The sequence below is a fragment of the Euleptes europaea genome, chromosome 12 (genome assembly GCF_029931775.1).
Source record: "Euleptes europaea isolate rEulEur1 chromosome 12, rEulEur1.hap1, whole genome shotgun sequence".
NCBI classification, from domain to species: domain Eukaryota; kingdom Metazoa; phylum Chordata; class Lepidosauria; order Squamata; family Sphaerodactylidae; genus Euleptes; species Euleptes europaea.
The window spans coordinates 10,833,500-10,977,678 of record NC_079323.1 but is presented as its reverse complement, the minus strand read 5'-3'; the positions used below and the strand labels follow the sequence as shown (position 1 = coordinate 10,977,678).

The window sequence follows — 144,179 nt, the reverse complement described above, 5'->3', positions numbered from 1 at the left end:
CCAGGTTTGATTCCTCACTCCTCCACATGAGCCGCAGATAGGGTTGCCAGGTCGCTCTTCTCAACCAACGGGAGATTTTGGGGCTGGAGCCTGAAGAGGGCACGGTTTGGGGAGGGAGGGACTTCAATGCCATAGAGTTCAATTGCCAAAGAAGCCATTTTTCTCCAGGTGATCTGATCTCTATCGGCTGGAGATCAGTTGTATTAGCAGGAAATCTCCTGCTACTACCTGGCAGTTGGCATTGGCAACCCTAGCCACAGAGGCTAATCTGGTGAACTGGATTTGTTTCCCCACTCCTGCGCATGAAGCCTGCTGGGTGACCTTGGGCTAGTCAAAGCTCTCTTAGAGCTCTCTCAACCCCACCTACCTCGCAGGGTGTCTGTTGTGGGGAGGGGAAGGGAAGGTAATTATAAGCCAGTTTGATTCTGCCTTAATTGGTAAAGAAGGTCGGCATATAAAAACCAACTCTTCTTCTTCATAGCCAACTTATGGCCACCCCGTAAGGTTTTCCAGGCAAGAGACAGAGGTGGTTTGCCATTGTGTAATGTTTCATGAAGTTTCATCTGACTTATGGCAACCCAGTAGGGTTTTCAACCAAGAGACTAACAGAGGTGGCTTGCCATTGCCTTCCTCTGCATAGTGACCCTGGTTTTCCTTGGTGGTCTCCCACCAAAATACTAGCCAGGGTCAACCCTGCTTAGTTTCTGAGATCTGATGAGATCAGGCTAGCCTGGTCCATCTGGATCAGGGTGGTTTGCCATTGCCTGCCCCTATAGAGCAACCCGGCATATAGAATGGTTGCCTCCCATCCAAGTACCAACCCAGTTTAGCTTCCGAGATCTGATGAGATCAGGCTATAACATACCAAAAGGAGTCTCAGAGAGGCTTACAATCGCCCCCTTCCACAAGAGACACCTTGTGAGATAGGTACGGCTGAGACGATTCTGAGAGGACTGTGACTAACCCAAGGTTGCCCAGCAGGCTTCATGTGGAAGAGTGGTGAATCCAATCTGGTTCTCCAGATAAGAGTCTGCCGCTCATGTGGAGGAGCGGGGAACCAAACCCAGTTCTCCAGATTAGAGCCCACCTCTCTTAACCACTACACCACGCTGGTTCATAGAGCAATGCTAGAGTTTCTTGGTGGTCTCCCATCCAAGTACTAAAAAGGGCTGACTCTGCTTAGCTTCCTAGATCTCGTGAGATCAGGCTGACTGCTTGATCCCAATTGGTGAAAGAGACATGAGCCGAACCAATGGGTGTTCAAGCATGTCTAGTCTGAACTGGGTCCTCCTCATGGATGAAATAAGTTGGATGCTGCTGTTTAACTGCCCTTTCCCCCATAGCCTCTGTACATGAAGACTAGCTTCCAGATCCAGTTGAGACAATGCCAGAAGCTCTTGACTAGAGTTGCCAGCTCCAGGTTTGGGAATACCTGGCGATTTAGGGGGTGGAGCCTGAGGATGGCGGTGTTTGGGGAAGGGAGGGACTTCAATGCCATAGACTCCCATTGCCAAACCAGCCATTTTCTCCCGGTGAACTGATCTCTATCAGCTGGAGATCAGTTGTAGTAGCAGGAGATCTCCAGCTAGTACCTGGAGGTTGGCAACCCTGCTCATGGCCCTGGCACCTGGTGCTGCCAAGGTCTGCAGCCACTACTTGGGTTCCACTGTCAACCAATAACAGAGCAATTATTTTCCCCAAAGAGCAATTATCTCCTACAGAATGATTTTTAAGGCAGATAAATGGATGTGCTGCAGTAAGAAATGAACAGCGTGATGATCAATTCCTCACTCCACCAAACTAAATAGCTTGGATTTTTCAATAGTAAATTTTCATTACGGCTCTTTCTCTTCCTCCGCCAACTCCTTCTTCAGTTTGGTATTGTAAAATAAATTGATGGACAGAGGGAATTAACAGGTTGATGCAAAGCGATTTTTCCTCCTCCGAAGAAGAAAAGAGTGATGCGAGCTGTCAGGCCTTTGCCGTTAGCAGGAGTAAAGGCTCTTGACATGAGTTAGGCCAGGTTCTGGCTACACGTCAAGTCCTTGGTTCTCATGCCTGTAAACATCTGTGTACAGTTTCGCTCGTCCTGTTTTCCACAGCTGCGCTAATGTTTAGTCTTCCTTCCTGGGAATCACTTATCTCAGGGATGCTTAGCCATGTTTACCTTCGCATCCTGTAGTGCTTTTAAACATGTAACCTGCCTATATTTGCCATTACTAGCCTCACCTGCCTGTGGGCAGTCAGCTCTTAAATCTGCCTTTTGCTCCCAATAAAGTCTTACTGCTTCAGATCTACCTGTCTGGATGAGTTTGCTTATGGAATGCTAGGGACAGACACCTGAACCTGACATCCCATAAGCAAACTCATCCAGATATATATGTCTATATTCGCCATTACCAGCCTAATGTCAGGTTCAGGCATAATCCCATGCACATGATGCCGGATCAGCTGGCCACTTGTGGCAAGAAAAGTACTCTTTGGCCATTTATGCAGGGTCAATTTTGATGCTCACTCAAAGCTCTTTTTTTAAATGTGACCTTTAAAATGCCTATTCACTGTCCCAACACAAAAGGAGAAATTCCACCCCACTCACCTGCTCTTTCGTTCCTGTTTGCATAGCCACTAGCAACCGCTGTGTGCATAGCTAACATGTGGCTGTGATTTTGCATGGTTCCTTGAGAGGATTCTTCATGGTGGGGGCAGAGCAAACACAAAAGGCTCTTACTAAATGCGAAGCAGGTATGCGCCAGCTTCGCAGTCACTTCCTGGGTAGGGTTGCCAGGTCCAGGTTGGGAAATACCTGGAGAGGGTGGGGTTTGGAGCGGTGGACTCTGATCTGGAGAACCAGGTTTGATTCCCCACTCCTCCACATGAGCGGCGGAGGCTAATCTGGTGAACTGGATTTGTTTCCCCACTCCTGCACACGAAGCCAACTGGGTGACCTCAGGCTAGTCACCGCTCTCTTAGAGCTCTCTTAGCTCCACCTACCTCACGGGGTGTCTGTTGTGGGGAGGGGAAGGGAAGGTGATTATAAACTGGTTTGATTCTTCCTTAAATGGTAGAGAAAGTCAGCATATAAAAAACCCCAGTTCTTCTGTTGTATTTTTATTTTGTACAGCCACTGGCTGGACTGGAGCAGCAGCACTTAACAGGGCGGGATATATTGCATTTGCTAGTTGTGATGGTGCCACGCAGATCATGCCTATGAATCATTTAGCAGCACTTTATAAATCATTTCTAAATGGAACCCTAATAGGAAAATTGACCCTCTTTACCAGCAGGCTTTCTCAGCCCTGGATGTGAGCAGCATTCCTAATGGTTCTCACTGATTCCACTACATTGGGCAGGACTCTTGCAGCATTGGTAGGGTGGCCAGGTCCCTCTTCACCACTGGCGGGAGGTTTTTTGGGGAGGAGCCTGGGGAGGGCATGGTTTGGGAAGGGGAGGGACTTCAATGCCATAGAGTCCAATTGCCAAAGCGTTTCCAGCCGTTTCCAGCAAGTTTATGATTCTTTAATGTACTCTGGAGATGCACGTTAGCAACCTTCCATGATCGGGCAAGAAAGCTCTCAACCTCCAGGTGAAGCCTGGCGATCTCCCAGAATTACAACTGATCTCCAGACTACAGAGCTCAGTTCCTCTGGAGAAAATGGCTTCTTCAGAGCCACCCTTTATACCCTGCTGAGGTCCCTCCCCAAACTCCACCCTCCTCAGGCTCCACCCCCACATTTCCAGGAATTTCCCTACCTGGAGTTGGCAACCCTAGTATGGCTTCTCTAATCAAAAGAACCTCCCGCTGTGCTGTTACTAACCATTTAAAAATGAGCAAAAGGCAAGACCCTTCAGTTAGCGAAACCATTTTGAGGGGGGTACGATCATCCCCTATTCCCCTTCCAGCCAGCATGGTGTAGTGGTTAAGAGCAGTGGTTTGGACTCTGATCTGGAGAACTGGGTTTGATTCCCCACTCCTCCACATGAAGCCAGTTGGGTGACCTTGGGCTAGTCACAGCTCAGCCCACCTACCTCACAGGGTGCCTGTTGTGGGGAGGGGAAGGAAAGGTGATTATAAGCCAGTTTGATTCTTCCTTAAATGGTAGAGAAAGTTGGCATATAAAAACCAACTCCTACTCCTACTCCTCTTCTTCTTCTTCTTCTTACACATGAAGATGCCTTATACTGAATCGGACCCTTGGTCCATCGAAGTCAGTATTGTCTACTCAGACTGGCAGTGGCTCTCCAGGGTCTTAGGCGGAGGTCTTTCACATCACCTACTTGCCTAGTTCCTTTAACTGGAGATGCCGGGGATTGAACCTGGGACCTTCTGCATGCCAAGCAGAGGCTCTACCTCTTCTTCTTCTTCTTCTTCTTCTTCTTCTTCTTCTTCTTCTTCTTCTTCTTCTTCTTCTTCTTCTTCCCCTATGTCCTTGATCCAGTGGGGCTGCCACACACCTGGAATTTACTTGTAAAGATCTGGGCAGATCCATGATCTCTACCTCATTCAATTTGACCTTGAGACACTAAAAAAAAGGAACTCCTTCATGGAAAATAAGCTTTACAAATCGATTTCCTTCTCTACCTGGTTAAGTATGCCATATGATAATTCAGCAAATGCCTGACAACCCCTCGGGAATGTAGACTATGGCAGAGATTGTAAGCGGGGTGTATTTGTCTTTTCATAGCAGCTGGGAAAAACAAAGCCTGTCAATTCCACTAAAAGTGAATGTTTTCAAGTTTTTTACCATATGCATGGATTAACGGGGGAATGGGTGGTGGTTCTGCAAACGTTTTAATGCCTCAGCTTCACTTTCTGGATGCCACCTGGTGCTATATACGTCTCACTTCTTCTTCAAAGACATGGCTACTGTTAGCGGGTGACACTGGGTGGTTTCTTCATCAGCTGCTCCAACCCTGCATTTAAGACGTTTTATCCCACACCTACCGCAAAAAGGTCTCTAAAAATAGCGTTGGCTTCACTGCAGCAGCGTACAGGTGTCGGCGTTCTGTTTTGCTTTTAATTGTAATTTGCTTTTAATTTGCTTTTCACTCCCCATCAAATAGGGTAGGAGCTGTGGCTCAGTGGTAGTTCATCTGCTTGGCATGCAGAAGGTCCCAGGATCAATCCCTGGAATCTCCAGTTAAAGGGGCTAGGCAAGTAGGTGATGTGAAAGACTGAGACCCTGGACAGCCGCTGCCAGTCCGAGTAGACAATACTGACTTTGATGGACCAAGGGTCTGATTCAGTGTAAGGCAGCTTCATGTGTTCATGTGTAATGGAGCATGCATGATTTGATATTTGCAAACTTACCTTATTCACATGTCCATATGGTTCCAGTTGTGCCTTCCAGAAGAGCAGCGATTGCCTTCCAGAAGAGCAGCAATTCCACATAGTTTAATATCTGCAGTGGGGGGGGGGGCATCAAGTTGCAGCTGAGTTAAGGTGACCCCATAGCATTCTCAAGGCAAGAGACATTCAAAGGTGGTTTGCCAGTGCCTGCCTCTGTTCCTCCTGATTTCCTTGGGGATCTCCCATCCAAGTACTAACCAGAGCTAACCCTGATTAGCTACCAAGCTCTGACAAGATCAGTCTTGCTTAGGCCATCCAGCTCAGGGCAATATGTGCATAGCAGCAGTATTAAGCATGGCAGCTGTCCAGAGAGCGGCTGTTGATGCATGTTCGCAATTTCCGGGATGATAGGGGCCTCAAGATCATCATGCACCCTTTAAACTCAGATGTGTTATAGTCAATATGCTGCTTGGGCCCCTGAGCAGTTGCTGGCATTCATTCTGTGTGTAAGGTGCCGTCAAGCTGCGGCTGACTTACGGTGACCCCATAGGGTTTTTAAGGCAAGTGATTAAAGCAGAGGTGCTTTGCCATTGCCTTCCTCTGAACTGTCTCCCTTGGTGGTCTCTAGGGTTGCCAGCTCTGGGTTGGGAAATACCTGGAGATTTAGGGGGTGGAGTCTGAGGAGTGCGGGGTTTGGGGAGGGGAGGGATTTCAGTGGAGAAGAGGGAGGGGTGGATTTGGGCTTCTTGCCTCTTCCAGTGGCAAAGCTGTGTTTTTGGTCAGTGGATTGAGAAATTTGCTTGCTGGTGCCTTGAATGCATTCTTGTGCCAAACTAAAGAAGCTGATGAGAACTTTGGGGTGTTCAGGCATGATAAGAACTTTGTGGGTGTGCAGTATGATTTCCCCTCCTTCTTCTCCAGAGTATAAATATATCGCTCCACAAATAAATACAAGGGGGAGGGAATTGGAGAGATAGCAAGCCTTATTTCCCCAGCCCTGCTCGGGCCACCAATATGAAATTATACTCCAGCCTGAAGGTGATTTTAAATCTTTGAGTTTTATCCCATTCCAAATCGCTCCTGTGATCCATTGATCAATAACTATTTGTATGCTTTGCGGTTGGTGTAATCATGCATTTTCCTCAGTAGCATCTCCTTAGCAGGAATAAGGCTGGTGGCCCTACCAAACAACCCCCCCCCAAAAAAGAAGAATGTCATAATTGGTAAAACATACAGTGCAATATCTACTGGACATCTCTAGTTAATCTTATGACAGTAAGCGGGGAGAAGCATAAACTGCTTTTAGATGAGGACGCTATCATTGATCTACACGGCTTAAAAATGCAGGCTCGCACCGTATTTTTTTTTAATGGTATGAGATAAATTCAGCTGGACCGCAAAACCCCTTCTTGGCTCTGCCTCAGCTTGACTGCTGGAGCAAAACCTGCCTGCCAAAAATCTATATGCGGCGGCATGTAGCTTGTTTGATGAGAGGCTGGCTTGCAAACTACTGTTCACGATGGACAGCTTCCAAGCGCTCCATGGGCATCATCTTTAAGCTAGTTAACGTTTTGTCAAGCCATGCAGGGCAACGATAGGAAGGGCGGAGGCGAGGTCATGGCTGGGATCCACGGCATCGGTCCTAGCGCTGTGCCAGTTTTACTCGGGAGGGGGGAATTGTAGCCTCTGCCTTGATTCCCATGGCACTCCTAGGGCCATTTTTGCAGACCATCAGTGCAATCCTATGCAGAGTTGGCGGCGGTGGTGGAAATTGCCGTCAAGTCACAGCGGACTTATGGCGAACCGTGTAGGGTTTTCAGTAGGGTTGCCAGGTCCCTCTTCATCACCGGCTGGAGGTTTTTTGGGGCAGAGCCTGAGGAGAGGTTTGGGGAGGGACTTCAATGCCATAGAGTCCAATTGCCAAAGCGGTCATTTTCTCCAAGGGAACTGATCTCTATCAGCCGGAGATCAGTTGTAACAGAGGGAGATCTCCAGCTACTTCCTGGAGGCTGGCAACCAGTGGGGGTGACTTTGGGGAAACAGCCCTGCATAAATGGCCCCAGTCGCAGCTGACTTAATGGCAAGAGATGAACAGAGGTGGTTTGCTGTTGCAAGCCTCTGCGTAGCAATCATGGACTTCTGTGGTGGTCTCCCATCCAGGTATTAACCAGGGCCAGCCCTGCATAGCTTCCCAGATATGATGAGATCAGGCCAGCCTCATCTATCCTGGTCAGGGTACGGCCTCCACTACCTTTTCTCTAAATTCCAAAAGTGTCCACGGACTCATAACAGTTGAGGACCTTTAGGTTGGAGTGTACTGATTATCCATCCAAAGGATAATAAAGGGTTGAAACTTTTAAAAGTCCCAGGACATTTGCAAAATTGATTAATATTCCTATTCAATATCTTAAACATTGCCTCCTTCCAGGTGTGATCTCTATAACCGGTAGGGTTGTCAACCTCCAGGTACTAGCTGGAGATCTCCCGCTATTACAACTGATCTCCAGCTAGGGTTGTCAGCCTCCAGGTATTAGCTGGAGATCTCCCGCTATTACAACTGATCTCCAGCCGACAGAGATCAGTTCCCCTGGAGAAAATGGCGGCTTTGGCAATTGGACTCTATGGCATCGAAGTTCCTCCCCTCCCCAAACCCCACCCTCCTCAGGCTCCACCCCAAAAACCTCCTGCTGGTGGCAAAGAGAGACCTGGCAACCCTAATGACCGGCAGGGAAGTAACATCTTAGTGGTAGCATCTTCACACAGGTCTGCATCCCTCAAGGGCACAGAGATAGAACCTTGTTTCCTGGCAGCAAACCTGTTCAGTTCTTTTGTGATAACTCTGAACTGCCATCTTTCATTAGGGCAGATTTGCTTATTTCATAGAAAAGTTAAACGCTTCCAAGCGGAATTTCTTTGACAATTTAATTCTGCCTTGAGACCTAGCAGAACTGCTGACAATGGGAGCAATCTTTCTCATTGCACCAGCGTTAGGAAAAGGCTATCAGAGGGTGGGGATGAGTCAGCTTTGGGAACAAATGAGCAAAGTGGAAGAGGATAATTGCAAAAGCTGTTGGGATTTCTTTGGGAACAGTTTCATCTGACAGGTGTCAATCAGGCGGTGCCAGTCACCTGTCTTTTGAGGCCTTTTTAAAAACAGACTTCTGCCATTCGGTAATTCCCAGACCGGCATTCTAGGGCACACTGGAGTGATGTGAGAGATACATCAATTAGATAAGGAAAAGCTTGTGTAACCCCCTCCCCCAAGTGCCATCTGCAGAGGAGGCTACCTGTTGCATCTCTGTATGCTTTACTTTTTAAAATTTCCTTCCTAGGGTTGCCAGGTCCCTCTTCTCAACCGGCGGGAGATTTTGGGGGTGGAGCCTGAAGAGGGCAGGGTTTGGGGACTTCAATGCCATAGAGTTCAGTTGCCAAAGCGGGCCATTTTTCTCCAGGGGATCTGAGCTCTATCAGCTGGAGATCAGTTGAATTAGCAGGAGATCTCCTGCTACTACCTGGCAGTTGGCAACCCTACCTTCCAATCAATATCCATTGGAATCAGATTATCAGAGTTTATCTTGTCCTGGTCACTAATAGGGTTGCCAACCTCCAGGTGCTAGCTGGAGATCTCCTGCTATTACAACTGATCTCCAGTCGATAGAGATCAGTTCACCTGGAGAAAATGGCCGCTTTGGTATTTGGACTCTATGGCATGGAAGTCCCTCCCTACCCCCAAACCCTGCCCTCCTCAGGCTCCGCCCCAAAAACTTCCCACCGGTGCTGAAGGGGACCTGGCAACCCTACCTCCCCCGCCAGCAACGAATGGCCTAAAACAGAATGGAAAAGCAGAGGCCTTTCATCTTTCCCCTTTTATGTACCCACATTTCTCGAATGGCCCTGTGGCTATCTCTGGGAAGGGCAACAAAGTGGAAGAGACCATTTGTGTTACTTGTGGCATAACCTTCCCAATCTTCCCATTGACCGAACATGGCAGGTTTTCAGAGCGTTTGCTCGGTCAGCTGGATTTTCATCCATCTTCAGTTTAATGGCAGAAGAAACATAAACATGCCACCCAATGAATGAGAGATGGGATTTATGGGACTGAAATGTACATTAGCAGGGGGGACGCCGGGAAGATCAGGAAGTGCTTTTAGGAACAGGCTCCCATTTTTATCTTGAAGAGCCTAATTGGTCATACATTTGCCCCATTTAATAAACATCGGGCGCACCCTTGACAGAGTATACATGGAGAAGTAATTACATTGAAGAGATTAATTGTGAGACAGAGGTGGGAAGTAATGAATACAAAGTACTTAATTAGGCCGTAAGCAAACACGTTACAGCCTGCCGAGATTGTGGTGGTGGACTCGAGGTGCTTCCGAAGGACAGAGACGTTGCGGAGGGAAAACCAAGTAGGCGCACTCCTCCAGCCATACCGGAGAAAGGGTTCTAAAAACATGCAGTGATGCTGTGGGGGAGAGCACGGGAGCATGGAGGCTTGGATGTGGTCATGCATGCGCTGTCGTCAACTGTCACCTTTGAAAAATCATGAGTTGCGCAGTCAGGGTCATGCCATGATGGGGCTCAGTAAAACCCAATAATTATGAATGTCACAAAAGAATAAATCTAATAAGAAATATGAAGGGGTTGCAATGAATGATGGGGACAGCTGCACTTCCAAGGAGTTCCATAACTCAAAAGATGGGAACTGGGGGGGAAATACTACCATGAATGACTATCAGCCTGGGATTAATTTGTTTTTGTTTGTTTTTTAAAAAAAAATCCTGCTGCCTTATGGATATAGAATGTTAGGATCCTTCAGAGCATAGTCACCCATTGGGTGCATGATGGTGGAAAGTGCCGTCAAGTCACAGCTGACTTATGGTGACCCCATAGGTAGAGTTTCCAGGTCCCTCTTCTCCACCAGCAGAAGGTTTTGGGGGCAGAGCCTGAGGAGGGTGGGGTTTGGGGAGGGGAGGGACCTCAATGCCATAGAGTCCAATTGCCAAGGCTGCCATTTCCTTCAGGTGAACTGATCTTGATCGGTTGGAGATCAGTTGTAATAGCGGGAGATCTCCTGCTAGTACCTGGAGGTTACCAACCCTAGATACACCTCTTGCAAAAAATGGAAGAAAAAAAACCAGACTTCTTTCAACTAAACAAATCGCTGTTTCTGGTTTCTGAGCTAAGCTGGAGACTACAGGCAGGCGTGAGTTTAAACTTTGCCTTTCTTAAAACGCTTGGAAGACTAACTAAACTGAGAATTTAATTGAGGTTTGCTGGGAGAGGGTTGTGATTGTTGTGCCAGTGGGTGATTAAGGTTGATTGCTGCCTGAAAGCTTGATTATTACCTTGTAAAGTGGGGTTGTTGTGATTGGAGCTTGTGTATGAGAAGTGGGGGCTGTGAGCATTTAAATTCCAAGGCTCCTGCTTTGACGCAAGCCGAAGGGCGAGAGCACAAGGGCTCTTGCCCTGTGGCTCTTGGCCTGTGAATCGTGACTGTGGATCTGTAGGGTGAGTATAAAATCTTGTTATCTTGGCAGAGTAATTCTCTCCATCCAGTTGGAGTACCAAGCAACTTGAATATCTATGTGAAATAGCAGCAGATAGCTGCAGGCCAAGGAACTTCGGCATTCAGTTCTTATTTGGTACAGGAAGAGTGCAAGAGATTAAAGGACAGGGTTACTACACCAAAGAATAATATAATAATAAATTAATTAATAAAATACCAGTTATGAAGGTAGAAAGCCAGCAGGGGTCGGGGGGCTATCCAGTGTGCTGCGTGGAGTGTCACATGTATGATTATCTGCCTGCTGGACAGAAGTCGTGGTTGTGTGCTTGATGCAGGGAGCTCCTGGCTCTCAGGAAGCGAGTTCACTTCCTTGAGGCCAAGGTAGCTCAACTGGATGAGCTGAGGCAGGCAGAGAGAGGGGTGACTAAGGACTCCAGGGATGAAATAGTCACATCCCAATCTCAAGGTGACGGCAACCTGCCAGTCATGGATGATGGAGCCCTTGGGGAAGGAGGCCATCTCACTGAGGAAGGGGGATGTGGTACCTTAGAAGGGACCTCTTCCTTGTTGGATGAACCGATATCCTCTCATACCGAGGATATGCCTCAGAGGGGAGGGGGGCTTCTTGTAGTGGGGGATTCAATCCTTAGGAATGTAGATAGCTGGTCTGGCGGGTGCATGGACGCATGGTGACTTTCCTGCCTGGTACGAAGATTGCGGACATTACCCGTCATATAGGTAGTCTGGTAGAAAGTGCTGGGGAGGAGCCAGTGGTTGTGGTGCATGTTGGCACCAACGACGTGGGGAAATGTAGTCCGGAGGTCTTGGAATCCAAATTTAGGTTGCTAGGCAGGAGACTAAAAGCCAGGACCTCCAAGGTAGCTTTCTCAGAAATGCTACCTGTTCCACATGCGGGACCAGCTAGTCAGGCACAGTTGGTGAGTCTCAATGCGTGGATAAGATGGTGGTGCAGGGAAGAGGGCTTTAGATTTGTAAGGAACTGGGCAACATTTTGGGACAAGCCGGGCCTATATAAAAGGGATAGGCTCCACTTAAACCAGGATGGAACCAGACTGCTGGCATGTAATATAAAAAAGGTGGCAGAGCAGCTTTTAAACTGAACCTGGGGGGAAAGCCGACAGGAGCTGAGAAGCATCCGGTTCAAGCAAACTCAGTGGACATGGACAAAGGGAAAATTGCTTCAGATTGCCCACATAGGAATTACTTAGACATGAAAGGGAATGGGAAAAAAAGATGGATAGCCACTTAAAGATGCCCAAAGGCACATGCCAGGCAAGTCGAAAGAGAGAAACGGTGTGGTGGTGTTTCTATGCTAATGCTAGAAGCCTCCAAGCAAAAATGGGGGAATTAGAGTGCATGGTTTTAAGAGAAAACATAGATATAGTGAGCATTACAGAAACCTGGTGGAGGGGAGAGAACCAGTGGGATACAGTCATCCCTGGTTACAAACTGTATAGAAATGACAGGGAAGGGCGTATTGGAGGGGGTGTTGCTATGTATATCAAGGAAGGCATAGTGTCTAATAAGCTAGAGACGATAAAAAGGGCAGACTCGTCCACAGAATTCTTACGGGTGACGATTCCGAGCCCCAAAGGAGATTTAGTACTGGGGACGTTCTATCGGCCCCCTTACCAAATGGCTCAGGGTGATCTTGAGATGAAGAATGAAATTAGGGAAGCATGTAAAGGTAATAAAGTAGTAATAATGGGAGACTTCAACTTCCCTCATATTGATTGGATAAATGTATGCTCCAGTCAAGCCAAAGAGATAAAAATTTTAGACATCCTAAATGACTGTGCCCTCGAACAGTTGGTCATAGACCCAACCAGAGGGGAGGCGATCCTGGATTTAATACTCTGTGGTGCTGCCAGTGACTTAGTGCAGGATGTGGATGTAGTTGAGCCAGTTGGCAATAGTGATCACAATGGCATCAAGTTTAATTTATATGCAAGTGGGAAAGTGACTGGGAAATCTCACACAATTACCTTTGACTTTAAAAGAGGGAACTTCTCTAAAATGAGAAAACTGGTAAAGAGGAAGTCGCATAGTTAAATTGTGGAACTCCCTGCCCCAGGATGTGGTGATGGCTGCCAGCTTGGAGGGCTTTAAGAGGGGAGTGGACATATTCATGGAGGAAAGGGGTATTCGTGGCTGTTAGAATGGGTACTAGTCATGCTGCATACCTATTCTCTCTCAAAGGAGCATGCCTATTATTTTGGGTGTGGTGGAACACAGGCAGGATGGTGCTGCTGCACTCGTCTTGTTTGTGGCTTCCTAGAGGCACCTGGTTGGCCACTGTGTGAACAGACTGCTGGACTTGATGGGCCTTGGTCTGATCCAGCAGGGCCTTTCTTATGTTCTTATGTTAACAAATGTTACTCAGAGTAAGCCAGATCATCTCTTTCCAGTCCAATGCCCCAAATACAATGCCGCATCCAGAGGCTGTGTTCAACAGGCCTGAAAACATAGGTCTTGATTTCCTCCTCCCCCTTTTTCTATTGCTATTCCCAGCTGCATCCTTTTCCGGCAGCAGCACCATCCATCTGGCCTCTGTGAATTACCAGGCAGTTGGCAGGCAGGTAATGCGAAAAGTGTCTGCAGCTGGATAGTGTCCTTTTTGCCTAGCCATCTGTCCAATAAAAGAATGTCAGCCTTGTTGGAGAGACAGGAGTACAATCCTCCATGAGGTTACAAAACCTTCTCAGGTACCTCTGTGTAACTTCTGAAAATGCTTTGAATGCTGGCTATAAGCATAGCAAGATATCAGAACAGGAAGAAGATACTGGCCCATAGCTAGGGTTGCCAGCCTCCATATGGTGGCTGGAGATCTCCTGCTATTACTACTGATCTCCTTATGGCAAAGATCTGTTCCCCTTGAGAAAATGGCCGCTCTGGCAAATGGACTCTATGGCATTTAAGTCCCTCCCGTCCCCAAACCCCGCCCTCCTCAGGTTCTGCACCCAAAATCTCCAGGTATTTCCCAACCCAGAGCTGGCAACCCTATCCTCAGTTGTGGAGAAAGCCTACAGATATGGGCATCAATTAGGGTTGGCCAACCTCGAGGTACTAGCTGGTAGGGTTGCCAGGTCCCTCTTCGCCACCAGCGGGAGGTTTTGGGGGTGGAGCCTGAGGAGGACGGGGTTTGGAGAGGGGAGGGACTTCAATGCTATAGAGTCCGATTGCCAAAGCGACCATTTTCTCCAGATGAACTGATCTCTGTCGGCTGGGGATCAGTTGTAATAGCGGGAGATCTCCAGCTAGTACCTGGCAGTTGGCAACCCTACTAGCTGGAGATCTCCCGCTGTTAGAACTGAACTCCAGCTGATAGAGATCAGTTCACCTGGAGAAAATGGCCACTTTGGCAATTGGACTTTACAGCATTGAGGTCCCTCCCCAAACCCCACCTTAAGGCTCTGCCCCAAAAGCCTCCCGCCGGTTGTGAACAGGGACCTGGCAACCCTAGCATCAGCTCTATTATGACAATACAAAAGCTTGTAATTTCCTGCTCTTCTGGATAGGTTGCCAACTCCAGGTTGGGGAATTTCTGGAGATTTGGGGGGTGTAATCTAGGAAGGGTTATTGTTGTTTTTTGCCTTCCTCTGGACATAGAGCAGGGGTCATGAGGAAGTGGGAGGGGAGAGGCAGTTGTGAATTTCCTTTGCTATGCAGGGAGTTGGCTTAGAGGCCATTTGAGGTCCTTTCCAGCTCACGTTTCTATGTTTCCAAGGCAGAACAGGGATCTGAACCCCAGTTGTCTCAGTTCCTAGACTAACACTCTAACCATTAGGCCATGCTTCTCTCATGGGGGCCTATAATCACATAACGGACCACAGATATCTGCAGCCATCTCTGCGTCCCCACCCCTGTAGGTCTGAAAGGGAGAGAAAGAGCTCTCTTTGTTTGGTTATGTTATCAATTATGTTATCAATTAGCATCTATTTGGCTGGCGGCAGCTTGAAGTAAATATATGACCTTCAAATAAGTTTGGAAAGGAGGAAGGAGCGTTAGTCTCGCTCATTAAAGGAAGTGATTTAAATCAACAACTTATATCAGTGTATAGACTACATGCCACCTGTTTACAGCATACAATGGAAAATAAATATTCTGTACTATTAAGCCTTCTGGCAAAATTGAACTTTTAATCAATCTGCCTTTTAAAAAAATACCCTTTTCCAATAATAAATTGCCTTAATTAGCAGAAGCATAAGAGGAGTAGGATGAGAAAGAAACAATCCAATGGAATCATTAAAATATATGGAATCAAAGAGTCGGATCTTGCATGGAATTCCCTGCCTTTATGCCAATAAAGGTTTGGATGATGATGAATTCTCTGCCACCAATTCCAATCACCTGTCATTGAGAAACTGAGGAGCGGGGGGAAACAAAATGTGGTCCATACTGACACTCTAGGAATTTCACCTAATCTCTACTATCGAGACTAGGAGAAATTCCTAGAGCATCACCTAAAAGTGGCATCACATTCTCCCCAAACTCCCCTCTGAAGAAGAAGAGTTGAGTTTTTTTATATGCCAACTTTCTCAACCACTTAAGGAAGAATCAAACCGGTTTACAATCACCTCCTCTTCCCCTCCCCACAACAGACACCCTGCGAGGTAGGTGGGGTGGAGAGAGTGTGACTAGCCCAAGGTCACCCAGCTGGCTTCATGTGGAGGAATGGGGAATCAGACCCGATTCCGCAGATTAGAGTCTTCCACTCCAAACCACCGCTCTTAACCACTACACCACTCTGGTTATGCCCTGGCACTGTCCCTGAAATCTCCAAGCATGTGCCTAGTCAATATTGGGAATCTTAACAAAGACCAAGGCAAGGGTCAAAGCAATGGATGAATGACCTCCAGCAATGAGTGACTTCATTTCGCCATACCGCTCCTCTCGGTGTGCATGCAAAGAGAGGCAGAAAGCATGGTGTCCTTGCTCTCTGTACATGTACAGCAGTAACCGGCTCCTGTATCAAGCAACTGAATTCACCACCATCACCACCACCAATGCCATATCACAGCCTTTGGAAGTCCCTCCGTTTCAAAAGCTGTACAGTATGGGCATCTAACATGTGACCTTGAGCTGCAGCCCACCAGAGATTTGTAGTTTAAAAAAAACTGAGACGTCCAAGCTTAATTCCACGACCATTATATCATGCAACTGAGGCATTATGAAAAATTACATGCAAAAGGAACACTGTAATTGAAATTGTAAAGGTAAAAAGGTAAAGGTCCCCTGTGCCAGCACCGGGTCATTCCTGACCTATGGGGCGACTTCACATCCTGACATTTCCTAGGCAGACTTTGTTTACGGGGTGGTTTGCCGGTGCCTTCCCCAGTCGTCTTCCCTTTACCCCCAGCAAGCTGGGTGCTCATTTGACCAACCTCAGAAGGATGGAAGGCTGAGTCAACCTTCAGCAGGCTACCTGAAACCAACTTCCGTTGGGATCGAACTCAGGTCGTGAGCAGAGCTTGGACTGCAGTACTGCAGCTTACCACTCTGCGCCACGGGGCTCTTAAATTGAAATTGTAATGGCCCTTAAATGCAATCTGTTGTTTCATGAAACTGCTGAAATTGAAACAGAAGTCCACCATCAGTAGGGTTCCCAGCCAAGTACAGGCAACTGAAGGGAGTTGTAAGGGGCAGGGACATGTAAAATAGGTGTCACAACTATTTTACCACGCCACTTCCGGTTGAAACCCGGAAGTGATGTCATTGTGTCAGCTTGATGCTCTAGGATTCCACCAGAACTCTATGTTTTTGTCATAGAGTTTGCACAGAGTTTGCAGAGAGTGTCCTGCCAGGAATGCTGATGTCACTGCCAGGTTTGCGACAGAAGTGACATCACATTGCTGCAATACATATTGCCCCTCATTCCCCCCCCATATTGTCCCCCATTTTCCCACTCTGCCCAAGAGTTTGTGTTGTGCTGTAAATGTTTGCTTTTCTTTGTCTAATTCTCTAAATTATATTCTCTTGTGTTTTGTAAGCCAGTTAGAGTCCACCATGGGGAGAAAAGTGGGACATAAATCCCTTAATGAATAAATAAAAGAATCAACAACAGCAGTAACCAAAAATGAGATGTACGGAAACAGAGGACAACAACATACAAAATCCAAAAGATACAAAAAATGTCCGTGTCAGCTTTTCCTTAATAAGGTTATCCTGGATACAACATCTTAAGCTTTGGTCATCTCTAAACATACACCTTAGGTGTACAACTTAATCTCCAAATGCTCAAATCGAGGGTTGTAGCCATATCCTTTGCCCTCTTCCTATCTGTAATCGGAAACTCGGCGGTCACAATGTGGTGGCTAAGCACCCCAGATTGGCTCTCTGTGCCTCGTCGGTGACGTGCTTTGTTGCAAGTGAAAGAAGAGCATTTAGAGCAAATTGACAGATTAAACCATAATAAATCCCCAAGACCAGATGGTGTGCGCACGAGGTTTCCAAAGGAGCTGTGGAACGGCCGAGCTATTGATTTTGGTATCTATCCCCTCTCTGACATCCATCTCCTTGCCAGAAGAGTGGAGGTAACTAATATACAACTCATTTTTTAAAAAAGGAAAGGAATGGATCTGGTGATGACACTATAAACTGCTGGAATTCAGAATCAGCACTGGGTAAATTAAAATACTCTCATAAGAACATAAGAAAGGCCCTGCTGGATCAGACCAAGGTCCATCAAGTCCAACAGTCTGTTCAGACAGTGGCCAACCAGGTGCCTCTAGGAAGCCACAAACAAGACGAGTTTATTATACACCAGAAAGGAGAAGAAAGAAATAGTCAAACATGTACTCTAGACTTTAAGAAAGCTGATTTCAATACATTTAGGGAACTACTGGGTGTGATCCCATGGATGAGAATATTGAATGCGAGGGGAGTACATGAAGGATGGGAAATTCTTATTGAAGGCGCAATTTCAGTCAGTTCCCACGAGGAGAAAAAAAGGTAGAGGTTTGAAGAAACCAGGGTGGATGACTAAAGAACTTTTGGTTGAGATAGGATTTAAGAAGGGCATGTACAAGAAAAGGAAAAAGGGAGAAATCAACAAAGAAGAATTCAAACAAGTAGCCGGCACATGTAGGGAGAAAGTCAGGAAGGCTAAAGCGCAGCTTGAGCTCCGGCTAGCCAGGGAAGTTAAAAACAACAAAAAAGGGGTTTTGGGTTATGTCCATAACAAAAGGAAGATCAAGGTAACGATCGGGTCATTGCGTGGAGAGGATGGTGAGTTACCGTATTAACAGGGGAGGCAGAAAAGACAGAATTACTTAACTCCTTTTTTGTATCAGTCTTCTCCCAAAAGGGGAATAGTGCTCAACCTGGGAATAATGGAGCAGAGGATGCAATAGGGGAATCACAGCATAGTATAGACACTGAGATAGTACAGGAATACCGTACCTGGCTACTCTTAATGAATTCAAGTCCCCGGGGCAGGACAAACTGCATCCAAGGGTATTAAAAGAACTGGCTGAAGTGATTTCAGAACCACTGGCAATAATCTTTGAGAATTCCTGGAGAACAGGAGAAATTCCAGTAGACTGGAGGAGGGCAAATGCGGTCCCCATCTTTAAAAGGGGGGGGAAAGAAATCCCAAACAATTATCGCCCAGTCAGCCTGATATCAATACCAGGTAAGATACTAGAGCAGATAATTATACAGACAGTCTGTAAGCACTTAGAAAGAAATGCCATGCTCACTGACAGTCAACATGGGTTTCTCAAAAACAGGTCATGCCAAACTAATCTCATACCTTTTTTTGAAAGAGTGACAAGTATGGTAGATGAGGGAATGCTGTAGATTAGGGCTGTTGAAAAAAAATTCGGTAAAGTTCGGCTTCGGCAAAATTCAGCCCTTTTTAATTTGGGACTTGCTGAAGTCCGAACTCCTCCGCTTCGGATCCGCGACATTCGGCGCGAGATCCGGAGTTCTGGGGAAAATTTGGCCCCGCGCGCCTCCCGGCTGGGAGGCACAGATCTATTTAAAGAGCCCCCCATGCGCCTTCATGGAAGCCCCGTGAAGGCGCACGGGGGGGCGAACCCCGAATCTACTGAATTTATTCACCGAACACCCCGAAGTCAGCGAATTTGGCTCCCCCGTTTCCCGCCTTTTTTTTAGTTTGGTTCATCCCAAACTAAAAACCGCCGAATCGGGGGAAATTCAGTTGTTTTTCGGTTCGGAATGAACCGAATCGACAGCCCTACTATAGATGTAGTGTACCTTGATTTCAGTAAAGCCTTTGATAAAGTCCCCCATGATCTTCTTGAATGATTTTATTATTACGGCAATAGCCAGACAAACGCCATGATCTTCTTGAAACAAAGCTAGTAAAATGTGGGCTGGACACTGCTACTGTTAGGTGGATTGGGAATTGGTTGACCAACCGAACCCAAAGGGTGTTCATTAATGGCACAACTTCATCCTGGAGAGGAGTGACCAGTGGGGTATCACAGGGGTCTGTCCTGGGACCGGCATTATTTAATATTTTTATAAATGACTTGGATGATGGAATAGAGAGCATGCTAATCAAATTTGCAGATGATACCAAGTTAGGGGGTAGTTAATACCCCGGAGGGTAGGGTCAGAGTTCAGAATGACCTCGATAGACTGGAGAGCTGGGCCATAAGCAATAAAATGGATTTCAATAGGGAGAAGTGTAAAGTACTTCACCTAGGCAGAAACAACATATCACATAAGGCACAGGTACAGAATGGGAGATAGTAGGCTTGACAACAGTACATGATCTGGGAGTCTTAGTGGACCACAAACTGAACATGAGTCAACAGTGTGATATGGTGGCTAAGAAGGCCAATGCAATTCTGGGCTGCATCAATAGGAGTATTGTGTCGAGATCAAGGGAAGTAATACTACCACTGTATCTACATTGGTCAGACCTCATTTGGAATACTGTGTCCAGTTTTGGGCTCCACAATTTGAGAAGGATGTTGACAAGTTGGAGCGTGTCCAGAGGAGGGCGACCAGAATGGTCAAAGGTCTGGAATCCATGCCCTATGAGGAGAGACTTAGGGAGTTGGGTTTGTTTAGTTTAGAGAAGAGAAGGTTGAGGGGAGACTTGATAGCCATGTTTAAATATTTGAAGGGATGTCATGTTGATGAGGGAACTAGCTTGTTCTCTGTTGCTCCAGAGGCTAGGACACGGAGTAATGGATTTAAACTCATAGAAAAGCGATTCCACCTAAACATTAGGAAGACCTTTCTGATGGTGAGGGTTGTTCGATGGTGGAATGTGCTGCCTCGGAGGGTGGTAGAGTCCCCGTCTTTGGAGGTCTTTAAGCAGAGGCTAGATGGCCATCTGTCGGGAGTGCTTTTATTGTGGGATCCTGCATGGTGGGGGGAGGGTTGGGGTCACTGGGGATGTGGGGGGAGTTCGTTGTTAATTTCCTGCATTGTGCAGGGGGTTGGACTAGATGACCCTGGCTCCAACGCACGCACATCACTTCAGGTTTAGAACCGGAAGTGCCACCTCGCAAGGGGCCTAATACCTCTTAGTTTGAGTGGTAAAGCGGCCCTTTACCACTCAAACTAAGAATTTTAGTGATATAAGGCCCCTCGCGAGGCAGCACTTCTGGTTCTAACCCGGAAGTGACATGCGCCGGTATGTACGCGCATGCATATTTGCCCACCGACCCTCTGGTGGTCGGTGGGCAAAGGGGTAAATTGCCAGGGGTTGCCCGCCACCAGAGGGCACCTGGCAACCCTATAAAAGTGTCTTCTCCCCCCCCCCCCATGAAGGCAGGGGTTCCCAGGTAGCTGAATTCCCTGGACGGCACAAAAGTTCTGCGCAAAACACAGCCCTGGATCTGTTGTGCATAAACCGTCAGAACGCTTTTGAGAAAATTCAGCTACTCACCAGAGGCTCATAAAATATCTAAGCCATTATGGGATAATAGGAATCAGTTTCCTTGCATTAGCAAGTTGATTCAAAGATTAGAAAGAGAACGCAAGCGCTTGTTTTTACAGCCGACAGATGTAAGCGGAGAAATGCCTTGAGGAAGTGCACTAGAATGTGTGCTTTATTTTTTTAACGGTAACGTTCGGGGTGTGTGTGTGTGTGTGTGTGAAGAACACCAAAGTCTGAGAATGTTCAAATGCTACAAAATTATTCATGGCTCCCCCATTGAATGAAAGCGCAGAAGATTGAACCGTAATGCAAAAGAAAGGGACCATATTGCCAAAATTCAGAATCACCTGGTTGAGAATATGAATTTTGTCCAGGCTTAGATATATGATGCTTTGAATGCCATTTCTCCCAGAAGATGATCTCTGGCACAGGACATAAAACAAAATTCAGCATTTACACAATTCGGTATACAGGCTGAAAAGGTTCTGATGTAATAGTAATAGAGGTTTTGTTTGAATTTTATTTATTTATGCTTTCTTTATACCTTGCATTTCTCCTAGAGTTGGTAGATCCCTCTTTGCCAGCAGCGGGAGGTTTTTTTGGGGTGGAGCCTGAGGAGGGCAGGGTTTGGGGGAGGGGAGGGACTTCAATGCCATAGAGTCCAATGGTCAAAGCGGCCATTTTCTCCAGGTGAACTGATCTCTAGCGGGAGATCTCCAGCTAGTACCTGGAGGTTGGCAACCCTAATTTCTCACCATGGCAGACCCAAAATGTTCAAGTTCTAATATTTTGAGGGGGGGGGAGTTCTCTTTGTATACTCTCTCCATCCCGTGCATAATTTTATAAACCTCTATCATGTCCCACCAGAGTGGTGTAGTGGTTAAGAGCGGCGGACTCTAATCTGGAGAACCAGGTGTTCCCCCACTCCTCCATCTGCAGCCTTCTGGGTGACCTTGGGCCAGTCACAGTTCCCTCAGAACTCTCTCAGCTCCACCTACCTCGCAAGGTGTCTGTTGTGGGGAGAGGAAGGGAAGGCGATTGTAAGCCACTTTGATTCTCCTTTTTAGAAGAAGAAAAGTTGGTTTTTATACGCTGACTTTCTCTCCCACTTGCGGTAGAATCAAACCGGCTACCAATCACCTTCCCTTCCCCTCCCCACAACAGACACCCTATGAGCGAGGTGGGGCTGAGAGAGCTGTGACTAGCCCAAGGTCACCCAGCTGGCTTCATGTGTAGGAGTGGGGAAACAAATCCAGTTCACCAGATTAGCATCCGCCGCTCATGTGGAGGAGGGGGGAATCAAACCCGGTTCTCCAGATCAGAGTCCACCGCTCCAAACCACCGCTCTTAACCACTACACCATGCTGGCTTTTTTAAAAAAGGTAGAGAAAGTCGGCATATAAAAACCAACTCTTCTTCTTCTTCCATCTCCAGCAACCCTTGCCTCCCTTGGCCCCTTAGTAGCTACATATGGCCCTCCTTCGCCATCCTAACCTCACTCCCAAATTCTCATACACACCTATCAATATTATATTTATTTTAATCTTGCAGTTACTTTGGATTATTTGGCAATTATCCCTTTACTGTCCTTTAAGCTGAAATATAACACCCCCTCATGTAAGAGGGAAACACACATGGGGATTAGTTTCCCATCTGTATGGAAGCCTAAAATAGAGGAAGAATTTGCAGTTATATATTATTTGTTATCCTGCAGTAAGTGTGAAGTCTTAACTGTTTAAAAATATTTTTTAATATAATTGATCCATACAGGTTAATTATGTAATTCTTTTATTTAATTTTATTTATTTATTTCAGAACACAATGCTCATATAGTCATAATTTTTTTTAGAAATTTATGTATATATTTTGTATTCTGGAATAGTGATTGTTTAGACCACTGAGGAAGGCTGTATAGCCGTAACGTGTATGATCATAGTCTAATTGTGTGTTTTTATGTCTAATTGTGTTACATGAGCATGCTTATTTGGTAGGCTTGTGCAGGGCCTTATACGTGTTACTAGATTTTAGACTGTAATAAATACATACATATTTTGTACCGACATAACTTTTAGATTGTATAACATTTGGCCTTGGATGTTTATTTTTTCTTGACTTTTGGGTACTTAATCCTATCAATATTGAACACCTGAACACACAAAGCTGCCTTATACTGAATTGGACCTTTGGTCCATCAAAGTCAGTATTGTCTACTCAGACCAGCAGCAGCTCTCCAGGGTCTCAGGAAGAGGTCTTTCACATCACTCTTTAACTGGAGATGCTGGAGGGGGGGGTGAACCTGGGACCTTCTGCATGCTAAGCAGAGGTTCTACCACTGAGCCACAACCCCTCCCTGAGTGTTTACACAGTCATCCATTTGGACTTTCTTGTCCCAAACTGGAAGCTCCCCAGCTCTTGTGTCAGCTTCCCCCCCTGGAATTAGTTTAAAGGCTCCTCTGCCACCTTTTTGATATGAATCGCCAGCAGCCTGGTTCCCTTTCGGTTCAAGTGTACCAAGTCTGATCATTGTGTTGGAACATGAGACTGCACATGGCAAGCAGATGTAAAAGATCTATGTGACAGCCAGGTGATTGGTGGTGTCACATGACAGCTCAATGACTGAGCAGAAAAACTGGCTTGTACTGGACTGAGCTAGATAGTCCTGGAGATAAGGCAGCCAACAGGTGATTGGCTGAGAGACTATGCCAGATATGTATATAGGTGTGTTATATATGTATTGGGTTGTGGGTTGTGGAGAGTTGATGACCAAGCGGAGCATTCTGTCACTGTGAATAAAAGAGCACTTTTGTACTACGTGCTGAGTCTTCTGTGCTTACTCGCCTGTAGAGCTGCAACGCTTTCTAACATACGCCAACAGGGCTATGGGCCCAGAACAGCTCAACTGCGCTACATCCTGGAGGTTCTGAGCAGAGGTACTATCTGTGGAACAAGGGCTGTAGTGAGCAGAAGGCGAGTGGATGTCTGAGGTTGAGTCAGACGGAGCAGAGGAGGTGCCCAGCAGGTCTGTCAGCAGCAGTGCGTCTGAGGCGGAGGAGGAGAGCGACACGGAGCAGGAGCAGCAGGGAGCGGGAGAAATTATGGCTCAAGCTGCAATGTCCTTGCTTGTGGAGAAGCTCACTTCTACCAACTACAATGTGTGGGCGTTACGTATGCAACACTACCTTAAAAGAGAGGCACTGTGGATTTATGTCTCCAACCCCCCGGATCCTGAGACGCCGCAGGACGTGGTGAAAGATGAGAAGGCACTGGCAAGCATAGTGCTGAGCGTGGCTGACGACCAGCTTGTCCATGTGACGGGAGCTTTAAAAGCGAAAGCAGCCTGGAACTCATTATCTCAGGTCTACGTACAAAAAACAGCTGGCTCTTTGATAGCCATATCGAGACGTTTGTACAGAACTTTTCTTTTGCCGTCAGTTCCTGTGAGAAACCATATAAATGAACTGACTGAATGTTTCCAAATGCTGGAGCAGAGGGGGAAGACTCTACAGGAGGATGTTAAAGTTTATATACTCCTGAGCTCTCTGTCTGAGCAGTATAATATGTTAGTTACTGCTCTGGAGTCGGTTGAAATTGATAAACTGACTCTACAATATGTTGTTGGAAGAATTTTGGACCATGAAAAGAGATTGCTTGCAACAAATCCTGAGAAGCCTGCCAAGCCGGAGGGAAACCTGCCAAGCCGGGAGACGCGGAGGTTTGCCGGCGGAGAGAGGAATGCGGAGCAGAGAAAGCCGGGTGATTTACAGCAGCACGTGGCTCTGAGGGTCAGACGTTGCTACATCTGCAAGGCAACAAATCACTTAAAGCGCGACTGCCCAGAAGCAAGGAAGAAAAGCCGAAGGGACCAGTCGTCACGTGAGTTTGTGAGCGGTCAGAAGGCATCATTGGTGCTGACTGAGCACAGTGACACAGCCGGTGTCTGGATTTTAGACTCTGGTGCGTCACAGACCATTTGCCGGCATCAGGAACTTTTAAAAGACACACGGGACTCAAGTTTGCCGCATGTAAGCCTCGCTGATGGAAGGAATTCTGAGGTGACACGTGAGGGGAGTGTGTGGTTCCCAGCTTTGAACTATACATTTAAAAAGGTGCTATGTGTCCCTGAACTAGAGAACAATCTGTTAAGTGTAAGTGCCCTTGACAGGGCTGGATATACTGTAACATTTACAGACAAGGCTTGTAAGATATCCAAAGGTGGGAAAGTGCTTCTTACAGGGAAAATGTGTAATAATGTGTATGTGGTAGAAAATAGGCATGTGGAGGCAAAGATGATAACTAATAAGAGCCCCCATGACAATTGCATACATCTGCTACATAGAAGGTTGGCTCATGCAAATTATGAGACCATAAAGAAAACGCTAGCCTTACTGGGGAAGGAAAAAGTTAAAGAGTGTGGGAACTACCTGGATTGTGAGGTATGCAAAAGTTCCAAATCTAAGGCTTACCCAGTGGCTAAGCATAGTGAGAGACTCTCAGACACTGCACTAAAGGTAGTGCATGCAGATGTAATAGGCCCCTACAGGGAGAGTCACTCAGGTAACCATTACGCGTTGATTCTGGTGGATGATTGCACCAGATTCTCATGGGTGTATCCTTTGAAAAAGAAGTCACAGGTGTTTGAAACATTTAAGTATTGGGCCAAAAGAGTGCAGAAACAGCTTAAATGTACTTTGGATTCTCTCCAAACAGATTTTGGGGGAGAATTCATGTCAAATGAGTTTAAGAAATGGTTACAGGTGCAAGGTGTGAGGCACAGAGTTGCCAACGTGGCGGTGCCAGCAGAAAATGGTGTTGCTGAGCGACATGGGGGAATGCTACAAACAAAAATGTATTCCATGTTGCAGGATGCAGGGTTGCCAATGACATACTGGGCAGAGGCAATCAAGGCCGCCGCTTATGTTTCCAACAGGATCTGGACCAGGTCCATACAAGACATACCTTATAGGGTTTTGTACCAGAGGGATCCTAGCTTAGGTTACCTCAGAGTGTTTGGTACAAAAGCCTGGGTTGATGTGCCAATATCCAAGAGAAGGAAAGGAGGAGCGAGAGCTAAGAAACTAACCTTCCTTGGGTATCAGTCTGGCATGAAATCATACAGGTTTGCTGATGAGCATAATTCTCTCAGCTACAGCAGAGCTGCGAATTTTTGTGAGGGAAATAACTGGGCCAGAATTCATGGACAGGAGGAGCCAAAAGAAATTGGGCTACCATTGACAGATCTCTCACAGGATGCAGATGGGGTGAAGCAGGAGGGATCTCCTCAAAGGGCTTCATCACCAAGGGCTGAAGAGGGGAGGCAGATTCCTAGGGTGTCAAGCAGGAGCACTAAAGGAATTCCCCCAGAGAGGTATGGTTTTGAGACTACTGATGTAAATCATGTACAGGTCAAAGAACCAAAGAGTTTTCAGGAGGTAATGGCTTTGGAAAGCAGGGAAAAGGAGGCCTGGCTAGAAGCCATGCAAACTGAGTTTGATTCCCTGAAAGAGAATAAGGTATTCTCTGTAACAAAACTGCCAGCTCAGAGAAAAGCCATAGGGTGCAGATGGCTTTACAAAGTCAAACAGTGTCCAGAAGGGAAGATACTCCGTAAGGCCAGGCTTGTGGCTAAGGGTTATTCCCAAGTTGAAGGGCAAGACTTTGATGAATTATTTGCTCCCACTGTGAAGGCTGATACTATAAGAGCTGCATTGTGTAAAGCTGTCAGAGATAACATGTTAGTGCACCATTTTGATTTCACCACTGCATATCTGAATGCAACAATAAGTGAAGAGATATATATGGAGCAGATCCCTGGGTTTGAATGCAAGGGTAAACAAGGAGTATTAAAATTGCATAAGGCTCTGTATGGATTAAAGCAGAGTGCACGTGCATGGTCCCAATGCATTAGTGAAGCATTGGCAAATCTTGGGTTTAAGCAAGGTGTTGCTGATCCTTGTATGTTTACCAAATGTGTAAAGGGCTCTGACTGTGTTGTATTTTTATATGTTGATGATCTTTGTTTGTTGTGTCATACAAAGGAACAACTAAACTGGTTTAAGGAGGCAACTGGAAAACTGTTTAAAATGAAGCATCTTGGTGACATTCAAAATTATCTGGGGGTAGAAATTACCAGGAACCCAGAAGGATATTTTGAATTGTGCCAGGAGAAAAAGATTGAACAGCTCCTAGAAAAATTTAAAATGACAGAGGCCAAAAGCACTGAGACTCCCATGACAACAGGGTATGTGAAAGAGGTGGATGATAAGGTATTCCATGACAAAAATCAATACCAATCGTTGGTGGGTTCATTGTTATATCTGTCATGTTGGACAAGACCAGACATTTGTATGGCAGTACATTTGCTTTGCCAGAAATGTGCATGCCCATACATGAAAGACTGGAATGCAGCAAAAAGGGTGCTGCGATACTTAAAAGGCTCAGCTTCAGCCAGGTTGTGTTTAAAGGCTGATGCAGAGGAAACAATCACAGTGTATAGTGACTCCAGTTGGGGAGAGAGAGAAGAAGGAAAGTCTACCACTGGGTATGTGTTATTTTTACATGGGGCACTGGTTATGTGGAAGTCTTTAAAACAGACTCATGTAGCTACCAGCACATGTGAGGCAGAATATTCTGCATTAAGCGACAGTGAGATTCAGCTGGAATGGCTGTGTCAACTGGCTAAAGACCTAAATCTTGAATGTGAAATGCCTGTAAGTGTTTACTGTGATAATACTGCAGCACAGCAATTGGCTGGATATCAAGGTATTAGAACAAGAAGTAAACACATCACAATAAGATACCAAAATGTCAGGGAAGCGGTAAACAATGGTTTAATGGTTCTGAAACATTGTGCTTCAAATGTAAATATTGCTGACGTTTTTACCAAGTGTTTGCCTACAGAAAAGTTTGAACTGTTTAGAAGCAAATTGGGGCTTGCAATGTCAGTCTAGGAGGAGTGTTGGAACATGAGACTGCACATGGCAAGCAGATGTAAAAGATCTATGTGACAGCCAGGTGATTGGTGGTGTCACATGACAGCTCAATGACTGAGCAGAAAAACTGGCTTGTACTGGACTGAGCTAGATAGTCCTGGAGACAAGGCAGCCAACAGGTGATTGGCTGAGAGACTATGCCAGATATGTATATAGGTGTGTTATATATGTATTGGGTTGTGGGTTGTGGAGAGTTGATGACCAAGCGGAGCATTCTGTCACTGTGAATAAAAGAGCACTTTTGTACTACGTGCTGAGTCTTCTGTGCTTACTCGCCTGTAGAGCTGCAACGCTTTCTAACATACGCCAACACATTGGTCCTTCCAGTATTGTCTACTCTGACTGGCAGCAGCACTCCAGAGTCTCAGGTAGAAGTCTTTCACATCACCTACTACCTGATGTTTTTTATCTGGGTAGGCTGGGGATTGAACCGGAGATCTTCTGCATGCCAAGCAGATGCTCTACCACTCAACCATGGCCCCTCTCTATTCTGACTTCTTAGAAGAAAATACTAGGAGAGTGCAAATAGGCACTCTGTTTGTAAGGCTGGCCATTGAAGCAGGAACACTGGCTCTTCGAAAAGGTAAAGGATATTTTAAAGGGTAAAGGTAGTCCCTTGTGCAAGCACTGGGTCATTACTGACTCATGGGGTGACGTCACATCACAGCGTTTACTAGGCAGACTACATGGTTTGCCATTGCCTTCCCCAGTAATCAACACAGTCATCATTTCACCAACCTCAGAAGGATGGAAGGCTGAGTCAACCTTGAGCCGGCTACCTGAAACCGACTTCCGTCAGGATCGAACTGAGGTTGCAAGCAGAGCTTGGACTGCAGTATTGCAGCTTATCACTCTGCGCCATGGGGCTCCTTAACTCATTAACACTCTGATAAAAGTGTTGTGGTATATAAAAAACTATAGCAGTAACCCCAGTTGTCACCAACAAAAGCTAACCTCTAACCCTAGCCTAATTTATCCCCGATTCCTCGTAATTCCACGGGGTTCTTCTAAAAGGATATTAAGGAATAGAAATAGAAAATATGGAATATTTGTTCATCTCAACTTTGGGAGGTGCCCTCCTTTCCTGCTTGTCTACTGTTCGTTCGTACACCATCTCAGTCTGAACAACGGCAAAATTCAGATAATGTCTGAAGCCGTGCTGAGTTTCCAGGTTTTCCCAGGCTGTCTTACTGTGGCTCTTTAATTCTTTCTCTTCCTCTCCCCTTGCATTTCTTGTCTGTCAGGATTGTAAACCCCCTCAACGGGGACCTGTTATTTTGTAATGTTTGCCGAGCGCCTTGTAAAACTGGTGGTAATAATAATAATAACGGTAATGATAATAATAATGGGATTTAGACATGCCTAATTTGTGGCCACGGACTTCATCTTCACGAGCAGGTAGAAAATACTGCTCAGCAGCCTGGGAGATTACCCAGATCTGGCAGGGACTCCCCCCCACATTTATTTGTTCCAGTTTATTGTTAAGAGAAGGGAAATTATACATCTCAATAATTATCCTATCCGGGCAATGAAGCAGAAAGGTATTCACTGCCAGTTATTCCATTGCTAACTTTATTGACCTGGTGGCGTTGTGCAGGGTTGTTAACTTAAAACCCAGCATGAGGAGGGGGGGACCACCCAAACCAGAGCTACTACTTTAATTAAGGCAATTTTGCTGCCGTTAGACTTGGGGATTACTTTTACGGCTTGGAAATGGCCTCTTATTTCACTTCAAACTGAGGCTCTAAGCGAAGTAAACTGGGACCCTTCCGTCTCTGTCTCTCAGCGTGAATGGGAAGCTTAAGAGCTCCGAAGAGCAATTTCCCAGTGTGATATAAATCTCCGGGATCAGAATAGCTATTTCTTTGCAGGATTTGGCTTATATATGTGAAATATGAACATGGGAGGATCGTAGATAAAGAGAAATAGGTGTTCTTTTTTTATAATGTAGGAGTTGTTTTGCAAAGATGCTATCCCCATCATATGTTATTGTAAAGACAGTAGACAAAATCTATTACGGATTTCTCCTCTATGCAGAAATCAGGGTAAGTAGTTTTGGCAAAGCTTTCTTTGCAGAATTGCTCCAGTCTAAGCTAGGGTTGCCAGGTCCCTCTTTGCCACCGGCAGAAGGTTTTTGGGGTGGAGTCTGAGGAGGGCAGGGTTTGGGGAAAACCTAAATGGTCATTTTCTCCAGGTGAACTGATCTCTGTCGCCTGGAGATCTGATGTAACCCCAGGAGATCTCTAGCCACCACCAACAAAAAGGGGGGTACTTAACCCTAAAAACAACAGAATTAAGTACCCAAGGGTCAAGAAAAAATCAACTTCCAAGGCCAAAGGTTGTACAATGTACAGGTTATATCAATACAAAATATGTATATATTTATTACAGACTAAAATACATAACATATATAAGTCTCTGCGGTAGCCTGCCAAACCAACATATCCATTAGATATACAACAAAAATAGACATAAAATCACAGAATTAGACTTTGACCAAATGTATTTCAGCCAAATGGCCTTCTTCTAGGGTTGCCAACCTCCAGGTACAAGCTGGACATCTGCTATTACAACTGATCTCTAGCCAATAGAGATCAGTTCATCTGGAGAAAATGGCTGCTTTGGCAATTGGACACTATGGCATTGAAGTCCCTCCCCTCTCCAAGCCCTGCCCTCCTCAGGCTCTGCCCTCAAAACCTCCCACCGGTGGCGAAGAGGGACCTGGTGACCCTACCTTCTTCAGTGGTCATGTTGTGTAGGTATGTTGTGTAGGTACTTTATAACCACTCCAGACTCTGAGACTTCTTTATGACTATGATATTTTGACAATTTTATTTATGGCTGAAATATAACATCTCATTTAAGAGGGAAACACACACATGAGGATTAGTTGCCTATTTGTATAGAAGCCTAAAACAGATGAGGAAGTCTAGCAGAACGCAACATAAAGATTTTTAGAAAGTCATATACATTTTTAGTCTGGAACTATGATTGTTTTGACCACTGAAGAAGACCATTTGCCCAAAACTTGTTTGGTCAAAGCATAATTCTGGGATTTTATGTTTGTGTTGTATGTTTACATGAATATGTTGGTTTGGCAAGCTATTGCAGGGACTTATATATGTTATTGATTTTAGCCTGTAATAAATATATACATATTTTGTATTGATATAACCTGTACATTGTATAACCTTTGGCCTTGGAAGCTGATTTTTTCTTGACCTTTGGATCTCTCGCCACCACCTGGAGGTTGGCAACCCTACAGGTCACCTCTTTTCCTTTCTTTTCATCACTTGGTCTAGGAAGAACAAAAAAAGAGAGAGAGAGAGAGAGAGAGGCCTCAGGCAAAAGAAAGACAGAATAAAATACACAGGGAGAAGAGAAAGTCAGGCCATATACCGGCAAAAGCTGCTGTCCCATTAACACACGAAGCTGCCTTTTACCAAGTCAGGCTATTGATCCATCGAACTCAGCATGATCTCTTCTAAGCAGCAGCCATTCTTCAATGTCTCCGGCCGAGAAAACTGTCCCCAATATCGGCTGCCCAAATCCTTTATAATTGCAGATGCCAATGTTTGAACCCGAGGCTTTCTGCCCGTGAAATGCATGCTCTTCCACTGTGCCACAGAACCCACACTGGTTTGGAACAATTGAACACAGCAGGGTTCACTTCCAAATAAATATTCCTGAGATCAGCCTGTACAAGTGAATCCACATTGCAGACCAAAGTTGAATTGGGATCCCAAGTCCTGCAAAGTTCCAAGGCAACTACACAAGATGCTACACAATCCAAAGCAGAGCTTTCCTGATTTCTTATAGCCAACGCACACTTTTTTCTCATTTAGACCTGGAAGCACTGTTTCATTGGGTTGGTTTCCCCACTCGTACACATGAAGCTGTTATGGTGCCAGACCAGACACCAGGCAATCCTGGGACACCCCCACATGGTGTACAGGACCAAAGCTGGTACACAAGGGTGGCACAGTGCCACGTAGCCAGAGATTACATGACTCTCCTGGCATCAATCTTGATTGTGAAAGGCTGAAGCGAAATGACAGGGCTTGAACAGCTAAAGGTGGGCCTTACCCTCCCCGGAAAGGAATGTTGCAACGTCTCAGTGAAGAAAAAAGAAGACCAAGATAAACCATTTACTTTTCTATGCCTTTCCTGCAGTAGACTGCTCACACCCAGCTAGGGCTGTCGATTCGGTTCATCCGAACCGAACAAACAGCCGAATTTTCCCCGATTCGGGGATTTTCAATTCGGATGGAACCAAACTGAAAAAAGGCAGGAAAACGAAGCCTCGAATTCAACAAATTTGGGCCGATCGCCAAATATATTTGGCAGGTTCGGTGTTCCCCGAACCTGCCTTTTCCCGCCTTTAAAGACCCACTGCCCACTTTCCTGGGAGTCCTGCCCAGGCAGCGCGGAGCAGTTTAAACCCCCCCCCGGCCTGACGACCAGCTGATGGGCGGAAGACGGGACGGGGGACAGGGGGCTGAGGTTGCTGCTGCGCCCCGCCTGTTGGGCGTGGCCCAGGCCTTTCGGCTGTTGTCGAGGCTTCCGGCGTACTTGCCCGGCTGCGGGGTGGTGGCTCTGACTGTCCTCCGTTTGCCGCCTGTCCGGACCCCTTCCCTGGTAAGTGGGGGTTGGTGGCCGTTGGGGCCGGGGCTGGGCAAGACATCCCGGGTGCCTAGATAGGGAGTTTAAAGACACCCCCCAATTTCCTGGGAGTCCTGGGAAACGGGGCGGGGGTGTCTTTAAACCAGTCATAGCCTCCAGCTATATTTCGGGGTATAAGTATAGCCCCATTGGCCGAAGTAAAATTGTTACCACTTCCTGGATCCAAAGTGTGAGCCAAGATACTTGTGTGTATCATTTTCCTTGCTAAGTATTACTGGTCAGTACTAGCTTCCTTTGCCACTGCCATTATGGACCTCACTCTTCAGGAAGGTAACTATAAACCCGCTTGGGCCTCTCAAACCTTTACTTTCTTAGCTCTGTGTATGTTGGGAATTGTGTGTGTGTGTTTAACCTATTTGAGGACGTTTAATACAATCCTTAAAATTCATAGTACCCTCCTCGTTGTTGGGTTGCTCTCCATTTGGTTTGCTCACTTGGAGCAGAACTGGTTAAAAGACCTCCACGCCATCCTCTTGCATAGCTCTATCTAGTCTCCAGCTAATTTCCCCCAATAAACGAAGACCCCTGTGCTTGGCGTTGGGCTAGACACAGCTCTCTTAGAACTCTCTCAGCCTCATCTACCTCACAAGGTGTGTGTTGCAGGAAGGAGAAGTGATTGTAAGCCAGTTTGATTCTTCCTTAAGTGGTAGAGAAAGTTGACATATAAAAACCAACTCTTCTTCTTTATGCCACTTAACAAACAACATATGCCAACCAGTTCCAGATCTTCAGCTGGTGCATGATATGGCAGCCTTGGTGGTCCATATTTTCTTGCTTGCTACCTTGGAAAAAATAAATCGAAGTCTTTTGCTTCTATCAGGTCTGCCTTTGTTTCTGTTCTTTGCGTTCATTACATACATACAGAAGAAGAAGAGTTGGTTTTTATATGCCGATTTTCTCTACCTTTTAGGGAGAATCAATCCAATTTACAATCTCCTTCCCTTCCTCTCCCCACAACAGAAACCTTGTGATATAGATGAGGCTGAGAGAGCCTGAAGAGAACTGTGACTAGCTCAAGGTCACCCAGCTGGCTTCATGTGTAGAGTGGAGAAACCAACCCAGTTCACCAGATTAGAGTCTGCTGCTCATGTGGAGGAATGGGGAATCAAACCCAGTTCTCCAGATTAGAGTCCACTGCTCTTAACCACTATGCCATGCTAGAATTCAGAATTGTCTGAATCTTTTTTCTTGTGTTTCTTCAAGTTCACATGAAGGACTAAAGCATGTTGTTAAATATATTTCTGGCACTGAGGGATGAGAATGGATTTCTAAGGTAGCCTACATTTTCTTCCTGGGCCCTGTTCTGCGCCGGAGATCATAGCCTTTGCATGCCTGTCGACATCAGAGGTTTCTCTTGATGGAGACGACTTCATACTGACAGGAAGGAATCTTCTTCATTAAAAAATCTCTGAAGACGATTGAACCCCATGACTCCCAGGTTCCTTCTGGGAGGGGGGGAATCCTGATAAAGAGAGTCATTTCACTTCAGTTAATGCAACTAGGAATTGGCTTCTTAGAAATGCACCGATGTTGCCATTTCAAGGCAAGAGCCGGTCGGTAACAGGTCATTATCGCAAGGCTCAGAGCGGGCTGCAATTTATGAGCGACCATTATCTTGGAAATGGAAAAGGAAGCCATGCTAGCAAGCCAAGCACAGTAAAAAAAATGTTTTGTGTGCTGAGACCAAGTCTCCATCCTTATTTAGCAGGAGTAAGCAAGCCTTGGCAGAGGAATTAGCTGGGAAGTTTAGAAATTTGTCATGGCTATGCTTGTTCTAGAGAATGAAGGATATCGTTTTCAGAAAACCTTGGTGGGGGGAAGAGGTAATTTAGGATAAAAGAAAATGAAGTACCCTCACTGGTATGGGCAAAAGCAGTCACGTGACTAGGATTTGCAAAACACTGAGTTGGTTCACATTTGCGATGGGGAGCCTCAAAGGTTGAGCTGGAAATTATAAAATCTTATAAAATAGAAGAAGAAGAAGAAGAAGAAGAAGAAGAAGAAGAAGAAGAAGAAGAAGAAGAAGAAGAAGAAGAAGAAGAAGAAGAAGAAGAAGAAGAAGAGGAGGAGGAGGAGGAAGAGGAGGAGGAGGAGGAGGAGGAGTTGGTTTTTATATGCCAACTTTCTCTACCACTTAAGGAAGAATCAAACCAGCTTACAATCTCCTTCCCTGCCCCTCCCCACCACAGGCACCCTGTGAGGTAGGTGAGACTGAGAGAGCTCTAAGAGAGCTGTGACTAGCCCAAGGTCACTCAGCTGGCTTCATGTGTAGGAGTGGGGAAACCAACCTGGTTCACCAGATTAGAGTTCGCCACTCATGTGGAGGAGTGGGGAATCGAACCCTGCTATCCAGATCAGAGTCCAGATCAGATGAAGTATACACAATAGATATGATAAAAAACACTAGGCCTGGAATACAGGCTACATGTAAAACCACCAGTGTAAACTGTTACAGAAATACTCAACACAGTTGATGATATACAAAATATAAATGACCAATAGACGATACCATTTCAGCCTCTTGGGCCTTCCTCCGTGATCCTATTTATAAAACATGATTATTAAAAACACATCCAGAAATTTGAAATCCTTAATGGGGGAGGGAGAAAAAAGAAAGCCAGATTAATATGATAAATATAATTGTTATAACCATTTTTAAAAAGATACTTCCCCGTTTTTGTAGTCTATTCACATTTACAATAACCTACAGTTAACATCCTAAGCAGGTACAGGCGTGGCTCAGTAGTAGAGCACCTGGTTTGCATGCAAAAGGTTCCTGGTTCAGTCCTTGGCATCTACAATTTAATTTAGCAGTTGATATGAGACCCTGGGGGGACACAAGGAAGCAACCTTTTGAACTCTGACAAATAGATCAATGAACTATTGAGCTGATCATCAAAAAAACACAGGTTCCTGTTCGTGACTGGCAAACATCCAGCAAACAGGACACAAGCCAAACTGGTGGGTGTTCAAGCATCTCTCAGTGGCCTGGTGCATGGTCCCAAAATAGGGTTGCCAGGCTCCAGGTGGTGGCTGGAGATCTCCCACTATTACAACTGATCTCTAGTCGATAGAGATCAGTTCACCTGGAGGAAATGGCTGCTTTGGCCATTAGACTCTAATGGCATTGAAGTCCTTCCCCTCTCCAAGCCCTTCCCTCTTCAGGCTCCACCCCCAAAAATCTCCAGGTATTTCCCAACCCGGAGCTGGCAACCCTATCCCAATACACAGGCAGGGGTTCTCTCTTTGTCAATGCAGATGGACTGTGGGCTCTCCATGCCTCTCACACACTTCTATGGAGTTCACACAGGTCCACGAATAATTGGCCTGTGTCATGATCAGAGAGAACCCCGTGGTGCAGAGTGGTAAGCTGCAGTACTGCAGTCAAAAGCTCTGCTCACGACTTGAGTTCGATCCCGACATAAGTTGGTTTCAGGTAGCCGGCTCAAGGTTGACTCAGCCTTCCATCCTTCCGAGGTTGGTTAAATGAGCACCCAGCTTGCTGGGGGTAAAGTGTAGATGACTGGGGAAGGCACTGGCACCCCATAAACAAAGGTTTATGGCACCCCATAAACAAAGTCTGCCTAGTAAATGTCAGGATGTGACGTCACCCCATGGGTCAGGAATGACCCAGTGCTTGCACAGGGGACTACCTTTACCATGATCAGAGAGTGAACTAGGAGTGGCATCTGAACATGGGCCTCCGCAGAAGCTATGCTTCCAACAGTGAGAACCCCTCCTTACAATCCTTTCACATTCAAGCCGTAAAAACCCTAGTTATCCCAGTGCCAGTGTAGAGGATGTGCATAGATGCCTCTGTACCAATTTTCAAGTGAAGTGTTAAGAGTTCCCGTCCTCCAGTCAAATCACGCTTTGCTGTGTGCCACGAGTAACAGAATGCTTTTTTGTGGTTGCTCTTGGCAGAAGTTTATCATAGAGATGGTCCAGAGGAGAAGTGCTCTTTGGGGGGATTGTGATTACATTTGGATGAATGGTTGATAGATGTGATTTGATATGGTGACTTACCTTGCCAGGCACTTAGGAAGAGATTATTATTTTCCCCCTCTATCTCAGTGTGCAAATAGTTTGCTTAAACTGCTCAGCGGCCTCATTAACAGCTCCACGCGGTGGTCTAAATCATGATCCCATTAACACAGATGGCAAAAATCCGACTGCAGATGGCAGAAGAGCTTGATAGACTCTTTGTCTATGAAATGTGCCGTTTCCATCTCTCTTGATCCCTACCAGCTCCTCCTCACTCTGCATTGCCAAGAGCAACATCAGTGTCGGCTTTTCCCCTCTACCACCTGGGCCGGACGACTTCCTCTACTGCACGGTATTTCTGCCAGCTGAGTTGGAGCAAAACATTTACTCAGCCAGCTGTTTGGACAGGCAGACTTTAACTCTTGACATATGTTTCTGTCGTTCTGCTTCCATTTTGATTTGATTTTCAGTATTATTCTAATTCTAAACAACGGCCTCACAATGTGGATCAAAAAACCCACACAATGGGACCATGTAAAGAAAGAGACTTATGCAACATCACCAATGTTCATAACTGAGCAGGAATTTAAATGTGGGTCTTCCTACACTACACTAAACTACTACACTATCCTGGCTTTCTCACATTCACTTTTTTATTCCTTATGTCATTTCTACTTTCTTATTTGTTGAAGAGTATGTTAGTTAGGTAAAATCTTGTATTCAAATCATACATTATGTTCGAATTCACTCACCCTGTTGGCCAGCTTTATAATAGTTTTAACTATATATTTTTTTGATTGGTTGTCATCATGCAAAACAGATATTAATGTGGAAACATCAATTTTTATGTTTGCTGTCCTGAGGACCCTATGTGGATTGAAAGGTGGCATTAAAAAATTTAAATAAATAATATGATCCAGTATGATCAAGTGTTCAGCAATACCTACTTTTTCCATTCAACTTTAGCATTACAGACAAGGAGACAAAGTCTGCATGCTGCAGGTACCTTTATCGAATGCAAAATTTACACTTTTCCAACCTCTAAAAGAGTTCAGAAAAGTCAGCTTAATGAGTTCCAGAACAATGGACAGCACCCAAGGAGTTCATATATGTATGATGTGTGTGCACAAAGTGCCGTCAAGTTGGACCTGACTTATGGCGACCCCAGCAAGGGGCTTTGAAGGCAAGTGAGAAGCAGAGGTGGTTTGCCATTGCCTTCCTCTGCAGAGTCTTCCTCGGTGGTCTCCCTTCCAAGTACCGACCCTGCTTAGCTTCCAAGATCGGACTATACCATGCCGCCTTCCCTCCTTTATATATATAGTATATAGTCCTTTGGGAGTGTATTGTTCTAAGCTAGACAGGATTTTCTGCAAATGCCCCAATACTTTTCAAAATTATTTATTTATTTACAAATAATCAACACAACCAAATCCATAAAATATTTATGTGACATGTGGTGCATGGATTAGTGTGTTGGACTAGGCTGGGGGAGACCCAGGTTATCAGCAGAGGCATAACATCCAAGTTGCAAGATGTCACAGTCCCACTGTATCCTGCATTGATCAGGCCACACCTGGAGTACTTTGTGCAGTTCTGGAGGTCTCGCTTCACAAAAGATGTGGACAGAATGGAGCGGGTGCAGAGGAGAGCGATGGGGATGATCAGAAGCCTGGAGACTAAGCTCTGCGAGAAAGGCTGAGGGACCTGGGAATATTCTATCTGGAGAAGAGGAGGTTGAGAGGGGACATGATTGCTCTCTTTAAGCATTTGAAGGGCTGTCACTTAGAGGACAGCGGGGAGCTGTTCCTATTGGCAGCAGAGGATAGGACTCGCAATAATAGGTTTAAATTACGGGCGGAAAGCTGGATATTAGGGGGGAAATTGTTTTACAGAGAGAGTAGTTCAGCAGTGGAATCAGCTGCTTAGGGAGGTGGTGAGCTCTCCCTCACTGGCAGTCTTCAAGCAAGGGTTGAATGAACACTTGTCAGGGATGCTCTAAGCTGATCCTATATTGAGCAAGAGGTTTAGGAACATTCAGCCACAGGAGCTCCACGCCTCCAGTTTGAAAGGCTACAGCCCAGACACAAGTCAACAAACTCTGTGAGAACTAGCCCTTCATTGTAGCTTTGGTTTATAATACTCTCCTCAATGTACAGGCAGTTCTGGAGGAAAAGGCATTTTTTAGTCCTGCTTCTTTTCTAAGGTGCCTTCCTCCTCCCGACTGAAGGTGATTATCTTTCGGCAATAAGACAGGTTGACTGGCCCCTGGGAAATAATAAGACATTATCTTTCTTTCCCAGACAACTAATTAAACAGGTTTGCTCTCTACCAATAGGTGTATTGTCATTTCTTCATTAGTGTCACTACGAAAATTAGTGTCAGGTACCAAACCCCAGTAGCAATAAAGGAGGCATTGTTGAAACATAATAAAGGTAATTATTGTCTAAATATCTTGGAAAATGAATTATGTTGGCATTGTAAGACTCGCAATTGTGAATTATCTTTTACTCCTTCTGATTACTATCATCCTTCTGTCTTTCTCTCGCTCTCTCATTCATTCATTCACTTATCCTTTCTCTCTCCTATTGTACAACGATTTCTGTCCCGTGCTACTCATTGAAATGAAAAGAAAGGGTTCGCAGGTGGTTCTGTGTAGATCCTTCCAAGTTCTGCATCCTTTCCCTAGATTCATATGCCAACTCAGACAGGGCCAAGGAAATTATATTTGTGTCCCTTCAAGGGTATTTGCACAACAGCGCTCTGCTGTCTGGGATTTGTAGCTAGAAAACTAGGTTATTCGTCATTGGATTACGTGGGATGTGTGAGAGACAAAGAAGGGCATGAATCTAAAAGAGGGGAGAAAAGATTAAATAGTGCCTCCTTCAAAGTGCATACATCTAGGAAAACACGTACACATGAACACATGAAGTTGCTTTATACTGAATCAGACCCTTAGTCTACTCTGACCAGCAGTGGCTCTCCAGGGTCTCAGGCAGAGGTCTTTCAAGACACCTGCTTGCCTAGTCCCTTTAACTGGAGATGCCGGGGATTAAACCTGGGATATTCTGCATGCCAAGCAGAGGCTGTAACACTGGGCCACAGATATTTAAAGGCACAAAGATGTATTAGTGCAGTCCCACAGAGTAGGTCTTTGTTTTGTTTTTGTTTTGTTTTCTGCCATCAAGTCACAGCTGACTTATGGTGATCCCTCGGGGTTTTCAAGGCAAGAGATGTTCAGAGGTGGTTTGCTGTTGCCTGCCTCTGTCATGACCCTGTACTTCCTTGGTGGTCCCCCATGCAATTACTAACACATGAAACTGCCTTATACAGAATCAGACCCTTGGTCCATCCAAGTCAGTATTGTCTACTGAGACTGGCAGCGGCTCTCCAGGGTCTCAGGCAGAGGTCTTTCACATCACCTACCTGCCTAGTCATCCCTTTAATTGGAGATGCCGGGGATTGAACCTGGGAGCTTCTGCATGCCAATCAGATGCTCTACCACTGAGCCACGGCCCCTCCCCTAGGGAGGCCTAAAATCTGATGAGATCAGGCTAGCCTGGGGCTGTCTTTGTTACTTAGTGGGGAAATGGCCTTTGCCAGAAATGCTCCAGATGATGTGCCAACAGTTCTTAAAAGAAATCGAATAGCAATTTGTAAGAACATTCCATGGTCAAATAAATTTGATTTAAAACATACATAGTCTGGGGTAGCAGGAGATGTCTGGCACATAAGAAAAGCCATGCTGGATCAAACCAAGGCCCATCAAGTCCAGAAGTCAGTTCACACAGTGGCCAACCAGGTGCCTCTAGGAAGCCCTCAAACAAGACTACTGTAGCAGCACCATCCTGCCTGTGTTCAACAGCACCTAATATAATAGGCATTACTCCTCTGATACTGGAGAGAACAGGTATGGATCATGACTATAATCCATTTTGACTATGGTTAGCCCTATCCTCCATGAATATGTCCACTCCCCTCTTAAAGCCTTCCAAGTTGGCAGCCATCACCACTTCCTGGGGCAGAGAGTTCCATAATTTAACTCTGTGTTGTGTGAAGAAAGCCTCCTTTGATCTGTTTTGAATCTCTCACCCTCCAGCTTCAGCAGATGACCCTGCATCTCCAGTTAAAGGGACTAGGCAAGTAGGTGATGTGAAAGACCTCTACCTGAGACCCTGGAGAGCCACTGCCGGTCTGAGTAGACAATACTGACCTTGATGGACCAAGGGACTGATTCAGTAGAAGGCAGCTTCATGTGTTCAAGGCTTATTTCCAAATGGTAAGTTATTATACAGTCACTAAAGAGAAGTTGGAATGGTCATAGTGACAGAACTAGAGAGCACCCCAAAACAGAGTGTCCCCTTCTATACTGGTTGACATCAATGGACACAGAAGACTGTAGGGTCTGCTGAGGATTGCACTGTGTGCTTAGTTTTTCAGCCTTCTAGGAAGCATTCCCAGTGGGAGTTAAGAATAATGTAAGAGAAGTGATTCACCATGGGCCTAGTTCAAACTATAAGGGCCTAGTTCATGACTGTTTGGCACTGTGTGATTGCTTACTGCAATGAAAATGCAGTAAGAGAGAAATATCCAAATGGGGAAGGGCCGTGGCTCAGTGGCAGAGCATCTGCTTGGCATGCAGAAGGTCTCAAGTTCAATCCTTGACATCTCCAGTTAAAGCAACTAGGCAAGTAGGTGATGTGAAAGACCTCTGCCAGAGACCCTGGAGAGCCGCTGCTGGTCTGAGTAGACAATACTGACTTTGATGGACCATTCAGTAAAAGACAGCTTCATGTGTTAATGTATTCAATAACAAGAGCATTTGGCCAACACTGAGTTAAAATGCTGCCTGGGTTCTACTTAAAGTTTATTTATCTTTCTTTTTTTGCATCAGAATGTTTTGTTGTATGACAAAAATAAATGAGCATGAAGTTCTTGTCCTTCTTTGTTTATTTGTAAACTTAGCTTTACACTACTCAGAGGTGATGAATAAATTCATGTCTCAACCATATGTGTTCTATAGTAATATACAATTAAATGGAGTGTTTAAAGAAATAGGGTAATTATGAGGAATTGGGGATAAATTAGGTTAGGGCTAGAGGTTAGCTTTTGTTGGTGACAACCAGGATTACTGCTATAGTTCTTTTATATACTGCAACACTTTTATCAGAGTGTTAATAAGATTGCAAGGAGCCCCGTGGCACAGAGTGGTAAGCTGCAGTTCTGCAGTCAAAAGCGCTCATCACCTGAGTTCAATCCTGACAGAAGTCGGTTTCAGGTAGCCAGCTCAAGGTTGACTCATAAGAAGAAGAGTTGGTTTTTATATGCTGGCTTTCTCTACCACTTAAGGAAGACTCAAACCGCCTTACAATCACATTTCCTTCCCCTCCCCACAAACAACACCCTGTGAGGTAGGTGGAGCTGAGAGAGTGTGATTAGCCCAAGGTCATCCAGCTGGCTTCGTGTGTAGGAGCAGGGAAACAAATCCAGTTCACCAGATTAGCCTCCCCCACTCATGTGGAGGAGTGGGGAATCAAACCCAGTTCTCCAGATCAGAGTCCACTGCCTCAAACCACCACTCTTAACCACTATACCACGCTGACTCAGCCTTCCATCCTTCTGAGGTTGGTAAAATGAGGACCCAGTTTGCTGGGGGTAAAGTGTGGATGACTGGAGAAGGCAATGGCAAACCACCCTGTAAACACAGTCTGCCTAGGAAACGTTGTGATGTGGTGTCACCCCATGGGTCAATAATGACCCGATACTTGCACAGGAGACTACCTTTATCTTTAATAAGATTGCAAACCTATGCCATGACCATTTCATTCCCATCTTAAGAACATAAGAAAGGCCATGCTGGATCAGACCAAGGCCCATCAAGTCCAGCAGTCTGTTCACACAGTGGCCAACCAGGTGCCAAAACTAGGCTAAAGTGTGCACAGTTTCTCTCAGTGTCTGTCTGTTTCCCCCATGCCTCCCATGTCAAATTTTAGATTGAAAGCTCTTCAATGAAGAAACCACCCTCCTTGCACTCTCTAAAACTTCATGCACATTGCCAGATTATTATTGCTGAATTGTTGTTAACATCAACCATTCTGTATGTTCAACGAGTTGCAGCCAATGGCCCCAGGAACAGGCAGTCACACTCCGCAAGAGAAAGTTTTTGTGCCTGCAGAAACAGCAGTATTTTGAATTGACATAAGAACAGAAGAAATCCCATGCTGGGTCAGACCAAGGCCCATCAAGAAGAAGGAGAAGGAGGAGGAGTAGGAGTTGGTTTTTATATGCCGACTTTCTCTCCCACTTAAGGAAGAATCAAACCGGTCTACAATCACCTTCCCTTCCCCTCCCCACAACAGATACCCTGTGAGGTAGGTGGGGATGAGAGAGCTCTAACAGAGCTGTAACTTGCCTAAGAGCTGTAGCTTGCCCAAGCTGGCTTCATGTGTAGGAGTGGGGAAACAAATCAGTTCACCAGATTAGTGGCTGCCGCTCATGTGGAGGAGTGGGGAATCAAACCCAGTTCTCCAGATAAACTCTACCACTCCAAACCACAGCTCTTAACCACTACACCATGCTGCTTAAGGAAGCAAATGTGTTATGGAAAGATAATAATGGATAAACAGAAGATCTCACTTAGCTTGGTCAGTTGAGGGATCATACTTTCACATGTTTGAATACCATTTTTGTATTCCATTTTGGAATGAACTTGGAAAACTGGAATACCATTTGGGAATTAATGGATACTGTTAATTTAATAAAACCATTTTGGAATACTATTTTGGAATTTTTATGAGGAAATGGCTCTTTGTGATGTCTTGTGTGCCGTGGTCTTTGAGAACATTTCACTGAATGAAAGCAAGCTTGCGGGTATTTCAGAAAAACCAATATGCTGTCAAATGCATTATAAAAGAGCAAAATAATCACCTTGTCAAGAGATGTGGAATAAAAAATTCTTACCGGCAAAGTCATGAGGTACTGTGCCTAAAGACTTGACTCTATTGTAGTTTTGACGGCTTTTGTGGGTGTTCAATTAATCATTCTTCTTCCGGATGTGTGAACCAAGGACAAAAAGATCAGACAAGTGACCTGACTTGTGATCATCTAATTGAGAAATGTATGGGGAAGGAACAAAAAGGAATTCTTTCTTTCTGGGACAATGGAGGTGGGGGCTGGGAAAGAATGAGGAATGTGTAAGTTCAAAGAAGATATGGAAGGACACAATTGGCTTGAGAAAACTTAATAGAAATACATTCTGCAGCACCCCAAAATTTTAGTCTTCATAAAACATAAAACAAAGAAGAAGAGCTGGGTTTTATGCCCTGCTTTTCTCTATCGTAAGGAGTCTCAAAGCAGCTTACAATCGCCACCCCCCACAACAAGCACATTGTGAGTTAGGTGGGGCTGAGAGAGTTCTGAGAGAACCATGACTAGCCCAAGGTCACCCAGCAGGCTTCATGTAGAGGACTGGGGAATCAAACTCAGTTCTTCAGATTAGAGTCCACCGCTCTTAACCACAACACCACGTTGGTAGTCAAATACTGTTCATATGATGGGAATACTCCTGGTGTTCAAAATATCCTGCTGGCCTTCATCCAAGGACTTGGAATGTAAGAAGAGCCCAGGGGCTGTTAAAAGTCAGCCAGGCACTCTGCTCAAGACCTGAGTTCAGGTAGCCAGCTCAAGGTTGACTCAGCCTTCCATCCTTCCACGGTTGGTAAAATGAGTAAAATGAGTACCCACTCAGCTCCGACATCCTGAACTCTACCTTCTGTGGTGGTGCAAAAGCATTGGAATGGAGGAGTGGGACAGAGATGCACCTGGCCCAGCTGGATGGTGTCTACCCGTCCAGCAAAGCCCTGATACCTATTCAGGGATCTGCAGTGGAGCCTGAGGGAGGTGGTTTCAGATGGGTAGGGTGGTTGGGGACCCAGCAACGAACTTGGTCCCCACCTGTGACAGTAGAAGTGCAAGTAAAGTTGATTGAGTGGTATGCAGTAAAGCTTTAATGAGCACCCTGACACAATTATTATTTATGAGTAGTAGTAGTAGTAGTAGTAGTAGTAGTAGTAGTAGTATTGTCATCACCATCACCATGACTTTCTTCTTCTTCCTCCTCTTATTCTGGCTGGATGTTAGGAAAACGTTTTTTACAGTAAGAATTGTTCGACAGTGGAATCAGCTCCCTAGGGAGGTGCTGAGCTCCCCCTCACTGGCAGTCTTTAAGCAGAGGCTGGACAAGCATTTGTCAGGGATGCTCTAGCTGATCCTGCATTGAGGAGGGGGTTGGACGAGATGGCCTCTATGGCCCCTTCCAACACTATGATTCTATTATTCTAAGGATCAGGTAGTAGGTTTTATGAAGGACCTCAATTTGGGACCTTGGAGAGCCACTGTCAGGTAGAGGAGGGCTGACCTTGACAGACCAAAGGTCAAACTCAACATAAGACTGCTTCATATATGTATTCACAGGCCTGCTCAGTTTCTGCATTCTAAATATTCTCCCAGATAGAAGAGCATCTTTAATTTCATCTTTTATCCATAACACTCCCTTGTTGGGTCCCATTCAATCCCTTGATTGGTTCTAACTTTCTGAAGCTGAAATGCTTCCAGATATGATCTTAGCCTTAATGAAATTGTGTGGAAGGGTTATATGCATAACAATGATTCAGCAGCTGGTGTGTATAGAATATTTTCCCATTATTATAAAGAATAAAAAAAGAATTCTGAAAAAATCTGGTGCTGGCAAAATTAGCAAGGAACTGTATATCTTGTGTCCATCCACCCACCCAGTTCCCGTCAATTTGAAGAGAGTACAGGGAACAGGTGAAACATCAGATTGGAAGCAGCATTTTCTCAGGAAGTTTCCCAATGCCATAACTCTGCTAATAGCAAAATCTTGTGTATATGTGAAAGCAGTTTTAAGACATCCTGTGCAGAGGTTTGCCATTCTTAGTCCACTGATAGGATTGCACTGTTAGTTTAACATTGATATTCTGGCACTAGAGGGGACATGTTCATGGAGGAGAGGGCTATTCATGGCTACTGGTAAAAATGGATACTAGTCATGATGTATACTTATTCCCACCAGGATCAGAGGAGCATGCCTGTTATATGAGGTGCTGTGGAACACAGGCAGGATGCTGCTGCAGTCATCTTGTTTGTGGGTCTCCCAGAGACACATGGTTGGCCACTATATGAACAGACTGCTGCCAGTGTACTATAGTGGTTAAGAGTGGTGATTTGGAGCAGTGGACTCTAATCTGGAGAACTGGGTTTGATTCCCCACTCCTCCACATGAGCAGCGGATGCTAATCTGGTGAACCGAGTTGGTTTCCCTAGTCCTACACATGAAGCCAGCTGAGTGACCCTGGGCTAGTCACAGCTCTCTTAGAGCTCTCTTAGCCCCACCTACCTCACAGGGTGTCTGTTGTGGGGAGGGGAAGGGAAGGTGATTGTAAGCTGGTTTGAATCTCCCTTAAGTGGTAGAGAAAGTCAGCATATAAAAACCAACTCTTCTTCTTCTTCTGGAATGAAATGATGTGTGCATGTTCAGCATACAACATGCTTCAGGTCTAAATATCAGTGTCCTCTGACACCCATTTTCAAAGGGGAAATACAAAATACATTGCAATGCAATAGCTGCCTAGAAAACCAAAATATCAGTATCATTGTTGTTTGCTTGTTGGTTTAATCTTAGAGTTGGAAAGTACCACCAGGATCATCTAGTCCACTGGTTCCCAACCAGGGGTCCGTGGACCCCCGGGGGTCCGCGAGAACTAAATTAAGGCCCGCGAAACAAAGTTATAAACCCATAATAAATTAATATTTTCAATTAAAAGTTCTCTATTATAAAAATATATATTCAAATATTATTCTAAGTTTAATGTTTAACTAACAGTTATGATTAAAGTTTATTTTCAAATTCTCAGAATTTTTATTTTGAACCTTGGGGTCCCTGCACCGAACAAAAAAGTCCTAGTGGTCCCTGGTCAAAAAAAGGTTGGGAACCACTGATCTAGTCCAACCTCCTGCCACCATATGAACTACAACTATACTATCACCAACAAGTACGTTTCCAATCAAGACTTAAAAACCTTGAACAATGGAAACCTTCACGAGGAAGACTGTTCCATGGTTGAACACACTTCGCTATCAGGAAGCTCCTCCTAAATTTAGTCAAAACCTTCTTTGGTGTAGTTTATATCCATTAGTCTGAGTCCCGTCATCCAACATGACTGAAAAAATATCCACCCCAACCTCCACATGGCATCCCTTTAGGGTACTGGAAGGTGGCAATCATATCATTTCACAAGCATCTCTTCTCCAAGGAAGAGATTCCCAGCTCCTTCAACCTCTCCTCACAGGTCATTGTCTCCAAAGCCCTCACCAGCTTTGTTGTTGTATGCTGGACGCATTATTATTATGTGTGTTGCACGTAAGGTAACTTTCCAGAACACCTGGCAAAACTGGAAACCAATCTCTAGCCTGTTCAAGCATGTAGTGGTGGTGGTGGAGGAGGAAAAGTCACAGATGGCTACCTCGTAGGGTTTTCAAGGCAAGAAAAGTTCAGAGGTGGTTTGCCTTTGCCTGCCTCCACATCACAACCCTGTTATTTCTTGGGGGTCTCTCATCCAAATACTTACCAGGACTGACCCTGAACATAGGAACATAAGAAAATAACATAAGAAAAGCCATGCTGGGTCAGACCAATATCCACCAAGTCCAGCAGTTTGTTCACATAATGGCCAATCAGGTGCCCCTAGGAAACCCACAAACAAGACAACTGCATCAGCATTATCCTGCCTGTGTTCCAAAGCACCTGATATAACAGGCATGCTCATCTGATCCTGGAGAGAATAGGTACGCATCATGACTAGTATCCATTTCGACTAGTAGCCATGGATAGCCCTGACCTCCATGAACACGTCCCCTCTTCAAGCCTTCTTAGCTTCCAAGATTTTATGAGATCGGCCTAGCCTGGACTATCCAGGTCAGAGGTTTAAGCACATGGAAGATTTGAAAGGCAAGACATCTGTTGGCTGCCAGCCACAGATAGTAAAGTTGATTAAAGATGGTACTGTATAAGGTAATAGAATCCATCATGTAGTTTCAGGCTATCAGCATTTCTTCCATGTATCTTTTGACCTTTCTGATATCAGAAGAAGTGGCCAGTAATTATACACTACCGAGTAAGTCAAGCACAACTACATGGTGATTGGTGATTGCACTGAAGATGTAGCTCCATTGATTTGGGGGGACATGTTTAGACAAAGTCCTTTGGAATGACACTTTTTGAGCCTAAAATTGGTATGCTCACAATGAAATTCTTTTTTAGCTGAATGGGGAGCCAGCATGGTATAGTGGTTAAGAGCAGTGGATTGGGACAGTGGACTCTGATCTGGAGAACCAGATTTGATTCCTGGCAACCCTAATCAGAAGATAGCTTGGTTTTCCCCACAAGCTCATACTAAAATTTAGAAACCTAGGCATCACCAGAAGGGTGATGGGTCTCATAAACCTCTCCTGTTCCCACAAGCTTCATAGACCCATCAGCCCCCCCCCAAACATCCCACCCATGTTCCCCTGAGCCTAACCTATTACCTCTTCTAATACTTGGCAGAAGTGACAGAAGCAACAGTAGGGTTGCCAGGTCCCTGTTCGCCACCGGCAGGAGGCCTTTGGGACAGAGCCTGGGGAGGGCAGGGTTTGGGGAGGGGAAGGACTTCAATGCCACAGAATCCAATTGCCAAAGCAGCCTTTTTCTCCAGGGGAACTGATCTCTATTGGCTGGAGATCAGTTGTAATAGCAGGAGATCGCTAGCTAGTACCTGGAGGTTACAAAAAAAGAGATACACCTCTGTGCTCAATTTGACACAGTTAACTGAAGTCAACACAGATGGGCAAAGATACCAATACCAGCACAGAAGGTGGTGTCCAGGAGATGCCGGGGATTGAACCTGGGACCTTCTGCATGCCAAGCGGATGCTCTACCACTGAGCCACAGCCCCTTCACAGTTACTGTGTGGTGCCCATTTTCTGGATGTGCCCACCACCCTGCAACACAATTCCAAAGGTGCCCACAGACTCAAAAAGGTTGGGCACCCCTGCAGAAGATACAAAGCCTGGTGGGTTTTCAAATGCCTCTACAAAGGGGAAATATATTTCCCGGTAGTAGTATAAAACTAGAAGAACAGAAGGCAAATGTGGCTTAGGGAATTAAAGCCCAGGACTGCCTCCAAGTCAGCTCACGAATATCTTATTATGGGAACCAAGTATCAGGGAGTCAGCATCTCCCCACCTGATGAATTTCACGGTGAGATACTGATACAGGAGTCAGCATATTTGGCATAGATGGAAAAAGTTATTAAAAAATCACAAATGCAATTAGAATTTGATGTGAGGAGAAGACGTGGATGCCAGCATTGAGAGGATGGAAGGATGGGGGTAACAGCCCAGAAATCCTGGCTGGTTTAGTTGGAAACATAAAGTAATGAATCTCTTATCAAAGAGAGCAACCCTTGCTAAAACATTATAGCAGAGACAGAGAAAGGATATGGGGGAGAGAATGCAATAATTGCTACAAACATTTGCTTCAACCTGGACTCCAGAACCAGAAGTGTATGAATGAACTAGATCAACTAGCTTTCTGGCTTCTGGGAACCTATTCTACATCATCTTGTAAGCTGGACCACATAAGAATGACCTCCCAGATGCAGAAGGATTCTGGGAGATATTTTAGGGCACATCCTCAACTCATTCCAGACACTAGCCAGCATGTTGTAGTGTAGTGAGAGCCAGCATGATGTAGTCGTTAAGAGCAACAGAGTCTAATCTGGAGAACCCAGTTTGATTCCCCATTCCTCCACATGAAGCCTGCTGGGTGACCTTGGACTAGTCACAGTTCTCTCAGAACTCTTCAGCCCCACCTACCTCAGATGCCTGTTGTGGGGCGGGGAAGAAAGGAAGGTGATTTTAAGCTGCTTTGAGACTTAGGGATGCCAACCTCCAGGTACTAGATCTCCTGCTATTACAACTGATCTCCAGCTGATAGAGATCAGTTCACCTGGAGAAAAGGGCCACTTTGCAATTGGATTCTATGGCATAGAATAATTTTCTGAAATCTGCCTTCTAGTAGCACAGATTGCAAAACATTAAATCTGGCCAGAGAAATGGCTCTACATTGCGAAGGATCACACAGGTGAGATAAGTATGGGGAGGGCTGATAAACATCAAAAGGTACCCCTAAATTTGATGGGGAGTATGTTTTATTAGCAGCGCTGTTTAGGTCTTGAAGTCCTATATCTAAGAGTCTGCATTTAATCCTTCGAAAAGCTTCTGCCTCAGTAAGCATAAGCAAGGAGTCGAGGTTAAAGGCAATAGATTTAATTTTGCTCTCAATATGTTGAAGCCACATAAAAGCATGTGACTCCATGAACATATAGTAGATAAGGGAAGAGGAATCTGCCTTAAAATGGAGGCGTAATCAGAATTTTACAGTCATGAACCACACTTTTCTTTCAAGTAGCATTTGGCCAGTTTCCAAGCACAATGCGGCATATGGGACACAATAATGGGGCATACCCATTATTTTTCTGAGGAATTTGGCTTGGGTGCGTTCCAGTGGATAACCTAGTGCACTAATCCAGACAGGAATACCATGCAGCAATTGTGCGTTGGCTTTGGCGTTAAAGACCTTAAGGGCAGCAGGAATATATTGATTTCCTCTATCGAAAAAACCCGAATGATTGCTAATGAGCTGAGTTCTGCTGATTTAGTTGCAAATTGATAATGAGTTTTCCAAGATGCATTATTTCCATTATGATGGAAATAAATGCCTAAATATTTAAAATATTTCACCTGCTCAAGTGAGTTGCCACCAATTATCCATTTAAGTGGTTTCCAGGACTTTGAGAATACCAGGACCTTGGATTTTGCATAGTTCCAAATCAGACCATTTGCAGTACAATACTCATAGCACCGGTTTAGTAATCTCTTTAAGCCAACCCTTGAACATGACAATAGCACAGCATTGTCAGCGTAAAGTAACAGGGGAGTATGTATGGAGCTGAGTTTGGGACAATGGCCGTCAACCTCTCTTAACGCAGTAAGAGAGATCATTTAGGAAGAAGTTGAAAAGAGTCGGGGCCAGGATACAGCCCTGCTTAACCCCTTTTTTGATATTGATTTTTGGGGATAGTTTGCCTAGCGGTGTGCACTTGACTTGACAATTCGCGTTGGTATACAACCCTCTGATTAGGAATACTAATCTCTTGTCGATGTTCATGCTCATTAACTTATCCCATAGAAGGTTTCTTGGGATGGAATCAAATGTTCCCTTAAGGTCCAGGAAGGCTGAGTATAACTTGGTGTTGGTTTTCCTAGCGTATTTGTTAACTAGATGTGCAAGTACAATGCAGTGGTCTTATTTTATAGGTTATAATTTTAACATTTCACTTATATTTTTAATGTTAATATACACGTTTGATGTATTTATCATGTTTATCATGTATTTATCATGTTGGAAGCCGCCTTGAGCCCGGCTGTGCCAGGAAAGGCGGGGTACAAATCTAATGAATGAATGAATGAATTGTCCTCCAAGAAATCTCTGCCTGCTCAGGAGTGGATAGCATCTGCCAATTTTTGCAATGAGTTTTCTGATACTTTTTAAGAGCCAGAAAAGACTGCAGCCAATTTGCATCTTCATGAAAAATAGCTTATCTTTTTTTTTGGCAAGCATGTTTGAAACAGAAGTGGGAAGGGAAGGTCCGTTTGTTTTACTTTCTAAACGATGACTGCAGCTGGCACTGAAAATGGTGAAAACAATTTTTTTCCCATTGATGTACTCATTTTTTTCTCTCTCATGGAGATCGCACACAGGCATAAGGAGCCATGATGGATGAGAAAATGGGCCTTTCCTTCTCTCACTCAGCCATCCATTTCCTGGGCGACTTCCAGAATTCCACTTACCTAGAACTCTCACAGGTTCCTATGGAAATGATTTCTTGGCAAAATATGTCACTTGTGGGATTCTCTGCCGCAAGACACTGTGACGGCTACTATCCTAGGTGCTGATTAGACAAGTTCTTCCATGGAGAATAGGTCTACCCATGGGCATTAGCCGTGAGATCGAAATGGAGCCCCCATATTCAGAGGCAGTATACCTCTGGATACCAATTTCTGTAGACAACATTCAGGGGAGTGCTGCTGCTTTCAGCCTGGCAGCCCTACCCTGTGGTGGGTAGCATAATGCAACTGCAAGTACTGAGGTTATGAAAGAGTGCATTGATTTCTTGGCAAAGAGGAAAGAAAGATAAATCTCCCTTTGAAAAGAGGAGAAAGAGAATGAGAGAATCGATAGCGAATTCTAAAACTCAGTTTTAGAAAAAAGAAATTCCCCTCCCGATAACAACACGACAGCACCGATCCCTGACCAGCAAGCGGAGGGCTTGAAGGAGCACACAATCTGCCATTCCCCCCCACCCCAGTGCCCATCACAGAGGCCTTTATAACTGCATCAAGGAAGCTTCAAAGCACATGAAGGCATCCCCAGCTGCACTCCTCTCCTTCCTCCAGAGAGAGGGGGGATGTGCCTATGTTGGCCTATGTATGCATGTATGCATGCATGTGTTTGTGTGCATGCATGGGAATTGAGCCCAGCCACCTGCCAAACCTGCCGCAGCTGAGCGACGAGTTGCATTTCCCCCATGTCCACTTTAAGTTCTGCAAGGATTCGCATGTCCCAGCAATTCATTTGTGAATGTAACCAAGTGTATTGGGATTGTATGTCGCGATGCTAATAAGAGCACACTGTCGGAAGAAAAAATGGGCCAAGTCCAAACCAGCCGGTATGTCGGTCTTCTTCATTCCTCCTATTATGTACGCGTGGGAGAGACACGAGACTGGAGACGGAGTTCCAACAGCCACGGCTTTATTAGAGAACAGGAACAAGAACTGAAGAGCTGTGCCCACAACCCCGGCTTATATGCCAAACCAGCCACCCGGGACCACGCCCCCTCAGTCCGTGATTGGGCGGCTGTCATTCAAAAGAACCAATAGAACGTGCGGGTGCAGGAGCCTGGAGAAATTCAAGCTCGCCCCGCTTGCACCTCTCACGTGAGAAATCAGAGGGAGAGCATCAGAGCAAGATGACCTCTGACAGTCGGAAACAGCATGCATAATCAAAGAAAGACCCGAAGTAGTTGGAGGGATGACGGCGAAGGAAACAGCCACGCATAAAAGACCTAAGACGCAGATCTCCATTCCTACTCCTATCTGACAACGTGTATAAAGCGAGCCAGTGTGGTGTCGTAGTTAACAGCGGTGGTTTGGAGCTGTGGACTCTAATCTGGAGGACCAGGTTTGATTCCCCACTTTTCCACATGAGCGGCGGATGCTAATCTGGTGCACCGGGTTGGTTCCCCCACTCCTGCACATGAAGCCGGCTGGGTGACCTTGGGCTACTCATAGCTCCCTTAGACCTCTCTCAGACCCACCTACCTCACAGGGTGTCTGTTGTGGGGAGTGGAAGGAAAGGTGATCACAAACTGATTCGATTCTTCCTTAAGTGGTAGAGAAAGTCAGCATATAAAAACCAACTCTTCTTCTTTTCAACGGGAGCTTTGACTCTTGGAAGCTTATACCCTGAAAATCTTATTGGTCTCTAAGGTGCTACTGGACTCCAATATAACTGTTCTGATAGAGACAAAGATGGATACTGGACTGTTGAATTGAAGAGGATTTATTTTTTATTAGCAGGGTCTGCTTTAATGCAGCCTCAAACTGTAGCCTGCGAGAATGCTGAGTCCAAACCTTGAGGGCATCTCTTGAAAGGCTAAATAGTTTGGGCTCCGGCTGGATAACTTTCTTGAAAAGGAAGTCTCAAAATATAAATCCTGATCCCTTTTGTTGAAAAGAAGCAGGTAACACAGATAACTGGAGAAAAGAAGGAACTGGGATTAGCCAGACACCTGATTGTGCATTTAAATATGATAACCATCTATTATCTTTACCTACATTCACCTGTTTGACTGCCATGCATGAAGGGAATTAATTATAAAAATAAATTGTGGGTTTCGGTGTGCTTTCTTCAGGCTCATACTGAAATGAAAAGAAGGGACAGGAAGGAAGGTTTTATTTTCTTTGCTTGGACGTAACTTTCAAAACCAAAAAATGTCAGAGATGCTTTAGGAAGACATTACACGCATATTAAACAAAATAATACCCTGGGATATTTTTAGCCAAAGGTTTTCAAGACAGCTTACATGAAATAAAGTTAATAGTTAAAATCACAATAAAGACTTACCACATGAACACATGAACACACAAAGCTGCCTTATACTGAATCAGACCCTTGGTCCATCAAAGTCAGTATTGTCTACTCAGACCAGCAGCAGCTCTCCAAGGTCACAGACAGAGGTCTTTCACATCACCTACTTGCCTAGTCCGTTTAACTGGAGATGCCAGGCATTGAACCAGGGACCTTTTGCATGCCAAGTAGATGCTCTATCCTGAGCCACAGCCCCTCCCCAGCCCCTCCCGTCTCACACAGTGGCCAACCAGTTCCTCTTGTTGAATTGTTGAATTGTGTGGATTTCCTTCAGAAAGAAGTCCATGAATTTGTGCTGAATGCAGTAACATTGGCAAGGTTAACAATTGCCCAAAATTGGATGAAATAATAACCCCAAAGAAGGAGACGCTGATAGAGTGTATTCGTGTGAGCAAACTAACCTGTCTATTGTGTGTGTTAAGTGCCGTCAAGTCGCTTCCGACTCATGGCGACCCTATGAATGAAAGTCCTCCAAAATGTCCTATCTTTGACAGCCTTGCTCAGATCCTGCAAACTGAAGGCTGTGGCTTCCTTTACAGAGTCAATCCATCTCTTGTTGGGTCTTCCTCTTTTCCTGCTGCCCTCAACTTTTCCTAGCATGACTGTCTTTTCCAGTGACTCTTGTCGTCTCATGACGTGACCAAAATACGACAGCCTCAGTTTAGTCATTTTAGCTTCTAGGGTCAGTTCAGGCTTGATTTGATCTAGAACCCACTGATTTGTTTTTTTGGCAGGCCACATTATCCGTAACCCTCTCCTCCAACACCACATTTCAAAGGAATCTGGTTTCTTCCTATCAGCTTTCTTCACTGTCCAGCTTTCACACCCATACATAGTAATAGGGAATACGATGGCATGAATTAATCTAGTCTTGGTGGCCAGCGACACATCCTTACACTTCAAAATATTTTCTAGCTCCTTTATGGCTGCCCTTCCCAGTCTCAATCTCCTTCTGTTTTCTTGGCTGCAGTCTCCCTTTTGGTTGATGGTGGAGCCAAGGAATAGAAAGTCTTGAACAATTTCAATTTCAACCTGTCTATTACAATTTCAATTTCAATTTCATCCTGTCTATTACAATTTCAATTTCAATTTCAACCTGTCTATTACACAGCCAAAAGTCCCAGAAGTGTGAAAAATTGAATGTTTTCCCCACCATTCCCAGGCTCCACCCCCAAAATTTCTAGGTGTTTCCCAACCCAGAGCTGGCAACCCTACTCATAAGCCAACTAGTTGCCTTGAAAGGCCAACAAACACAACAAAAAGGCTGAGGCCTTCCCCTGATGTTGGGAATAGGGTTGCCAACCTCCAGGTACTAGCTGGAGATCTCCTGCTATTACAACTGATCTCCAGTCGATAGAGATAAGTTCATCTGGAGAAAATGGCCACTTTGGCATTTTGATTCTATGGCATAGAAGTAGGGCTGCCAGGTCCCTCTTCACCATTGGCGGGAGGTTTTGGGGCGGAGCCCAGGAGGGTGGGGTTTGGAGAGGGGAGGGACTTCAATGCCATAGAGCCCAATTGCCAAAGTGGCCATTTTCTCCAGGAGAACTGATCTCTATCGGCTGGAGATCAGTTGTAATAGCCGGAGATCTCCAACTAGTACCTGGAAGTTGGCAATGCTACGTAGAAGTCCCTCCCCTCCCAAACCCCACCCTCCTTAGGCTCCACCCCAAAAACCTCCCGCCGGTGGGGAAGAGGGACCTGGCAACCCTAACTGGGAAACCCTCTCTCATAATACTAGAATGTGGGGTCCTCTGCTGAAGCTGGAGGGAGAGATTCAAAACAGATAAAAAGAAGTTTTTCTTCACACAACACACAGTTAAACTGTGGAACTCCCCGCTCCAAGATGTGGTGATGGCTGCCAACTTGGAAGGCATTAAGAGGGGAGTGGACATGTTCATGGCTATTCATGGCTACTAGTAAAAATGGCTACTAGTCATGATGCATATCTATCATCTCCAGGATAAGAGGAGCAGGCCTATTATATTAGGTGCTGTGGAACACAGGCAGGATAGTGCTGCTGCAGTTGTCTTGTTTGTGGGCTTCCTAGAGGCACCTGGTTGGCCACTGTGTGAACAGTAGGGTTGCCAACCTCCAGGTACTCTCTCTCTCTCTGTCCTGCTATTACAACTGATCACCAGCCGATTGAGATCAGTTCACCTAGAGAAAATGTCCACTTTGGCAATTGGACTCTATGGCACTGAAGTCCCTCCACTCCCCAAACCCCGCCCTCCTAAGGCTCCGCCCCAGAAATCTCCCAGCGGTGGCGAAGAGGGACCTGGCAACCCTAGTGAACAGACTGCTGGACTTGATGGGCCTTGATCTGATCCGGCAGGGCTTTTCTTATGTTCTTATGTTGCCACCTAACACAGGCATTCTGAATGTGGAACTTCTCTTTAGTCACTATGGGCGTGACGAACCTATCCTATACAAATCCATCTGATCCACTTTTAAGCATAAAAGAACCTGAAAAGCCGCTGCCTGTCTGAGCAGACAATTCTAAGCTAGACAGACTCAAGTTTGGACTCGGTCGAAAGTCAGCAACTTCATACGTTTCTTGTGTTTTGTGTTGGTTGTAAACATGTCCCATCATGGCGCCTAATCTAATTAGGCCCATAAAACCAATGAAATAAAAACATGTACCATTTCTATAACATTTGTATAGCATTTCACTACACATACCCATATGTCACCGATCAGAACGCCTGCTTCAAATCAGCTGGCGGCGAAACGGCATTGTGACAGATATTCGAGTTATTTCTCTTTGCATCGGTTAAGATGGCAACATCCCACCAAGTGTATAGAAGAAATGGATCTGAATTATTAAAGAGAATACCTATAAAGTAACCTTTGAGGAGAACAAAAAAAATGTAAGGAATATTTCTGTACATATATTAGTGGGATAAATCACGGCTAACAATCCAGTCAGAGCTGCAGGGTGCCGGTAAACGGAAATCCATATGATATTTGAAGCAAACGACCTGGAACCCAGCTCGATATGAAGAACTGTATTATTTACTACGCTATAGGGAAGCCCGGGGGCATACATTCTGCTGTGGAACCGACTGGGCCAGACGCAAAGGACACCTCTCGAAATCGGTATGGTCAGATCATTTTGACCAGAATGTGGAATAATGACCTTATGCAAGCGTTCATTTGAACTGCTGGAGCCTGGCTGACAGTTGCAATTTCATACATTCTGGCTGTCCCTATTTGCCAGGGATAATTCTATTTTCGTAGAGAATTTCATTTCTCTCATCCCTGCTCGTTCAACCTCCAAAAGCCCGTTTCAGTCCTCCCTTGTGTAAATCAAGGCTGCAGTTCTTCATTACGCACCGTTTTCTGTTTCCTGGCCCCCCGACTTTCCCCCCTGTAAAATATACACATTGCAACATGATTTGTTGGCCACCGTTTCTGCTGTCAGCCAGCACAGTAGCTATCTCAAGATAGGGAAGCAAACAGGCCCCAGGTACTTGTAAGTGGGAACAACGATCCTTAATGTTTTCCAAAATAGTGTGGTATAAGGATTGCCAGGTGCCTTTTTGCCACCGGCAGGAGATTTTGGGGGCGGAGCCTGAGGAGGGTGGGGTTTGGGGAGGGGAGGGACTTCAATGCCATAGAGTCCAATTGCCAAAGCAGCCATTTTCTCCAGGGGAACTGATCTCTATCAGCTGGAGATCAGTTGTAATAGCAGGAGATCTCCAGGTATTACCTGGAGGTTGGCAACCCTATCTGGTGGTTGTGGAAAGTGCCATCAAGTCAGAGTCAACTTATGGTGACCTAGAGTTGCCAGGTTCCCCCTTGCCACCGGTGGGAGCTCCAGAGAGTGGAATACACACCCTCGCAAAAACATCCTTTCCAGGTTTACCCTGGAGAAGATGGGGATGCTCTAGCACATCACTCAAAAAGCTCTATGGAAATCATAGAGTTTTGGGAGGAATGCACTAGAGCATCCACATCACTACCTGGTTTACCCCGAAAGGGATGAGGACGCTCTAGTATATTCCTTCAAAAACTCTACGGGTTCCATAGAGTTGGTTTTTGTTTTGTTTTTTGAGGACTATGCTAGAACGTCCCCATCACTTCCGGGGTAAACCCAGATGAGACATTATTTTCCCATGCACCGTCATGCAGGCAGGCAGATCGCTTCCCCCCCTCCAGCTGCCCTGCTTTCCCCTGCCGGCCAGATGAGGGGTGGTGGGCAGGCCTGTCAATTGGAGCACAACTGCCCGCCATTTACAGGCACTGGCAACCCTACAGTGACCCCATAGGATTTTCAAGGCAAGAGACAAACAGAGGTGGTTTGCCATTGCCTGCCTCTGTGTAGCAAATGTGAACTTCCTTGGAGGTGTCCCATCCAAGGCTGACCCTGCTTAGCTTTATGAGATCCAATGAGATTGGGCTAGCCTTGGCCATTCAGGTCAGGAATGGTCTGGAATCAGATAAAATAGAGTTAAAAATTCCTAGACAGATATCCATTCCAGGGGAAAATTTCATATATCTTGGGTTAGGTCCTCAGATATGGTAGCATGCTATTCACTACATATAGACAATTAACATTTTTCTTGCTGAAGATGAAAAGAAAAACAGCTCTTACAAAAAAAAATATGTCTCACTGCAATTCCTTAACAATGGAACTCCCAAGAACCAAGGCAATAAATCTCTGAACACTACATGCACACTCATGAACACATGAAGCTCCCTTTTACTGAATCAGACAATCAGTCCATCAAAGTCAGTATTGTCTGCTCAGACTGGCAGCAGCTCTCAAGGGTCTTAGACAGAGGCCTTTCACATCACCAACTGCCAGATCCTTTAACTGGAGGCACTTGGGATTGAACCTGGGACCTTCCGCATGCCAAGCAGATGCTCTACCACTGAGCCACATTTCCTCCCCTGAGGACAAGCTCTGGACTAGACGCTGACATAGGAGAAGGCTATCACCTTCAGGTTCTGCCTGGAAGCTGGAGGAATGTGGGGTCATTGCTCAAGACAAAATAGCAGACTCAATGAACCCTGGTTCGATGTTAGAAAGTTTATGTCTCTGAACCGTCTTTGCCAATCTCATGATTCCTTTTTATGTCCACAATAAATAGCATATTAAAGCAGAACCCATTTTACAATCTCATTCCATGTCGTCTTAGTTGGCACCTAGGAAGATGAATGGAAGTTAAACAGCTCTGAAACCCTTCTGTCATATTTTTAAAACAGACATCCACTGAAATACAAAATAGAGCTATTACAGTATTGATCTGAGATACACCTAAAACCTCCATGAAAGCAGTTTTTAAAAACAAAGGTAAAGTAAGGCACTCCTTCCAGACATTTGCGGTTCAAGGACCTCGGGCATGATTTATTGATATTTGCTTGCGTTGGCGGATTTTCATTTTGAATAAGGTTGTTTTTTCTGGGTGCTGATTTTTCACCCAGGTGACGCGAAGGGCTTTGTGCCTGGAGATCAAAAATGCAGCTCTAATAAGAAAGGTACCGTCTGTTGTGCCATCCGGAGAAGCGTCCCTTCTTCTTACTGAAAGCCCAGATCCATTTCCCCGGATCCCTCAGATCACAGAGGAGTTGGAAATGTAGGTCAGCTCCGTCAACCCGTTAGCAGGTCATTGTCTTTGATCATGAGGGGAGAAAAGCTGATAAGGACGGCTGTCAGATATTGTTTTATCGCTCTGGCAAAGCCTGCGGATCGGCAGCAGCGATTTGCTTTGAAATAAGATAGCGAAACGGGACTTCTTTATTAATGGGGTTTCTAGGAGTGGAACAGCTCCGGGGGAAGTGTCAAAAGCATCCCGAGAGGCACAAGCTCTCATACTTAGGGTTGCCAGGTCCCTCTTCGTAACCGGCAGGAGGTTTTTGGGGCAGAGCCTGAGGAGGGCAGGGTTTGGGGAGGGGAGGGACTTCAATGCCATAGAGTCCAATTGCCAAAGTGGCCATTTTCTCCAGGTGAACTGAACTCTATCGGTATCTCCAGGTATTTCCCAACCCAGAGCTGGCAACCCTATCAATGGGGTATAATTAGTACCTGGAGGTTGGTAACCCTAAGCTGCAGATCTCCTGCTATTACAAGCGATCTCCAGCTGATAGAGTTCAGTTCACCTGGAGAAAATGGCTGCTTTGCCAATTGGACTCTATGGCATTGAAGAGTCCCCTCCCCAAACCCTGCCCTCCTCAGGCTCCGCCCCCAAACTTCCCACCAGTGGTAAAGAGGGACCTGGCAACCCTACGTATAATGCCATAGAGTTCACCTTCCAAAGGGGCCATTTTCTCCAGGTGAACTGATCTCTGTCACCTGGAAATTAGTTGTAATAGGGGGAGATCTCCAGCCACCACTTGGAGGATGGCAACCCCTTTGCTAACCCTATTCATCAACACTACCTCTGATAGCCAGAGGATGATATTGTAGCTCACCAGAGGTCAGGGGGTGCAAGGGACCACTATAGACCCATTTGGTCCTGTCCCTGTACCCCTGTACCCCAGTTTTTGCACAGGTACCTCTGTCTGGCGCAGAGTGTTAAGCTGCAGTACTGTAGACCAAGCTCTGCTCACGACCTGAGTTCGATCCCGACGGAAGTCGGGTTCAGGTAGCCGGCTCAAGGTTGATTCAGCCTTCCATCCTTCCGAGGTCGGTAAAATGAATACCCAGCTTGATGGGGGTAAAGGGAAGATGACTGGGGAAGGCACTGGCAAACCACCCCATAAACAAAGTCTGCCTAGTAAACGTCGGGATGTGACGTCACCCCATGGGTCAGGAATGACCCAATGCTTGCACAGGGGACCTTTACCTTTTTACCTCTGTCTGAGCAATGTTACTCGGGCATAGACTGAATTCCTTTTATCCCCCCTGCCTGCCCTCAGACTAGTCCTGACCCAAAGGCTGGTAATAAACGAGCAAACTCCTCCAGACAAAACGAGACGGGCCACCACGATTTCCGGCATTTCAACAGCCTCGCTTATAATATTGAAAATGCTGACGGAAAGCAGTAACAAGTCGACCCTCCGGTACGCACACATGGGCTAAGATATATAGCTCCGATATTTCACTCTGAAGAAAGGGTTTATTTCCAGCTGTAAATATGATGTTTGTGAAATGGGGAAGAGGCTATTTCAGAGCTGTTACAAGACCACTGAATAATTGAATTATTACTCATCGGTGGCCAATGGGATTTGTTACCTGTAAGATTCCAGCGCCTTGAATCAAAGTAATTATGCTCAGGGTGTCAGTAAGGTAAAGTAATGGCAGGAAGCCGTCCGTGATGAAAAGGCAATCCAAAGGGGGGGGGAGTTTTGGTGGAATAATAGCGCCAGGGCAGGGGCCTTCATGCCTCCTCCTTGGTTACTTTATTATATGGCTAAATAGCTTATTCCATTTTGCTTCACTGGAGTGACAAATAAAAGAACTGGGAGCGTCACCTCTGGAGAAACGAGCATGCCACGCTTAATGGAGAATAATGTATCCGTTGTCATTTTAATGCCCGTGCATGCGTCATATAACTAAAGGGCTGGCAAGTTTTATTTCGGCATCCTTTAAAAAGGGGGGGCGTCTTAATTGTTAGCTCATAATTTAAAAGGAGATCTCTCCTTAGGGGTTCCCACGTCTTGTGGTGGGCTCTCGAGAAAAGAGGGGTGTGCAGTTCGGGGAGGCGGGCTCACCAACAAGACGAGCGCAAATATCCTCACAATACAACCTGCAATGTACTTTGGGGAAAACGGCTGCCACTCAGGAGTGTGGTGGCTATTGGCTTAGATAAGTAGAGGGCCTAGGGCTGGCAACCTCCAGGCAGCAGCTGGAGATCTCCTGCTATTACGACTTATCTCCAGCCGACAGAAATCAGTTCTCCTGGAGAAAATGGCCACTTTGGCCATTGGACTTTATGGCATTGAAGTCCCTCCCCTCCCCAAACCCTGCCCTCCTCAGGCTCAGTATGGGTCAGTAGCAGAGCATCTGCTTGGCATGAAGAAGGTCACATGAACACACGTGAAGCTGCCTTCTACTGAATCAGACCCTTGGTCCATCAAAGTCAGTATTGTCTACTCAGACTGGCAGCGGCTCTCCAGGGGTCTCAGGCGGAGGTCTTTCACATCACCTACTTGCCTAGTCTCTTTAACTAGAGATGCCGGGGATTGAACCTGGGACCTTCTGCATGCCAACCAGATTGAACCTGGGACCTTCTGCATCTGCATGCAAAGCCAATGCTCTGCCTCTGACCCACGGCCCCTCCCCAGGTAGAAAGTGTGGTGAAAGGCCTTTACCAAAAGTTGCTGCAACTCTGAGTGGACAATACTGACCTCAATTGATTCAGTATAAGACATCTGTTCAGATGAAGGAGCAATAGGATTCCATGAAATGGCAGAACATTGGCATTCAACGGTTTTCTATCATCAGTATTCACGGGCATAATTCAAATTCAGAATGGAATTATGCCGACTGTTCTTCGTTGCAGAAATGCATATGGAATCGAAAATTTCATCTAGGGTTGAAGTATACCTCCCTCCAAAAAAAAAAAAAAAAAAAAAACCGCCCCAGAATTGCATAGTAACATAGATGAAATGAATATTTTTTAAAATATATATATTTTTTATTCCTAGGATAATAACTCTATTTCCCGGACAGCCTGAAAACGCATTATTTTTCTGCAAATTGCCATTCTGGATCTAATTTATGGCGATATACATTTTGCCATGTAGGAAGAGAAGAGCAAACTTTCTTCCATGTTAACATTAATCCCTTCATTACGTTCTACTGTTTTGCTGCTGGCTCCCTGGGGTGTGGCTTCATGCACGTCGAGCCGGAAAAAAATACATCTCTTTGATTTGCAATCCTCTGGTAATTGCCAAGGGCAGCTTCCGTCTGTTGGACGTGCAGCCTGTCGCTGAATTAACATTACCTGTGCATTTTAATGAGGCTGCCAATGACCTGGGGAACATGAATTGCCCTTTGGAACTTATACAAGCTCCGCTTCAAAACAGGGGCCAAGAGACTAAGGCTTCCAAGCTTGTGCCTCGCAATCCTGGGAAGATCCAGCATGGTGTAGTGGTTAAGGCCACAGGTTTGGAGCGGCGGGCACTAATCTGGTGAACCAGGTTAGTTTCCCCACTCCTACACATGAATCCTGCTAGGTGACCTTGGGCTACTCACAGTTCTCTTAGAGCTCTCTCAGCACCACCTACCTCACAGGGTGTCTGTTGTGGGGAGGGGAAGGGAACATGATTATAAGCCAGTTTGATTCTTCCTTAAGTGGTAGAGAAAGTCTACATGTAAAAACCAAGTATTATTCTTATTCTTCTGGGAGCAAAGCATGGGGAGTGGGAGTGTCATGCAAAACTCTATGAATTCCATCAAATCTCTATGGTTAAATCCACAGAGACTGGGGAAATTCCTAGAGCGTCGCAGCCACAGCAACCAGAATGACATCACCGAGTCCATTAAGAGAGCAGGGAGAGGCAGTGGGGGCAGGAGGCCACAATGAGCAACCTAGCAAGCCTGAGACAGGCATTGTAATGCCTGGATTACCTTTGATTGTCCTAATAAAGTAATACAGGAGAGGTTGTCAGGATAAACAGTTCTTTTATTGGCCAATAAGAAGCGGGTGGGATGCCCTTAATGAGGCTCGGGGCAATCCACACACCGAACAAAGAAAGCCATCATCCTTTATAGATTTAGGATAGAGGGCAGGCATTTGGGTTACGTATAACAAAAGAACCAATACACATTAGAGAAGTACACAGGATGATTAGGATACCCTATTAGCGTAGCCTTAAGGCGTTACATAGATGACTACTTGATCTGCTAATGAAGAAATGAAACAAACATTCCTAACTGACACCGCTGGTATCCTAAATCATTGCCTGGGCCTCATTAGGGCGGGCGGCTGTACCAGGCAAGCGAAGAGGATTTCACTGGCACCTTATAGAAACGGCTGGCAGCTCATGCTAACTAAGTGATCACACACTAGTGGATCTGAGCCTAAGAGTAATGTGTTACCTCTTATACATGGGGGCATTGCCTTTACATATGTGTGCGTAAGAATACACCTGTGCCTGATGCTAGCCCTTACACCTGAGCATAGCACCTTATGATTGTGTGAGTGTGCATAAATATAAAAGTATATATATTTCCCTATAAATGAAGTTTATAGGCACTTCAGCATTAAGGGTGGAACTACATGTTATACTGGCAAATATGTATTTCTCATACATGTTAGGAATGCAGTGGATTGCCTCGGTGCTGATGGTGGCAGATCTTCCTTGCTTTTTCCTCACCCCTCTCTTTCTCTCTCCATGCATTTCCCCCAAGTTTTCTGGATTCCGGCATCCAGGAAATGTGGGGGAAATACGTGAAAACACGTAGGGAGAGCGAGGCGACCTCTGAAGGTCGGAAAATGCATGCATAATCAAAACAAAGCCCCAAAGCAATCGGGGGGGGGGGGGACCACGAGGGAAACAGACATGCATAAAAGGCCATAGTTGTATGTAGAAACTACATTTCCATTGTTCCCAACAAGCCTCTTACACCGGAACTTGTTGTAGGACTATCTATGGTCTAACTGAAGCCATGCCATACATCCTTTCTGTTGATGATTGAGTACGTTGTTAGGCTTGCCGACCTCCAAGTGTGAGACCTCTCAGAATTACAACTGATTTCCAGAGGACACAGATCATTTCCCCTGGGGAAAATGGATGCTTTGGCAGGCGGACTCTGCGGCATTACACCCTGCTGAGGTCTTTCCCTTCCCCAAAGCCTACCTTCCCCAGGATCCAACAAAGATCTCCAGACATTTCTCATCCTGGAGTTGGTCGCCCTATGTTGGAGACAGCGACCAGAACGAGTCCGTCTTAAATGGGAACTAAACTCTGGAAGGGGCTGGGCTAGAGTTGCCAGGTCCCTCTTCGCCACCAGCGGGAGGTTTTTGGGGCGGAGCCTAAGGAGGCTGGAGTTTGGGGAGGGGAGGAACTTCAACGCCATAGAGTCCAATTGCCAAAGCGGCCATTTTCTCCAGGTGAAAGATCTCTATCCGCTGGAGATCAGTTGCAATAGCAGGAGATCTCCAGCTAGTAACTGGAGGTTGGCAGCCCTAGGCTGGGCACTGCTCATCATGAATGCAGAAACTGGCAGTTTTCAGTTCATCGGCTGCTCTGAGACCAGCTCCATCACTAACTTGGACTAGACTCATACCCTCATTTCCACAGGGCCAATGTATTCAGGCATTCGTATCATAAAATTCCCCGGCCCTGGAAAACCAGGCTATCAGATTAAAAAAAGCAATGCCTGCTATAAAAGAAATGTTCATGATTTCAATTAACTGGAGTTGTGCCTTCAAAATCCCTTTGCAAATTAGACACACTCAGAATTGAAAAGGGCCCCTGGAGTGAATTCATAATTCTCGTGGCGGAGAGGCCCGGCTCATCCAAAGGAGTTAGTGAGAATTCCTCGGCTAATGAAATTTTATATGAGGTTCTTTCTGTTTAACTAATACACCAGTTTATGCTCCTGGAAACAGCCAAGGGAATTCATGGAGGTAGGGGGCAGCTCGGCCTGATGACAGGAAAGAAATTGATTTTTTTATGTCACATGAAAACAAATAGCCTCGCAGGAAGGCACTTGGTACGGGAGGAATTCCCATATATTTAGCTGAGTGATTCAGATGGAGAGCAACCCATTGTTTCTGCGCCTTCGCATGCATGGCTGGTATCAGCTCAGCACAGAAGCAATTTTGCTCTAGGTTTTTTTCAGGAATACCTGCTGTGATTTATAATTGGAAGCAGATAGGTAGGTGTGAGAGATAATTGTAACCCCTTCCCCCCCCCAAAAAAGCAGAATGGTTACCTAGACATGTGTGTGTGTGTGTGTGTGTGTGTGTGTGTGTGTGAGTGTGTGTTAAGTGCTGTCAAGTCGCTTCCAACTCATGGCAACCCTATGAATGAAAGTCCTCCAAAATGTCCTATCTTTGACAGCCTTGCTCAGATCTTGCAGACTGAGCACCGTGGCTTCCTTTATTGAGTCAATCCATCTCTTGTTGGGTCTTCCTCTTTCCCTGCAGCCCTCAGCTTTTCCTAGCATGACTGTCTTTTCCAGTGACTCTTGTCGTCTCACAATGTGACCGAAATACGATAGCCTCAGTTGAGTCATTTTAGCTTCTAGGGTCAGTTCAGGCTTGATTTGATCTATAACCCACTGATTTGTTTTTTTGGCAGTCCACGGAATCCGTAACCCTCTCCTCCAACACCACATTTCCAAGGAATCTACTTTCTTCCTATCAGCTTTCTTCACTGTCCAGCTTTCACACCCATACCTAGACATGCAGGGGTACCCAATTTTCATTTCACAAATTTTGGTGCTGGGGCAGGGCACAGGGTTGCCAACCTCCAGGTACTCATAGTTAAACCAAACCAAAAACCCGTGCTGACCAATGCAAGTTAGTCCAACAAACAGCACTAATGACCAAACGAAAACTTAACAAAAATATCAAAAATATATTTGCAACACCTCAGTGTATCTACTTACTACCCCTACATGTATTCTAGAAAATCAGCATGACATTCTTAATGGTTTTCTTATAATGATATTAGAGTCCAAATTTAAAGTCCAATCCTCTGTGAGCGAGACAGGAATCCGGTATTTCCTCTTTCGTGCATCAAACTTTCATTAGCCGCACTTTGGAAAAGCAGGACTCGATTGTGACATGGAATGAAGAATGCTGAAACTAAGGAATATTACAATCCAAAGTGCGGCTGATGAAAGTTTGATGCACGAAAGAGGAAATACCGGATTCCTGTCTCGCTCACAGAGGATTGGACTTTAAATTTGGACTCTAATATCATTATAAGAAAACCATTAAGAATGTCATGCTGATTTTCTAGGATACATGTAGGGGTCATGAGTAGATACACAGAGGTGTTGCAAATATATTTTTGATATTTTTGTTAAGTTTTCGTTTGGTCATTAGTGCTGTTTGTTGGACTAACCTCCAGGTACTAGCTGGAGATCTCCTGCTGTTACAACTTATCTCCAGCCTATAGAGGTCAGTTCCCCTGGAGAAAAGGGCCGCTTTGGCAATTGGACTCTGTGGCATTGAAGTCCCTCCCCAAACCCCGCCCTCCTCAGGCTCCGCCTCTAAAACCTCCCGGTATTTCCCAACCCGGAGCTGGCAACTCTAGCCGCAGGCCTTAATAAAGAGACTGCCAAGCCCGCAAATAAAGTTGACAGGAGAGCTTGCAGCTTTGTGCCAAATGAAAAACCCTGAGCAACGGAGGAATATTATCCCCCTGCCCCTTTTTGGCCAGAGGATAAGAAACCAAGGAGGAGCGCTGTACAAGAAAGGAGAGATGGTTTAAGGTGCAAAAAGCAATTTACAGCTTGACATCTGCATTTTGTTCCTTTCCTTTTCTTCTTCCTTTTTTTACAGGGCCGGACAGAAGAGGAATACCTCAGAAAGCCACGCATTGTGCTTTATTTAGATATGTACAGCGCCGGCTGTTTTGAATGCATAAGCCAATTATAGGAGAACACCTGGCGCGCGCTCTATGAAGAGCTGTTAGGTAAATGTCCAGCGAGGATATATTACATAAGGCACTTGCAAACACACGGATCACGGCTGATGGATCTGTGCCTTCTCTCGCCCGTTTCTGCCTCTGGCCAGGACTCTCCCAATCTCTAACAATGCAGCTGGAGCCAAAGAGGATTGTGCTGACAATTTAATAAAAGCCAGCACCGAGCAGCACAGGAAATGCAGATCCCGACCGGGCCGTCTCTGTGTTGCAGCGATAAAGATACAAGGCTGGCTAGGATTTGTCAGGCCCTCAGACAGGTAGCCAAGTGGAAAAAGTTCACGAGAAAAGTTTAAAAAAAGAAACGCAGAGGAGAAAGAGAACACTGAGCTACGGGTATGGCAAAGTAGTTAAAGTATATGTTCTTCAACCTCCAGGTGGAGCCTGGAGTTGGGGTTGTCAGCTCCTGGTTTGGATAGGGTTGCCAGGTCCCTCTTCGCCACCGGCAGGAGGTTTGGGGGACGGTTGCCAACCTTTAGGTAGTAGCTGGAGATCTCCCGCTATTACAACTGATCTCCAGCCGACAGAGATCAGTTCACCTGGAGAAAATGGCCACTTTGGCAATTGGACTCTGTGCCATTGAAGTCCCTTGCCTCCCCAAACCCCGCCCACCTCAGACTCCACCCCAAAAATTTCCAGATATTTCCCAACCCAGAGCTGGCAGCCCGAGATACTGGAGAGAATAGGGATGCATCATGACTAGTATCCATTTTGACAAGTAGCCATGGATAGCTCTATCCTCCATGAACATGTCCACTCCCCTCTTAAAGCCTTCCAAGTTGGCATATCATCTTAGAAAACACGTGCCTTTTTCTAAGCTAGCCGAATGCCCCTTCTAACATTCACTTGTGTAGGAGGCAAGAATGCCTCTTCTAAGATAGTGGAATACCTCTTCTAGCAGTCCCACTTGTAGGAGGGAGAGGAGGGATTCCCTCTTCTAAGACAGTGGACTGCATCTCCTGACAAATAGCTGCATTAGAGAGAAGGAGCAAATCCCTCTTTTCAATGGTGCATGCCACTAGCAATCTAGCAAAGTAACTTGCATTGAAAAGAAACTTTTTAAAAACTCCCCTGCCCAATGACTTAAGGATACCTGTCCTAATCAATGAAATCATTTCCAATCCAAAAAAATGCCAAGAGCCTCATGCCTCAGTTGCGAACTTTTTACACCACAACCAGCCCCAAATGACGTCGGCCCACGTTCGCTCCCAGTTCTGTTCTCTGAGCAAAATGGCTTTACAAAGCGTCTGGTCCAGTCCTCTGTCGGGGCAAAACTGAAGCGGTCCCCCAACGAGGGAAGAGTCATTGTTCATACAACATTAAGTTCATTACAGGAAGGGCTGAAAACGCTCTGATTATCATGAACTCAGTGGCATAGCCGGCCCGGTCGGCCTGTGGCACGCTGGTACATTTAGCACCGAAAACATTAACAGTAATCTGTTTGTTATGGGAAAAGCTACACCCTGTGATGAACACAAATTCGGTTCTAAAATATGCTTCAAAACCAAATCGCATCAAATGTCAACAAAAGTAGGTGGAAGAGCAGTCAACGCATTATATCTTTTTAGATACATATTTGAGGCAGCGTGGTGTATTGGTTGGAGTCTCAGACTAGGATCCCGGAGACCGAGGTTCAAATCCCCATACTGCCATAAGAGCTCGCTGGGTAGGGTTGCCAACTTCCAGGTAGTAGCTGGAGATTTCCCACTATTACAACTGATCTCCAGGTGAAAGAGATCAGTTCCCCTGGAGAAAACGGATGCCTTGGAAGATGGACTCGTTGGCATTATACCCCATTGAAGTCCCTCCCTTCCACAAACCCTGCCCTTCTCAGGGTCTACCCCAAAAATCTCCAGGTATTTCCCAACCCAGAGCTGGCAACCCTATCACTGGGTGGCCTTGATCCAGCCAATCTCTGTCAGCCGATGCTACCTTGCACAGTGGTTCTGCCATTTTGGGTCCCCATTAGACAGAAAAGCAGGGTGTAAGCACTAAATGAAAGAAATTCATTGATCCGTTTTCCTTTCGTCTTGCTGGAGAGTAAAGACAGGTGGAGAGCTAGCAGGAAAGTGGGGCCATATATAATTCTGTTCTCCAATTGGACTTTTAACAGAGCAATCCTAAACCGAGTTACTCTTTTCTAAACCCATTGGCTTCAATTGACTTTGAGGGGTGTAACTCTGCTTACAGCTGCACCATAAAAGTAGGGTTGCCAGCTCTGGGTTGGGAAATACATGGAGATTTTGGGGGTGGAGCCTGAGGAGGGCGGGGTTTAGGAAGGATAGGGACTTCAATGCCCTAGAGTCCAATTGCCCACTTCTATATTAGTCTAATTCAAGCGTTCTAATACTGGGTCAATTTTTCAGAGTCATCAGTAAATCCAATTTCTTAGTTCGATTCAATTCCCAAGTTAGAATAGTGAGCTGAGTTCCCAAAAGAAATTGGATTTGCTGGTGACTCTGAAAAATTGACCCAGTATAAAAGGTAAAGGTCCCCTGTGCAAGCACCGGGTCATTCCTGACCCATGGGGTGACGTCACATCCCAACGTTTCCAAGGCAGACTTTGTTTGTGGGGTGGTTTGCCAGTGCCTTCCCCAGTCATCTTCCCTTTACCCCCAGCAAGCTGGGTACTCTTTTCACCGACCTCAGAGGATGGGAGGCTGAGTCAACCTTGAGCGGGCTACCTGAACCCGACTTCCGTCGGGATTGAACTCAGGTCGTGAGAAGAGCTTTTGACTGCAGTACTGCAGCTTAACCTTCTGCGCCACGGGGCAGAGGGTTAATGCTTGAATTAGACTAATACCTGGAGGTTGGCAACCCTACTTGAGAAGCAAAGGAGTTTCCCTTTGGCCATTGCAAACATATAGCATGGTTATTTTTGGAATCGAAATTTGAGGTACTCTTCGCTTTTCTATCCCCAATGTATACTTTTAGAATAGGTAAAATTAACGACCCACCCACAAAAGGAGCACACCCCCTATATTGCTGCATAAATCACTGATCTGGCTACATCTCCTAATGGAAAGAAGATAAACCTAGATAAGTGATGTGTGCAGAGATGTCCTTTGGACAAGTCCATTGCACCTCTGATTGATCCAATCACACCCACCACAGAAAAACTGCAGAGGTAGTGAGTCCAGAATAGTAAATCATCCAGAGTTGCACCGGGCACCCTCTTCTGCAACAACTGCCCCAGAGATGGCATCTTGCAGAGACAACGATCAATGCAAGCTATGCAGTATGGGAGCTCGGAGGCACTCGACGTATTACTCTGGCGTAGGGTTGCCAAGTGCCCGCTGGTGGCGGGCAACCCCCCGGCAATTTACCCCTCTGCCTGCTGATCACCTGAGGGTCGGCGGGTAAACGTGTGCACGGTATGTAGAACCATCACTTCCGGTTCTAAACAGCCTCGCGAGGGGCCTTATGTCACTCAAACTCTTAGTTTGAGTGGTAAAGGGCCACTTTACCACTCAAACTAAGAGGTATACGGTTCCTTGCGAGGCGGCACGCACGTGCGCACGCACTCACACATTCCCGATACCAGCCAAATAGCCTCCCGCTGGAGGAGAGTGGGGACCTGGCAACCCTACTCTGGCGGCACCTGAACCCAAAAGGCCGCAAGAGTTGCAGATGAGGCTGCTTCCAGGTTGGCCCTTTCTAATACGCCGGTTCCATATCAGCTCTAAAGTCTCCCCTCTACTGTTTTATTCATCAGACATCTTGGGTGGGAGGGGGAGAAAATACAAAACTGATTGCATCAGAAAACAGATAACTGCCACAGAGATAATGCATTATTTTTTAGAAGGGGGGGTGAGATCACAGAAGAAATCTTTACATGCAAGGTGTTCTAAAGCTGACGGAGGCAATTTATTTCCTACACAACCTGCATTCTTTCCTTAACAATGACTGTAGATTAAAGCCCTTTTACTGGCTTGGTATATATTGCCAAGGCTGTTGAAGAGGAAGATGGGGGAGATTATAGGCTACGGCAAAATAGGTGGAACTCAGTTTTCTTGTATTTAAGCTCATCCTTTCTTTGTGAACAGCCTGGGGGGCGGGGGGATGCAGTATCTCAGGACTAAATGGCAGAACATCTATTTTGCTTTTGTATGATTTCTTTCGGCCAGCCAAGAAGGGCCTCTTTCTCTCCCCAAGCACAACATCTGTTCTACTAACATCTTCTGTACACGTAGGGATTTGCCTTGGACTTCCCAGTAACCAGAATGCTCATTTGCATTACCAATAACTCTACGCTTTTTTCTTTCTTTCACAACTACAACAAGGAGACCAGGGAATCTGAAGGACTGCATAATCCCCTAGGCATTTGTCCATTTTAAGGCCTCATCTTATGAAGTGAGGGTGATGTCTCCAGATGAGGACCTTTCTTGTTCAGTTTCCTCTAGGGTTGCAACTTACCAGCTCCAAGTTAGGAAATACCTAGAGAATTTAGGGGTGGAGCATGAAGAGGGTAGGGTTTGGGGAGGTGAGGGACTTCAACGGGGGTATAATGCTATAGAGCCCAACTGCCAAAGTGGCCATTTTCTCCAGGTATATCAGTAATTGATCTCTGTTGCCTGGAGATCAGCTGTAATAGCAGGAGATGGCCAGCCACCACCTGGAGGTTGGCAACTTGGGTTGCCAGGTCCCTCTTCACCACCGGCGGGAGGTTTTTGGGGTGGAGCCTGAGGAGAGCGGGGTTTGGGGAGGGGAGGAACTTCAATGCCATAGTGTTCAATTGCCAAAGCAGCCATTTTCTCCAGGTGAACTGATCTCTATTGGCTGGAGATTAGTTGTAATAGCAGGAGATCTCCATCTACTTCCTGGACGTTGGCAACCCTGTAATAGATCCATAATTCTGATCTCCTGTGGCTTCTTTTAAGCTAATTAGCATCTCCCGGTAGTTGCTTTGGAGATCACCTCTCCTGAAGCAGCCCTGTTGGTCTGCAGTAGAACAGTGTGGTGTGGTGGTTAAGAGTGGTGGACTCTAATCCGGAGAACTGGGTTTAATTCCCCACTCCTCCACATGAAGCCTGCTGGGTGACCTTGGGCTAGTCACAGTTTTCTCTGAACTCTCTCAGCCCCACCTACCTCACAAGGTGTCTGTTGTGGGGAACAGGAAGGGGAAAAGATTGTAAACCAATTTGTAAGGTGGCTAACATCAATAGAACACTATAAAGTACAACAAAAACAGAATTATCCCAGTTAAAACCAAGCATTGTCTAAATGATAAACAGATGGCACTCAATTTCTGGCACACAGGGGCCACGACCAGCCTGGAAAAGCAGTCGGATCCCCTAAGTGTTTACATAGCCCCTCCAGGGTTGAAGGTGTTTCACAGACATCCTGTTGTCATCTTTACAACCCCTCTGCAAGGTAGGCCTTATAGGTAACAGGTGAAGAATGACACCTAAAGCCACTTAAAGAGTGACACCTAAAGCCACCTAATAAGGGAATCTTGGCCATCTTCTGGGCATGGAGTAGGGGCCACTTGGGGTGGGGGGAGGTAGTTGTGAATTTCCTGCATAGTGCAAGGGGTTGGACTGGATGACCCTGGTGGTCCCTTCCAACTCTATGTTTCTATGATTCTAAGTCAGGCGTCGGGACAAGATCTGAATCGTTGTCCTCCTCGGTCTGACACCTTAGTAGCTTAGCTCCTACATGGCCTCAGCTCCCCAAAAGAGATTCGCTAACCGAATGTTAAAAGAGACAATTGCTAATCTGAGTCCCAGCTTTAAACCCCGCAGTATTCGGCCATCGGTTGGCTGATCTCGGTTTATGAACCAGCGAGACAGCTAAATACCCCTATCATCTCCTGCAAAGATGTTCCAGCCAGATTCAATCTGATAGGTCGGCGTGAGGCCGTGTGCCTTGCCCCGGCATGTGGTGTTCCAGGTCTTTAGATAAAATTCTCATTTCCAGGGGCTTCTCACCACTTTGCTTTCAAATGCAGATACCTTTAAAAAAAGGGGAATGCAGTTGGAAGAACAGGGGAGGGAATTACTCAGCGTCTGTTGCTCTTTCTTCTTTTTGCTAAATTCCCCTCCTGTGGATAAGTAGAAAAGTACACCTGGAATGCCACCTATCGGAGAACCATGATAAATACAGCTTTTGAGTATATTTGCAGACAACCAGACGGTTTATGTATTGTTCGAACATAATAGGTGGACAGTAATGATTTAGCTATTTAAAACTGTTCATCCTTTTGATATGATGCTTCAATTTTATTTTTTATTTTATTTTTAAAAGCTGGAGATCCGTTGTAATAGCAGGGGATCTCCAGCTAGTACCTTCTTTGTGTCTGTCCGGAATTCAAAAGAAGAAAAAGAACTGGTTTTTATACCCCACTTTTCTCTACCTTTAAGGAGTCTCAAAGCAGCTTACAATCACCTTCCCTTCCCCACAACAAACACCTTGTGAGGTAGGTGGAACTGAGCAAACTGTGACTGGCTCAAGGTCACTCAGTAAGCTTCTTGTGGAGGAATGGGGAATTGAACCTAGTTCTCCAGATGAGAGTCTACCGCTCTTGAACCAGTACACCACTCTGGCTTCAGTGGATGTCCCTGGGTTCTAGTATTATGGGAGAAGGACAAAATCTTTTATCTGTCCACTCTCTCCAGAGGAAGGCAAAGGCAAACCACCTCTGCTTAATCACTTGCCTTGAAAACACCGCCACGGGTCGCTATAAGCCTGCTGTGCCTTGACAGCACTTTACCCACAGAAAGAATGCTACAACACTATAGTGCTATAGCTTGTTTGTTTATTTGTTACGGCCAATGGCCAGCATATAGTGCTATAGCAATTACCATTTTTTGTTTGTTTGATTGATTTTGTTTTAAACCCTCCAGAGGCACAGTAGAGGGAAAATACAGGGGAAATTGTGACTGATAGAGGAAAGTGCACAGGAAATTCCCATGTGGAAGCTCATTTGCAGAAGATTTGGTTTTGATATGCCGACTTTCTATACCTTTAAAGGAGAATCAAACCAGCTTACAATCTCCTTCCCTTCCTCTTCCCACAACAGACAGCTTGTGAGGTAGGTGGGGCTGAGAGAGTTCGGAGAGAGCTGTGACTAGCCCAAGGTCACCAAGCTGGCTTCACCTGGAGGAGTGGGGAAACCAACCTGGTTCACCAGATTAGAGTCCGCCGCTCATGTGGAGGAGCGGGGAGTCAAACCAGGTTCTCTCGATTAGAGTCCACCCCTCTTAACCACTACACCACGCTTTGCCAAGGAGCATAACTCTGAACTCACAGCCAAAATGAAAGGTATGCAGACAATCCTTCCCATGTGGAAACAGCCTTGTGTAGAATGGTGTGACTGAGGCTCAGTGTGAAGATGGTCCCTCGGGAAAAGCACTTGGCCCCATGACAGTATGCCAGACGGCCGGTGCCTCTTAAATACATTCACAGTGTGCTCACCCATAATGCCTAGCTTTTGTATGCCAATGGCAAACCTGCCTATGCCCCAGGCTAATGATGCACACCAATGGGTCAATGCACATGGTTAGCATATCTAAACAGGATGCCAGCACATATTGAAGGGATGGGGGAATCATCCTTCATCAGCCTGCCTAGTGCTTCAAATGTGTTAAGGAGGCATGGCCAAATGTTACGATCTTGCATACACACTGACAGCTGCAAGACAGAATAATATAGAGGGTCTGCATTGGCAATGTGTGCACATGGTCACACCCTTGGTGGCCAGCGTCGAGTGGTGGTCAGGAGAGGTGGACTTTAATCTGGAGAAACGGGCTTGATTCCCCACTCCTGCACATGAAGCCAGCTGGTTGACCTTGGGCTAGTCACAGTTATCTTCGAGCTCTCTCAGCCCCACCTACCTCACAGGGTGTCTGTTATGGGGAGGGGAAGGGAAGGTGATTGTAAGCTGGTCTGAGTCTTCCTTAAGTGGTAGAGAAAGTCGGCATATAAAAACCAACTCCTCCTCCTCCTCCTCCTTCTCCTCCTCCACCACCACCACCACCACCACCTCCTCCTCCTCCTCCTCCTCTTCTTCTTCTTCTCCTTCTTCTTCTTTTCACCTGCCTCTTAAGGCTGGGAGTAGAAGTAGGGTTGCCAACTTCTGGGTAGCAGCTGGAGATCTCCTGCTATTACAACTGATCTCCAGCCGATCTCCAGGTGGTGGCTGGAGATCTCCCGCTATTACAACTGATCTCGAGCTGGTAGAGTTCAGTTCATCTGGAGAAAATGGCCGCTTTGTCAATTGGACCCTATGGCATTGAAGTCGGTCCCCTCCCCAAACCCTGCCCTCCTCAGGCTCTGCCCCCCAAACCTCCCACCAGTGGCAGAGAGGGACCTGGCAACTCTATATGGAAACCTTACAGTTTGGGGGGTGGGAGCGTGCTAGAGCATCCCCATCGCGATGCCGGAGCTTCCGGGGTAAATCCGTGAATGACATCATTGTGCCGTATGGGATCGCCGCCGACCAGAAGCAGCCTGACTTCCACATCCAGCCCGGTTAATTGGCAGGCAATTGCCCACCAGAACTGGGCATATGGTAATGCTAGCTGTGGGCCTGCATGGGAAGTAGGGTTGCCAGGTCCCTCTTCGCCACCAGCAGGAGGTTTTTGGGTCTGAGCCCAAGGAGGGCGGGGTTTGGGGAGGCGAGGGACTTCAATGCCATAGAGTCCAATGGCCAAAGCGGCCATGTTCTCCAGGCGAACTGATTTCTATCGGCTGGAGATCAGTTGTAATAGCCGGAGATCTCCAGCTAGTACCTGGAGGTTGGAAAAAAGATAGACACCACTGTACTAGTATCAAGGAGATTAGGAAATCAGTACAGGAGCGAAATTCACTTAAAGTGCAAAAATAGACTTTTATGTGCTACTAAACTAGGATCTTAGGAACTTTGCTACACTTTGTAACTTATCCTTCATGGGAAGCAATATGTATCCAGCATTCTGAGAACTGTGATTATGTGAAATTTTAAGAGGAATTCCAATGAAGGAGTGATGAAAAAAAGAATTTGAAACGGCCGTATCCTCCTTGTGAACTTTCCTCTTTGGGAACTTGATTTCTCCTACATAAACCTATACAAGAAAGAAGAAAAATTGAAGATGTATGTCCTCCTTGTGAACTTTCCTCTTTGGGAACTTGATTTCTCCTGCATAAACCTATACAAGAAAGAAGCAAAATTGAAGATGTATGTCCTCCTTGTGAACTTTCCTCTTTGGGAACTTGATTTCTCCTGCATAAACCTATACAAGAAAGAAGCAAAATTGAAGATGTATGAACTCTTCTAGAGACATTTCAAATATTTCTGCTATATTTCCTTCAAACTGGTCACCTTTATGGTGTTGGTTGTCTAACTGTATGTCTCATATGTTGTTGGGTTTATTGTGTGTTGTACATATTGTATGAATATGTGAGTTGTAAGATCCTAGTTTAGTAGCACATAAAAGTCTATTTTGGCACTTTAAGTGAATTTTGCTCCTGTACTGAGTACCTGGAGGTTGGCAACCCTAGCCTGCGTGGGAAGAACAGAGACACTGGGAACCAAGAGAGTGATCGTTGCCGCTTAGATCCAAGTTGTATCAGACACCAGAGGGTACGTAACATTGCACCCTACCAGCTTTTGAATACAGCAAGCCTCCAAAGGCTTGCTGTCTGATAAAGTGAGAGATGGATTTGTTTACTAGAAAGAAAGCAATTTGCTGGGCTGTGGGGTGGCTCCGTTTCTGTTTGCTCAGAGACAGTAAACAATGTTTAAACATAAAAAGGCCCCAGGGATTGGAACGTTGTTTTCAGGACCCGGCTTTCCACGGCTCATGCTAGGCTGTTCCAATGCAAGCTGTCTGCAAGGGTTTTTTTTTGGGGGGGGGGTGCTCCCTGTAGAACTGCAGCTGAGTGGACCACAAACTGAACATGAGTCAACAGTGTGATATGGCGGCTAAGAAGGCCAATGCAATTCTGGGCTGCATCAATAGGAGTATTGTGTCGAGATCAAGGGAAGTAATACTACCACTGTATTCTGCATTGGTCAGACTTCACTTGGAATACTGTGTCCAGTTTTGGGCTCCCCAATTTAAGAAGGATGTTGACAAGTTGGAGCGTGTCCGGAGGAGGGTAACCAGAATGGTCAAAGGTCTGGAATCCATGCCCTATGAGGAGAGATTTAGGGAGTTGGGTTTGTTTAGTTTGGAGAAGAGAAGGTTGAGGGGAGACATGATAGCCATGTTTAAATATTTGAAGGGATGTCATGTTGATGAGGGAACTAGCTTGTTCTCTGTTGCTCCAGAGACTAGGACACGGAGTAATGGATTTAAACTAATAGAAAAGAGATTCCACCTAAACATTAGGAAGAACTTTCTGATGGTGAGGGCTGTTCCATGGTGGAATGCACTGACTCGGAGGGTGGTGGAGTCCCCATCTTTGGAGGGATTTAAGCAGAGGCTGGATGGCCATCTGTCGGGAGTGCTTTGATTGTGGAATCCTGCATGGTGGGGGGAGGGTTGGGGTCACTGGGGATGTGGGGAGGAGGTAGTTGTTAATTTCCTGCATTGGGCAGGGGGTTGGACTAAATGACCCTGGAGGTCCCTTCCAACTCTATGATTCTATGATTCCAGAGCACGCCTGGGATATTTCAGGAAGGGAGGCATTAAAAAATCTCCCCCGACCCCAAGCTGAAGACTGTGCATAGAAAGCATGGCTATAGTGCGTGTCTCCTATTACCGATTTCCTCCTGTAATAGTCTGCCTTTGATGCTAGTATATCCTAGCTAGAATTCTTAGGATTAGTTAACTCCTAACTAGAAAAGGTTCTTGGGGAGCTCCATGATCAAAACCTTATAACTTGATAAAAATAAGTTTACCAACTTCCAGGTACTGGCTGGAGATCTCCTGCTATTGCAACTGATCTCCAGCCGATAGAGATCAGTTCACCTGGAGAAAACGGCCGCTTTGACAATTGGACTCTATGGCATTGACGTCTCTCCCTCCTCAGGCTCCACCCCAAAAACCTCCTGCCGGTGGCAAACAGGGACCCGGCAACCCTAGTCAGCGTACAAAGGTTCATTTTTAGCCAGAGAGGAACGCAGCAGAAAATAAAGACGGCCTCACTTATGCTAACTTAAAATTTACTCTCACAGGCTGACACTCCTTATGAATAGTATCTACAACCTAAACTACATCCCAGAATCCTATGCACTGTAAAGGGTTTCCTGGGCAGGGGTTCACCGCGAAGACAAAACCGTGTGAGTGCTGGAAGGCAGAAAGTTTGAAAGTCACTGCCTTAGGTAATTCCGCATTACAGATTTAAAACTATGCCTTGGCTCTGCATTGTCATGAAATTTCTTTCCCTCTATATCGGAAAGGAAAAGCCAACAAGAGGGCCGGGGTGCAGATCGCATGCCAACGATCTAGTTCCGGAGCTTCAATTAGTCATTTCATCAAATGTCAGCATCTCAATTTTAGCAGAAGGTTTGTATTCCCTGTTCAGAGTTATGGAAATATTATTCATGTAACATTCTACATTCTAATCCTTCTGTTGTTCGTGCTTTTATTTACATCTCATTATAATTCCCTCTTCGATTAAAATTAGATTTTAAAAAGCAAGTTATTCCCACTCTGAATACCACCCTTTAGTGCAGGGGTCCCTCCAGTTTGTTGAGCCTTTAAGAGTTTTTTGAGCTGAGGCGTGGGCCGCACCACAAATTGGAAGCAGGGCAGGTTGGGTCTGATCACAAGTTGTCAAGAGGGCAAAACCAAGCTCCTTCCTGCTCCAATAAGATGGCAGAATGCCAGGCCTGGCGGTTTGGTTTGGGGGGAAAGTTGCTTGGGGGAAGAAAAAAACAAGTACCAGGAAACCCACAGATGATGCACTAATTTAGTGTAACAAATGTCTTGATTTTTTTTTTAAAAAATCTGACATTTGTTTATGATTCAATCCTCTGCTCTTTCACAGAAACAAATTGTCTTGTGGCATGCTGAAGATGAATACATATGTTGTCGTTTCGAAGGAAGGAAGGAAGGAAGGAAGGAAGGAAGGAAGGAAGGAAGGAAGGAAGGAAGGAAGGAAGGAAGGAAGGAAGGAAGGAAGGAAGGAAGAAAGAAAGAAAGGAAGGAAGGAAGGAAGGAAGGAAGGAAGGAAGGAAGGAAGGAAGGAAGGAAGGAAGAAAGAAAGAAAGAAAGAAAAGGGATGCCAGCCTCCAGGTGGGACCTGGGGATCCCCTGAAATGCCAGCTCATCTCCAGACTTACAGAGATCAGTTCCCCTGAAGAAAATGGATGCTTTGGATGGTGGACTCTATGGCATTGTACCCCTCTGAGGTCTTCCCAGGTGCCATCCCCAAATTTCTAGGAGTTTCCCAACCTGGATCTGGCAACCCTACCGCCCCCATCCCACCCCAGAGGCCAGGGGGGAACCCAGCGACCCTAAGTAGAACAGAAAGATCTGATCAATGGAAGATGAGATCCAATCAAAGGAACGCCAATCAGAATGGGTGTAAGGGGTCAGAACACGAGTTTGACTAATACCAGTTCTCAAAACAAGGTGGGATGACATCACGCTTTGGCAGCTGGGCCTAACACCATCTCGCTTCTTTTTCAATGATGAACACTATCCTGCGATGGAGTGGGACCGCACCTGTGTTGTAGTTTTCGTTTTCATTTACAGTAATGCTTAGGGGTGCCAGCTCCGGGTCGGGAAATACCTGGATATTTTGGGGGGCAGAGCCTGAGGAGGGCAGGGTTTAGGAGGGGAGGGACTTCAATGCCATAGAGTCCAATTGCCAAAGCGGCCATTTTCTCCAGGTGAACTGATCTCGATCGTCTGGAGATCAGTTGTAATAGCAGGAGATCTCCAGATAGTACCTGGAGGTTGGCAACCATGGGATGGGAGGGGATGGGGGAAAAGAAGATGGGCAACACAGTGGGTGTGGACAACAGAGGGGTGGAGAAATAAAGAGTGTTTGAAACATGTCCGCACCCTCAAGGGAATATGTCTTTGAAACGGAGAAAAAGGAAACATTGTGGTACAAGTGGTTTGGGGGGAAATGGAGATTAAATGATGGCAAAATGTTTTCCAACACCAAATGGAGGAGAAAAGAGCGAACATGAAAACATAAAACGTTGCATGAAATGTTGCAAAACCATTCTTGCGGAAACGGCCTTTTGTTTCCCTGGAACTGCTGCAAAAGTCTGCTTTACCCGGTGACAGGTAAGGAGCGGCATCGTCGGTGAACTCAGCCATTCAAGGGTATGTATCGATCAGGTTTCCCGCCTCGTTTCCCATCCAAGTGAAATCATTTCTGTTTCAGAAAAGGCCGCCTCCTTTGAGAGAGAGGCAGCAGGGTCTTCATTTACAGGGTCCTTAAACCGTTTCACGGGGCTTCAAGCGTTCAGCCTCAAACAACGATGCCAGCCTACCCTACCAGCCGAATGCAGCGTTTGCGGAAATTAGACACCCAGATGGATGGGTTCATCTGGAAAAAGTAATCGTTGGGCTTACCACTCCGCTTTCTTGGCCCATTTGGGTGAGGAATCAGATGCTTTCTAGAAGCATACAGAGAAGGACGCCACTCTCCAACACAGATGCTCTTATCATGGCACTATTCTGCGATACTGTTTTGAATATGAAAAAGTAGTTCTTATTTATTTTTTTATTGCTATGCCATCTCTCTGGGAATCTGTCCCAGGCGGTTTACAAAATGAAACATCGTAAAAACAGAAAACATTGTCAAAGGTATTAAAACCCCACATTCAAAAATGCAGCCAGAGCCTAAAACACGGAGGAGCGTAAAGTGGGTCCATCTTGTATTGCTCAGGCTAAAAGAAAAAGAAGAAGTCTATAATTCTTTATACTCCATCAATTTTTATAGCTTTCTCGAGGTCTTTTTAGATACGACAATAATGTGGCTATTATCGTACACGCCGGCAGTGGGGATCCACAGAAAAGCCACAGCAGAATGAAAAATTCCAACCATTGGAAAACTCCTCTATACGTAGGGTTGCCAGATCCCTCTTTGCTACCATCAGGAGGTTTTGAGGCAGAGCCTGGGGTGGGGAGGGTTTCGGGAGGGGAGGGACTTCAATGCCATAGAGTCCCAATTGCCAAAATGGCCATTTCCTCCAGGTGAACTGATCTCTATCTGCTGGAGATCAGTTGTAGTAGCATGAGATCTCCAGCCTCTACCTGGAGATTGGCAACCCTATCTATATGAGATTTGTGGCTGGAGTGGTGGACTGTTGCTCATCTGGAGAAAAGGAAGGAGTGGTCTGTTTCCAAGGGCATGGGCTGATCCTTTAGGTCAGGGGTGTCAAACGTAAGGCCCAGGGGGGCAGATATGGCCCCTTGAGAGCTCTTATCCAGCCTGCAAGTGAGTTTAAGGCAGCCACCACCCTCCACTCTCATTGGGGCTGGCAAGGTGTGGCATAGTCCAACCATGTGATATTTATGTCATATTCGGCCACCGTAACAAATGAGTCTGACACCCCTGATTTAGGTAGTAGGCTTGCCAACCTCCAGGAGAGGGTACTGGAGATCTGCCCAAATTACAGCTGATCTCTAGATGACAGAAATCAGTTTCCCTGCAGAAATGGCAGCTTTGGTGGGTGGACTCTCACTCTCTCTCTCTATATATATATATATCTGTGTGTGTGTGTGTGTTTATTCATTTATTTTCACGTTGTATCCCGCTCTCCCCAGCAAGCCGGCTCAGGGCGGCTAACTTCATTAAAACATCACAAACCGTCAATAATCATATAAAAAAATAAAACAACAATAATATATATTATATTAGGGTTGCCAGCCTCCAGGTTGGGAAATACCTGGAGATTTTGGGGGGGCGGAGCCTGAGGAGGGTGGGGGTTTGGGGGGGAGGGGAGGGACGTCAATGCCATAGAGTCCAATTGCCAAAGCAGGCATTTTCCTCCATAAGCTGATCTCTATCAGCTGAAGATGAGGTGTAATAAGCCTGGCTATAAAAGCCTGGATATACACATATACCCAGGTTTTTACAGACTAGATTCTCATTTTTAGCTGTTTCACAGTCTCTTTCTAGCCTGTTTTTAGGCAGCTCAATTCATTCCAATGGCTTGTTTTTAATTGCAATAATTCACATGGTTGTTGTTGTTTTAATGATTTTATGGTACTGTGTTTTACTGGTGAGCCACCTTGAGCAATCCTCTGGAGCGATGCATATAAATCCTCTAAATAAATAATAAATCAATTGTATGAGGTGGGCTGTTCCTTGGCTGCTTTGGAGAAGCTATGCAGGAATCTTTACCCTGTTGTTTGTAAAACAAGGACAAAAAAACCCCGATCCTTTTAACTGGAGAGCCTGGGGATCAAACCTGGACCTTCTGCCTGCAAAGCAGATGAACACACATAACACGAACACACATGAGTTTCCTTATAGAATCATAGAACTGGGAAAGGGGCCATACAGGCCATCTAGCCCAACCTCCTGCTCAATGCAGGATCAGCCTAAAGCATTATACTTAATCAGACCCTCGGTCCCATCAAGGTCAGTATTGTCTTCTCAAATTGGAGATGCCGGGGATGGAACCTGGGACCTTCTGCATGCCAAGCAGATGCTCTACCACTGAGCCATGTCTCCTTCCCAAAGCTGTCTTTCCTGTTCCAGTCCAAAGACAAAACTGGTACTTGTATCAATAAGAACACCGGAACCTAAGAAAAGCCCTGCTGGATCAGACCAAGGCCCATCAAGTCCAGCAGTCTGCCACACAGTGGCCAACCAGGTTGCCTCTAGGAAGCCCACAAACAAGATGACTGCAGCAGCATCCTGCCTGTGTTTCACAGCACCTAATATAATGGGCATGCTCCTTGGATACTGGAGAAAATAGAGAATAAAAAAACACGTTTTGCAGTAACTTTGGGGGTTGTTTGTTGAACCGCAGGCTGACCTCCCCAGACTCACTTTTCCAAATAGCCCTCCAGCATGAACAGTCGCTAGCCAGAGACCGATGCTCGAAACCAACACGCCAGATTGATGTTTCCGCGCGAATCTGCCGCAGATAAATGTGCCGTGTCCTTCGAAGCCAGGTATACACACTCCTCAATGTCACCGGGACATCATAAGTGGCTGTCATTCCATTTATCAGGTTGTCACAGGCGCTCCAAGAGCCCTCGGCTCCCCTCGGAAAGAACAGTAAAATCGGGTTAACGAGCAATCATCCCTTCCGCGGTGGCGTCTTGAGCATCCACATAAGGACAGGGACGGTCTAATGGGCTTTGACCGGTCGGAACGCTCCTCAGACGGGGGACCAATAACTCATACGACGATGAAGGAAACTGCCCAGTTGCTGATATTGCCTAAAGCCACCAGGCGTGCGCGCGAGAACAGAGAATCTGTCTGACCGCCACAGATGCTGAACCCTGGCCTGCATTATAATGCACAGGAGCACTGAAATGCTCTAGCAAATCAATCTCGCTGGGTGTTTGTCGGTCGATGCGCAAACCAGGCCTGACGACGCTGAAACTAAGGAAGTACCGAGACGCCTTTTAAATTATTGGGTTTTGTTTTCATATGTTCATCCGCCTTGTCCTTTCACCTGGTCCTGTTTTTTTTCCCCTTGCTAGTCTTACCTCTTTTAATCCACATTTACCCAACTGACTCAAAAACAGGCATCTGTTTTGATGGGGATGTATCAGTGTTGCCTTATTGTTTCTTGCAAAACAAAGGTTTTTATCCTTTTATAAAAATATATAAAAATAGATATACATATAAAAATATATATAATATATATAATATAAAAAGCTGATAGGAAGAAAGTTGATTCCTTTGAAATGTGGTGTTGGAGGAGAGTGTTACGGATAATGTGCCTGCCAAAAAAACAAATAAGTGGGTTATAGATCAAATCAAGCCTGAACTGACCCTAAAAGCTAAAATGAGTAAACTGAGGCTATTGTATTTTGGTCACATTATGAGAAGACCAGAGTCACTGGAAAAGACAGTCATGCTAGGAAAAGTTGAGGGCAGCAGGAAAGAGGAAGGCCCAACAAGAGATGGATTGACTCTATAAAGGAAGCCACGGCCCTCAGTTTGCAAGATCTGAGCAAGGCTGTCAAGGATAGGACATTTTGGAGGACATTAATTCATAGGGTCACCATGAGTCGGAAGCGACTTGACGGCACTTGACGACACATACAAATATTTGAAATTCAAAATCTGTTGCATTTTTTTATCCAGCGTTCCTCCAAGAGAACCCACAATGGTGTGCAAGGTGATCTATCTCCTATTTTATCCTACAAAGGAGGGGGGGGGGGAAGAGAGAGAGAGAGAGAGAGAGAGAGAGAGAGAGAGGAGAGAGAGAGAGAGAGAGAGAGAGAGAGAGAGAGAGAGAGAGAGAGAGAGAGAGAGAGAGAGAGAGAGAGAGAGAGAGAGAGAGAGTGAGTGTGTGTGTGTGTGTGTGTGTGTGTGTGTGTGTGTGTGTGTGTTTCGGGCCGATTACTAAAGCGTCCGCATCGTTTCAAGGTAAACATGGAAATTATGTTGTCACTTTGTGTGGGTGGCATGAGCGAAGTCGCACACGCTGATCATGGCCCCCCTCTGCTGGGCGTCTTCCACCCGCTGACCAGCTGAGGAGTGGTGGGAAGCCATAGCCACTGCACTATATCAACAGCTGCAGCAGGGGAAACCACACAAGCCTGCCCCCATATGGAAACCACCTACGTCTGAATCGACATCACATGTCGCTAAGCATGAGGGTCTAGCTACATGTGTCGTACACTGCAGACATATATTACATGGTGACGTCTTTTTCTGAACCTCTCTGTTCTGACCTCTGATGGGTGCAAAAGGCATGCATATTCTAAAGGAAGCCCCGAAGCAGCCGGCAGGGGTGAACCCGGGGAAACGTCCCTGCGTAAAAGGCCTTGGAGTATTCATGTGATTTATACCAAGGACAGAGTAAATAAACCCCTTTTCCCTGGTGCTGCAGACCCCTCTGGGGCTGCTTTTTAAAGTGTCTCTTTCTCTCAATCTCTCTCCCTCTCTTTGACCAGAGGAATTTAAAGCCTTTCTTTTCTAAATGCTTTTAAAAAACTATGTAGAGATGGGAGATTCAATCCCACCTCTTAGATGCAGTAGCCATGAGAATCACGGGGCAAGTGGGTTTTTTAGGAGAGCGCTACTGCCACCTACTGGATAACTGTGAATGAAAGTGATTCTCGCGCTCCGAACAACCAGCGGTTCCCAAAAATGTGGCTCAAGACCCAAACGCTGTCGCTGCCAACCCCTGGCCTTTGCCCGGGAGCCTTTCGGAAGTTCTGGCCTTCTGATTCCATCGTTGGCCAACCTGCCAAAGAGCCAGCGTGGTGTAGTGGTAAAGAGCAGTGGACTCTAATCTGGAGAATCGGGTTCGATTCCCCACTCCTCCACATCAATGGCGGACTCCAATTGGGTGGAACGGGTTGGTTTCCCCACTCCTGCACATGAAGCCAGCTGGGTGACCTTGGGCTAGTCACAGTTCTCTCAGAACTCTCTGGACCTGCTCATTGCCAGAAAAGCTTGTTGATTTCATTTCTGATCTGCATCCCAAGGAACTCTCGAGCAGCATTCAAAGAACTGGGTTCCTCGAAACACAGCCGGAAATCTGCTGCTCTGAATTTGTCATTGGTGTGTTCAACTTTGCAAGACTTGGGGAAAACCTTTGACAGGAAAGCATCTATGGCGACTAGGGTGGCCAGCTTGGTGTTAGGAAATACCTGGAGATTTGTAGGGTGGAGCCTGAGGAGGACAGTGTTTGGTGGGGGAGGCACCTCAGTGGGGTACAATGCCATAGAGCCTCCCCTCCAAAGTAGCCATCTTCTCCAGGGGAACTGATCTTGGTCATCTGGAGACCAGTTGTAATCGTGGAAGATCTCCAGGCCCCACATGCAGCCAGATTCGGAAGGTCAGCCAAAGAGCGTCTCCGATGTGATGTTAAGAATGACAGCATATGTAATGTGAAAAGAACTGCTGATTAAGAAATTGAAGAGCTTCATGCTCAAGTCCAGCTTCTCCAGGAGCAGGTCCGATTCTCTCAAGGGCGGCTGATGAAAGGAAGAGTTCTGAAAAAAGGAAAAGACAGCATCCTTTTCTCGCAGTGGATTGGACTTTTGTGATTTTTGTGGACTAGCTATCCATGACTGGACAATTGGAAGCAATTTCATGGGAATGGTGAAAACTAATGTGGAAAAGAACAATTTATAAAATATTATATAATAGCGTATGTTAGTAGGAACAGATTGCATTTTGATAAGTTTGCTTTTTGGCCATAGGTTTTTTGTTGTTGTTGTTGTTTTTTTGCATAACCCACATGGAGGTTGGCAACGCTAAGGGTGACCCAAGCGCATTTACGAAGCACAGCACAGCGCATTTACGGAGCACAGCACAGTTAGTTCCCCCAAGGCTCCTGCGAGCTAATTATGCTGTTTTGCTGGCAATGCATCATCCTGCGCATGAAATAATGTATGTGCAATTTAACAAATTCATCAATCACAACCACACCCCCCGCACACAAAACCAAAAACAAAACCATCAAACCCTAAGCTGTTAAGTGTGCTGATAGATAGTTCTGAATTTTTTTGAAGTCTCAAAAATGTAAAGTTTCGGGCCAATTGTTTCATTACAGGGAAGTATGTGTGTTCACGTGCAGGTTTAAAACGATAGCAACACCCCTAAATCACACCCGCGCTGTGAAGTGCAGGAAGGTTAGTGTTGCTAGGGGGCTAAAACTCATGGGAGGTTTTGCCTTGGATTTGCCACTCTCTAGATGCACGTTTCCCCCATCTGCGTTCTCAAAACCCTGCATGGGGGCTTATTGTTGAGGTCTGAGAATTTGGCTGGGGGAAATGCGCGTTTGGAGAGCGGCAAAACCTCCCACAGAGAGAGAGGCGGCAGTATAGTAACAGTTTCACCCAGTTCTTGTTATGGGTCACTGTAACCCCCCATGACTCTTGCCCCAATTACTAGCACACAGACACACGGAGATACCCTGCCCAGCAACAAGCTGTTCCCTTGCTGTCTTAATACATTTCAATACAATTTACAGAAAGGAAAAGAGGTTATTCCAAATTGCAAAATCAGTGGAGCTTCCATAGTCAGGGGAAGTCTACCTTGCGGTGTCACTCTAGATGCACATTTTCCCCGTCTGCATTCTCAAAACCCTGCACGGGGGGCTTATTGTTGAGTTCTGAGAATTTGGCTGGGGGGGGGGGAATGCGCGTTTGGAGAGCGGCAATTCAAATGACCGCGGAGGATCTGCAAAAAGGGGGCTTGCGTTGCGCCGCCCCTTTAAATTCCCCTCCTCGCGGCCTCGAGCTTCATGCGTTCGTAGCGCGCATGCGCGCGGCTTTGTCCCTCCGTTCCCCCCCCCTCCCCTTCGCCGTGCCGGCCGACGCGCGAGCTGTGCGCCTGCGCCCTGGGCTCCCGCTCCGTCCGGGAAGTTTCGTGAAGCTTCGCGAAGGCTCCTGTCGCTTCGGCCTTTTCCGGAGGTGGTTGGGGGGGGGGAGCGGAGAGGCGTCTCGCGCTTCCTTCCTGTCAAGAAGCGGTTCCGCGGCCGCCTCGCCTCGCCCGCCTCGCCTCGGCCTCGTCGGCGGAGAAGAAGAAGAAGAGGGCCGCCCTCCCCTCCCCTCCCCTCCCTCCCCTCCCTCCCTCGGCGCCTCCTCGCCTCTACTCTCCTCTCCTCCGGCCATGGCTCAGCTCTGCTACAACCGGGGGTGCGGGCAGCGCTTCGACCCCGGGGTCAACACGGACGGTGAGGCGGGAGGGGGAAGGGAGGGGGGAGGGGGAGGGGAGGGGGGAGGGGGGAGGGGGGAGGGGGGGAGGGAGGCGGAAGCCGGCGGGGGGAGGGGCGTGCCCGTTGGGGGGGGAGGGGGGGCTAGTGTAGGATGGGGGGGGTTAATCCAGGTGCCGATTCAGTTCATCATTAGCTGCATTTAATAAGGATGAAATGTTCTTTTCCTTTAAAAAAATAATTCTTATATATGTATGCGTGCATATGCATATACGTGGGTATATATGTGTGTGTGTCTCTCTCTCTCTCTCTGTGTGTGTGTGTATATATATCTGGGAGTATATATGCGTTTGTATGTATATATATCTATATCTCTGTATATATGTGTGTCTCTCTCTCTCTCTCTGTGTGTGTGTGTGTGTGTATATATATCTGGGAGTATATATGCGTTTGTATGTATATATATCTATATCTCTGTATATATGTGTGTGTATGTATATATATCTATATCTCTGTATATATATGTGTGTGTATATCTGTGTGTGTGTATGTATATCAGTATGTGTATGTATATATATGTGTGTATAGGTGTGTGTGTACATATATATCTATGTCCTAATCTACGTGTGTATATGTGAATGTATATACATACATGTATATCTATCGATATGTGTGTATGTGTATATATCTGTGTGTATGTATATCTGTGTCTTTGTACATATATATCTGTGTATATATGTGTGTATGTATATACATACACATGTATATCTGTGTGTACATATGTATGTATATCTGCATGTGTGTATATATCAGTATGTGTATGTATATATATGTGTATAGGTGTGTGTGTGCATATATATCTGTGTTTATCTATGTGTGTATATATGTGAATGTGTATACATATGTATATCTATCTGTGTATATATGTGTGTATGTGTATATATCTTTGTGTATATATGTGTGTGTATGTATATCTATGTGTTTGTACATATATATATGTGTATATATGTGTGTGTATGTATATACATACACATGTATATCTGTGTGTGTATATGTGTGTGTATGTATATACATACACATGTATATCTGTGTGTGTATATGTGTGTATGTATACACATACACATGTATATATGTGTACATGTATATACATACATGTCTGTGTACACAGACATACACAATTGTGTTTGTGTGAAGTGCTATCAAGTCTCTTCCCTACAAATGCACCCACGCATCTACACACCCACACATATAGGAAAATGATTCTTCTTACTTTCACAACGTTATTAAATTTTGGGTTTGGGGTGTGGGGGACGTCTCCTTAAACCATGAGTTATCTGAACACATGCTTTGAGAACTGTGATAGGTGGTAGTTGCACAATAGCTTATATAAACTAAGCTGGCATAATCCATTTTTCTAAAATGTGCTGCCGTGATTAAAGCAACCACAGCACGTGAGTGGGTACACAACAGTGGTGGCAGCAGTTGCATTAATAATAATATAATATATGGTCATTAAAAGAAGCATGATTCCTTGCTTTAATGGCAATAGACAGTGATTATGATGCTGGTTAAAGGTAATAACATGAACTTATCAGGGATACAATCAATGTGGTGTGTGGTCCATAAATAAAGTGAAATGGGTGTTATGAAATTCACATTAATAATAGTGTCCACTGTATATATAATTACTGCCACAGTGTTTGCTTTTTGACCCGGCAGGAATTGCAGATGAAAATGAGGGTGGGGAATGCAGAATGTCCTGATTTTCTGCCCCCACATGTGCACATGACGTGTCGATGTGCGTTGCTATATTTGTAGCTCTTCCTCTCTCCCTTGTTCCCTGTCATTCCTTCTAGATGAGGAGCAAGTGACAGTTTTGAAGTCTAAATTCCCTTCGTGTCACTTGGCTTTGATTTCCCAGTACCCTTTTCCTTCTCCTGTCTGTTTGAAGAAGTGGGCTATGACTCTGGAAAGCTCATACTGAAGTAAATTGGATTGGTTTGGAAGAAGACGAAGAGTTGGTTTTTATATGCCAACTTTCTCTCCCACTTAAAGAAGAATCAAACCGGCTTACAATCACCTTCCCTTCCCCTCCCCACAACAGACACTCTGTGAGGTAGGTGGGGCTGAGAGAGTGTGACTCCACCGCTCCAAACCACCATTCTTAACCACTACACTACGCTGGCATAAGGTGCTGCCGTGTTTCTGCCTTGTTCCGAATCCAACTGTGGATACTAATAGTGGGGTAGAAATGCTCTCGGTGTAATGAGTAATATTTTTTTTATTTTGAAAACATCTTCTGCTTTCTGTTTAATCATCAGTCAAGGCTGCTCACCTATCCCAAATGGACCCCCAGCCAGCCAGCCATTCAGTCCTTGAGAGCCAGTGTGGTGTAGTGGTTTAGAGCGGTGGAGTCTGATCTGGAGAACCGGGTTTGATTCCCCTCTCCACATGAGCGGCGCAGGCTAATCTGGTGAACTGGATTTGTTTCCCCACTCCTATACACAAAGCCAGCAGGGTGACCTTGGGTGAGTCACACTCTCTCAGCCCCACTACCTCACAGGGTGTCTGTTGTAGGGAAGGGAAGGTGATTGTAAGCCGGTTTGAGTCTCCCTTGAGCGGTAGAGAAAGTCGGTATAGAAAAACCAACTCTTCTTGATGGTAGAGGGGGCGATGTTTGTGCCCATATCTGAGTTGCAGCTCACCTGAAACTGGTGGAGGAACACTTCTTCCCACTACCTTTCTCCCCCTCCCATCAGCCTTTTTCTACCTCTTTTTCTCACCCCTCCAGGGCTCTATCTTTTTGGTACAGTTTCCTGGGTCTTCCTATGTTAGTAAATAATGAGGGATGCAGTCCCGTGTCGATACCTGAGTCCCCACATGACCCCGATAACATTTCAGGCTTATTCTGGGAACATTGTGCTTTGCTTCAATAAGCTAACAGTGATCTTGAGTTACAAACGACTTCAAGCTATCTTTGGAGATGAGCTTGGGCGCACTGCTCATGGTGCGCGTTGGTAGATGCCCTTTTCTGAAAGTCCTTTTCCAAAATTTTGTTGGGCTGTTGCTTTAATGTAACAGAACAGCTGCTACGCCAAAGGAATTTTCAGGGCCATTCTTTCGCTCAGTACTGTTCTTGTTCATTATCATTGCTATTAATAGAAATATAATGCAACACAGCAGCTGAGACGGAGGACAGCCTAGTTCCCTGACAAGTGTAAAATGTAAATTTAGCCTAGGAAAGCGAGCCAGTCGTTCAGTGGTAGAATATCTGCTTGGCATGTAAGAGGAAGACTCCGGTTCAATCCCTAGCATCTCCAGTTGAAAAGTCAGTTAAGGAGGTGATGTGAATGACCTGCATCTGAGACTTTGGAGAACTGCTGCCAGTCTGAATAGAAGAGTTGGTTTTTATACCCCGCTTTTCTGTACACTTAAGGCGTCTCAGAGCGACTTACAATTGCCTGCCCCCCCTTACAACAGGCACTTTTGTGAGGTAGGTGGGGCTGAGAGAGTTCAGAGAGAACTGTGACTGGCCCAAGGTCACCCAGCAGGCTTCATGTGGAGGAGTGGGAAATCAGACTTGGTTCTCCAGATTAGAGTCCACCGCTCTTAACCACAATACTTGGCCCTCAATAGGCTTTGATAGGCCAGCGGCCTGACTCAATATAAGGAAATGTCTTGTGTATTTGTTCCAGCTATTTCAGTGGCAGAGATTTACACATATGCTTGAATCTCCCAAACAACAAAGACCCAAATGTGGTTAACTGGGGCTTGATCTTATTTGTCCTAACAAAATGGCTGAGTTGTGCCCAGTCATACCCTGTGCCGGAAGCCACAGATGAACCTGGTGCCTTCTGCATGCAAAGCAGATACTCTCCAGGCAGTTTCATGTGACAACAATGGATGCATAATAAGCTAGTGAGGGCAGTGGAACGGCAGAAGCATGGATAGAATGAATGGAAGTATGTGCCTCGGCTTCATTGCCATTGAGAACTGAAGGGTCAAGGAGAAGACCTCATGGAAGAGGGAGGTTTGAAAGGGAAGAAAAAGAAGAGTCGGTTTTTATATGCCAACTTTCTCTACCACTCAAGGAAGAATCAAACCGGCTTACAATCACCTTCCCTTCCCCTCCCCACAACAGACACCCTGTGAGGTAGGTGAGGCTGCGAGAATGTGCCTAGCCCAAAATCACCCAGCTGGCTTCATGTGGAGGAGTGGGGAAACAAACCCTGTTCATCAGATTAGCCTCCGCTGCTCATGTGGAGGAATGGGTAATCAAACCTGGTTCTCCAGATCAGACTCCACCGCTCCAAACCACAGCTCTTAACCACTACACCACACTGACTGAAGAAGAGAGGTGGTGGCACCACAAAAGCTTTGAACTCCTTTAGGTAGAGTTTGCTTGGTGGCACGAGGAGTTGCTATTCCAGAAACGTGAGCACAGAGCTCCCTTTGGCATTCAGAACTGATTGCTTTTGCATCCCAGCCCTGGTTTTTTTTTTCTTGAGAGAACTTGTCACGCAAGCAAGGTTACACCGAGTAGGTAGGTGGAGCTGGGCACAGTTTGTGGCTACCATGTGGTCTACACAGTGAAGGTGAAAGGAGTGAGCTCCTGCCTGCTGCGTGTTTAAGGGTGTCTTTCCAAATAACCTTGGGAAAGTATCTGACGGAATTGAACTTGCGATTCTCCTGAGGAGTCTAAACCGTTTAAATCGAGCTGTTAAATCCAGGGTAACGCTTTTGTCAAGCAGGATTTTTTGGAACAGTAACTTTCATATTTATGCTATTAGTGCAGGAAATAGCATTGCTCCTTCGCTTTCCCAGGATTTACAGAGCATATTACCCCTCCAGCACTAATCAGGTTTTGAAAGGAACCTTTCATGGAGAGTATTGGTGCTGTTTTTGATAACTGCATTCGCTGCGTAAATCCTTTGTGCTGGAGATAGGTTGAGGCATTATGTTCATTCTCTGAGGCTTGGGTTCAGGCCCCCTGGCCTTCAGAAGTGAGGCAGGTGGCCATGAAAGACAGGGCATTCTCAGTGGTGGCTCTCTCTCATTGCAATGCCCTTTGCCTGGCTCAGTCACTGACCATCTTTAGATGCCAAGTTAACACCTCATTTCAGTGGGATTTTAGAGGATAACCGTTCCTTCATTATCTGCACCCCAGATGTGGCCAGGCTTTTCTAGTCTGTCTCGGGTTTTTTAGCGGGGGACAATATATACATTTAAAATGTTTTAAAATTCTGTTGCGTTAGTGATTCTAGCATGCAGCTGACTATTTCTGGCTTTATGAAATACTTGGGTGTTGCCAAACCAGAGTAACTGAGTTACAAAAACTGAGTAAATGGCTAGCCTAAATATAACTTATAAATCAAGAGTGTTGTCTGCTGAGATTTTTAGTTAATAGTTCTATTTCCCCCCCCCTTTCTTTTTAGAGTCATGCACGTATCACCCAGGAGTACCAGTCTTTCACGATGCTCTTAAAGTAGGTGTGCACACATAATTATTTGTGGCTTTTCAGTCGGAATTTAGTTGAAAGTTTTTAATGTGTGTGTGTTTTTTTCTCACCTGCATTTTACAGGGCTGGTCATGTTGTAAGAGGAGAACCACTGACTTCTCAGATTTCTTAAGCATTGTGGTAAGTATTAGTAATGTTATTAGTAGTTATTGCAGCATTCATTTGATCCCTGTTTACCAAATCTGCACAGCTGTTAGAGCTATGGGAACCCTATTTGCATCCAAGCAAGCTATTTTAACACTGACAACCAGATTAAATATGACTTTGAATGTTCAGCAGAATGCACTTTTGGGTATAGTATGAGTGAAACTGAGGTTTACCATGCAGTCATTTTTTTGCTGAAAGAATTCCCTGGCAACTTGAGTGCTGCAGGCAGTGCTGTTCATGAGGGTATTTAGCAGGACTTGAGCAGCAAAAGGGAAGGCAGTGTACAAATGTCAATAAATAAAAAATATTTACGGATCAGTAAATAAAAGTGACTATACCTAGTTAGCAGAAAGACATATTTTAATTTTTACTCCAGTGAATAATGTGCCATTTTGAACGTGTCCAGAAGAGGGCAACCAAGATGTTGAGGGGTCTGGAGACCAAGTCCTATGAGGAAAGGTGGAAGGAGCTGGGTATGTTTAGCCTGGAGAGGAGAAGACTGAGAGGAGATATGATAACCATCTTCAAGTACTTGAAGGGCTGTCATATAGAGGAGGGTGCCGAGTTGTTGCCCCAGAAGGTCAGACCAGAACAATTGGGTTGAAATTAAATCAAAAGAGTTTTCTTCTAGACATTAGGAAGAATTTTCTAACAGAGCGGTTCCTCTGTGGAATAGTTTCCTCGGGAGGTGGTGAGCTCTGTGGTTCCTCTGTGGATAGCTTCATCATGAGATGATGAGCTCTCCTTCCCTGGAGGTTTTTAAGCAGAGGCTAGATGGCCATCTGTCAGCAATGAATAAAGGGTCAGTTTAAATTACTGCTGGCATGGTATTTGGTAACAGAGATCAGAGATGAAGCCTCAGGATTCGCTTTAAAAATTACATTGGTAAAATATTGTCGAAGGCTTTCACGGTCTGAGTTTATCGGTTCTTGTAGGTTATCCGGGCTGTGTGACTGTGGTCTTGGTATTTTCTTTCCTGACGTTTCGGCAGCAGCTGTGGCAGGCATCTTCAGAGGAGTAACACTGAAGGACAGTGTCTCTCAGTGTCAAGTGTGTAGGAAGAGTAATATATAGTCAGAAGGGGGTTAGGTTTCAGCTGAGTCATTGTCCTGCAAAGTATTAACGGTAATGTGCAAATCATTGTCCTGTAAGTATCAAGATAATGTGCTAATGAGGGTGTGGTATGTTAAGTGTGGAACATTGTATCCTGAAGTGATCTGTTAACATGTGGAATCCAAGGCTAATCCGCATGGCTATTGTGGACTGTAGTCTTTGTTAGTCTGGAGGTTTTCAGGACAGGAAGCCAAGCCTTTATTCATTCTTAAACTGTCTTCTTTTCTGTTAAAGTTGTGCTGATGTTTATGAATTTCAATTACATTGGTAAAGACGAACGATGTACAGTTGATGGCTCAAGCATCCGTTTTTCTGCGACAGGGTTGTACAAAGGGCTTCCATAACAGTGAGAAGCCACCTGAGCCGGTCAAGCCTGAAGTTAAAACTACCTCTGAGCGAAAAGAGCTAGCTGACCTGAAACCTAAATTTGAAGAACACATCATTCAGGCACCAAAGCCCGTGGAATCCATTCGGAGGCCCAGGTACCACCCTGAGATGGCGCATTCATGCCTAACATGCTCCCAGTTGATAGCTGTGTTTTTATCCAAGTCGTGTGTGTTTGAAGGTTGATATAGTAGTTTTGGAATTGTAACGTTGCAACTAGAGATATAAAGTTTAAACTATCAAAAAGCATAATCTCACGGAACATTTAGGTGAGCTCCGTGGCGCAGAGTGGTAAGCTGAAGTACTACAGTCAAAGTTCTGCTTTTGAGTTCGATCCCACCAAAAATCGGTTTCAGGTAGCCAGCTCAAAGTTGACACAGCCTTCCATCCTTCCAGGGTCGGTAAAACGAGTACCCAGCTTGCTGGGGGTAAAGTGTAGACAACTGAGGAAGGCAATGGCAAACCATCCCATAAACGCAGTCTGCTTAGGAACTGTCGTGATGTGACTTCACCCCATGGGTCAGTAATGTTTACACAGGGGATTGCCTTTACCTTTAAAAGTTTACTGGCTTGTAGGCTGTCTAGATACGTGCATAGGATTACACTGTCCCACTGAGAAAGGGGCTTTTTTTCCGTGTCTCATGCTGCCAGTCTCTGTCTTGAACTGCAGCACAACAGAGGACCAGAAGGAAAAGCAAAACCATCCCAATTATTTTTGTAGCTTCAAATGAATTTTAATTCTTATGATTACATGGGACAAAATATCTTACGACCCTCCCTAGGATCTTTTATCCCTTCATTTGGAAGCTATCCCCCTCCTCTTTATCACGATGGACATCTTCCTCTAGTTATCAGAAGACTCCGCCCTTGGGAATCATGAATTATGGCACTCTGATATTGCTTAGGTTTATTAAAAAATCAGTGAAGATGTAAACAAGAGAGAGGCCTCATCCTGAAGATCAAACGCATGGCTTTACACTAGTACTCTCTCGAGCTAAAGGATCTCCAGTGGCAGGACTGGTAAGAGACTCGTTTGAGGCTCTGGAGAAGTATTGCCAGTTAGGATTGGGCTACATCATTCATCTTCAACCTTTTCAAGTCTTGGGTGGGGAGGGGTCCTCTTTAATCTAGGGAACCTTTTTAAGTGATACATATCCTTAAAATATCCAGTGTGGTATAGTGGTTAAGAGCGTTGGTTTGGAGTGGTAGACTCTGATCTGGAAAACCGGGTTTGATTCCCTACTCCTCCACATGAGCGGTGGAGGCTAATCTGGTGAACCGGGTTTGTTTCCCCACTCCTCCACATGAAGCCAGCTCGGGCTAGTCACACTCTCTCAGCCCCACCTACCTCACAGGGTGTCTGTTGTGGGGAGGGGAAGGGAAGGTGATTGTAAGCCGGTTTGAGTCTCCCTTAAGTGGTAGATAAAGCCAGCATATAAAAACCAACTCTTCTTCTTTATCTCTTCCATCTTTCACCTTTAAAAAATATTCCGCCCAAGAGAAAGCAAGTGGTGGTTTCCACTGATGTCCGTGCAGATGAAGGTGTGACCCGCTTGTAGGCACTGATGTATCAGTTGAAGACCAGTTCTCTGGGTACAGTAGTGATCTGACTGGCTACTGTCATGCATTCACATGCAGGGTCTCTCATAGAGGCATATCAAAGCTATTTACTGGTTTTGTATTTTAACCTTGCTAACGGAAGTAACACATGCTTCCGTCCTTCCTTCAGCCCAGATGAGCCGATGACTTACTTGCCGTTGAAAGTGTCAGCTTCCTTGAAGCAAGCACTGGACAAGCTGAAACTGTCGTCGGAGAACGAAATTAAAAAAGGTATGTGGTTTGGTAGGATTCCAGGTTTCATTTGAAGGAGAAAGTGTGCTGTGTGCTTGTGCCGGCTTTGCTGAGTTTTAATATCACCGTTATGTTATATAGTTCAGGGCACGGTGCATGGGGCTGTCTCATTCTGATTTGTTTTTCTTGCAGCTAATACAAAAAATATTGCTATGTTGAATCCTGATTTTCCATCAACAAACTGGGACTTTCCTGCCCTCTTTGCTCCCATGGTTATCTACAAAATGCCACTCCTGGGGGATACCGGACCCTGAGGAATTTGGGGGCGGGTGGGAAGAGAGTGGAAATTACCATTTTAGTCTGAATCCAACCTGCTTTCTTGCCTCTTTAGCACCTGTCATGACCTTGTGGGTCAGGAGGTGTTGCCCGAATGTGCACATAGCTTGACCAAAGGAATGTCCTCCGTTTAAGCCTATACACACCTGTGCTCAGGGAAAATATTGTTGGGGCCATATTGTCTGTGTAAGTCTCATAAGGGTGTGCAGATTCTCAGAATAAACTAGACATTGGTTCAAAGATAAGGATTTATTAATAAAAAGAGTAATAGCAAATGGAATTTGCAAATTGAATACAGAGTTTACTATCGGGGGTAGCGAACATGTTTTTGTCTTCTGAGAATGAAACATTCTTTGATGTTCTCTTGCAGAAGAGGATAGTGATGAGATAAAGGTTGGGACTTCGTGTAAAAATGGGGGCTGTACAAAGGTAAGTATTTTAGTTTCGTAAATGCATTATGTCAGCCATGTAAAAAATATGTGACTCCCCACCCCCTTCTTTACTGTGGTTTACAGGCCCTGCTCCCAAAAGTGTTGTTGTCCGATCCCTTATTCATAGCTTACAAAGAGCTACAACATGTACTTCTGCTATTTACACACAACCCTCTTCATAGGTGGATATTGCAGAGCGATGTGAGAATTGGCTGCTAAAGTGCTTCTCTTCTTCCATCCGAAGATGTTCATTTGAGTCCCACAGCGTGAGAGTCGCTGTAATACGCTGTCTTCCAGTTCTGTGGCTAGGAAATGGCTGATTTTTTTGTTGTTGTTCTCATGTTTCCCACAGGCATTTGAAGGACCAGACAGCATGGAAGAAGAGTGCACGTACCACTCAGGTGTGCCTATATTCCACGAAGGGTCAGTATCACATGTCCAGCAACCTGGCTTCCTTAAGTTCTGTATAAATCCTACGTTCTTCTCCAAAATTAGCTTGGTATTACCTGTAGAATGGAAGTCAGGACAAGTGCTGCTATAAACATACAACTTCTTTAAACTTCTTTAAATACACAGGATGAAGTATTGGAGTTGCTGCAAGAGGAAAACATCAGACTTCAATACCTTCTTGGCTCAAGAGGGCTGTACAACAGGAACACATTTATGGGTTAAGAAGGATGCTGTAAGTAATCTGGCTTGTGTTATGGCCCTTGGCTACATTGTCAGGGTTTGAAATGAAAATGAAACTTGGCTCCAGCGTGGTGTAGTGGTTAGGAGCAGTGGACTGATCTGGAGAACCGGGTTCATTCCCCCACTCCTCCACATGAAGCCTGCTGGTTGACCTTGGGCTAGTCAAAGTTCTCCAAATTCTCTCAGCCCCGCCTACCTCTCAGGGTGTCTGTTGTGGAGAGAGAAAGGGAAGGAAATTGTAAGCCGGTTTGATTCTCCTTAAAAGGTAGAGAAAGTCAGCATATAAAAACCAACTCCTTTTTCTTCTTCCTTAACTTTGTTTCTGTTGGCTTCAATTGGACAATGCATCTTTGGCTGTATCTCTTGGGTTTCCACCCAGTTGGGAAGGAATTCTTAAGTGTAGTATGTTTTGCCCAAAGAATCATCCCTGCCATCCTTCGTGTAGGTAGGAGAAAGGGTCTCTGTTTAGAGGCAATTAAAATCTTGCAGTTCCTCCACCAGAAGGCATTTGAACACCCCAAGGAAGGAAAATGCTTAAAAGTTGCGCTCATGCACAGCTAAGCAAAATGAGAACCGAGAAATGCTGTCAGAGAAGGTACCTGGTGAAGGCAGGAAAAGGGAGGTGCCTCCTTCATGCATGAAGGAGATCCAAACAGCATTCCCCTGCTTTGCGATGACTGGTGGTGAAGCCAGATATACAGTCTGCTGGATGGCCAGCCTGCCTGTCCATCAGCTATGTCACCTGCGGCTTTGTTCTCTTCAAATCTTGCATCTGCCAACTTAATGGGTTTCAGCCTATTTTATTACATGAATGCTCCCATGTTCTTTAACTTGATGGTACTCTGGCAGTCCGCCACTTCTGAAAAGTGTAGGCAGGATTTACAAACAGATAGCAGCCAAGGTGTTTGTTTCTTTCCAACTCAATCTGTAGGGGAAAAAGATGGTTTCCTGCAGGCACGACTGGCATCAGACTGGAGGTGAAGTGACCATATCCATATATGCTAAGAACTCAGTCCCTGAACTCAGTCGCGTAGAAGCAAATAGCACATTGGTGAGTTGCTATTGTTGGTTTCCTTCCCATTTTTTTCCTACTTTGAAAATTTCTTGTTGCCTGGCTGATGACTGATCTACATATTAAGGGAAAAGAATGTGGTACCGCTATTATAAAGCAAGGAGAATTAAGAACATAAGAAAGGCCCTGCTGGACCAGACCAAGGCCCATCAAGTCCAGCAGTCTGTTCACACAGTGGCCAACCAGGTGCCTCTAGGAAGCCCCCACACAAGACGACTGCAGCAGCATTATCCTGCCTGTGTTCCACAGCACCTAATATATTAGGCCTGCTCCTCTGATCCTGGAGAGAATAGGTATACATCATGACAAGTATTCATCTTGACTAGTAGTCAGGGGTAGCCGTCTCCATGAACATGTCCACTCCTCAGTTGCTATTTGAACATAGTCCAGCGCTTAAAAAACAACAACCCTCCTCCCTGCTTGTAGAGATCTAGACCAGAGAAGAATTCTAGCCAAGGGCTTTCAACTTGTCATGCCCAGGGCGGGTTTGTGGCTTTTAATTCAGTTCTGCCCCCCCTGGCTCCTGCATGTAGAACACAGTGTGCCACAAGCAGGAAACAGGTCACAGATGGAGCTTGCTAAACACTTTGTTCAGATGACTTTAACCAGTGACCCAAGGAATGGAGCAAACCAAAAGACATTTCAAAGGTAAATGTTTTGTGAAACACAAACCCCCCCCCCCCCCGCATCCTGTCCTTGTTTATGGCAGTTTGCTCTGGGGGGGCAGGGTGCACAATTAATCGCTCTGACCAGTCACAACTGAATGCTAGAAATATAGTGTGTAGTTTTAAAACTAGCTTGAAGGTTTCTGGCTGTTCAGTGATCATGGTAAAGCAAGAGTCCAGTAGCACCTTAAAGACTAACAAAATTTCTGGCAGGGTATGAGCTTTCATGAGTCAACAGCCCACTTCTTCACATGCAGCTAGAATGCGCACATTCCAAAGAAGTGAGCTTTGGTTCACGAAAGCTCATACCCTACCAGAAATCTTGTTAGTTGTTAAGGTGCTACTGGAGTCTTCCTCTTTTCTACTGCTACAGACAGATGGCTGCCCCCGTGATCTGTCTCCATGGCAAAGCTAGTTCATAAACATATTGAGAATTTTAGTCTCTGCAGTTTTTTTGGTTTGTCATTGAGGTTTCGATGCTGCGCCTGAACAGAAGTTCTAAACCCAGGCGAGCTTTAGAACTGCAGCCCTCTGTCAGACTATAGAGTGTGAGCCTGAGCATATTTGCTTCTGAGTAGGTTCAGTTGAATGCAATGAGGCTTCCTAGTGAGCGTGCTTAGGATTACAGCCTTCGTTGGATAAAGAAGCACATGCTAGAATTACAAGTACCGTGTGTTTATTGCATAAATCTTTTCCTCTTGCAGTTAAATATCCATATTGTGTTCGAAGGCAATAAGGAGTTCAATCAGAATCTGAATTTATGGGGCGTAAGTACATGTGCATTTTCATTCAAGAAAAATTCGGATAGTTTTGTAACGTGTTCTAGCCTAGATTTCCCCCCCTTTTTTTAATGGCTTCAAGTGCTTGACATTCATAACTCCTGAAGTGACAGGATTGAGTGAGACAGGAAATTTATCATACCAGAGGCCAGATTACATTACCATGTGTAGAACTGGTATGTCATAGAGCCCCATGGCGCAGAGTGGTAAGCTGCAGTACTGCAGTCAAAAAGCTCTGCTCACAACCTGAGTTCGATCCCGACGGAAGTCGGTTTCAGGTAGCCGGCTCAAGGTTGACTCAGCCTTCCGAGCTCAGTAAAATGAGTATCCCTCTTGCTGGGGTAAAGTGTTGACGACTGGGGAAGGCAGTGGCAAACCACTCCATAAACATAGTCTGCCTAGTAAATGTCAGGATGCCACATCGCCAAGTGGGTCAGTAATGACCCAGTGCTTGCACAGGGGAATACCATTACCTTTTAACTGGTATATCCATTTGTCATGTCGTGATTGTGTAAAAGATGCTCCAGTGCATCTCTGTCACCCTGTTTTGGAGTGTGCTTTTAGCATAATCTCAACACCTTCAATTCTTCTTGTGTGAATTATCATGTACTGCAAGCCCGCGGCATTGGGAGAACAGTCTACTTACTTGGGTGCAGGAAGTATTTTTTTGGCCTCAGGCATTTGGGTGGGGCGCGTGGAGTTAAATCGGCTGCTTCGCAGTCTCCCTATTTCACTTGTCTTCCTTTCCAAAGCATGATATTCTGCTTTTCTTTTTGAGGGCCCTGGGAAGGAGTTCACGATCTGTATAACCAGCAAACATTGAGCAGTTTGATCTCCTGGTACTGTGTACAAGACGGGGGGAGGGGGAGGTTTTCAAACCATGGGGGCCAGCCAGTAGTCTGAACAGGGCTAGTGATTGGCGTGCGTCACACTGATAGAGCTTGCTAAGAGACGCGGATAGGCCTCCCCAGCTTTATATTTGCACATAGCTGCATGGCAGTTATGGTGTAGTGGTTAAGAGCGGTGGTTTGGAGCGGTGGACTCTGATCTGGAGAACTGGATTTGATTCCTCACTCGTCTACATGCACGGCAGACTCTAAGCTGGTGGACCTGGTTGGTTTCCCCACTCCTACACATGAAGCCAGCTGGGTGACCTTGGGCTAGTCACAGCTCTCTTAGAGCTCTCTCAGCACCACCTACCTCACAGGGTGTCTGTTGTGGGGAGGGGAAGGGAAAGAGATTGTAAGCCAGTTTGATTCTTTCCTTAAGTGGTAGAGAAAATCGGCATATAAAAACCAACTCTTCTCCTTCTTCTGATGCATGGTAATTATGGTTTGCGTAGCTTACCTAAGGTGAAGGTCCCCTGTGCAAGCACCGGGTCATTCCTGACCCATGGGGTGATGTCACATCCCGACGTTTACTAGGCAGACTTTTTGTTTACGGGGTGGTTTGCCAGTGCCTTCCCCAGTCATCTTCCCTTTACCCCCAGCAAGCTGGGTACTCATTTGACCGACCTCGGAAGGATGGAAGGCTGAGTCAACCTCGAGCCGGCTATCTGAAACCGACTTCTGTCAAAATCGAACTCAGGTCATGAGCAGAGTTTGGACTGCAGTACTGCAGCTTTCCACTCTGCGCCGCGGGGCTCCTAGCTTACCTAAAGGGGGGGGACCTTAAGTTTGGAAAAAGTGTGTTGAGAATTCCGTTTTTGTGGTGGCTGTCAGACGCGGATATGGAAACGTAGTACTTAAACCGTGATGTTGCTGTTCTCTTCCAGGTGATTGATGTGAAAAGGAGCTACGTAACTATGACCGCTACCAAGATTGAGCTCATTATGAGGAAAGCTGAGCCCATGCTGTGGGCAGGCTTGGAACTCCCAGTGTCCAAATGTCAACAGAAACAATAGCAAGGCATTGCGGAACAAGCTTGAAGTCTGAAAGAGGCCAGCTGATTCCCATAACGAAGTGGTGACTTGCTGTTGAAGTATGATTTTATATAAAAACGTGTGTTTTTTTTTAAAGAAAAGAAAACCATAATAAACCTTGCATTCCGTCTCAGGTGCAGTGCTAGGCTTTTCAAGAGGTGGTGGTTTTATTTCCTTGGCTTGAACTTAAGTCGCACGTTGAGGTTGATGCCGATGGCAATCTTGTGAATCTGTTTGCTGCAGAGGAAGCTTCTGGGTGTTGTAGAAAGTAGTCATTGTGAGAAATCCTGCAGAGGTGGTATTAAAGGCTGCTCCCTGCTGTTTTGAACACAGTTTTCTTGCATTCCCCAAAATTTTTCATTTCAGGTTCTTGTTTCCATAGAAAAACTGGGTCTAGGCTGTACCACTGCAGATAGGGCTCCTACATACCCCCTCCCCCCACCCACAGAAAATGAGATGCTGAGAGGGTATGCTAGCTTTCAGGTTTGGGGGTATTTTGGCATGGCGGAGCATTCAGTTATGCGTGACCTCACCTACTGTCCGAAGCAGTCTAGCCTTGCCATAGTTCAAAGAGTCTGCCATGAAATAGTTTGGAGCTATCTAGCCAGGATAATCATCATGTTTCACCAAACAGCTGGATTCCAGAGCCGCCCAATAATCAGTCCCCCCCATCTTATCCCGGGTGCTTCCTTTTTAGGCTCGATCAGGTGCTGTGAGCACTTGGTTAACTCTCTTCCGACACTGCAAACGGCACTCCCCAAAGGCCAGCCTGGTATAGGTCACAGCCTCCTGTAAGTTTCTTTTGCAAGACCTCTTGAAGTGGCCGAGGAACAAACAGGAGCACGGCAATTTGTAGGACTGAGCGGGAGCAGCTCTGGGAGTGGCAAACAAACACCACTCTGCTGGTTTTCAGAGCGGACACTGCCCATTTAATAACAGTGTGAGCTGTACCTTTTCTGACACAATCTCTGGCTAACTTGTGCCTGGAAATGACTCTTTCCCCCTTTCCTTCCTGCTTTCTTTCTTTTCCCCCTTTCGCTTTCTTTGTACTGTCTTTCCCCCTTTTCGCTTTCTTTTGCTTGCTTGCTTTCCCCCTTTGTTCCACTTTCTTTCTTCCTTTGTTTCATATAAAGGTGTGACAGGTAACTCTGAAACTCAAATACAAACAGAGACAGAAGCAGCTAGTACAAAAATTAACAAAAACTGGAATTAAAGGTAACTTCTTAAGAGAGGGCTTTGGGGGCCGCAAACGTCTTGCCTAGGAGTCTTCAGTGACTGGGCTGCCTCTTATTAGCACTCATCTAATGGGTCTTGTTTCTGAGTGTTTGTACGGACACTGATTCCCTTCAGGCTGGTCCATTTCCTTGGGACCGTATCCTTATGTGTACAGTTTTAGGCACTGTACACACGTAGCAGTAGGAGTTTCTAGAATTCTGGGGTGGCAGAACGGGCTGTACAAACTGCCAGGAAGGTCCTGTTTTTAAAGTTCCCCCAAAACTACCCCCCCCAAAAGGCAGCGGACTAGGACAGAACTCCCTCATGAGCATGTTGTTCTAGATTCCCACTGGGAGAGAATCATTAACATGGAAGAACTCAGGGGAAAAATGTAACCCCTTGTACAGTGAAGCATTGCGATCTGTCCTTCCTCCTCTGCCTTCTGCCGCTTCAGTGCTACTGCGTTCTGCTTTAATGCGTAGCCCAGATCTTAGTTCCTTTGCAGAAGCTTCGTTGAGTTCCTGCCTCTCAACAGCTCCCGACTGCCATACCCTTCAGTTGAAGCAGGAAGGGACCAACCCGGTCTGCCTCCCTTTACTGTGATGTGGCTTTTGGTCAGAGGGGCTCGGTCCAGCAGCTGTGATTAGTGCTTGTTTAGGAAAGGTTCCCCATGCAAAAGCCGTCAGTCGTGTTCCTTCAGAAACCTCGAGTCGGAATGGAAAGGGCTACTTCATCCCGAACATTGATATGGATATGATAGAAATGCCCTGCCTGACATGAAAGCATTTCTTTTATGCTTGTTGGAAATTGTTGGCACGTTCCCTTTAGAGAGTTGGCAGACAAAATGCATATGGTGCTTTTCCTAGTTCTAGCTCAGCACAGGAGATTATTTCAGTCGTTGCCCATTCCTGGCTAGTTCTCGAGCCTCTACTTTCAGTGGGAATCTGAAATTCTGGCTGTCCAAATTCTCCTTGATAGTCAACAGAAAATAAGTATTCCGGACTACATGAAAGCCTTTCCCTAGAATAGCTGTTGGTTGTGTTTGAAAATTCAGGAGTGCCAAAAGTACAAAAGGTGTATAAAAAGTGGCAGCGGGCTTCTTTATCATTTTCAGAAAACCATCGCTGGTTTGGATATGAACGGCAAAGGGAAACTTCAGGCATGTAAGAACCAAGTACTGTGCATAGTAACGGTTTCCTTCTCTGTTTATTAGTCACATTTTAGTAGAATTGGGTGCTGTGACACCAACTTATGCTTCTCTGTCTTCAAAAGAAAAGCCAAAGTTCTGTTGCCTGTAATGTTGAAATAGTTCTAAGAACAACTGGTGGCTCCATCTTGATCGTGGAGCATTCTTAGACGGATGCAAGTTTAGTCAAAGGAAAGACCAAAAGCTGTTGTTCGTTTTTTTGCTCAGTCGCAGAGATGTGAGATTGTACATAAAAGGCACTTAAAAGGAAATTGATTCCTTTTGGAAATATTTTATATTGCATTGTGATGTGTTTGTAAATGGTTCTCGCTACAGGGTACAACTATATACTTACTTCAGTCAGCATTGTCCTTTTCTTCCTAGTCAGGAGCCCCTGTAAATTGCAACTTTTGAAAGGGTTACCCTTTTTTAAACTGCATTCCCCCAGTTGCCTCAGCACTGGCACATTTTGTGTTACCCATAATACTTAGATCCAGTTCACAGGCGCCCATGAATCAGCAACCGGGTAGTCAGAGGCCTCTGAGTGACAGTGGTAGCCACAGTCAGAAATAATAACTGCAAGAACTTGCCAGAGAATCTCTTTTCAGTCATCTTAAGACTCCTACTGCTTGCTCCTACGCTCACCTTTAGCAGCGCCTGGCTTTTAATAGCCGAACGGACCAGTGACGGCACTGGAACTTTTATCTGTCTCTGAACTGGAAAAAAATTGGTTGTTCGTCACAGGGTGAGCAGTATATCGCCGCAGCCAGAGAAACGGAAAGGTGATTTCCATGGGCACCCGTCATTCACCTCTGCACAAATTTGTTTGGCTCGGAAGATCACGTGTATTGTGAGCTGTCAGGGGCTTGGAGCTCTCAGGTTTCCGTAGCCCCAAATCAAGCAGCCAAAAGAATTTCATCGAGCCGCTGATGGCCTGCAGTACATGGTTGGTATTCTGTGTTTGGCTCGGAGAGTCTCAAGTAGAGCAAGCTGGTTGCAGGTAGCGGGTACTTCTCCACAGTAGCTGGAGACACCCTGAGTTCTCTGGCCGTGTTGGTTCACAAGCTGCCGTTTCGGTATGGGGCTTTAACTTTTTTAAAAAAATCAACCATTAATGTACGTAACTTGCATTTGCATGACTTCTTTCCTGGCTCTAATGATCTCTTCCAGCCGACCTAGGTTGCTTACGCATGCCTGCGCACTCCAGTTCATAGTGTGGGGGCCAACCTGTGTTCAGGCTCATTCATTTTGGTTTGAAAGGTTATACAACCAAGTCACCACTTCAGCAGTCAGTACTGTTATATTAGTTGTTTTGCCTTGAAACTGAACAAAAAAAAAATGAATTTTATTGTGTTGTTCTTGGCTTTGAAACATAGCATGTGATTATTTTTTTAAAAAAACTTACAACAGTGGTTATATTGAGTTTTTCCCATACTGCAACTTGGAACTTCATTTGTAAATAGTAATTAAAAAAAATAGGTGTCTGGAACACTAGAGGTTTTTTAATTGTTTCTTTTTCCCAGTGTGGTTTTTTTTCCATGCATGGATGTCAGTTTCTGTTGATAAAGAATTTTTCTTAGAAGTCTCATGCCTACAGACCGTTTTCTAAATTTATGAAATAAATGGTTAACTGTACACTGGTTTTGTTCAATTTCTGATGTCTGCAGCATTTTGTATGGGTGGGGGGGAACTAAGGGAAAAGAACAAGGGTTTTTCTGTGTTTTGTACAATGAAGGGGAAAGCTTTTGTTATGCTAATGAAAACTTTGATTATATAAAACCTGGACCGGTTTCTTACCTACCTACCTTCCATTCATCTATTTATTTTTAGACTTCTATCCTGCCATTTCTCCCAGGTGAAGCTGGGCTCAGAGCAGCTAACTTCAGATAAAAACACAATGAAACACAATAAAAACATACAAAAATTGCCCCAGCTAAAACAAAGCCTACCAGGAAAGATGTCAACCTGTTTCTCCTTTCATGGGTTATATTTGGGGAGAAAAGTCTGTTTCTCAATGGCTACAGACTATATTTATTTATTTAAAACATTTATTAGCCTCCTTTCTCCCTTGCAGAACTTAAGGCAGTTTACAATAAAATATAGTTGTGGCCTATACATTTTCTGACCTTTCCATGCCATACCTAATGTGTATGTCCCAGCCAAACATTTTCCTTTGTTGTTGTTTTTTAGACCTGGACTACTTGGTGGATTCCTATACTAATATAAAATAATACAAACGACACCCTGTTGACAGATTCACATTAAGTACATTGTACATGTGGAGCAAACTTTTTGACACACGTGTAAAGTGCCAGAAATGGCTTGGTGTTGACACTTTAAGGGGTAACCTTAGCTTTGCTACCCTGTGTTTAAAAAAAAAAAATAGCCTGGGCGTTCCTGTTTTTCAGTGACAGTAAGACTCTTCATCTTCAATTAAATTTCTTTGCATCAACTGAAGAAAGATGGTATCGAATGGTATTGTGAGTTCTGGGATCTATTCTAGGGTGCGTACAGTTCATGTGGGATACTGGGCAAGCTCGCTGATTGAACTTGTTAGGAGGAACGCTTAGAAGTATCTGGGTTTTTCTGGGGAAATCTGCTTGTCGGTGGTAGAGTACTAGCCCAAATGGTAGATGAAGTGAAAGGATTGCAAAAGGAAGACAGGGAGACAGAGAAGCTGAATGAATTGCTCATGATGATCTTCAAACTAACCCGGAGCTGCTGTTTTCAGAGAGTGATTCTGAATAATTGGGTCAACTACAAGTAATGAGAGAACCTAGCAAATCAGCAGGTCTGGGTGGCATAGACCTGAGGGTTCTTAAGAAGCTCAAATGTGAAAATGTTGCTAAAACTGTATGTAGTATCTCCAAAATTAGACTCCCTACAGGAATATTGGAATGTACTATCTATAATGCTATATTAAAGGGGGGTCCTGAGAAGTCTAGGCAGTTACATGTGTTCCAGGATCAATTGGCTGGGAACAGCTATTAAAGATAGAGCTAGGCATAGCCATAGCCAGGGGAAGTATCAGTGTGGTTCCCGCAAAAGGAATTGTTTGAGCATATTCAACAAGGATTTGGATAAGGGTGAGTCAGATAGACACTTTTGCCGAGGTCACTCATCAAGGACTTCCAGGTCAACTTGAAACATCATGCTGTAAGAAGATGGGTTTACTCATAGATTAGTAACTCAGTGACAGCAGAGGGTAGGAGTCAGTGGACAGTTCTCAGAAAGAAGAATGGTAAGCGGTGGATTCCACCATAGTTCTGTATTAGAACCAGTAGTATTGAGCTTCTCAAATGGGTGTGAGCGGTGAAGCGGCCAATTCCTCCGATGACTTCCAATTACTCAGGATAGTGACTTGATTGAAGAAGAGTTGGTTTTTTATGCTGACTTCTTGTACCACTTAAGAATCAAACCAGCTTACAATAACCTCCTCTCCCCTCAACAGACACCCTGTGAGGTAGGTGGGGCTGAGAGAGCTCGAAGAGAGCTGTGACTAGCCTAATGCCACCCAGCTGGCTTTGTGTGTAGGAGTGGGGAAACAAATCCAGTTCTCTAGATTAGCCTCCACCGCTCATGTGGAGGAGTGGGGAATCAAACCCGGTTCTCCAGATCAGAGTCTACCACTCCAAACCACCACTCTTAACCACTACACCATTCTGGCTATACTGAGAAGAGTTCCAAGAGGCCATCTTCAAACAGGATCAATGGACAATGAGGCAAATGACATTAGATGTAAAGTGATGCACATTGACACACGAAGCTGCCTTATCCTGAATCAGACCATTGGTCCATCAGCGTCAGTATTGTCTTCTCAGACTGGCAGCAGCTCTCCAGGGTCTCAGGCAGAGGTCTTTCACATCACCTGATCCTTTTAACTGGAGAAGTTGGGAACTGAACCTGGGACCTTAGCAGATGCTCTTGCACTGAGCCACAGCCTGTATCACCAGGGGCAATACAGACCAAAAATCCTAATTTTTGCATTTGCTTTGATGGGGGAACCCTGTTGCGAATACGACTGCTGTATTCATTTAAATTGCTGATGACAGTCCAGGAAAGAAATATTTAGGTACATGGGAGGTGGCTTATTTAAATCTTGACTTTGGTGTGCTTCTGCAGTAAACAAGGGCAAATTCCGCACTAGAGGTTATTAGCTAAGGGTCCGAAAATAAAACAGCGGATATTGTAATGAGATGGCTCCATTTGTAATACCGTGAAGTTCTTTGTTGCCTCCTCTCAGAAAGGATAGTGTAGTGCTGGGAAAGTTGCAGGAAAGGACAGCTAAAATTGCCAGGCAATTAAAACACCTTCCCTGTGAGGAAAGGCTATAATCTGGGGCTTTTCATTTTAGCAAAAAGTTCTGGTTACCACACCTAAAAAAGGACGTCGCAGAGCTTGAGAAGGTGCAGAAAAGAGCAAACAAAATGATCAGGGGACAAGAGCAGCTGCCTTATGAGGAGCAGTTAAAACGCTTAGGGCTGTTTAGCTTGGAAAGAAGGCAGTTAAGGGGAGACATGAAAGAGGTCTATAAAATTATGCATGGAATGGAGAAAGTGGACAGGGAGAAGCTTTCCCCCCTCTCTCATAATACCAGAATGCAGGGTCACCTGGTGAAGCTGGAAGGTGAGAGATTCAAAACAGACAAAAGGAAGTGTTTTTTCACACAACCCATAGTTAAATTGTGGAACTCCCTGCCCCGGGATATGGTGATGGCTGCCAACTTGGAAGGTTTGAAGAGGGGAATGGACATGTTGATGGAGGAGAGTGCTATTCATGGATACTAGTCACGATGCATACCTATTCTCTCCAGGATCAGAGGAGAATGCCTATTATATCAGGTGCTGTGGAACACAGGCAGGACAATGCTGCTGCAGTCGTCTTGCTTGTGGGCTTCCTAGAGGCACCTGGTTGGTCACTGTGTGAACAGACTGCTAGACTTGATGGACCTTGGTCTGATCTAGCATGGCTTTTCTTATGACTGAGGTGTAAATTGGCATGGTCTAAAGCAGCGGTTCCCAAACGTTTTGAGTCATGGAGCACTTTTTCAGGAGAGAAATTAGTCACGGAGCACTAGTTTTCACCTAGCACCTATATACTAAACCGAACGGCAGTAGTATTTTCCTTTCCAGTCTCTTCACGGAGCACTAGGAGATGTTTCGCGAAGCACCGAGCACTGGTCTAAAGAAAGGTGATACAGTGATACAGAGAACTTCTTCCACTCTCAGAGTGCTAGAATACAGGGACTGAAATTGACGGGCAGCTGATCAAAGGCAGGCAAATAAATGCACTTCATGCAGTGAATAATCAAATTGTGGAATTCACCACCGGGGGATCTGCGGCCACTAACTTAGACAAGCTTTAAAAGGTGATTAGACACACTGCAGGGTGGGAGATGTCCGCCCATGGCTATTAGCCCTGAGGCAAAATGGAATCGCAGCGGGGGACAATGTCTTTTTGAGCGTTGGGGCGGGCCATTCCCCGTTTGCAATCACGCTGCAATTCAGCCGTGGAGGTCTCCCTTTCCGATTTCAATGCCACCTCGTGTCGATGTCTCACAGGTGTAGCCACTCAGCTGCGGAACGGGGGTGGGAGAAACAGTCACGGTTCTTAGGAATTTATTCCATAATAGCCTAGCTGTGGGAGCTGGTTTCGTTCCTCTATAGGGCTGCCAGCGGGTTTTGTAGATTAGAGGTGGACGTTATGACCTTTGGAGGGAAGGGCGGCGGGTGGGGGGAGATGAAAACCTAGGAATATGACGAGGAACAAATTGACACCTGGCTGGGCTTCTGAGTAGAAAAAGAAACTTTTCTATGGCAGGTTAAACCATCACAGGGGAAACCCTGCTGCGAACGGGACTGCAGTGTGCATTTGAACTGCCGACAGCGGCACTGTTTGGTTCGAAATGTGTTTACCACTCTGCGCCATGGGGCTCTGGGCTTCATGTGGAGGAATGGAGAAACCAGCCTCTTCTCCAGATTAGAGTCCACCACTCTTAATCACTACACCACGCTGAAAAGTGGGGTACACAAACCAACTCTTTAACTCTTCTTCTTCATATACAATCGAGTTCCTATCTCCGTGTGTCCAAAATGGATTCCAAGAGAAGAACAGGCTTTCCTCTTAAGAGCTCGGGTCACAGTAAGGAATCGTGAAAATCCCAGAAGCCCTGTTTGTAGAGTCCACCCCAAATGCAACATGTGGCAGAACAGCGTTTGGGAAGAAGGAGACGTGTTGCTTCCTTTCAGGGGATGGGGGTCTCTGCTCAATTCAAGGCCACAAGGCAAGCCCAAGGTTGGAAGAGGCAGGTCTGAACTCCATCCCTGGGTCTGCCCAAGTTAAGGGCATCAATTAAGGACAGGAGGGCTTGGGGGACAATTAGGGGACGCACTGGGTCTTCCCATCCTGGTTTTGCCTGCCATGTGCTTTTAACTTCTTGAAAAGTCCAAGGGAACTGTTGTCATGATGCAGCTGCTGGATCTGTGGGGACGGTCAATTTCCCTGGCTTCCCTTGGCCACGCCGCAAGCATCTCTGTTGATCACCCCTGTGGAGGAGACCATCTATACCACAGCTATCAGGGTCCCTGCGGCAGCCTGCACCGTGAAGGCCGCAATGGAGATTTGCCTCTTGACTTCCTGCCACGCTTTCCGCTGATCCTTCTTGCTCGTGATGTCGAACATGGCGTCGTAGATCCCAGGGAAGGAGACGCCGGCGTACTTGTTATGACTACTCGGTGCGAAAATAACATGTCTATGAAAAGAAAAAGGAGGCAGAAGGCTTAATGGAAGGCAAAATAGAACAAGCGGTGACTGTGTTTATGGCATGCCTCTGTAGAATAAGCTTCCCAAGGATCTCCAATTTCTGGTTAATAAAAAAAAATCCAAGTTTCTAGTCCTTGTGCCCTCACCTGGATAGCCCAAGCTAGCCCAGTCTCATCAGATCTTGGAAGCTATGCAGAGTTGGCCCTGGTTAATACTTGGATGGAAGACCACCAAGGAAGTCCAGAGTTGCTACGCAGAGGAGGCAATGGCAAACCACCTCTGAACACATTGGATCAGAGACTGTGCTGTGACCCGCAAGAGTCCACCGCTCTTAACCACTACACCACATTGGCTCATGACCAATGGATGGGCCAGGCTAGCCTGATCTCATCAGATCTCAGAAGCTAAGCAGGGTCGCCCTTGGTTAGAATTTGAATGGGAGACCACCAAGGAAGTTCAGGGTTGTTGTGCGGAGGCAGGCAATGGTAAACCACCTGTGTCTCTGCCTTGACCTGGATGGCCCAGGCTAGCCTGCACTCATCAGATCTCAGAAGCTAACCAGGTTCAGCCCTGGTTAGTACTTGGACGGGAGACCACCAAGGAGTCCAGGGTTCCTGTACAGAGGCAGGCAATGGCAAACCACCTCTCCTCGCCTCTTGCTTTGAAAACCCTATGGGGTTGCCGTAAGTCAGCTGTGACTCGACAGCAATAAAGAAGTCCTCATGGCTCCAAAAGCCAACAATGTGACATTTCAAACGGCTCAATCAGATTGGGAATGAAGTGTCACTTCCCTGCTCTCCCCCTTACTAGCAAGACCAGGATAAATTACACCAAAGTCTTCAGCACGCAGAGGAGCGTTCTATTCGGTTGTGAAAATTACAATCTGCTTCTCAGACCAAAATCTCACCGCATACAAAAGACGGTCTTTCACAGCCTAGGAACATTCCCAGATTGTTGAACTCAAGTCACCAGGATGAACAGTTGAAAAAATAATCAACACCGCTGATGATATACAAAATATAAATGACCAACAGACCATATGCCGCCATCGAAACTATTCAGCTTCCGCTGAAGGGGAGGGGGGTATTCCTCCCCTCCCCCATTTAAATCTGGTCTCAGTACTGCAAGAAGCAGCACAGAAAACAACTTGGCAGGCGCTTTTACCTGTAAAACTGTCTGCCTGGCAAGCCCAGCGGGTCCGTGAATGCTCTCTCGAGGAGCATCAGCTGATCGTTCATGCGCCGCACGGCCAGGGGACTGCGGGAGACGGAGAGAACAGGCAGATGTTAGTCACTCCCAGGCATGGATAAGACACCGGAACCTGCTTACCTTGAGGTTTCTACCGCAGCCAGGTCAATCAATCAATCTTTATTAAAAACAGTCAAAGACCACCACGCCGCAGCCAAGTCTCTTTCCTTCCCAATCAGCCGGAAGTATTTTTGCAACCTATTTGGAACATCCACACCATTTTATCTGGGGTTTTTTTTCTTTTGTGTTCACCCTCTGGGCCACCTACCTTCCTTCCTGTTCAATTTACAACCGGCAGAAGCACAGATTTATTGAGTTTTCTTTCATTCATTCATACCCCACCATTCTCCCCGATGGGCCCACAGCAGCTTGTGACATTTTCCTCGCCTTCATTTTATCCTCACAACAACCCTGTGAGGTAGGTTAGACTGGGAGTGTGGCTGGCTCACGGTCACCCAGTGAACTTCTGTGGCACAAGAGGGGATTCAAACCCGGGTCTCCCAGATACGAGTCTGAGGCTCTTAACCACTACCCTACACTGGCTCACTAACTGAGCAGCACTAAAGGTTGCTTGAAGCACCCTGTGTGATTAGCTGAAGTAACAGCAGCCTGTAAGGAATTCTCTGGTTACAGCAGCACTGAGAAGAAACTGTGAAGGTCCGATAAAAGATGTAATAGTGGTTCCCGGCAACCTCAGGATGGGCAAATCAGGAGCCAGCCTTGGGATCATACTGCCCTTGTACAAATCTATGGTGAGACCACACTTGGAATACTGTGTACAGTTCTGGTCACCACACCTCAAAAAAGATATTGCAGCGATCAGGGGACTAGAGCAGTTGAAACGCTTAGGGCTGTTTAGCTTGGAAAGAAGGCAGTTAAGGGGAGACATGATAGAGGTCTATAAAATTATGCATGGTATGGAGAGAGTGGACAAGGATAAGCTTTTCTTCTTCTCTCATAAAACCAGAACATGGGGTCATCTACTGAAGCTGGAGGGTGAGAGATTCAAAACAAATAAAAGGAAGTATTTCTTCACAAAATGCGTAGTTAAATTGTGGAACTCCCTGCCCCAGGATGTGGTGATGGCTGCCAATTTGGAAGGCTTGAAGAGGGGAGTGGACATGTTCATGGAGGAGAGGGCTATCCATGGCTACTAGTCAAAATGGATACTAGTCATGATGCATACCTATCCTTTCCAGGATCAGAGGAGCATGCCTATTATACTAGGTGCTGTGGAACACAGGCAGGATAATGCTGCTGAAGTCGTCTTGTTTGTGGGCTTCCTAGAGGCACCTGGTTGGCCACTGTGTGAACAGACTGCTGGACGATGGACCTTGGTCTGATCCAGCATGGCCTTTCTTACATTCTTATAGGAAGAGACATTCTCCTTCCCTAAGGACCCAAAGTGGGAGGGGCTGCGGCTCAGTGGTAGAGCGTCTGCTTGGCATGCGGAAGGTCTCAGGTTCAATCCCCGGCATCTCCAGTTAAAAGTATCAGGTAGTAGGTGATGTGAAAGGCCTTTTACCTGTGGAGCTGCTGCCAGTCTGAGTAAACAATACTGACCTTGATGGTCTGATGCAGTATGAGCCAGCTTCATGTGAGCTACCCCCTCTGGAATTGTTCTATTTCTGTGGTTCAGTCTGCTTTGTGAATATGACCGAGACATTTAGATGCATTTAGGTGGAGAATTTTTGTTTTCTTTTTACTTACTTGTTCTTATCAAGCTGTGACAGCCTTTGGTGAAAATCTGCTGCAGCTGCTGTGAAATTAGCCACGGAGGAAAAAAGAGGACCTGGAAATACAGAAAGGCCATTTATGCAGGGGTATTTAGCTCCCGATCCCTGCTGGACTGCTTCAAGGCTACCTTTGCATTATTCATGATTTTCTGACCTTTAGAAGTCACCTCGCTCCCGCCTCGTTCTTTCCCCGCAGTTCTAGGATGCTGTTTTATAACAACTTTAAATTCTGCTTCAAGGCAAGAGCAAGGCAAATCCCCACCATTTCCATGCATAGTCCTAACTTTGGGGTTTCTCTCCCCACGTCCATTCAGACGTCTCCCTTCCACATGTCTGTCCCTCCCATCCAACCCCTTCCCTCAAAGCGAAGCACAAAAGAGGGAGTGAAACCTTCATGAAATGTGCAGGAAGAGACTGGAAGGCAGCTCCTGGCAGGGAGCTGTTGAATGAGGGGAGGAATACTCAGCTTTGCAAAAGTACACACACAGACAGGGAGTAGTCCCTTTAAGAGCTGACCCGCCCCCTGCAAGTAAACTGCAACAAGTCTGCATTTTCAGGGGGAGGGACTAAGAAGCTCTGTGATTCACTGGGGACACATAATTAATCATAAGGTACTCCTGGAATTTCTTGGGGGCAGAGCCCTCATGCATATGATGCTTGAGAATTCAGATCAGAAAACTGTGCAGCAAACCAAACATAAACTTCCCCTGCATAAATGACCAAAGAGTCTTGGAGTCAATAGCTCGAGGAGGGGGTGTGGGGGAGAGAAACCATTTCTCTATTGTGTGTGCGTGGGGAATCTCCTCTTTCTTTCAGGAAAACAAATAAATTAATGCTGGAAATCCCCAGGACTGACTGGCAGGCACCCCTGCAGGTTGAAAGGTGACCATCAAGGTCTATTCTGACTGACAGCAGCTCTCCCTTTTAATGGGAGATGCCAGCGAATAATGCTTTTAGTAGAAAACGTTTTGAAGAAGGGAAAACCCCAACATGCACCTTGACTTTGGCATTTTGTTGTACTTCGTAGCACTTTGCCAGAGGGGAGGGGTAAAAAAAATTGGGATTGGAACTCATTATTCCCATCCGCTCAGTAAAGATTTTGCATGCACATTTACTGTCTCCCTTGCTGATGGAGAAACGAACACATGAAGCTGCCTTATTCTACATCAGACCCTTGGTCCATCAAAGTCAGTATTGTCTACTCAGACCGACGGCACCTCTCCAGGGTCTCAGGCAGAGGTCTTTCACATGACCTATTGCCAGATCTTTTTAAGAGGATTTGCTAGGGTTTGAACCTGGGACCTTCTGCACGCCAAACAAATGCTGTACCACTGAGCCACAGCCCCTCCCACCAGTATTGTCTATTGAGACTGACTGTGGCTCTCCAGGGTCTTATGCAGAGGTCTATCACATCACCTACTGCCATACCCTTTAACTGGAGATGCAGGGAATTGAACCTGGAACCTTCTGCATGCCAACCAGATGCTCTACCACTGAGCCACTGAGACGCAGCCATGGAAAAAAGCAAAGGTGGATGGATTTTAAGTTCTGTTTCAAGTAACACTCACCAAAGGATACTTCGTAAGTCTCAAGTTCTGCCTTGTGTTTCTGGGCCAAATCGTTGATCTCCTGGGTGTAGGATCTCAGAGCTTCCGCATAATCTTGGCAATTGAAAGGAATGACTTGGGAGTCAGCAAGTTCGTAAACCAAGCTTCCTCGGATCTGAGCGACGGTGAGCTGCTTCCTGAAAGTGGGGTCATAAAACCTCTCCACCAACTCAAAGGTCTCATAGATTGTGTGGTAGACAGGATAGCTACTGAATTTGTCCAGTTTCTGGAGAGGGGATTGAAGAAGTGGAACAAACGTCAAATTACTACAGCCTCAACATCATGAAGGCAAGTTTCTACTTGTCACCATAGGGCCAAACCAGATATTACGCTGGGTGTCTTGAATTCAACCATCAGGTCATGTAGACCCAATTTCTGACTGGCTCAATGGCACGTAGGGTTGCCAGCTACAGGATGAGAAATACCTGGAGATGTTGGAGGTGGAGCCTGAGGAGGGTGGGATTTGGAGACAGGAGGGACTCCAATGGGGTATAATGCCATAGAGTCCATCTTCCAAAGTGGCCATTTTCTCCTGGTGAACTGATCTCTGTTGCCAGGAGATCAATTGTAATAGCGGGAGATCTCCAGGTGCCACCTGAAGGGTGGCAACCCTAATGGCATGAGATATCACTGGTTAAGCCTTCCCCTCCCCCATGCTGTTCTTCCTGCCTTGAAACAGACCTGTAGACTTGCTCCTTGCCTTGTTGGGGAAGATATACAAGGTAGATGTATCAGTTTCTGCCCTGACCTGGATGGTCCAGGCTAGCCTGATCTCGTCAGATCTCAGAAGCTAAGCAGAGTCAGCCCTGGCAAGTATTTGGATGGGAGACCACCAAAGAAGTCCAGGGTCACTATGCAGAGGAAGGCAACAGCAAACCACCTCTGTTAGTCTCTTGCCTTGAAAACCCTACGGAGGTGCCCTAAGTCAGCCGTGACTTGACAGCACCTTTACACACACATATCAGTTTCCATGTTTAGCAAATGGGAAACACAGTGGCAAAAATGGCACAATGTGGGAAGACTTAACCCTTGCATCGCAGTCCCCATTGGCTTTGGGCCTCTGTGCATCTGATAATTAAATTTTACAGACGGCCAGAAATTATGTTTACAAATAATGGGGAAGACAAATTTCATAAAGGGTTGCATGTTATCTTTACAGCCATGAAAACTAGTAACATGCTTAAAAAAAAAGAGGAGAATCTTAGAATGCTGAATCTTGCATCCAATACTCAATTCCACACTTGCCTGCTGCAAATGTACGACACATACTCCTCTCTGTAAGGAGAGCCAGCATGGTGTAGTGCTTAAGAGCGATGGACTCTAATCTTGAGAAACGGGTTTGATTCCCCACTCCTCCACATGAGCGGCAGACTCTAATCTGGAGAACCAGGTTGGTTTCCCCACTCCTATACATGAAACCCGCTGAGTGCGCTTGGGCTAGTCACAGTTCTCTCAGAACTCTCTCAGCCCCACCTACCTCACAAGGTGTCTGTTGTGGGGAGAGGAAGGGAAGGCGGTTGTAAGCCGGTTTGATTCTCCTTAAAAGCTAGAGAAAGTCGGCATATAAAAATCAACTCTTCTTCTTCTAAGATGGACAGTGTATTAAACATTACAATAAATACTTTTAATAAAAAAATATATTCCACCAAGCTCTACGGGACTCAGTGCCAAATCGCTGGGCAGCCTTGTCATGTAAATCCAGCCGGAGCTTCCACAAAGACGGGATAAATCCTTGCCCATTTTTCTCTTTAAAAGGACACAGCAAGGAGGAAAGAAAGCCCTCTCGACGGCTCGTTCGTAGTTCTCGAAAAATAAATCCACCAACGGCGGGGGCAGCTTTCAGACAAGCTGGTCGGCTTACCCTGTTCTTGGTGTAACGGGCTCTGCCAGACGTGATCCCCAGCCGCTGGAAGTACGCTTCAAAATCGCTGCCCGATCCCAGCTTGTTTATTCTACCCAGAGAACAGAGACATTCGAGTTAGACCACCTTCGAAGCCTTGAAAAGAGAGAAGTTGTCCTTTGCAAGGATAAAGATCACTTTGGTTAGGGCTCCAATGGGCTGAAGCTGGCAGAGGAAAAGTGAGAGAGATAAGGAAGCACTGGAATTAGGCCTCCAGTTGGCCATCCTCACCCCACAGGGTTGACAGCTCCCGGTTGGGAAATACCTGGAGATTTTAAGGGCAGAGCCTTAGGAGGGTGGGGTCTGGGGAGGGGAGGGACTCAATGCCATAGAGTCCAATTGCCAAAGCAGCTATTTTCTCTAGGGGAACTGATCTCTATCGGCTGGAGATTAGTTGTAACAGCAGGAGATCCCCAGTCACCACCTGGAGGTTGGCAACCCTACTGCCCCAAGGGGTTTTGTGGCGGTGTGGCGATGGTGCCCCCACCCCCAAATCCCTTTTTTTCCTGTATCTAGACTGGAAATGTTTGTCTGTGCCACATGTTGGCAAGAAGGCTTATGGGTAAGAGGGTGAGCCCTCCAGGGGAAAAGGCCCCCAAGTATGCCAAGTTTGGGAGAACACAACAGCCTTGGCCAGTGAGTAGCAGCAATTTTGGAATGGCCCACAACACCTCTAGAATGGTGCCTGGAAGCCCACCTGACACTAGGAGAGGGGATGAGCCCCCCACACACTCACACACCATTTCCTGATAGAGCAGGAGTAAGGCCCGTGGGTGGATCCGGCCCCTTGAGAGCTTTTATCCTCCCCGAGAGCCAGCTGAGGAAGCCACCCCCCCACACACACTCTTGATTTGGGCTGGCGAGCCATGGCCCGGCCCGACCCAGTGACATTTGCGTCATATCCGACCCTTGTAACAATTGATTTCGACACCCCTGTGCTAGAGCCAAGGCAATGGGATAACAGAGCACCAGAATTCAATATAAAAAGGGACATTCAGGCGCTTGCATTTCTGTTCCCGTCCATGCTGGAGGAGAGAGAGGAAAGATGCGCCCCGGAGTTTATACCCCCCCGGCCACAATGTATTTAGATTCTGAAATGTTTAGCTCAGGGGTTCTCCTGGCACCCATTGGCTCACCTGCCTGACTGTTACAGACAACCTGGCCGATCAAGGATGCCTGCTGGTGGTGATTGGCTTACCTGCCAGCCTGTCAACGGCTGTCGAATTAGGGTCAGAGCAGCGCAGTCAGAGGATGCAAGGAATAAGGACAAGCGGGAATATAGGGAAGGAAGCTCGGGAGAGAGAGAGTTCTGCAGGAAAACAAGGAGAGGAAGGAAAGTCAGCAGGCAGAGATCTGAACAGGAATGGAAGCAGAGGAGAAAGCGGGCAGAGAGGGGCACGTGGCCGAGAGCTGATATTGAGCTGAAACTGCGAGCCAAATCCTTGGCCGCCGGCCCACAAGCTATGGCTGCATTGAGACATCGACACTGAACCATGGCTTGATCAAATTTGGTCAAATCTGAATGCAGGCTGTCCGTCAAACCAGGATGTCAGACTAGGGTTTGCAGCTGGTTTCCTCATTTGTACTAATTTTTTCATCAGTACTGGCCTCTTTGTTCCCCCCCACCCCCACCACTCTCCCTTTTTTTGGGCTCATATACTGTGCCAATTATTTGTGGGGGCTTTGTACATTGTCCTATCATGTGGGGGCCCTGGCTGCCTTTCCAGGCCCACATTGGCCTCTACGTGATACTAACCGAGCGCCACTTGTCTGTTAATTTATTGATGTTTTATGGGCTGTTAAACTGTTTTAATTATATTGTGATTTTATTGTATTTTACACTATTTTACTGTACTGAAATCATGTTGTTACCCGCCCTGAGCCCAGCTTTGGCCAGGGATTGAGGGCGGGGTAGAAATCTAATTAAATAAAAATAAATAAAATAAATAATTGCTGTTGGTTTGTGATTAAAAAACAACAACCACACACACACACACACACACAACCTTGCACATCAGCAAGAAGGTTCCTCATGCCAAAAGAGAGCGCTGACATTAGTGGGACAGGTTCGTGGGGTCCTACCCAGTGCCTTTGAAGAGCAGCGGGATCGTGTGGAAGTTTTATCCACGGCGACAGAGCTTTGGTGGCTCACCCGCACATGCAAACCCATCCAGTTAGGAATGCGCGCGTGAGAATCAAACTGGGGGATCTCTTACCTGGGAAGATGCGGGCTTTTAGGGGAAGGGTCCTTATCGAGCCAGCTCTCGTAGAGCGATTTGCTTTCGTACCCTTCGTCGGGGCTTGAGATCTGGAGAGGAAAATGGACACGTTAGGGTAATTATTACTGTTACTGCCACCAATTGAACCCCATTTTTCCCCTAAGACATTAGAGGGGCCCAGAAAGCACCTAAAATGGACCGATTCCCTTCCACCATCTAAAGAAAGAAATGAGTCACAAACAGCGTAGTAGAGGTTCAGGAGGGTAGTTGCGTTGGTCAGCAATAGAAGAGTCCAGATTCAAATCCCATAGTACCTTAGAGACCAACAAGATTTTGTGGGTATGGGCTTTGATGCTCGAAAGCTTATAACCCCCCAAATCTTGTTGGACTCTAAGGTGCTACTGGACTTGAATCTAAACAGAAAAGGAGAAAGTTATCCTTTTGGTCGACACGTTCTAGAGGAACTCAGAGGGGTTTACTTCCAAGTAGCTAGTAACACTTAGTAAAGAACATGAGCTTGCGACCCAAAGGGTCCAAATCTTGCCTTTGCTACTAACTCGCTAATCTTAGGCAAGCTATACTCCCTTATCTGAACTAGGAGGCTAACAGCCCTCTGTGCAGGGTGGTTGTAAGGATTTCAAGCACCAGGTTGCATCCAATAATTGTTTTCTAGTTGAGGGGCTCTTCTGCCAGTGGAGGAAGGAGGCAATTTTTTCCCACCCTTCCCCTTTCACTACAGACTACCACATTGTTCCTGGGGGAAACTCTGGGGTGCTGTGGACTAATATAGGCAGGGGAATGGGAAGTTCTGTTGTACAGACTGAAACCTACTCGCAGTTAACTGGATATAACCCAATGTATAAACCATTTTGAACACTAGAAGTATTCTATAAATGCTAAGAATTCGTTTGTGTCTGTAAGATCAGGTTCCCTGAACCCTGGGACTGCAGATGGTATATGCAGTGGGAGAGTGTTGTACGCTCACACCTGTCTTTGTGATCTTAGGGGCTAGAAACTTGAAATGAAAGATACAGTTAAGAAGCTGAGTTCTGCTCCCTACCAACAGTTTTCTATGCCTTTTGTGCCCTTGAACGGAGTCGCCAAACACACCTGCGTCTATTTCCATCACCTAGGACAGCCATGCTGGGACCAGGGTTGCTAGCTTCCAGGCGGGGCCTGGCAAGCTCCCGGGATTGCAACTGATCTTCCAAGCTCCAGAGATCAATTCTCTTGGAGAAAATGGAAGGTGGACTCTATAGCGGGGGTGTCGAACTCAATTGTTACGAGGGCCGGATATGACATAAATGCCACTTGGCTGGGCCAGGCCTCACCAGCCCAGATCGAGGGGAGGGGTGGCTGCCTTGAATGGCTCGCAGGCCGGATCAGAGATCTCAAGGGGCCGGATCTGGCCTGCGGGCCTTATGTTTGACACCTAGGGTTGCCAACTGCCAGGTAGTTTTGAGCACAAGGCTTCTGTAACAATACACAGGAATATTTAATATGCTAACAATTTATCAAGGTTGTAAAAAGGACTGAACAATAATAATCTTACCACTGCCACACATGAGTGGTAAGATTATTGTTGTTCAGTCCTTTTTACAACCTTGATAAATTGTTAGCATATTAAATATTCCAGTATATTGTTACAGAAGCCTTGTGCTCAATATATGAGAAGAATAACTGAAGAAGCAATTTGCGAAATGACTACCAAACTAGAGGAGTCATCTTGTTGCTGTTGAAGAATTTTTGCTTATTGTACCAATAACAGAGGTGTAGCAACCTTTATTTATGTTGGATTTATACTCAGGATATTTTGGTTAATTGTTAATTGATTAATTGTGGTCTGTGTATGTGAGCATCATTTCCATTGGGAAAGAATATTGTTCAATATACTTTGTTTTATCTACTTGTGCATATAATTGGTATTAATAGCAGAAATTCTGTTTCAGTAAAGTGTATTATTCATATGAGCCACGTGCTGTTATTATTGCCAAATTCACTATTGTCAGCATAGGTTTGTTGTTATCTTAAACTGCCAGGTAGTAGCAGGAGATCTCCTGCTAATTCAACTGATCTCCAGCCGTTAGAGATCAGATCACCTGGAGAAAAATGGCTGCTTTGGCAATTGGCCTCTATGGCATTGAAGTCCCTCCCCTCCCCAAACCCTGCCCTCTTCAGGCTCCGCCCCCCAAATCTTCCGCCAGTTGCAAAAAGGGACCTGGCAGCCCTATTGACACCCCTGTTGTAGTCGAACTCATTTGTTACGAGTGCCGGATATGACATTCTTTTACAAATGGGTTTTTAAAAAGGTGATATTGATGAACAAAACACATCTGTTAGTGAGGACTTTCTGCAATTAAGACTCAGAAGATGCTCTATGGGGGGGACGTTACTGTGATGATGTTTTTTCAAACCAAAAACATCTGTATCAGGGGTGTCGAACTCAATTGTTACGAGGGCCAGATATGACATAAATGTCACTTTGTCGGGTCTGGCCATGCCTTGCCAGCCCAGATTGAGAGTGGGAAGAGGGTGGCTGCCTTGGCCGGCTCGTGGGCCAGATAAAAGCTCTCAAGGGGCCAGATCTGACCCTCGGGCCTTATGTTTGACACCCCTGCTCTATAGTACTATACCCTGCTGAAGTCCCATCCCTCCCCAAACCCTCCCCTCCCCAGCCCTTCCCCCCAAATCTCCAGTAATTTCCTAGCCCAGAGTCGGCAAGCCTAGCTGGGACTCAAAGAAAGGGTGGCAAGAGTGGAGCTGGACAGACAAGACAGTTTGTACCTCTTTGGTTAAACGGTAAACCAGCTGGTTGAGAAGGGGAGAGCAGTCAACTCTTAACGTGTAGTTGCCTGAAAGTCGACACACAGACAGGAGATAATTTATAGAAAATGCAAATGGGCCATTAAAGAAAAAAACAGAAATCTGACTTTTTTTTTTAAGTGTGGCCTTTACATGGTGCATGTTTTCCTCTTCAATAAATAAAACCTTCTGCACATCTTAAAAAAGCAGCTCTTCTCCTTACTGAGCAATTTGGTTAAGAACATAAGAAAGGCCCTGCTGGATCAGGCCAAGGTCTGACCTGGCCCAGGCTAGCCTGATCTCATCAGATCTCAGAAGCAAAGCAGGGTCAGCCCTCGTTAGTACTTGGATGGGAGACCACTAAGGAAATCCAGGGTTGCTGTGCAGAGGCAGGCAATGGCAAACCACCTCTGTTTGTCTCTTGCCTTGAAGACCTTATGAGATCGTCATAACTCGTCTGTGACTTGACTGCAAAAACAAGAACATATTGTAAGATGCCTTGAATTGCAAGGGAAAGGGTGGGGCATTAAATATGTCAATAAACAAATCAAAATAAATAATCTCTTGGAGAAAATTGGCATTTGAAAATTCTAGATTGCCCTCCAAAGATTGCAGGTTTCAATTGAACATTAGGAGAACTCCCTAGTGGTTACATTTGCCTAGAGGGGGTGCTCGCCTCTCACTCACTGGAGGTTTTCAAGCAGAACCAGGGGCAGTCATCTTCATGGGATGCTCTAGTCTGAATATCCTGCACTGAGCAGAAAGTTGGACTGGATGACCTCTATGGGTCCGTCTAGCTCACAGGCAGGACACTGTTGGCTCTGAACCAAGTTTAAGCTCTTTATGCATCAATACAACACACACACTTCTCTGACAGCTGGTTCTCTCTTTAGCTCAGCATGAAGGCTATCAGCAAGGACAGCTCTAATCTCTTCCTGGTCTCCTTGCGACTTTGGAATATTTAAAAGTTCAGCTTCGGTCTCCCTCCCACATTGTTTCATAATGGTGGAGAACTGGAGGAATGTCTTGGGGAGAGTGGATCTGTGACATTTTTAAACAGCTGCTTTCTCTCACCAGGAGGGTACGGCGAGGTACGATTCCCCCCCTACCACCACCCGATTTCTTCAGCTTGTGTAAACGTGCCCCCACATGGCAAAGCCAGAAATTGTACACATACTAGCGGGGGGAATTTTTCAGCAATTCCAAACGCTGGAGATAGAAATCTTCCAGAGGTTAATGGCTTGCATGTATAGCCCCAATCCAGATCAGAGCTATACGGAACAAGGGATTTAGCCCTTCAGACCCCCTACTTCCTTTTGCTGATTGAAAACACGCATCATCTGCCTTTCTTAGGAATTTGAGCAGACAGGTTTTAAAGGAAATGTCTTCCCCCTCCCCCAGAAAACTGTTAATAGCAGCATAGGAAGCCCAGTTTCAATTAGTGAAGCTAGAAGAGGCTTGAACTGGGTACAGTTCTGGTCACCACACCTAAAAAAAGGATATTACAGAGCTTGAGAAGGTGCAGGAAAGACCGGGGACTAGAGCAACTGCCCTTCAAGGAGAGGTTAAAATATTTAGGGCTGTTTAGCTTGGAAAGAAGGCGGTTAAGGGGAGACATGATAGGGGTCTATAAAATCATGCGTGGTATGGAGAGAGTGGACAGGGAGAAGCTTTTCTCCCTCTCTTATAATACCAGAACGCGGGGTCATCTGCTGAAGCCGGAGGGGGAGAGATTCAAAACAGATAAAAGGAAGTATTTTTTCACACAACGCCTAGTTAAATTGTGGAACTCCCTGCCCCAAGATGTGGTGATGGCTGCCAACTTGGAAGGCTTGAAGAGGGGAGTGTTCATGGAGGAGAGGGCTACTCAGGGCTACTAGTAAAAATGGATACTAGTGCATGATGCATACCTATTCTCTCCAGTGGGTTTAATAGAGGCACCTGGTTGGCCACTGTGTGAAAAGACTGCTGGACTTGATGGACCTTGGTCTGATCCAGCCTGGCCTTTCTTATGTTCTTATGTTGAAGGGTTATTATATCCCTTTTCCCCTTCCTGTGCAAGGGAAGGACACTTGTACAATTTTTGGGGTCTGGAGAAAGGCAGGTTATAACCAATTTAAATAAATAAAATAAAGGCACCCATATTTTTTTCCTCCAAAGGGGTAAAAACAGCTCTGGGGTCATGTTCTTCAGCAGGAAAATAACAGGGGGAATCAAAGGTTTAAAGGCCTACTATCCCTCCCGCTCTGACCTGGATGGCTGAGGCTAGTCTGATCTCATCAGATCTCAGAAGCTAAGCAGTCAGCCCTGGTTAGTATTTGGATGGGAGACCACCAAGGAATGCCAGGGTTGCTGTGCAGAGGAAGGCAATGGCAAACCATCTCTGTTGGTCTCCAGCCATGAAAGCCCTACAGGGTCGCCATAAGTCAGAGGTGACTTGATGGCAAACCCGCCCCCACCCCTTGTACCGTTTGCCCCCTCCAAAAGGCAGCCCTGGTAGCTGCGCTTGAAGAATGCATCTTAAAACGATCACAGAAATAAATGTAAGATACAGCTCCACCTTGAGAGATAGGACACAGGGTCTCTTGCAGAACCGAAACCCAAATTCCAATTTTCAGAATACTCACCCTCTATAGAAGAGTCTGTGTTGATATAAGCGACAGCCCGGGCCTGAAGGATTTTGGCATTCTCCTGCAATTGTGAGATTAAAAATAAAAGCTTTTTCATCTTCTCCAACTCGTTGCTCAACAGGAGATATTGGCACAGGCCACAAACATCCCAGTAGAAAGGGGACTGACAACTTGAGAGAGACGCATCAGCCCCGTCTGCTTGCACACCAAATGCGCATGGAGGGGAATGCAACTGGGCTCGCTGCCCCGATGTCCTGGACCTCAGGTAAATGCCTGCAGCGAGCCCATGGATTCGAACACAGGTTCTCCTGTGGGATCAGGGGCCCCCTGCTTTCTGCAGCATCCCTGATCACAAGATGGGGGCACATCTGCACATCAAAGCTCTCTGAAGATATATGGCAGAATGCACAGGTGTTGGAGGGGACTGTGCTCATGATTCCACTCCCCTCTATAGGCACAGTGATTGCACGTGTAAACGCCTGCATTTACTTTATTTATACACCACCTTTCTCCCCAATGGGGATACAAAGCGGCTCAGATCGTTCCTCACACCTTCATTTTATCCTCACAACAACCCTGTGAGGTAGGTTAGGCTGAGAGGGAGTGACTGGCCCAGGGCGATCCAGCAACCATCCATGGCACAAGCGGGGATTTGAACCTGGGACTCCCAGATCCTAGCCTGACACCCTAACCACTACGCCATGCTGAAGAGGCATGTTGATTGCTAAGGACTGTTAATCGGGTAGACTTCCTTCCAAACCTTCCTCTTCCATGACTCTTTGGCTAAACCCTACTGTGCAAATTCCTTGCTGAAACTGCCCGCTGCCTTCCTCTCCCTCTGATGCCTCCCCTTCTGCTTAATTTTAATTATTTACTTCTTCTGGCAGGAGCAGCATCATGTGCAGAGATACGCAGAGATGGTGTCACATAAAACAACCCACAACAATGTGCATCAGTTTGCCCAAACAGTGTTTTGCATCAGTCAGGGCACGGGAAGTCGTAGCTCTCAACACCCTCTGCCACACTGTATGTGACACAACAAAAGAGATTCCCCTTGAACACGTGCAGAATTGCATGCATTTCCTTTGGCCATGCCTCACAGTGAGGCAGCATTGCATGATGGGATTAGCGCACTGCTGGGGCATGTTTCTAGACTATGCCATGCATCACTCTTTCTATTTCAGAAGTGTGCTTCCAAATCTGCCATCATCTACTGCTCAGTCCTTTTTAAGAAGAAGAAGAGTTGGCTTTTATATGCCGATTTCTCTACCACTTAAGGAAGAATCTAACCGGCTTACAATCACCTTCCCCTCCCCACAACAGACACCATGTGAGGTAGGTGGGGTTGAGAGAACTGTGACTAGCCCAAGGTCACCTAGCTGGCTTCCTGTGGAGGAGTGGGGAATCAAACCCAGTTCACCAGATTAGCATCCGCCGCTCATGTGGAGGAGTGGGGAATCACCGCTCCAAACCACCTCAACCACTATGCCACACTGCCAGGGATTGAACCAGGGACCTTCGGCATGCAAAGCCGATGCTCTACCACTGAGCCATAGGCTCCTTCCATTAACTCCCAGTGAAACTCCCCCACTTTCATGGCCTGACTGGGAACAAGCCATGATCCATTTTAGCTCACTGAGGGCTACTGAGATAGGAAGTCCTTGATATTGTTCAGCCCTAGTTCCTGGCCCCAAGTCAGCTGCTTACCTCTGCCCACTCTGTGGACCCCAATAATCCAAATTCTTCCGCATCCCAGCTGGCAAAAACGATAGTTCTTCTAGGCTTCCAACCTGCATTCACAGAATTCATTATATCAGATCTTGGAAAAACAGAAGCTTTCGCTATAATAAAAAAGCATATCAAAGAGGTTGATTATGATAGCACATCTTTCCGTGCTCATCGCGTTTGCTCCTCTCAGTTTTTCGGAATACCACCACCACGTGGCTTGCCTGCCTATACTTATTACTTGACTCCCTCGTCTCTCTAGCGCCTTCTTTCTAGCCAGATCAAATGCTAACCCTTCTACAAGTTAGCCCACTTTAATATTATTGACCCTTTGATTAGGGAAACGGGCTCCGGTGATGAGGGTGAATGGACTAAAAGGTTCCTGCTTGGAGACGGCTCACCAATCACCACCCAGGTTGCAAAATACTGTGCAGTAGCAATGAAGCTACGTCGCCTTAATGTACTTCCTTAATCTGTGGAAATGTAAAATTGGGTGATTCCTAATTTTGTTGGCCTTGGTTGTAAACATCTACTCTGTATGGTCAGTTTCTGTTTTACCTGTTTTATCTGGCATACTAGCCGCAAATAAAAGTTATTTATTTATCTATTTATCTAACCCTTCTATGGTAATGCGAGGTAGAATTCTGAAGTTACCATATTCAGAAAGGATTTGTCCCTGTGCTTCTGGCTCTATCATAGAGTTGGAAGGGATCACCAGGGTCATCAAGTCCAACCCCCTGCACAATGCAGGAAATTCACAAATACCTCCCCCCCCCCGCACCCCTGGTGACCAGAAGATGGCCAAGATGCCCTCCCTCTTATCATCTGCCTCATTAGCTCATGTGCTCTTGGAATGCCGTTTCTATGAGGACCTTAAAGCATGGTATATCTCTCCTCTTTTAATACATAAATCCAATGCCTCTGTGTCTGATATAATGCCTTTTTTATTAAGTGATAGGGATCCCAAGGCTACATTGGCAGTGGCAAAATTTATCCCAGTCCTTATTGCCCTCAAACATTAGATTTAAAACTACGCTGCTCAAGATCAATGGATCAAGGAGCTTCTAAAGGATAAAGGAAAGGAAAGGAATTCAAGTTACACACGAAAGGTTAGAGCCTTCCGCCAACCATACACTTCCCATTTCCTACTCTGTGAGCACAGTTCGTTACCTTTCTTCACCATCTTGCCAAAGCTCCGGGCCACCTCTTGAAGCACGGCTGCCCCCGTGGTCGGGTCGATCCCGCCAAAGACCCAAGAATCTCTGTGGCCTCCGAAAATAATGTATCTGTCTGGAGGAAGAGAGGGAAAGAAATGCACAAAGGAAGTGGATCTAACGCAGAATATAACCGGCACGCTTTTCTTTCCCGATTCAGATCAGAAATATTTCAAGCGCAGGGGGTAGGAAGGGAAGAACTATAGAATTTTTCACACAAGACAGAAACTCTTATTCTTCACAGCTCTGAGCCACACATCTATAAATAGCATTCTTTTAAAAAAGGAGAGCGAGAGAGAGAGAGAGAGAGAGAGAGAGAGAGAGAGAGAGAGAGAGAGAGAGAGAGAGAGAGAGAGAGAGAGAGAGAGAGTTTTAGCATTTCCAGTTCTTGCCAGGAAATGCAAAGGAAGAGTTACAATGTACTCACCCACTCAAAACGATTACATTTTCCTGTTACTGACCCTTCCCCCTGCTTCAGCGATCATTAAGCAAATCTCACCAGGTTCCACCGCTCCTTGGATGGTCCCGATCACGTTGTAGATGCGTGTCACTTTACTGATTGTGTGAACGTGTATCCTGACTTTTCTGAAGGAGGAAGGAAAAAGAGGCAAAGTAAAGGCGCTGCAAAAGAAGGGTGACGCCAACCAAACTGGGACAAACCAAACGATGGTGACTGAAACACTGACACCAGGGTTGAGGTCAGATTCAGGTGCCTAGGAGAGAAATGCCCAAACGGGGAAGGGCCGTGTCTCAGTGGTAGAGCATCTGTTTGGCATGCAGAAGGTCTCAAGTTCAATCCTTGACATCTCCAGTTAAAGGGACTAGGCAAGTAGGTGATGTGAAAGACCTCTGCCTGAGACCCTGGAGAGCTGCTGCCAGTCTGAGTAGACAATACTGACTTTGATATACCAAGGGCTGACTTTGATGGACCTGTGAGTGACTATATTGAAATGTAAGAGAAACCATGCTGGATCAGAGGAACAGCCCCTCAAGTCTAGCGGCACCCTCTTTGAACACAGGAAGCTGCCTTCTACAATAGGACCCTTGGTCCATCCAGGTCAGTATTGTCTAATCAGGCCAGCGGTGGCTCTCCAGGGTCTCAGGCAGTGGTCTTTCACATCACCTACTTGCCTGGTCCCTTTAACTGGAGATGCCGGGGATTGAACCTGGGACCTTCTGCATGCCAAACAGAGGCTCTACCACTGAGCCACGGCCCCTCCCCTTTGAAACAAGGGTCAAACAGAAGGTCCCTAGGAGGCCTCCCAGGGGGCAAAGGCATCCTGAAGTACACCAATAACAGGAACTGACCCCCCCCCATAGATTACAGCAGGTGTGTAGATGACAGTTCTTTACAAGGCAGGGTAGCCGGATGCTTTAATTTCTGCACTGGCTCTCCACTGTCTAACCAAGAAGAGCTCCTCTTATTAGCTCAGACATCTGGAAAGCAAATTAACTTTGCAATGAACGAGCCCTGCTAATGCAACCAAAGGGGAAATGGAAAACCCTGTGCAGCTCAACAGGTGATGCTTTGCCTGGCACAATTTCCTCCTTACTATAGGCCCTTTCTGATTGACTACACAACATTAAACTCACAGTGAGGACAATCTTCATCAGGGAGAGGCTGTGGCTCAGTGGAAGAGCCTCAGCTTTGCATGCAGAAGGTCCCAGGTTCAATCCCTGGTATCTCCAGCTAAAAGGATCAGGCAGTAGGTGATGTGAAAAACCTCTGCCTGAAACCTTGGACAGCAGCTGCCAGTCTGAAGAAGAAGAGTTGGTTTTATACTAGGGCTGTCAATTTGGTTCGTCCCAAACCGAAAAACCGCCGAATTTCCCCCGATTCGGCGGTTTCCAGTTCGGATGGAACCGAACTTAAAAAAAGTCGGGAAAAGGACGCGCCGAATTTGGCAAGTTCGTGTGAACGCCGAATAAATTCGGCAGGTTCGGCGTTCCTCGAACCTGCCTTTTCCCGCCTTTAGACCACCCTGCCCGGTTTCCTGGGAGGCGCAGATCTGTTTAAAGAGCCCCCCGCGTGCCTTCATGGAAGGCCTGCGTGGGGGCCGAATTTTCCCCCTCGCTCCGGATCTTGCACCGAATTTCGTGGATCCGAAGCGAGGGAGTTCGGACTTTGGCACGTCCAGAATTTAAAAGGGTCGAATTTTGCCGAAGCCGAACTTTACCGAATTTTTTTTTCAACAGCCCTATTTTAAACCCCACTTGTCTCTACCTTTAAGGACACTCAAAGCGGCTTACAATCGTCTTCCCTTACCCTCCCCACAACAGGCACTTTGTGAGGTAGGTGGGGCTGAGAGAGTTTGGAGAGAACTGTGACTAGCCCAAGGTCACCCAGCAGGCTTCATGTGTAGGAGTGGAGAAACCAACCCGGTTCACCAATTAGAGTCCACTGTTCATATGGAGGAGTGGGGAATCAAACCTGGTTCTCCAGGTTAGAGTCTACCGCTCTTAACCACTACATTACAGTGACTCCACACTGAGTAGACATTACTGACCTTGATGAACCAAGGATTGGATTCAATATAAGGCAGCTTCAAGTGTTCATTTATGGACTTGGTTTGGGTATGAGTGGCAGGAAAAGGGCAAAAAATGCTCAGACTGACCTTACAGAGTAACTGCCTGAGAATCCAGGTCCAATGTTATAGGACACATTGAGATTTCCCTTCCAGGTCTTGTCTGGGGCTGCAGGGCCTCCCATGAAACTGTGGTAGGGACATCAAGGCAAACAATCATTGTGTGATAATAAAAGTGTCATCTCTCAGCAGCATCTGGAGCGGGAGGTCATGGATGCTGCAGGACAGCAGGACAAAGCAGCGGGAAAGAAAGCGCCCAGTGGACAAACTCAGGTCTTCTACCTTCCTGACTCATTTCTCTGTGGCTGCTGCCCTCTGTGCCTTCTATATGGGTTAGTGGCAGAGTATCTGCTTTGCATGCCAAAGGTCCCATGTTCAACCCCCGCCATCCACCATACCTGAAGCAGCAAGCTTTTTCTGCTGCTCCATGCAACCCTCTCTGTATGCAGGAAACTTAGAGGGGAGGTATTCCTGAATAACATTTGCATTTTGGTATTTGCATGTCACAGCAAAACCCAGTAGATGTAATCACATTTAACAAGTCAGGTACAAACTATGGTTTAGAATCCCTATTTAGCGCCCACCACAGTTTGTTGGGCCCTGACCTGGATGGCCCAGGCTAGCCTGATCTCGTCAGATCTCAGAAGCTAAGCAGGGTCAGCCCTGGTTAGTATTTGGATGGGAGACCACCAAGGATTACCATGGTTGCTGTGCAGAGGAAGGCACTGGCAAACCACCTCTGACAGTCTCTTGCCATGAAAACCCCCCAAAAGGGGTCGCCATAAGTCGGCTGCGACTTGAAGGCACTTTACACACACACACACACACACACACACACACAGTTTGTTGGGCAGCCTAAACTCAAATATAGGTTGAGTATCCCTTATCCAGACTGCTTGGGACCAGAAGTGGTCCGTATTTTGGATCTTTTTGTATATTGGAATATTTTGGATTTTTTGCACATACATAATGTGATATCTTGGGGATGGGATCCAAATTCATTTATGTTTTATATAGAAGAAGAAGAGTTGGTTTTTATATGCCGATTTTCTCTTCCACTTAAGGACTAGCCCAGGGTCACTCAGCTGGCTTCATGTGTAGGAGTGGGGAAACCAACCCGGTTCATCAGATTAGCCTCTGCTGCTTATGTGGAGGAGTAGGGAATCAAACCCGGTTCTCCAGATTAGAGTCCACCGCTCCAAACCACCGCTCTTAACCACTACCCCATGCTGGTTCTCTTAATACACATAGCCTGAATGTAATTTTAAACAATATTTTTAATACTTTTGTGTACACTGAACCATCAGAAAGCAGATGTATAACTATCTCACCAGAATACCTGTATCAGCTGTTAAACGAGAGAAACAACAAAAGAACTAACAACAGCAGGCTTTCAGTCTCCAACTACGATGCAGTGTACACTATTTAATTTTTTTAGAATATGGGATGTCCGGATAAGGGATACTCTACCTGTATCACACTAAACCACAGCTCAGTGATGCTGTGATTTGCAAATTGTGGCTTACTGTGCCATCCCAACGTAGCCAAAGTCTATCAACAGCTGTTAATCAGGATTGTTAAATAGATCCTCCATATTATGAAGCAGTATATCCTTAAATGCCAGATGCCTGACAAATAACCAGGGAAAAAACATTGCCCTCATTCTCAGTTTATGACATTTCCCAGGGGTGCCTGGTTGGATGCTTTGGAAGCAGAATGCTAGACTAGAGGAAGCCTGGTCGGTTTCAACATGACTATTCTTAGGTGTTTTAAATTAAAAGCTGTCAAGCAACCTAATCTCCTTATTTGTTTTCCAGATTCCCTCGCCCCCATAAATCAGGGCAAAGCATTGAAATCATCATGTTAAACAAACCCTTCCCCCCCCTTCTCCCTTGCGCACATGAGCACTGAGGTCAATTAAATCCACATACCGTAATAGTATTTCCGCATCGTGGTACCCGATGGGATGAACAGGGATTCTGGGAATCCCGACTCCATCGTCAACTTCGTACCTGAAGGTGTACTCTGAGAAATTAAAAACAGCTTGAGATAACCGGGATGCTTAGAAATCCAGATGCAGGCAAAATCACACAGTGTGGGACAAATCAGAAGCAGCCGTCTTTAAATTACGAGAGGGTGCATCCACAATCGGAGTGATTAAAGAGGACTGGGAGGACTGGTATCCCCATCTTTCGCTGAATGCTCGTGGATGTCAGGGGCCTGTGGCAGCTCGGAAGGGAGTATTTTCTAATCCCGTAACCTCCAAATCTCAAAATGTCCTGAGCAAGAAAGCACTGCGCAAAAATCTGGCCAATTTAAGAGCTCATTCGTCTCGGCCTTTACTTGTTCTTCCACTGGAACCCAAAAGGGCAAACAGGAAGATGCCAAAAACAAAAGAAGTTTGGGACTCTGAAGGCACAACTCTCACAGGAATAACTAGACAGATCGGCACAGTTAGCAAATCTTTAACCGAATGCAGGGTATATTTCTATAGGATTAGGGAGATCTTGAGAGCCAGCGTGATGTAGCAGTTTAGGTGTCGGACTAGGATCTGGGAAACTAACAGCGCATTCCTGACTTGGCGGCGTTCAGGGATAGCGGGGAGGAGGCACCACTGTGGACATATGCAAAAGTGCCTGCGGTTTGCCATTGCCTTCCTCTGCAGTCTTCCTTGGAGGTCTCCCATCCAAGTATCGACCTTGCTCAGCTTCTGAGATCTGATGAGATGAGGCTATATCATGCATCCTTCCTTCCCAAACCAACACAAGGGGAAGGTAAAGAAGAGCCAGGGATGATGGCAGCAACAGCTGTGCAGGAAGGAAGAGAGCCAGTGGTGGAGGAGGTAGAAGGGAGAGCTGGAGCCGACAGTAAAGAAAGGGTTAAAATGAGTCACTTGTATACTGGATGATTTAAATGGTTCATTGGGCTAAACAAAGAATATTAAATTGGACTGGCAACAGGCAACTTGTTATAATGTGATGATTCATAAAAGTCAACCACTTCTCCTTTGAATCAAGGGTTTCATAATGCTTTCATAAATTCCAATGGTCACCACTATCAGTTCATTTTAGATCAGGTTTCTCTTTGCTGTAGAAAACAGTACAAGCTTCAGCATGGTGTAGCGGTTAAGAGAAGCGGACTCTAATCTGGTGAACCGGGTTCGATTCCCCACTCCTCCACATGCAGCCTGCTGGGTGACCTTGGGCTTGTCACAGTTCTCTCTGAACTCTCTCAGCCCCACCTACCTCACAAGGTGCCTGTTGTGGGGAGGGGAAGGGAAGGCGATCATAAGCCACTTTGAGACTTCATAAAGGTAGAGAAAAGAGGGGTATAAAAACCAACTCTTCTTCTTTCACAAATCCCAGTGGCTACACCATCAGTTCAGTTTTCATCAGGTAACTCTTGCTGTCGAAAACTGTACAAGCTTCACCTGATCTGCACAGCCACCCAAAGCAAACCAAGGAGCGACTTGGGGGTACGCAAACATTATCCCCCCCAAACCCCAGCATAAACCAAACAACAGTAATTGTGACATGATCATTGTCACTCAAAGCTACTATCACTCACCTTTCGCTGGATACCCTGGGGTGAGAGGATCTCCAGCACCATTTAAATTTAACACATTCCCACGCTGGACTCCTCCTCCGGGAAGGTTCCACCCGTCTGGATAGGGATTCACTCCAGGTGCACAATAATCGGCAGGGTCTGAGTAAAGGACAATCCCTTTAGCTCCAGCTAACATGGCATTTTTAACCTACAGAGCAGTCAAACATTAAGAGGTTGTTTTCAACATTCGACAAGATTTAGTAGTAGCGTTCTTGTGTGTCGGGGTCGGAAACTTTTAACCCCCAGGGTCCCAACATTTGATCTGGACTGCAGGCTTTTAAATAGTTTAACTTGATCAAGCAATCTTCACGCAAGGCATAGTCAAATTGTGGAACTCCCTGCCCCAGGATGTGGTGATGGCTGCCAACTTGGAAGGCTTTAAGAGGGGAGTGGACGTGTTCCTGGAGGAGAGGGCTATTCATGGCTACTAGTCCAAATGGATACTAGTCATGATGCAAACCTATTCTCTTGCCAGGATCAGAAGAGCATGCCTAGCAGATCTGTGGAACACAGGCAGGATAAATGCTGCTGCAGTCGTCTTGTTTGTGGCTTCCTAGAGGCACCTGGTTGGCCACGGTGTGAACAGACTGCTGGACTCGATGGGCCTTGGTCTGATCCACCATGGCCTTACTTATGTTCTTATGTCCTTATGAAGTATACGCTACAATTCACACAAAAAATGTTACAAGTGAGGGCTTGATACTCCTCAAGGGAATTCACCTCATTAAGAGTGAAAAGTCATGTGGAGCACAGAGTTGTCGAAGACTGAAAAGAAACATCTCTTCCCCCACCCCGAACATTTTGACCTGTACTTCTCTGGTTCAGAACCTTCAGAAAATACACAAAACTTTGAAGCCGGGGCCAAATATCTGTTTTGAACACCAGTGACCTTTCTAAGGTCACCTTCACCAGTCCACTGAAACCTGGACTGGTACCACTGAGGAGAAGGAAAGATGGGGGAACAAGAGAAAACGCACACGATGCTAACTTACTTTATTTCCCCTGAAGATCTTTCCATAACGGGCAATGACAATCTTTCCCGTACAGTTGATTCCCATCTCTCGCTCCAACGTGAAAAAGTCTTCGGTGCGTCCATAATTAACGTACACCAGATCTGCCTTTTCAGAAGCAAGAAGAAAAATCACACGTTTTTGTCATTCTAACTCAAACCATTTCTAAAACATGTACATTTGGCATCTATTACGCTTTTGAAAAGCGATATTGTTTGACATCTCCACTGTGAAGTAATGCATATAACATCTGTAGATAATGCTTTAGAGTTGTGAATTGTTTAAAAGGTAGGGAAGTTAGCTGGGACAGTGGTTTAAGAAAGAGGGCTTTTTTTTTCTTTTTAGGTGACCCCATAGAGTTTTCAAGGCAGGAGAGGTGGTTTGCCATCATCTTCCTTTGCATAGCGACCCTGGTGTTCCTGTCTTGATTCATGCTGTTGATGTGACTAGGCTCTTAGAAAAGACCATTTCCTGAGAAATGATATATTATCTTATTCAGCCAGTCACCAAAGCAAGAATCAATGATTTACTTACTTTTAAAAAGCAAGTCTTTTTCTTGAAGTGTGCCAAATAAATTTATAAACAATGGGTTTCATTTTACCATTTATTTCACATAAAATATATCTCTGAACATTTACACACTCTTAAAAACACGTCATAAAGTACAAACATTATGATTCTTTTACATGTTCATTTATGCAAGCAGTTTCAAACAATCTTTATAAGCAATTTCTCTATTTAGGTTTTCAAACCTTATACCTGTAATGCACTTCATCCAGGAATATATCAGTTACAGAAATCCTGTCAAAAGATGATTAGTACAATGGGAAAAGACCAGTTATAGTTAAAAGCATCTTAATTCAAAGTACCTAGAATATAAAACATAAGTTGTAATAAACCAAGTACAACCTTATATTATTTCTAAATCTCTCCAGCTCATATGCTTAGCTTAGGGAGATTTATAAAGGTCTTAACTCATGTTTAGGATATTCAAACCTTTTCTGTAAGAACATAGAATCTTCCCCAATGTTTCTATGTTCTTGTAATATCTTTGGTATATGCAAAATATCAGAAAATCTCTGGTTTCTAATTCTTATAAGAGCTGAAGTCCAAAAGCTCTTTAAGTATTTCATGTTAGATTAAGAAACCATAGAGAATTCTTATATTGGTCATAGCCTATGGAAAGGCCTCTGATCCATGTTAGGAACAGGATTATGTATATGCAAAGCTGAAGTCAGTCAGTGCTTTTATAGCTATGTGTAGCTTTAATATACAAGAGTTCTTACTTACAACTCTGTTTTGAGGTCTCTCTGATTATGCCAATCTTAGACAGAACCTTTATATGTGAACCTATAGTTCTGTGTTAGAGCTCAACAGCTCCATGGATTAAGGTCCATGTATATACTATACTGTGTATGTACTATCTTTGTAACTGAATGCAGAAGCATCCCCTGCCCGTTGGGGAAACCTCTGGCTCATACCCTGAGAGATATCTCTGGTTGCTTAGAGGAATCATGTTTCTAATCTCTTCAGTTCTGTGACTTGGGTTTCACAACTTCCTTGTTTCTTAAGGAAAGCCAAGCTGGACTATTTAGATCTTTTAGTGAGAACCCATTAATCCTTGCTGGAGTTAATGAGATGTCAGTGTTCCAAATATGGAATGATCCAATACTCTTAGGCCCACAGTAAGGTTAGTAGGTTTTCTAAGAGTCTCCATCCTTATGGAATAGTCTGCAAGAAGTCATTTCAGACATCAAGCCTTAGCATGTCATCTTGAAATGCAACCTCCCTCAAGAGGAGTCTTTCCCATTCTCACAAGAAGTCTTGTGAAATGTTAGAGTCCCATCTCATGTAAGAAATGGAAGGATAGAATGTCATAGCCAGACAACCAGTGTTGTCCTCTACCAATCATTCTTCCAGGTTTTACATCATTGAGATGTGTGGAGAGAGTGAGGTCAGACAGCCTAAGCCATCTTCCATCAACTCCTTAATTTCTACATCTTCATGCAAGAGATGAAGAGAGTGAGGCCAGACGACCAGTGTCGTCCTCCACCAACTCTGTCAGGTTTTACATCTTAGAGATGTGGGGAGAGTGAGGCCAGACGACCAGTGTCGTCCTCCACCAACTCTCCTAACTACTGGCTGTGCAGTTCTCCCTTATATTCAATCCAGCTCAGTGTTATCTGATATGTGGGTGCCCCTGCACCTGTGGAGTTTGGGATAAAGAACCAGCGACCTTAAAGTGCTTGCCTTCTGCACCTGTGGAATAAAGAGTTATGATACTTGACAAGGCATTAATACTGCATCCTTGTAAGACCATATTTGGACATCCACATCCTCTGTGTCTATTTTACTAAACCATAAACTATTAGTTTTTAGCTTCACAAGTACATTATATACTCAATTTTAACATCATTGTCACCTCCCGCACAAGACACATTTAATACATTCATTTGTAAATCAATAATATAATGTTAACACCTTTAAATCATAAAACATAATGATATGCCTACATTGCCTTGACTAGCCTTGCAGTTTAGAGGTTAGAACTTTACTACCCCATTACATCATACAGCATCTGCCCATTTCACAATCAGCAGTGTCCTGAGGCATATTCTTCCTTCCTCCTCTTCTTATCTGTCCTTACTCCAAGACTTAGGGGAGAAAGACCCTCAGTTAGTGGAACTGTCCAAGACAGTAAGATAGCTGGCTTATGTCCTTGCAGCTGTATGTTTATCTTATCCAGATCAGAAAGGCTTTTATTCTTAACATTTTAGCTCCATATGAATGTCTGGTAGGCAAATTTCGTATTTAACTCACCGTAGCCTATGACATTCCTTGGTGGTCTCTCAACCAAGTACTAACCAGGGCTGACCCTGCTTTGTTTCTGAAATCTGTCGAGATAGGGCTAGCCTGGGCCATCCAGGTCAGGGCATGATCACAAATAGTGCTTGCTAAAATCATAGAATCATAGAGCTGGAAGAGACCACCAAGGTCATCTAGTCCAACCCCCTGCACAATGCAGGAATTTCATAACTTCCTCCCCCCCACACACACCCAGTGACCCCTACTCCTTGCCCAGAAGATGGCCAAGATGCCCTCCCTCTCATGATCTGCCTAAGGTCATAGAATCAGCATTGCTGACAGATGGCCATCTAGCCTCTGCTTAAAAACCTCCAGGGAAGGAGAGCTCATCACCTCCCGAGGAAGCTATCCACAGAGGAACCAGAGTTCACCACCTCCCGAGGAAACTATTCCACAGAGGAAACGCTCTAACTGTTAGAAAATTCTTCCTAATGTCTACCCATCGTGTTCTTGACCTCAGGCAGAAAAGGTCACAGCAGGAAAATTAAGTCAAGCTTAGAAAAGTTCTCAAAATTCAATTTGCAAAAAAAAAAAAAAAAAAAAGGCTGGGTATAGTTGTAAACACCCAGTCATGGCCCAAACCACCCTGGACCCAAATTAAAGAAGAACAACTGTGGGACGTGCACAATCCATACAGATGACCAATGGAGAACTGGTGGTTCTCTGGAACTTACCGTTAACACGCCTTGTGGTGAAAAAGCGTTATAAGGTGGCAACACCCCAGAAATGTTTTCATACCCCGGAGGAGGAGCCTCAAAGAGTGATGTGTTGAAAACCTATTCCAAATATATATATATATATATATTAAAAAAACATGTACACAGAGAAGGAGCTGAAACAGAATTTTACAATTTGGCAACATTTCAGAATTTGAGGTAGAATCTGAACCTCAGAGAGGTTCCCCATTTTGGTTTTGAAATTTGATTTAGGATTTTAAAAAAAAGTCGGGCACAATTCACTCATTTTCAAGTTATTTCCAAATCATCGATTTAAGTTCTTCGGCGTGACATCCTGAGGAGGGCTACACGCTTCTAAGCCCGATGGTGGCACAGTAAGGGGCAAACAAGACACTACGGTGATCACAGATCAGGCACCACTTCTGAGAAGAATTTGGCCATTTCAAAAGTGCCGTGAGGGCCTGATCCCACACGGTGGGACCAGGTGGTTTTGTCTTCCCCGCCTATGCACTTTTGGCGGTGGAAAGGGCCCTCAAGTCACAGCCGACGTCTGGCGACTCTTCATGGGGTTTTCAAGGTTCAGAGGTAGTTTGCCATTGCCTGCCTCTGCATAGCAGCGCTTGGTCTCCCATCCAAATACTAACTGGGGCTGACCATACTTAGCTTCTGAGATCTGACAACATCAGTGTAGCCTGGTCCATGTAGGTCACGGCCCACTAGGGTTGCCAGGTCCCTCTTCGCCACCACAGGAGGTTTTGGGGGTGGAGTCTGAGGAGAGCAGGGTTTGGGGAGGGGCTTCAATGCCATAGAGTCCAATGGACAAAGCGGCCATTGTCTCCAGGGGAACTCTATGTCTATCGGCTGGAGATCAGTTGTAATAGCAGTTGTAATAGCTGGTACCTGGAGGTTACTCAGATGTAGACATAGGGAAATCCATTCCCTTCATCTGGTCAAGTATGGTCTAAAGTCAACCTGCCAAGGCCTTTTTGCTCGCGTGTCAGCTTCACCCATTCCAGGGAAGCGTGAGATGCATTCCTGATATCATAAACATCAGTCGCCCTCAAAAAAATATCAAAGAATCTACTTTCTTCCGGTCAGCTCAAACACTGCCCTCCCCAGGCTCCACCCCGAAATCTCCGGGAATTTCCCACCCCGGATACGGCAACCTTATTCTGCACTGTTTAACGGCTTAACCGGGGTCACCTCGTTTCCACGTTCATCCGTAATGGACACATAGTTGGGGGCGCTTTCATTCGGGTAGGAAAGCAGGACGTCGTAGTGCACCAGCTCGGCCGTGTCCAGGCCGAATTCCTTCCACTGGGCTTGGATTTCCTTTGCCAGGAGAAGATTCTGCTCCGTTCCCGCCACGTGAGGGAGTTTTGTGAAAGAGCTAAAAGAGATGCAGGAAAAATGCAACGTGATCGAGGGTGGAGCAGTTGGACCCTTTTGCGAGTTTTGCCTCCATTTACCCTCACAAACAACCCTGTGTGAGGAAGGCTCGGCTGAGTGAGAACGACTGGCCCAACATCTGTCGGGTACATTTTTTTTTAATCATGCCTTTCCATTTAAAGACATCAGGGTATTGCATACAAGTTTCCCTTTCCCATTTTGTCTTCACAACAACCCTGTAAGTTAGGTCAGGAGGAGGAAGTGGATGTCCTAAGGTTACCTAATGAGTTTTATGGTGGCAGCAACCCTGTGCTTTCTTAGGCCTCATACAGTACTCTAACTGATAGTCACATGGGTGGTCTCAAGGAACAGTCCACATGGTTAAAAACTTTCTGCAGAGCCTAAAATCAGAATGTTAGCACATTAAATAAACGAAATGATACTGCAGAATGAAAACATGGCACTTCCGATATTGAGCTTACTATGTCAGTCTACTTGGGAGCAGCAAATGCTACCACAAGAGCCCCTAAAGCCCCCCCTTCTTCACTTGAAACTCCTGTCTTCTGAACAGTTTTTCTGCAAAAGAAAACCAACCTAACCTGGCCTCAGGGCTCTGGGAATTGACCTCCCCCTAAGAAAGAAGAAACTCATCCCTCCTTTCCCCTACTGGAGAAGAAGATGGTTTTTATATGCTGACTTTCTCTACCTTTTCTAAGGAGTCTCAAACCAGCTTACAATCACCTTCCCTTCCCCTCCCCACAACAGACACCTTGTGAGGTGGGGGGGGGGGCTGAGAGAGCTCTTAAGAGAACTGTGAGTAGCCCAAAATCACCCAGCTGGCTTCATGTGTAGGAGTGGGGGAACCAACCCGGTTCCCCAGATGAGCCTCCGCCGCTCATGTGGAGTGGGGGATCAAACCCGGTTCTCCAGATCAGAGTCCACTGCTCCAAACCACCGCTCTTAACCACTCCACCACACTGGACTTCCTTGGTGGTCTCCCGTCCAAGTACAAACCAGGGCTGACCCTACTTGGCTTCTGAGATCTGAAAGACTGGGCTAGCCTAGGCCATGCAGTTCAGGGCAAATGAAGGTTCTGCAAGGGCTCTTTTACGGCCTTTAATGGTTTTTATTTTTATTGTGAACTGGAACCACTCTGCTAGAGCTCACAGCTGCATACTGTCTTTGGAAGCCGTGGTCCGAAACCAAGTGAGACTTGTTAAGTGCTACCTGAAATAATTTAACGGAGGGAAGGTCGTGTCAAGTAACAATACATCAGATATATTTCCCAGTCATCCATGCCAGATTCTCAGCTGGGTGAACATGTCAATGAGCGAAACGGAGTTTCTGTAGATGAAACCAGACACTGGAGTTCAAGGGACAACAGCAAGAATTGAGGCCCAGACTCCAAAAGGAGACTCTGGAGTTTAATGATTAATTGGTGCATAAACTCAACGACTGTGATGGTTAGGCTGCTGTGGTTTTTTATTTTTTTTGCTGTCAAGTCACAGCTGACTTATGGAAACCCTGTCGGGGTTTTCCAGTGGTGCACACTGACACTTTTCCTGGCACCTGCCAAGTGGGTTGAGAAAGTGGAAGGGGCCAGGCGGGGCTTTTGCCCAGCAAAGATTCTACCGTAAATGGAGAATTGACTGGCTGGGCAGATTTTTGAAAACATTGCTTTGGCAGCAGCCGCCATAACAGCACAAGGAACTTCACAGTGTGCCTGAAGGTAAATGACAGCCGTCATTTTGTGGCTGTGCCCACCACACTCTGCCAAAATTTCAAAGGAGCCAAAAGGTTTGGGGACCCCTGGTCTATGTCCTTTTAAAATGCTCAGAAGGGCGAGAGCCAGTGTGGTGTAGTGGTTAAGAGCAGTGGCGTGGAGAGGTGGACTCTTATCTGGAGAACTGGTTTGGTTCCCCGCTCCTCCCCATGAGCGGCGGACTCTAATCTGGAGAGCCAGGTTGGTTTCCCCACTCCTAGTCTTCTAGGTGACCTTGGGCTTGTCACAGCTCAGCCCCACCTACCTCACAAGGGTGCCTGTTGTGGGGAGGGGAAGAGAAGGTGATTGTAAGCCGGTTTGAGTCTTCCTTAAGTGGTAGAGAAAGTCGGCATATAAAAACCAACTCTTCTTCTTACTCTTCTTCCTCCTCCTCCTTCAGGTTGTCTCTCCCAGTGCTCTAAATGTTCAGAGAGAACCCGGCAGCTGGTTTTGGATCTTATCAGCAGAAGCAGTTTGGGATCAAAGGAAGACGCTAGCTTACCGCAGAAACTCCTTGATGTCGTCGGCTTTCATTTCTGCAAGCAGTTGCCTTCGAGCATCCTGATAGCTGTCTGGTGGGCCTGATGATTGGCGGGCAGATTTCACGCTCCAGCCTGCAAAGTGTCACAACAAGCCGTGATTAACTTTTCAGTCTTTCTGCTGCCGCCAGAATTAAGCCCTTTTATGTCTCACCGATGACAATGGAAGATATAAACACATGCTTAATTTCCCCCCCAAAGGTGCTTAACTATGGGTAAATTCCAGATGGGTTGGTCTGTAGTAGGAGAATGAAGCAGGAGTCCTATGACTCCTTAAAGATTAGCACCAAGTACTCTTTTATGAGTCAAAGCTCACTTCATCAGATGAATTGGAGTATATATACAACAGAAAGGGGAGGGTAACAAAGGGAGGCCGGTTAAAACCAGATCCAATCCAGAGCGTACAATGAGCAAAATGTGTCCTTAATCTCTAAATCTCTCTAGACCAGGGCTTCTAAAATTTTTCCCACTCGCAACCCCTTTTCGCCCAAGAAATTTTTACGCGACCCCAGGTATATAGGTATATAAAATAGGTATACAAAGCAAACATTTACTGATAATAAATCATAAAGAAATTTATTTTAAAACAATTCTTTGATATGCATATAATTTTACCATTTATTAAAGATGAAAGCAAATTTGCATACTGCTGCCAAATTTTTTGCAACCCCCACATTCAGTTATGCGACCCCATATGGGGTCGCAACCCACAGTTTAAGAACCTTTGCTCTAGACCACAGGGCTGCCC

The 144,179-nt window shown here is 45.8% G+C and overlaps 3 protein-coding genes across 3 annotated transcripts; 2 read left to right on the top strand and 1 right to left on the bottom strand.

The window, feature by feature from the left end:
* Positions 1-84,596: 84,596 nt before the first annotated feature.
* LOC130485632 (putative uncharacterized protein C18orf15) lies at positions 84,597-89,778 on the top strand (the record flags this gene model as incomplete). Its single annotated transcript, XM_056858852.1, has 4 exons — positions 84,597-84,624; positions 88,496-88,533; positions 88,814-88,972; positions 89,764-89,778. Coding segments are annotated over 4 exons (240 nt in total), but the record flags the coding sequence as incomplete, so codon positions are not given.
* A 3,009-nt stretch (positions 89,779-92,787) lies between these two features.
* Positions 92,788-102,814, top strand: CHORDC1 (cysteine and histidine rich domain containing 1). Its single transcript, XM_056858851.1, is given in 10 exon segments — positions 92,788-92,829; positions 93,489-93,545; positions 95,007-95,167; positions 96,799-96,899; positions 97,567-97,625; positions 97,980-98,050; positions 98,204-98,309; positions 99,249-99,368; positions 100,759-100,821; positions 102,608-102,814. Coding segments are annotated over 10 exon segments (933 nt in total). The 3' UTR covers positions 102,761-102,814.
* An 8,902-nt stretch (positions 102,815-111,716) lies between these two features.
* Positions 111,717-143,465, bottom strand: LOC130485694 (N-acetylated-alpha-linked acidic dipeptidase 2-like). Its single transcript, XM_056858933.1, has 18 exons — positions 143,395-143,465; positions 140,945-141,131; positions 139,739-139,840; positions 136,182-136,307; positions 135,151-135,337; positions 133,515-133,608; positions 131,614-131,712; positions 129,498-129,583; positions 128,955-129,074; positions 127,767-127,849; positions 126,057-126,120; positions 123,412-123,479; positions 120,625-120,716; positions 118,370-118,460; positions 116,470-116,734; positions 114,876-114,957; positions 113,082-113,174; positions 111,717-111,906 (listed from the first exon to the last, which is right to left on the bottom strand). Exons 1-18 carry the CDS (start codon positions 143,424-143,426, stop codon positions 111,717-111,719), a joined length of 2,061 nt encoding a protein of 686 aa, XP_056714911.1. The 5' UTR covers positions 143,427-143,465.
* Positions 143,466-144,179: the final 714 nt, after the last annotated feature.

Coding starts and splice junctions, on each gene's coding strand:
- LOC130485694 (XM_056858933.1), bottom strand. CDS start 143,426: ATGAAAGCCGACGACATCAAGGAGTTTCTGCG. Junction 133,609..135,150: donor CCCAGGGTATCCAGCGAAAG/GTGAGTGATAGT, acceptor TTAATTTCTCAG/AGTACACCTTCAGGTACGAA. Junction 129,075..129,497: donor CCAAGGAGCGGTGGAACCTG/GTGAGATTTGCT, acceptor CTCTTCCTCCAG/ACAGATACATTATTTTCGGA.